Genomic DNA, 144,179 nt, shown 5'->3' on the forward strand with positions numbered 1-144,179 from the left:
AGCGTTCACCTTGATTCACCTGGCCACTCTGCCATGGAAAGAACAGGTGTTTCTAATGTTTTTTATACTCAAGAGTACATGAAAAGTTTGTTTAAAGTCTCAGTGCAGTGAAAAATCAAGTCAAATTGTGTTTGTGACATGCTCCAAATACAACAGGTGAAATGCTTTCTTACAAGCCCTTAACCAACAATACAGTTCAAGAAATAGAGTTATGAAAATATTTACTAAATAAACTAAAGTAAAAAATCTAATAAAAAGTAACACAATAAAGTAACAATAACGAGGCTATATACAGGTGGTACCAGTACAGAGTCAATATGCAGGAGTACAGGTTAGTCGAGGTAATTTGTACATGTAGGTAGGGGTAAAGTGACTATGCAATAGATAATAAACAGCGAGTAGCAGCGGTGTAAAACAGGGGGGGGTCGATGTAAATAGTCCGGGTGGCCATTTGATTAGTTGTTATGCCTTGGGGGTAGAAGCTGTTAAAACTTCTATAGCATACTGGTTATTGTTCGGAATTTTGGATGACTGACGTGCCCAAAGTTAACTGCCTGTTACCCAGGCCCAGAATCTATGATTTGCATATAATTGGTAGAATTGGATAGAAAACACTCATAACAGAACTGATATGGCGGGCGAAAACCCGAGGAAAATCCATCCTGAATTCTTTTTTTTAGGTCACAGGCCATTTCAATGCTAGCCTATGGGATATGCAAATAGATAGGACCCAGATTGCAGTTCCTATGGCTTCCACTAGATGTCAACCATCTTTAGAAAGGGTTTCAGGCTTGTTTTCTGAAAAATGAGCAAGTAGTAGTTTTTCCAAGGTGTCTCTCATTAGAAACATACTACTCTCCGTCTTAAATATGATAGTTTATTTAGATATTTGAGTACCTGAAGATTAATTAGAAACATTGTTTGACTTGTTTGGACTAACTTTACCTGTAACTGTTTGGATTAATTTGTATGCATGTTGAACGAGTAGATTACTGAGATAATTGGCACCAACTAAACAGACTTTAAAGTCCTTCCTTGGATATAAGGAAGGACTTTATCGAACAAAACAACCATTCATTGTGTAGCTGGGACCCTTGGGATTACAAACAGATGAAGATCTTCAAAGGTAAGGGATTTATTTAATCGCTATTTGTGATTTTGTGACGCCTGCGCTGGTTGAAAAAGTATTTTGATGTGGGGCGCTGTCCTCTGATAATCGCATGGTATGCTTTTGCCGTAAAGCCTTTTTGAAATCTGACACCGCGGTTGGATTAACAATAAAGGTAAGCTTTTAAATGATGTATGACACTTGTATTTTCATGAATGTTTAATATTATGATTTTTGTATTTTGAATTTCGCGCTCTGCAATTTCACAGGATGTTGTCGTAGGTGTCCCGCTAGCAGTTCATGCGCCCAAACCAGTTTAAGGGGCCTTTTGGACCTAGACTTGGCACTCCGGTACCGCTTGCCGTGTGGTAGCAGAGAGAACAGTCTATGACTTGGGTAACTGGTCTCTGACCATTTTTGGGGCCTTCATTTGACACTACCTAGTATGTAGGTCCTAGATGGCAGAAAACTTGTCCCCAGTGATGTACTGGGAAGTCCGCACTTCCCTCTGTAGCACCTTATCGTCAGATGCCGAACAGGTGCCATACCAGGAGTAATGCAACCGGTCAGGATGCTCTCGATGGAGTAGCTGTAAAACTTTGAGGATCTGGGGACCCATGCCAAATCTTTTCAGTCTCCTGAGGGGGAAAAATAATTGTTGTCCCCTCTTCACAACTGTCTTGGTGTGTTTGTACAATGATGGTGTGGACAGCAAGGAACTTGAAACTCTCAACCATCTACCCTACAGCTCCATCAATGTTAATGGGGGCCTGTTCAGGCCTCCTTTTCCTATAGACCACGATGAGCTCCTTTGTCTTGCTCACATTGAGGGAGAGGTTGTTGTCCTGGCATCACACTGCCAGGTCTCTGACCTCCTCCCTAAAGGCTGTCAGGCCTGCCACTGTTGTGTTGTCAGAAAACCTAATGATGGTGTTGGAGTCGTGCTTGGCCACTTAGTCGTGGGTGAACATGGAGTACAGGACGGGACTAAGCACGCAACCATGAGGGGCCCCAGTGTTGAGGATCAGATGTGTTGTTGCCTACCCTTACCACCTGGGGGCTGCCTGTCAGGAAGTCCAGGATCCAGTTGGAGAGGAAGGTGTTTAGTCCCAGGGTCCTTAGCTTAGTGATGAGCTTTGTGGGCACTATGGTGTTGAATGCTGAGCTGTACTCAATGAACATAATTCCCACATAGGTGTTCCTTTCATCCAGGTGGGAAAGGGCAGCGTGGAGTGCGATTGAGATTGCGTCATCAGTGGATCTGTTGGGGCGATATGCAAATTGGAGTGGGTCTAGTGATTCCGGGATGATGGTGTTGATGTGAGTCATGACCAACCTTTCAAAGCACTTAATGGCTAGCGACGTGAATGCTATGGCGCGGTGGGCATAGGGACTATGGGCATAGGGACTATGGTGGTCTGTTGGAAACATATACTGTAGGTATTACAGACTCAATCAGGGAGAGGTTGCTCAGAGCGCATGCTCTGTGTACATGTCCTGGTCATCCATCTGGCCCCACGGCCTTGTGAATGTTGACCTGTTTAAAGGTCTTGCTCACATTGACTACGGAGAGCGTGATAACACAGTCCTCCAGAACAGTTGGTGCTCTCATGCATGCTTCAGTGTTGCTTGCCTCGAGGCGAGCATAAAAGGCATTTAGCTCGTCTGTTAGGCTCGCATCACTGGGCACCTCGCAGTTGGGTTTCCCTTTGTAGTCCATAATAGTTTGCAATCCCTGCCACATCCGACGAGCATCAGAGCCGGTGTAGTAGGATTCAATCTTTGTCTTGTATTGATGCTTTGCCTGTTTGATGGTTCATCTGAGAGCATAGCAGGATTTCAAATAAACGTCCGGATTAGTGTCCTGGCCCTTGAAAGCAGCAGATCTAGCCTTTAGCTCAATGTGGATGTTGCCTGTAATCCATGGCTTCTGGTTGGGATATTTATGCACGGTCACTGTGGGGACGACGTCGTTGATGCACTTATTGATGAAGCCAGTGACTGAGGTGGTTTACTCCTCAATGCCCTTGGATGATTCCCGGAACATATTCCAGTCTGTGCATGCAAAACAGTCCTGTAACATAGCATCCGCATCATCTGACAACTTCCGTATTGAGCGAGTCACTGGTACTTCCTGCTTTATTTTTTCTTGTAAGAAGGAATCAGGAGGGTAGAATTATGGCCACATTTTCCAAATGGAGGGCAAGGGAGAGCTTTGTATGCATCTCTGTGTATGGAGTAAAGGTGGTCTAGAGTTTTTTTTCCTCTGTTCCTCTGGTTGCACATGTGACATGCTGGTAGAAATGAGGTAAAACTGATTTAAGTTTGCCTGCATTAAATTCCCCGGCCACTAAGAGCGCCGCTTCTGGATGAGCATTTTCTTGTTTGCTTATGGCCTTATACAGCTCATTGGGTGCGGTCTTAGTGCCAGCATCGGTTTGTAAATAGACAGCTATGAATAATATAGATGAAAACTCTTTTGGTAGATAGTGTGGTCTACAGCATATCATGAGGTACTCTACCTCAGGCGAGAAATACCTTGAGACTTTTTAATATTATAAATGGCGCACCAGCTTTTATTGACACGTAGACACACACCCGCACCCCCCATCTTACCAGACATAGTTGTCCTGTCCTGCTGATGCACAGAAAACCCAGCCAGCTCTATATTATCCGTGTCGTCGTTCAGCCACGGCTCGGTGAAACATAAGACATTACAGTTTTTGGTGGGATTGAGTTTTGGCCTGCCTGCTGACATCACCAGGCTGTAAATTAGTTGATTCACCAATAAGAAAGAGAATTCCAAACCTCGCTGCTAATAACAGCTAGTTTTCAGTTTTCCCCTCCCCACTCAGACCACTACCAGACAGTTCTAGCTAAATTCTTGCTTGAGAAATTGCTCTTTACTGAGATATTTTGGTTTATTTTTGACCAATTTAATTGAAAACAATCATAGTAAGGTACTTAATTGTTACCCAGAAATGATTTGATATTGAGGTAAAAATGGCTGCATTGGGCATTTAACCTGTATCATTTATTCTCTAGGGAGAATAATAACTTTTATGTTTGTTCAGATTTCTATTTTATCATTATTTAAGAATATCTTATCAAATATCGAAATTATGAACGCCACTGAAAAAATCTAAGGACAAGGTGTGTGTGACGTGTGTGTGACCTATATCACCTATAGGTGGCAGCCTTACCATAAAATAAGTAGAACAAAGGTCAAACTAGAGGTCATACATAAGTGGTCTTGCTGGTACTCTCATGTCTTGGTTTGAGTGAGAAATTGCCACATAATATAAAGACCCACAACCTTTTGGATGGCTTCCAACCGCCACTGGTCAACTTTTAAAACACATTTGAACTGACTCTCCATGTTGTCAGTGTGTAATTACAATGTAATAAATGAAAAAAATATGTATTTGTCATATACTTCGCAAACAACAGGTGTACACTAACTGTGAAATGCTTACATGAAGGTCCCTTCCCAACAATGCAGAGATAAAGAAAATAGAGAAATAATAGGAACATAAAACACGTAATAGATACATAATGAGTAACAATAACTTGGCTTTATACAAGGAGTTACAGTACTGAGTGGATGTACAGGGGTACGAGGTAATAACTTGGCTGTATACAAGGTGTTACAGTACTGAGTGGATGTACAGGGGTAAGAGGTAATAACTTGGCTGTATACAAGGTGTTACAGTACTGAGTCGATGTACAGGGGTACGAGGTAATAACTTGGCTGTATACAAGGTGTTACAGTACTGAGTCGATGTACAGGGGTACGAGGTAATAACTTGGCTGTATACAAGGTGTTACAGTACTGAGTCGATGTACAGGGGTACGAGGTAATAACTTGGCTGTATACAAGGTGTTACAGTACTGAGTCGATGTGCAGAGGTACGAGGTAATTGAGGTAGATGAGAATATACATATAACTAGGAATAGTGAACGGTAGCAGCAGTGTTGGTGATGAGTCAAAGTTAGTACAAAAAGGGTCAATGCATATAGTCCGGGTAGCTATTTGGTTAACTATTTAATGAACTATTTAGCAGTCTTATGGCTTGGGAGTAAAAACTGTTCCGGGTCCTATTGGTTCCAGACTTGGTGCACCAGTACCTCTTCCCGTGCAGTAGCACAGAGAACAGTCTATGACTTGGGAGTAAAAACTGTTCCGGGTCCTATTGGTTCCAGACTTGGTGCACCAGTACCTCTTCCCGTGCAGTAGCACAGAGAACAGTCTATGACTTGGGAGTAAAAACTGTTCCGGGTCCTATTGGTTCCAGACTTGGTGCACCAGTACCTCTTCCCGTGCAGTAGCACAGAGAACAGTCTATGGCTTGGTAGTAAAAACTGTTCCGGGTCCTATTGGTTCCAGACTTAGTGCACCAGTACCTCTTCCCGTGCAGTAGCACAGAGAACAGTCTATGACTTGGGAGTAAAAACTGTTCCGGGTCCTATTGGTTCCAGACTTGGTGCACCAGTACCTCTTCCCGTGCAGTAGCACAGAGAACAGTCTATGACTTGGGAGTAAAAACTGTTCCGGGTCCTATTGGTTCCAGACTTGGTGCACCAGTACCTCTTCCCGTGCAGTAGCACAGAGAACAGTCTATGACTTGGGAGTAAAAACTGTTCAGGGTCCTATTGGTTCCAGACTTGGTGCACCAGTACCTCTTCCCGTGCAGTAGCACAGAGAACAGTCTCTGACTTGGGTGGCTGGAGTCTTTAGACATTTTTAGGGTCTTCCTCTGACACAACCTAATAGGGCTACCATGTTGACCTGATACTATGGAAAATAATCATATTATCTCTGCTGGTAAACAACATATTAATAATAACATATTATGAATGATGCGCTTGAACCTTATCTGGCTCATTTGAGCTTCCTAATTAGTTAGGGAACCAATAGGATACATTGTCTGGTCTTTTGAGATTCATATAAACTGTCCAGTCTCTACTATGCACTGCCAAATACACTTGTGAGTCCTGTCCTTTTTAGAAGCAGAAGGTCTACAAGATATCATCTTTGGAAAATTGAATGTTGTTTATTCAATATTATGCTCAGCACACCATTTTAAACAAATGCACAGTGCTTTCTGGAGTACAATACAATTAAAATTAAACTGAATGGTATATTTTTTCATAGGCCCTTTTCATTGTATCCTAAATTTAAGTAATGCAGAAGATAAATTCTACATCGTTCTAATAGCATGCATGCTGTTTGACCTAACAAGTGTCAGATTCCGCTTGTCACCTCTAAAGCATTCCTAAAGACTTGTACAGCCTTTTGTGTGAGGCGCTGGAAGTTAACATAAGTACTACTTGAGAGGTCAGGCTGGGAAATGAGGTCCAGGCAGTACATCTTTTCTCAATGGAGGTGGTGGCTGGGATCATAGTCACATTGGTTGGTGTCTGCTGCTGAGATGTAGGTGAGGATCAGGAGGTGTTTGTTGCTATGGTTCACGAGCAGGGCCCCTCGACAGGCTCGTTTGATGTGGTCGGCCTCTGTTGGCGGCTGGCTCTTTGCGCTGGTGACAGTCATTGCTGGGTGAGTGACTGTCAATGCCTGAGCCAACAAAAGGGGAGAAGACAGCCATTCATGGCCCTGATAATAGCCAGGCCAGGACAAGGCTGCCATTCTCACACACTTTGATCATAAGGATTCTTTGCACACCTCTGTAGGGGCGCCCTTTTTGTTTTACAGATGGACGCTGTTTTGAAAGTTCACCTGGCCAAGAAAACTTGACGGAGGTGCTTTGTGAAAGACTTGTGTTGGTAAATGCTTTGAGCATATATGTGTGTGCCTCTCAGATGGAACATGTGACATTCCCCCTGTGGAAAGAAGCTAGTGTTTTTCGAGACAGCTGCATGCTTTCGGCTGTCCAACTGCATGACTTCCTAGAGGAGTCGTTCTTGGACATGTCAGATATTAGTAATCATGTTGAAATGGTCAAGAAAACATATTTAGGAAATTATTGTGTGTGTACTGGACAGTATATGTACAGTATATGCAAAGCCACATACAGTAGGAATTATGTTTTTGTCGGTCACATTACATCAGTATTTCTACCTAACCTCTGGTCCTGCATGATTATTTGCCAATACTGCCATAAATAATGTTTTAATGACAGAACTTTATTTAATTCGCTGTTTGCCACATAGATTGAGTGTCACGATCGTCGTTGGAATGAGGTGAGGACCAAAGCGCAGCGTGGTAAGTGTTCATCGTATATTTATTAAACCAAGAACACTAAACAAAATAACAAAGGAGAATGAAACTAAACAGTTCTGAAAGGTGACATACATATAACAGAAAATAATCACCCACACCACACAGGTGGGAAAAGGCTACCTAAGTATGATTCTCAATCAGAGACAACTAACGACACCTGCCTCTGATTGAGAACCATACCAGGCCAAACGCAAAACACAACATAGAAAAAGGAACATAGACAACCCACCCAACTCACGCCCTGACCATACTAAAACAAAGACATAACAAAAGAACTAAGGTCAGAACGTGACATTGAGCAAATACTTAAAGTATGAGTGTCAACAGGGAATTAATACAAACATATTGACCATTATGACTGACTCATACCACTCTCACAGGGTTTCTCACACAGAGAGGGAAGGTACATTAAGACGGCTTGAATGATGGAGTCATCTAAGAAAATATTGTAATGATTTTTCATGCTGGTATTTACAAGTGCTACTTAATGGAATAATGGCTCTGACTACAGAGCCACATGTACTGTGGAAGTTTTCCTTTGTGATGCTTAGTTATTTCCATCACTGTATTTAATGCTAGACTCAAAAATTCATTTTGGTTCTTGTCCAAACCCTCTGAGGGGTTGTAAAATGCTGAGCCAGCAGAGGTCTTTACAGTAACCACGTCTACATACTGCTATCTCTGTCTCTCACTTTATCAGTGCTCTGATTATCTGCTTTGGAATCACTGACGTGCAAAATCATGGCTACTTAACACCTGGCATGTCTCTTTTTATTCCTTAAAAAAGCCGCAGTTTGTGGTATTGCTCGGGATCTGCTCCCGCCATCTGGATCTCTCAGAACAGTAAAGTCCATCAGATAGGTGCCCCACTTATCACCAGGCCACCGACAATAGGCAATAGTCATGAAACAGGATATGCAAATGAACCGTGCTCTGACTAGGCCAGGGTACAGTGATGGTGGTGGTCTGGTCAGTTCCTGAATGAGTCCCGGATGTTTACACAGTCACCCACGGTGTGCAGCACAGAGATATCAAGAACACCTGCATTGGTCCAAACTGGCAGGAAGTCGACAAGTGACAACAGACTAATTGCATAAACATAGAAGTTGTAATAATGTATTGGCATGGCATTGTATTTTAACAGTATATCCCTGTTGTGAATTTCGTAAATTTCCCTAAATCTGGTAGGCCTACAAAAAGATGCTAACTAGAGCAATGTGAAGAGACTTATATACTACAAATATAAATCTGTCTTTTAATATTTGGATAAATAACAAAAGAGCAGAATGATCATATGCTTAAAAAGCAAGAGGTCAGGGGTGATCAACTGAAAGGAGATCAGAGAGAGAGTTAGAGAGAGAGGGAGAGAGAGAGAGAGGGGGAGAGAGAGAAAGAGTACAGAAACAGGGAGTGAGTCAGTGGAGTTAGCAAGAGAGAGAAAACAATTAATAATAGGATCTATTACTGAGGGATTGTCAGTGCTAAGAGGGAGGTCGAGTTTCAGGCCTTTTTGAAGACTTTGAGGGTACAAACAGGACTCATTACAGAGATATTATCTCCATTCATACACTTACAGAGCCGCTTGGATCCCTGCTGGGAAAGATTAGGTTCCTTTGCTTGTGAACATCCTCCTATGGTGCCCGGGCTGAAGAGCTTTCTCTGCTCAGGGCGCACCCTGGACAGGAGACGCAACGTTGGAGCTGACTGAAAGCCTTCTGCAGGGGAGAGGAGAGAGGGGAGGGATCAAACTACCAAAAAGCCAGCCCTTTCTCATTTGGAGAGAGAGCTGCGTCACACCAGAGGGCCCCCCACCTGTTACTGATCTCTGAGTTTAGCGTTTGCCTCGTATTTTAGGATAGGGAATTAATGTGCTTTGTTCTTAATGATCATCACATTGACTAAAGTCTTGAATGGACTTGGATTATGTCATGTAGGCATACTGTATTTAATGCTATACTGCATGTGTCATTCTAGTATGTCTTGCACTGGTAACTGAGAATAAAGCACAGTGATAAATAAACAGGGTTCTGGTTAAATATGATAAAATAATTGAACAATAAAACATTCTTTCAAGCACCATATCCTCCTGGAAATATCCAGACAGCTCAATTTAGGGTGATTCATATTCTACCTATTCAATAATGTATCCAACTTCAATAGCTAAGCTATAGCTATCAATAGCTAAGCTGTAGGTCTATAGTCAAGCCACAGACAGCAATACATGAGCGTGTGTCTCGCTTGGACCCAGGACACCACAAAGCAATCTACTGCCACATCTGACATTCAGATGTGGATATAAACTTTGTTCTTGATCTCCGGGGCAGACTAACTTTTAAGTAAGAAGTTATACAGTACATAGCATGATTGTATGATTTTAATTCTGGGTAATTTTCAGAGAGGAAGGGCAACTGGAGTTTCCTGGGGGTGCAGGCCGCATGAAAGAGTTCACTCTCCATGAAGGGAAAATAGGGATGACCAAGCAGCTGGCATACGAATGAAGTGGAAATAGAAGAGTTATCATATAAATTAGCATAAAGATGCATTAGAATCAAATAGAATCCAAAGAAAACCCCTTACCCCAGTTATTTTAGCATTTGTTTTATATAAAGGTATGTCGGCCTACACTCCCACAGCATGATGCAAAGTCTACCAGCCACACCTGAAGGTAGATGTATAAGCTTCAATGATTACAATTAGATTTGCATATCTGTATTTAGATACAAACATTTTTGTGCAGGCATAAGCAAAGCCAGCTGTGATAGAAGGTCTTCTAGCACTTCGGAGGACATTGAAGAATATTGTTTTCCATTACAGGGCTGATGGAGAAGGCTGGAGCACCCTATAACAATTACACAGGCAAGTCTACGAACACTCAGCTGTCCTGCTAACTGTTTACATGTTTTTGAAGATGGGTAAACAGTTTTATACAATGCTAACAAAAAACACATCCTCAATGTCTGCTGTGCTCTCCCAGCCCAGGCACCTCCAGCCTGGCAACAGCACAGGCAGGCAACAACAAACAGTCACTCCAATGAACTCCACAGGGCGGAAATAAGGAGAGTTTGAAGGAAAAAAGGAATAAACCTACTGGGAGTAAAGAGACACTGCAGAGTGGTTTCATTGGGGATGAAATGCCTCTTTTCCTGGGGCTCATGCAGATAAATAGAGAGAGAAGTTTTGAGGAGGAACTCCACAGTATCTAATGGCCAGAACAAGCAGGTAGACAGGAATGGCTGCCAGGGGTTAGGGGGGTTGGGAGCTGTGGGGGAGAGAGAGGGCAGCTGGCCTCTGTCTGACTGGTCTTTTATGATGGAAGAGGGGGATAGAGGGACAGACAAGCTTGTGGGAGCAGTTAACAAGCGAAAGAGTGTGAAGTCACTGTTGTCCTCTCTGTGCACGCACCCCTCAAACACACTTCCACCCCTGGACACCGTGCTCGCCCCAGGGCGGTACACATCATTGAAACCGGGACCCTTTTAAAAGGAAGTAAGTGCTGCACTGGACAGACTCACTTCAGAACATGTGCTGTGGAGTGCTGCGGCTGCTCTCACAGCGGATGCTCCTAGCACCCTCGGCTGGTAGAATCACATGATAGTGAGTATTTCATTTGGTTATACTTTTGTGTAAAAAAAAGGTCAACACATTACAGTTTTGTCCTCATTTCATTATTAATGATTAGTATGCAGTGAATTTGAGCCACCCTTCAAATACCATCAGGAATACACTGAAGGAGTGAGGACAGGACAGTATATGGACAGTTTTGACAAATATTGAATGGAATACATTAGGTATCAGCAGTGCCGGCCCCAGGTATAAGCAGTTGCTAAGGGCCCCCGACCCTGTCCTCTCCTTCAGCTACACAGATTGAAGTGGATTTAACAGGTGACATCAGTAAGGGATCATAGCTTTCACCTGGATTCACCTGGTCAGTCTGTCATGTAAAGCGTTCCTAATGTTGTGTACAGTCAGGGTACAGTCATTCTCAAAAGTTTTGAGAATGACACAAATATTAATTTTCACAAAGTTTGCTGCTTCAGTGTCTTTAGATATTTTAGTCAGATGTTACTATGGAATACTGAAGTATAATTACAAGCATTTCATAAGTTTCAAAGGCTTTTATTGACAATTACATGAAGTTGATGCAAAGAGTACATATTTGTAGTGTTGACCCTTCTTTTTCAAGACCTCTGCAATCCACCCTGGCATGCTGTCAATTAACTTCTGGGCCACATCCCAACTTATGGCAGCCCATTCTTGCATAATCAATGCTTGGAGTTTGTCAGAATTTGTGGGTTTTTGTTTGTCCCCCCACCTCTTGAGGGTTGACCACAAGTTCTCAATGGGATTAAGGTCTGGGGAGTTTCCTGGCCATGGACCCAAAATATTGATGTTGGGTTCCCTGAGCCACTTGGTTTTCACTTTTGCCTTATGGCAAGGTGCTCCATCATGCTGGAAAAGGCATTGTTCGTCCTGGATGGTTGGGAGAAGTTGCTCTCGGAAGAAGGGTTGGTACCATTCTTTATTCATGGCTGTGTTCTTAGGCAAAATTGTGAGTGAGCCCACTCCCTTGGCTGAGAAGCAACCCCACACATGAATGGTCTCAGGATGCTTTACTGTTGGCATGACACAGGACTGATGGTAGCGCTCACCTTGTCTTCTCCAGACAAGTGTTTTTCCGATGCTTCAAACAATCGGAAAGGGGATTCATCAGAGAAAATGACTTTACCCCAGTCCTCAGCAGTCCAATCCCTGTACCTTTTGCAGAATATAAGTCTGTCCCTGATGTTTTTCCTGGAGAGAAGTGGCTTCTTTGCTGCCCTTCTTGACATCAGACCATCCTCCAAAAGTATTTGCCTCACTGTATATGCAGATGCACTCACACCTGCCTGCTGACATTCCTGAGCAAGCTCTGTACTGGTGGTGCCCCGATCCCGCAGCTGAATCAACTTTAGGAGACGGTCCTGGAGCTTGCTGGACTTTCTTGGGCGCCCTGAAGCCTTCTTCACAACAATTGAACCACTCTCCTTGAAGGTCTTGATGATCCGATAAATGGTTGATTTAGGTGTAATCTTACTGGCAGCAATATCCTTGCCTGTGAAGCCCTTTTTGTGCAGAGCAATGATGACGGCACTTATTTCCTTGCAGGTATCCATGGATGACAGAGGAAGAACAATGATTCCAAGCACCACCCTCAGCTTTCAGTCTGTTATTCAAACTCAATCAGCATGACAGAGTGATCTCCAGCCCTGTCCTCATCAACACTCACACCTGTGTTAACGAGAGAATCACTGACATGATGTCAGCTGGTCCTTTTGTGACAGGGCTGAAATGCAGTGGAAATTATTTTTTGGGATTCAGTTCATTTGCATGGCAAAGAGGGACTTTGCAATTAATTGCAATTCATCTGATCACTCTTCATAACATTCTGGAGTGTATGCAAATTGCCATCATACAAACTGAGGCAGCAGACTTAGTGAACATTATTATTTGTGTCATTCTCAAAACTTTTGGCCACGACTGTATATACAGGTATATTTATATTTTTTAGGAAGTCAACTTACTGTTGACAGTTAGACTAGTAGAATACACAAGGTGCAAGTTCGAAATGTGGTTGTGCATCAGCAGTTTTTCTCTTGTTATGTCAGTCACTGACAGTCAGTCAATTATCCATGTCAGCTAACTATTTTTAGATTGGTAAGTTAGTCTAGCCAGCTATCTAAACTTGTTGTAATCATGGCCGTATACCAACATGCTCATAGGGCACGGGCCCAGGGACTCTGACCTCAAGAGGGCCCCCATTGATTTCGTTAGTCACTCCCACTCAGTTATCATTACCATGGCATAAGTCATGGCAAAATGTGTAGAATTGCAGGAAATAAGCTGTTAAACTGCAATTTGTATCTCTCTGTCCCATGGCAAAATAAGTAGAATTGCATGAAATGTGTTAAAAAATTGCAAGATAATATTTTCTCTACTTCCCATTGCAAAATGTGTAGAATTGCAGGAGATTAACTTTAAAACCAAAATTGTTTGCCTGCGAGGTGGGGGCTCCCCACAACCAAATCTTGCTTAGGGCCCCCAAAAGGCTAGTCACCCTAAGGTGACATATTCATTTCTTTGAACGCAAAGACTCAGTCCTGATTTACAGCCTAATTGTGACAACAGACAGACAGAGTGTGAAGTTGTTAAAATGGTGTTCACCATTACCACCCTGGTCTCACAAATCAGAGGTGAACATCAGAAACCACCTCAAGGAAATATTAACACAGGTGATCAGAAAGACTCCTCTGTCGTTGTTTCCGACAAACTAAAGCCCTCTTTAATCTGTCCCATGTGTCTACAAATAGTCCAGTCAAAGGTGTCACAAAAGAGCCCCTTCCATGTCAATTTACCTTCTCACTGCTGACCTAGGATAATTCCTCATCATCTTCAAGTGCCGGGACAACAAAGGAGTTTGACTTAACACTTTCCAGTTGACTCTTTCCATGGAGCAATAAAACCTACAGGTAGCTGGCTAATGGCTTTCTAGGAACCACTATTAGGAGACAAAGGCTACATTAAGAAATTATAAAAGAGAGATCTTGCAAAGCCTCTCTCGTTTATTTCAAATAGTTATCAATGATTGTGGCCCCACCCCTCTCCTTTCAACTCCCCAGATGCAAGCCCTGCCCAGGATAAAATGCAGGACAAGCCCAAGCCTCCCATTCCACACAGGAGAGAGTGGAGACATTCATTTACTGCTTCACTGCTTCATACAGGCAGACAGACCAGACACACTCTCACTCACTTACTCTCTCACTCACTGATTGCCTCTCTCACTGACTGCCTCTCTCACTCACTGACTGCCTCTCTCAGTCACCGACTGCCTCTCTCACTCACTGACTGCCTCTCTCACTCACCGACTGCCTCTCTCACTCACCGACTGCCTCTCTCACTCACTGACTGCCTCTCTCACTCACTGACTGCCTCTCTCACTCACTGACTGCGTATCTCACTGACTGCCTCTCTCACTCACTGACTGCCTCTCTCACTCACTGACTGCCTCTCTCACTCACTGACTGCCTCTCTCACTCACTGACTGCCTCTCTCACTGACTGCCTCTCTCACTCACTGACTGCCTCTCTCACTGACTGACTGCCTCTCTCACTGACTGCCTCTCTCACTCACTGACTGCCTCTCTCACTGACTGCCTCTCTCACTCACTGACTGCCTCTTTCACTGACTGCCTCTCTCACTCACTGACTGCCTCTCTCACTCACTGACTGCCTCTCACACTCAGTAGCTGTTGTCTCTTTCTCTCTTCCTCATACACACACTGTCCCTCTCACTCTCCCTTCCCCTCACTCACTCTCTCTCTCACTCTACCTTCCCCTTACTCTGCCTCTCTCACTCACATATACACAGACATACACACACTCTCTCCCTCTGTCTCCCTCTCTGTTTCTCTCTCTCTCTCCCCTCTCTCTCTACACACACACACACATTCTTTCTGTGACTCGCTCTCCCTATTGCACTTTTACACACACTCACACACAGTCACTCACTCGCCCTCACTCAAGTCATTCTCAGCCAGACAAGCACTGTATTCCAGTCCAGCTGGAGAGAGGAGCATCGCAAGGTGCACACATCGCAGGACAGGACACTGATTGACTCTGCAGCTGGAAAGAAGGACACAAGCCAAAAGGAACAGAACAAGGAAAACAACAGAAAATAACAGATTACTTTTGGCAATGGAATTACAAAATAAATAATTTTAAGGGACAGAGTGAGTAAATAGAGGCTGAGAGAGAAATAGGAGTTTATCATCAGACAGACAAGTAAAGAGACAAAGTTATCTGTGACAGAGGGCTGGTTAGAAGCCCAGGTTTCTCTTTGCTCTGCTGACTGGTCCTCAGTGACAGGGTCTGCTGCCTGCTTGATCACCACCCCTTTCCACCTTCAGAGAGAGAGAGAGACCACTCAACTGGACCACACAGCCTGGGTCTCCAGCCAGCCAGCATGCCTACTGCCTGTGCAAGGTGCACCTTGGGAGTCTGATCCACCATGTGCAGATGGATGCCACCCGTCGCCGGACTCGGTCCTGACCTCGCTGCCATTGGCACTGCCCACGCCGGGCTTCCGCCCCTGCCCAGCGCTGCCTCGCTCAGCCTGCTGTGCCTCACCCTGCTCCTGGTGGCTGGCACAGCTCTGGGGGGCTGCCCACCTGGGGTAGAGCATGAGCCCCTCCAAGTACTGGCGAGGGGCATTAACTGCTCATGGACACTGGAGCGGCACACACGCAGTTACAATCACCTAGAGGGCGATGTCCGACTACGGCGGCTCTACTCCGCCAACAAGTTATTTCTCTGTATCGACAAAACGGGCAAGGTGGACGGCACCAGACGGAAAAACTACGCTGAAAGTGAGTAAGCTGGCACTATCTCCCCTCTCTATCTCTGCTATGTGATGGAGGAGTGGCGGGATGCCTATGACACTATATTATATTTTATGGTGGTGTGAACTCTCTTATCTTGCTACTTTTATAGTGGTTCATAGGGGTTTCACTGGTTTGTATCAGCCTGTCACTCCTATTTATGTTGTGTTTGGAGCGGGAGGCGTTGCTAGGTAAACTGGGAATACCCAGTGTGGAGTAACACACCTCATGGGAACCCCGGCACTGTGTTTACAGCAAGGCAGACTTGAAGAAAGACATTATGCATCAGTTGGTCATGCAAACTGGGCTTGGGAAAAAAGCTTCAATATCACAGGGGATTAACTTGTCAAAACTGTGTTGAAAGTCCTCTGGTTCAAGGGGCAGCAATTTTCTATTTCTCACAGTTTTCTCACCGATTTTGTTGAGCGCTCGTTAGTGGAATTGTCAGGATCATTTGGAGCCTCTGTGATATAAACTGTTAAGTACAGACCCAGAAACAACCGCCAACAAAGATCACGTGTGTGTGAAAACTTCAGACTAGACCAGAGAGCTGGCTTAACTTCAACGTACAACAAGTGCATTGGGCTCACCAGCACTGTTTAATTTACTGTAGACACTCAGAGAATTTCTACATACCCATGCAAAGTGTAAAGTCTTCTTACACACACACACCTATCAATCAATGATCTTCCAAAAAATGCCTTGAACAGATCAGCTCTTTCAACAGCTGCTATTATCTCATCTCAGTATGTTAAGATCCCCCAGATTAGATTGCACTGTATCTGATGTTAGTAGTAAGGACACTTGAGAGGAGAGCAGTGCACTGGGCATAGGTGTCACTCACTCCACAATCTCCATCAATGGTGTCTTTCAGATGGTTGACCAGGACAGATGAGTTGTCTCTGGTCATGAACTGACCTCCCAGTGGCTACTGGACAGCCTTGAGAGGTTTATGCCTTTGACGGTTGTATTTATGTATTTAGTCGTTAATGCCTTTTTACACAAGTGGCTGAATCGGGGGCTTTCCATGCTACCGGGGTAACAGCAAGGACTGCCGAGTCAGTCTGCCACTGTGTACAGCTTTTTAACAGTCGGTGACATTTGTTAACCTGCCGGGGCTAGTAGACTTCTCGTCTGGCAGACAGTTTTATACCTCACACACACGACATCCATTCACATTGACTTGAATTATCACAATTCAAAATTGTGCTGGTGTTTGTTTTCCCTCAAATGGGGATTTTAATTTTCATGAAGGTGGTTTAGATGTCAGACATAATCAGAAAGCGTTACTCTCTCAGGTCGTGCTTATGTTTGACACTTTAAAATCAGATTGGAGCAGGAGCGGAAATCAGGAATTGGCATCACAATGCAAGTTCTTAAGATGACTGCAGCTACATGAAGCTTGTTCATGCTGGAAAACAGCAAAAGTGATGCATCTGGATTGGGAGATTTGTGTCTTTCCGTGGTCTTGTCAGAAGTGCTTAGTCAGTTGTAAAGACTGGTTCCCCATGAAAATGTGCAGCCCCCAAATGCAATGCTCTCATACTCTTTAACCACCATCCTCTCATTTCCTGCCCTGGAAAGAATGGTTCTCTATGAACACTACAGCACAGTGAGGGTGTGTACCTGCCTGCACCCCTAAAGCTGCACCCTGCCAAACCAGTGGTCATTCGGCCTTGAAATGAGTGAAATGGACCTTATGGTCGTGATGTGGTCATACCTCACAATGAGACGATATGGCCTGGTCTATTCTGAGGTCCAGTTTGGGTTCTGTGTTACCACAGGTCATTGCACCTAGAGAATTCCTTGATATTGATATGGTCACTATGCTTTAGATTAGAGAGGGCGCTCTGCATTTTTAATGAGCTTCCATTGACACAGACACAAGACTGCAGCCTCAGTACGACTGTCTCGGTGAAAAGAGGGCACATATCTTTAAGTGGCTTGGCTGGCACAGTAGATGTTTGTGTTGAGTTTGAAGTGGCTTGGCTGGCACAGTAGATGTTTGTGTTGAGTTTGAAGTGGCTTGGCTGGCACAGTAGATGTTTGTGTTGAGTTTGAAGTGGCTTGGCTGGCACAGTAGATGTTTGTGTTGAGTTTGAAGTGGCTTGGCTGGCACAGTAGATGTTTGTGTTGAGTTTTAAGTGGCTTGGCTGGCACAGTAGATGTTTGTGTTGAGTTTGAAGTGGCTTGGCTGGCACAGTAGATGTTTGTGTTGAGTTTGAAGTGGCTTGGCTGGCACAGTAGATGTTTGTGTTGAGTTTGAAGTGGCTTGGCTGGCACAGTAGATGTTTGTGTTGAGTTTGAAGTGGCTTGGCTGGCACAGTAGATGTTTGTGTTGAGTTTGAAGTGGCTTGGCTGGCACAGTAGATGTTTGTGTTGAGTTGACAAGAATGTGTCAAGTGTCTAATAAAACATAAAGAAACTGCAACTACTTTGTTATCCAAACATAGATGTAATGTAACCAAATTCTGTGAACACATCACATATGAGCACACGCACACACAAAAAAAACACACACACACACACACAAACACACACACACACACACACACACACACACACACACACACACACACACACACACACACACACACACACACATACACACACAGTCTTGTACAGCTAACCTTGTGGGGACACAATTCAGTCCCATTCAAAATAGTATTTTCCCTAACCCTAAACCGTACTCTTACCCTTACCCTAAACCTAGCTCCTAACCCTAACACTTAATGTAATTCTAACCCAAATACGAATTATAACCTTAACCCTAAACCCCCTAGAAATAGTATTTGACCTTGTGGGGACCAACAAAATCTCTCCAGTTGGTGAAATGTTTGTTTGTTTAGTGTTGTTGTGGGGCCTTCTGGTCCCCACAAGAATAGTTAAACATGTTCCCCCCCCCCCCCCCCACACACACACACACACACACACACACACACACACACACACACACACACACACACACACACACACACACACACACACACACACACACATTCACACCTCTCACCCGCTGCAGACCCCTTGCTCCTTCCCACATGTTTTAATGTTGCTGGTGTGAGTGGGGAAGCACAGCTCAGCAGAGCCCTGAATGCTGTCCAGTGCGAGGACCCTCCTTGTTCTCTGTGTTGCGGTCTGTCAACACGGCTACATTGCCCCGACTGCCCTGCTACACCCTTGCCTCACTCAGTTTTTCCAGCCCCTGCTCCCAACCTCTCAGGTGTAAAAACAGTTGGAATTAGTCAACGGGCCCTCTGCTAATTGAGGTTGGAAAATATTGTATCAATCCCAGTGGACCAGAGTATGGAACAGCTGAAGGAAGAGGCTGGGCCTGAGAGAGAGAGAGAGAGAGAGAGAGAGAGAGAGAGAGAGAGAGAGAGAGAGAGAGAGAGAGAGAGAGAGAGAGAGAGATAGAGTGTGTATTATCTGTATATTATCTACCGAAAATGCTTTGGCAATGTTAACACGTTTCCCATGCCAATAAAGCCCCTTGAATTGAATTGAGAGAGAGAGAGATCTCAATCTACTAAGGTAAAGTCTGGTTCTGATTAAGCATTAGTGGAAGGAAAGGCACATCTTTCTCTGTTTAGAAAGAGAGAGACAGAGAAAGTGGGGTTAAAGAGGTCAGGGAGCACAGTCTGAGAGAAAAGGGTGAGCAAGGGAGTGATAGTCCAAAATCTAAATGGTTGGGATATACAGTGCCTTGCGAAAGTATTCGGCCCCCTTGAACTTTGCGACCTTTTGCCACATTTCAGGCTTCAAACATAAAGATATAAAACTGTATTTTTTTGTGAAGAATCAACAACAAGTGTGACACAATCATGAAGTGGAACGACATTTATTGGATATTTCAAACTTTTTTAACAAATCAAAAACTGAAAAATTGGGCGTGCAAAATTATTCAGCCCCTTTACTTTCAGTGCAGCAAACTCTCTCCAGAAGTTCAGTGAGGATCTCTGAATGATCCAATGTTGACCTAAATGACTAATGATGATAAATACAATCCACCTGTGTGTAATCAAGTCTCCGTATAAATGCACCTGCACTGTGATAGTCTCAGAGGTCCGTTAAAAGCGCAGAGAGCATCATGAAGAACAAGGAACACAACAGGCAGGTCCGAGATACTGTTGTGAAGAAGTTTAAAGCCGGATTTGGATACAAAAAGATTTCCCAAACTTTAAACATTCCAAGGAGCACTGTGCATGCGATAATATTGAAATGGAAGGAGTATCAGACCACTGCAAATCTACCAAGACCTGGCTGTCCCTCTAAACTTTCAGCTCATACAAGGAGAAGACTGATCAGAGATGCAGCCAAGAGGCCCATGATCACTCTGGATGAACTGCAGAGATCTACAGCTGAGGTGGGAGACTCTGTCCATAAGACAACAATCAGTCGTATATTGCACAAATATGGCCTTTATGGAAGAGTGGCAAGAAGAAAGCCATTTCTTAAAGATATCCATAAAAAGTGTCGGTTAAAGTTTGCCACAAGCCACCTGGGAGACACACCAAACATGTGGAAGAAGGTGCTCTGGTCAGATGAAACCAAAATTGAACTTTTTGGCAACAATGCAAAACCTTATGTTTGGCGTAAAAGCAACACAGCTCATCACCCTGAACACACCATCCCCACTGTCAAACATGGTGGTGGCAACATCATGGTTTGGGCCTGCTTTTCTTCAGCAGGGACAGGGAAGATGGTTAAAATTGATGGGAAGATGGATGGAGCCAAATACAGGACCATTCTGGAAGAAAACCTGATGGAGTCTGCAAAAGACCTGAGACTGGGACAGAGATTTGTCTTCCAACAAGACAATGATCCAAAACATAAAGCAAAATCTACAATGGAATGGTTCAAAAATAAACATATCCAGGTCTTAGAATGGCCAAGTCAAAGTCCAGACCTGAATCCAATCGAGAATCTGTGGAAAGAACTGAAAACTGCTGTTCACAAATGCTCTCCATCCAACCTCACTGAGCTCGAGCTGTTTTGCAAGGAGGAATGGGAAAAAATGTCAGTCTCTCGATGTGCAAAACTGATAGAGACATACCCCAAGCGACTTACAGCTGTAATCGCAGCAAAAGGTGGCGCTACAAAGTATTAACTTAAGGGGGCTGAATAATTTTGCACGCCCAATTTTTCAGTTTTTGATTTGTTAAAAAAGTTTGAAATATCCAATAAATGTCGTTCCACTTCATGATTGTGTTACACTTGTTGTTTATTCTTCACAAAAAAATACAGTTTTATATCTTTATGTTTGAAGCCTGAAATGTGGCAAACGGTCGCAAAGTTCAAGGGGGCCGAATACTTTCGCAAGGCACTGTAATTTCCAATAATTCAACTGTGTATTATACCCGGATAGATGCTGTGATTTGTGTTCTCATATTTATGTTGAGATACAATATGATACTGCCCCTCTACAGTGAGGTTCTTGGGGTCCCGCAGTGGAATATTACGCTGAATGACTGAATGATCTGTGGTATATATTGAAATGTAACACTTGTGCTGGTCTGGACATTATTTGTGGTCCAGATATCAATTGCATATTTTTTTTTATCATTTCAAAGGTGCAGTTCTGTCTTATACAGTAGCATCCTGTTCTGTCCTGATGCTTTTGAGCACACAGGTCATGTATCAATTCCTGAAACCTGTTATTGTCGCAGCCAGACCTAATCCCCACAGGCCACAGCACAGTATTTATAAAACAAATGATCTAGATACCCATCAGCCATGATAAAGTGCCTGCCAAACCGAGCCAATGGTGGAAAGCTTGCAAAAACCACACTGGTAAAGTAGGCCTTCATATGATTACAAACTACCATGTCACCAAGGCACTAAAGTTGCGTGTTGAAATAATAATAAGAGGAGAGAGATTTATTTTTGACTGATTGGGGTTCAACATGTTTTTCTTTTTAGTAAATGGTGAAGGTAACAATGATAGAAGGGCCAAACAAATCAAAGTGTTTACAAAAGCTCTAAAAGTCATTACTCATCATATCCTGTCCCAGGTCATGGGTCAACTCTTACTAATTAAGAAGAGCACAACAGCTGTCGAGGCTGGACCATCTTCCACACGATAAACCACAGCAGCCAATCACTGAATAGGGAGAACGCTGTTAGGGACCAATAAAATCCCAACACAATGTTTGATGTCCCGCGGACAGCCTTAGTCCAGGTCAAAATACACACGGGATGATTATGCTTGGCCAACCTTGTTTTCTTACTTTTTCCTTTTTTCTCAGGTCAGTTCCCTATGAAATATAGTTGGCAAGTATGCCAATGTATGAGACATTTTCACATCTCACTTGAAAAGGACCCACTGTTGAATTGAAGGGTGTGGCTAAAGGCATCAAACCATTGAGCGACCTCCAGGCTATGACACCGCGTTCAACCTGAGGAAATAAGGCCCTGCGACAAGTATAATCAGAGAAGTCACTTACATTAAAAGATGCCTGCTTCGCTATTTGTCAATTTGCTGTTTTATCTTTCTTCATCTGTGCCATTTTCACTGGGAGGACGTGTGTCCTGTTTACCACATTTCCCTTGAGCTTAGCTTTGCAACATCTCACTGTTTGATGTAAGACTTTTCCTTTGCAATGAGTTCATGAGTATTTGACTTGGACTGGGCCCAAGGGAAGAAAATCTTCCACCCCTTCAGAATAGGATGTGGAAATGATTTAAACCCTTTTGAGAGAGGGGAAACTGTCACTCACCGACCAGAGAAGGACTGGGTTGAACAGGAATTGGGCACATTTGAATGGACAGGATAAATTATTGTGCAGGCATCTATATTGCTGCTTGTAAGACCTTAAAAATATTTTATGCTTAGTCTCTAAAATGCCAGTTTATTTCTGTTAATTGTAGTTATAAGATAGTGATCTCCTTTTTAGAAAGTGAGAGAGAGCAAGAGAGAAAGAGGGAGAGAGATGGAGAGATAAATAGAAAGAGAGAGAGAAAGAAATAGAAAGAGACAGAAATATATATTAAATATATATATATATGTACACAGTGCATTCAGAGAATGTTTTTCCACATTTTGTTATGTTGCAGCCTTATTCTAAAATGTATTAAATTTAAAAAACATGCTCATCAATCTACACACAATACCCCATAATGACAAAGCAAAAACAGGTTTTCAGAAATGTTAGCAAATGTATTAAACATAAAAAACAGATACCTTATTTACATAAGTATTCAGACACTTTGCTATGAGATTCGAAATTGAGCTCAGGTGCATCCTGTTTCCAATGATCATCCTTGAGATGTTTCTAGAACTTGATTGGAGTCCACCTGTGGTAAATTCAATTGATTGGACATGACTTGGAAAGGCACACAACTGTCTTTATAAGGTCCCACAGTTGACAATGACCAAGAACCCAATGGTCACAAGATTCTCAGGTCTGATGAAACCAAGATTGAACTCGTTGGCTTGAATGCCAAGTGTCAAGTCTGGAGGAAACCAGGCACCGCTCATCACCTGGCAAACCATCCCTACGGTGAAGCATGGTGGTAGCAGCATTGTGCTGTGGGGATGTTTTTCAGTGGCAGGGACTGGGAGACTAGTCAGGATTGAGGGAAAGATGAACGGAGCAAAGTACAGAGAGATCCTGATGAAAACCTGCTCCAGAGCACTCAGGACCTCAGACTGGGGTGAAGGTTCACCTTCCAACAGGACAATGACCCTAAGCACACAGCCAAGACAACATAGGAGGGGCTTCGGGACAAGTCTCTGCATGCCCTTGAGTGGCCCAGCCAGCCTGGACTTGAACCCGATTGAACATCTCTGGAGAGACCTGAAAATAGATGTGCAGCGACGCTCCTCATCTAATCTGACAGGGCTTGAGAGGATCTACAGAGAAGAATGGGAGAAACTCCCCAAATACAGATGAGCCAAGCTTGTAGCGTCATACCCAAGAAGACTCGAGACTGTTTTCGCTGCCAAAGGTGCTTCAACAAAGTACTGATTAAAGGTCCTGAACACTTACGTAGATGTGATATTTCATCGTTTTTTTTCTGTGCATTTGCAAAAAAAATCTAAAAACCTGTTTTTACTTTGTCATTATGGGGTATTGTGTGTAACTAGATTAGTTTAAAAATATATATTTTAGAATAAGGCTGTAACATAAGAAAATGTGGAACAGTCAAGGGGTCTTGAGAGAGAGAGGGCAGTAAAACTGACCTATCATTTGTATAAACATGAAGGTAGTGTGGACACCTGAGTTTTTAATTGTGATTATTTTTCCTTATTGACGATGTTCCTGATACTGAACCAAGGCAGGAATCCCAACCATTGACTGAATGACTTGTTTATTTCCCTATTTCCAAATGTATTGTATAACATGTTTGTATTTCCTTGCTTTGGCCATAAACATTCACTTGTTAGACATTACACTATGCTCTGGGTATTTAGTTAGCCCTTCTGAAGGCGTGAGAAAGTTATATTCTGTCTAACTCCTCCTCATGACTCACCATTAACGCTAAGAGAAGTCAGACGGACTTAGATGTGTGACTGGATCAAAATCATGGAGAAAAAGCTAAAGAGGGAAGCACCTGGCTAAAGTAAGGACAGGCTGTTTTGAATAGGGAGTTCACACATGTTAATGAGGGTGTGAGAGGGCCGGGGTGTGCTCTGCTTAGTATTGTGGTGGACATTTAAAAGGTAGGAGAGCTGGAGTCTTTCCCATTGCTCATTAGACGTTGTGCAAGGTTCCCTCCAAAGAGTCTAAGGGGCTTCGTAGAGAATCATGGTGCCAACAGGAGGGGAAAATCCCACGAATCCTGCCGCTTTAATCCTTCCGAATAAGGACAGCGGCCCTGGTCCGAGTGGGAAACTATAAAAATCGATCTCTTGCCAGCGGTTCCTGGTATTGGGAGGCAAAAAGCAACAACAAAAAAACTGTACACACACACACACACACACCCTGGGAATGTTGCGGGAAACGTGTGGCAGTGGCACTAATTAGTCTAACCTCACTACCTTCTAACACCGGAGTTTGATATCATGAATGGCCAGGCTTTTTGGGCAATTAGCAGCTAACAACCGCAGTCTGGCCTCAGCTCCTTTCTGTTACGTACTGAGTTCATCACTGGGTTTATTGAGTCTGACTTTGGCTCCAAGAGCAAACTCCTTTTTACATCCTACCTTTTGTACATCCTGTGGATTTGAAAGAGTACAAAAAGGAGACGATCTCATTGCCAATAAGGAACCCTCTTCAAAAGACTTGAGTAAATGATGTTAAGAGGGTTTCCATTTGAATGGCTGTTTTAATGACGAGGGGAATAAGAGCTTAACACATTATAGACCTTGGAGAGAATTCATTGCAGAGAACTGAAACAATTACATAGTTTGACAGCCTATAAATGAAAGATACAGCAAGACAAGTCATCAAGTGTTCTTGATTCCAGAAAAAACCTGTTCCCCTTGACGCTATTCAGCTCCCCCTGACCTCATTCAGCTCTGTCTGATGTTATTCAGCTCCCCCTGACCTTATTCAGCTCCCCCTGACCTTATTCAACTCTGTCTGATGTTATTCAGCTCCCCCTGACCTTATTCAGCTCCGTCTGACGTTATTCATCTCCGTCTGACGTTATTCAGCTCCGTCTGACGTTATTCATCTCCGTCTGACCTTATTCAGCTCAGTCTGATGTTACTCAGCTCCGTCTGACGTTATTCATCTCCGTCTGACCTTATTCATCTCCGTCTGACCTTATTCAGCTCAGTCTGATGTTATTCATCTCCGTCTGACCTTATTCAGCTCAGTCTGATGTTATTCATTTCCCCCTGACCTTATTCAGCTCAGTCTGATGTTATTCATTTCCCCCTGACCTTATTCAGCTCCGTCTGACCTTATTCAGCTCCGTCTGACGTTATTCAGCTCCGTCTGACGTTATTCATCTCCGTCTGACCTTATTCAGCTCAGTCTGACGTTATTCAGCTCAGTCTGATGTTATTCAGCTCCGTCTGACCTTATTCAGCTCCGTCTGACCTTATTAAGCTCCGTCTGACATTATTCAGCTCCGTCTGACCTTATTCAGCTCCGTCTGACCTTATTCAGCTCCGTCTGACCTTATTCAGCTCTGTCTGAGGTTATTCAGCTCTGTCTGACCTTATTCAGCTCCGTCTGATGTTATTCAGCTCTGTCTGACGTTATTCAGCTCCATCTGACCTTATTCAGCTCAGTCTGACCTTATTCAGCTCCGTCTGACCTTATTCAGCTCTGTCTGATGTTATTCAGCTCTGTCTGACCTTATTCAGCTCCGTCTGACCTTATTCAGCTCTGTCTGACGTTCTTCAGCTCCGTCTGACCTTATTCAGCTCCGTCTGACCTTATTCAGCTCTGTCTGATGTTATTCAGCTCCGTCTGACCTTATTCAGCTCTGTCTGATGTTATTCAGCTCTGTCTGACGTTATTCAGCTCCATCTGACCTTATTCAGCTCAGTCTGACCTTATTCAGCTCCATCTGACCTTATTCAGCTCAGTCTGACCTTATTCAGCTCCGTCTGACCTTATTCAGCTCTGTCTGACGTTATTCAGCTCCATCTGACCTTATTCAGCTCAGTCTGACGTTATTCAGCTCAGTCTGATGTTATTCAGCTCCCCCTGACGTTATTCAGCTCCGTCTGACCTTATTCAGCTCCGTCTGACATTATTCAGCTCCGTCTGACCTTATTCAGCTCCGTCTGACCTTATTCAGCTCCGTCTGACCTTATTCAGCTCTGTCTGATGTTATTCAGCTCTGTCTGACCTTATTCAGCTCCGTCTGACCTTATTCAGCTCTGTCTGATGTTATTCAGCTCTGTCTGACGTTATTCAGCTCCCCCTGACGTTATTCAGCTCCGTCTGACCTTATTCAGCTCCGTCTGACATTATTCAGCTCCGTCTGACCTTATTCAGCTCCGTCTGACCTTATTCAGCTCCGTCTGACCTTATTCAGCTCCGTCTGACCTTATTCAGCTCAGTCTGATGTTATTCATCTCCGTCTGACCTTATTCAGCTCAGTCTGATGTTATTCATTTCCCCCTGACCTTATTCAGCTCCGTCTGACCTTATTCAGCTCAGTCTGACCTTATTCAGCTCCGTCTGACCTTATTCAGCTCTGTCTGATGTTATTCAGCTCCGTCTGACCTTATTCAGCTCTGTCTGATGTTATTCAGCTCTGTCTGACCTTATTCAGCTCCGTCTGACCTTATTCAGCTCCGTCTGACCTTATTCAGCTCTGTCTGATGTTATTCAGCTCCGTCTGACCTTATTCAGCTCTGTCTGACGTTATTCAGCTCTGTCTGACCTTATTCAGCTCCGTCTGACATTATTCAGCTCTGTCTGACGTTATTCAGCTCCGTCTGACCTTATTCAGCTCTGTCTGATGTTATTCAGCTCCGTCTGACCTTATTCAGCTCTGTCTGATGTTATTCTGCTCTGTCTGACGTTATTCAGCTCCATCTGACGTTATTCAGCTCAGTCTGACATTATTCAGCTCCGTCTGACCTTATTCAGCTCTGTCTGATGTTATTCAGCTCCGTCTGACCTTATTCAGCTCTGTCTGATGTTATTCAGCTCTGTCTGACCTTATTCAGCTCCGTCTGACCTTATTCAGCTCCGTCTGACCTTATTCAGCTCAGTCTGACCTTATTCAGCTCCGTCTGACCTTATTCAGCTCTGTCTGATGTTATTCAGCTCTGTCTGACGTTATTCAGCTCCGTCTGACCTTATTCAGCTCAGTCTGACCTTATTCAGCTCCGTCTGACCTTATTCAGCTCTGTCTGATGTTATTCAGCTCCGTCTGACCTTATTCAGCTCTGTCTGACGTTATTCAGCTCCGTCTGACGTTATTCAGCTCCGTCTGACCTTATTCAGCTCCGTCTGACGTTATTCAGCTCTGTCTGACGTTATTCAGCTCCGTCTGACCTTATTCAGCTCCGTCTGACGTTATTCAGCTCCGTCTGACGTTATTAATATCGGTCTGATGTTTATTCAGCTCTTGTCTGATGTTATTCAGCTCTGTCTGCTGGCTACCTTGACTAATATACTCTAGCTAAAAGAGTCCAAACCATGCTCCCTAAATGATTTTCCCTGCGTATACATCATTTTAATGACCTACAATAGATTACAGTGGGCATTGCAGTGTTTTACACGGACTGTTACTTTTTAGAGGGGAGTAGAGCTCAGCGTTTTCCTCAATGAGAGGTCATTAGCACTGTTATTATTAGAGGGTTTTTGTGAAAGGCGTAAAGTAAGTATTCATTATATCAGCTGGGAACTGCCAGTCAGCCAGTCGTATTCAGGCAGCAGCACCATACGGTATGTTTTGAATCATCATCTGCCAAAGGAAATATTGTCACCAGCACTCAGTTCTCGGCTTAAATCAGTCCGCTCCATAACATGGAGAGGGAGACATGGACTCAACCCCGGCACTGCGAGGCACTGCGTGGCGCTGCGAGGCGCTGCGAGGCTCTGTGAGGCTCTGCGAGGTGGAAGACGAGGGCAGGCCCTCCCTCAGGCCAACTGTCAGAGTTTTAATGGTTTTCTTTTGACCTTTTCGAATAATGAGTCTCACATCATTGTCTTGGAAAGAGCTGTTGGCCCTGGAAGAGAAGAGGAGATAGCAACAAAATATCTTAAGCAAAAGATAGGCACAACTTGGCATCATTGAAATCAGGTAACGCCTGAGTGGAGAGTTTAAAGGTGTACAAATTTGACCTGCATTCACAGGGTCCTGGATGTGAGTAAGAAATGGTAAAAGGAAGAAAGCAATATCATTTAAGAATGCGTAGTCGGCACACCTGCAGATTGTTGGCTAGCTTGCCCACCCTTTAGACAGATATTCCTGGATTGCATCATTAAACTAAGCAACAAGCAACCATAAAATAGGGCAAGGTTTGGATGCCACGCGCCCCTACACTCACGTAAATCTGGTCCTTCGCCTCCCCACCCTTTCCTACTTACAGTCTGGTGCCCACCCACCTTGCCTCATCTGTCTGTGAAGGGAGGAGAGGCGTTGTGTGGAAAGCTCTCTGGACCCAAGTCCCTCACATCAACAACCTGCGTGCATGGCTGGGAGTAAATATTAACCTGCTGTCAGGCAACTGAAAGAGAGACTTCATTGACTGCTACTATGTGTGTAATAGAGTGTATATCTGGCTAATTACAACACCTCCACAAGGAAGTCACATTGTGTCATGGTGAAATATACTGGAAATGACAGATTTACATGGACATATTGGTCTATTTTTACTACTAGGCCTTATCTTTACACCATGTCGCTATGACTCATTATTATACAGTGGTGCTGGGGTTGTTGGTATGAATCAATGGTAATAATCCCAAACTCCTCCTGTGTGAGACATACTCTGGCACATTTCAAGCAGCGGATGTGATTTCACAGATCACAGGAGTGAACCCCGACCCCTCTGTAGTCCTAGGCCACACCCAGAATATTGATACAATATTCAAGATAGGAGGAATACCCCTGACATAGTTTCGTATGCCCACCCAAAGTCGAGCAGGTCTAAAGTCGCTGTCTGATGTACTGTAACCTTCCTAGCCATTTCTGGAAGTGGATAATGAATGCAAATGTAAAAGTGTAAAAACTGCAACTCCCCAGGTTTGGCATACCATCAGGTGTAGACATTGCACCTCACTTTCCTGTAGGAATGCATTACACACGCATCCCCTGTACCTGTTTTTTTATCTGAGGGAGCATTTAGCTAAGTGAACATGAGCAGGATGTGAGTAGCATGTAAAAGTTATTTGTGAACTTGCACGTGTGTGTTTTATAGAATGGATGTGCAGTGTTTGTTCTTGTGCCATTGTAGGAGCATGATGTGGACTCTAAACAGAGAAAGATGTGCCTTTCCTTCCACTAATGCCTAATCAGAACCAGACTTTACCTCAGTAGATTCAGACTCCCTCTCTCTCTCGCTCTCTCGCTCTCTCTGTGTATGTAGGAGCTCATGCTCTTCATTAAAGCACATCGGGTGGTAACAAAGCATTGGAGTGTCAGAGGGCTTTCTCCACAGACAGCTGCAGTAAGGAAGTACACTCAATCAGTAGGACTTCAATCAAAACAAGCCAGCACCTCATTGAGCAGTTACAGTAATGATTCCTGCCTAGAGCTTATTCTGACGGAATATTATGAATGAGACAGAGGGAAGTAACATTACTTTCATATGGGACGATGCATTCATTTATCAGATAACTAAGCATTTATTCAGAAATGACTATGACTCATGAAGACTTGGAGTCGGCTAACAACGTGGCACAGAGAACAGGTGATGAAACCCCCTGAAACCTGCATCCATCCGTAGCAAGGCATCCCCAGAGAGAATATTTAGATGTGTTTAAAATTGCAGGCTTTATTCACATCTTTGCCAGTGACAGTTGCAGCGGCTGCAACATGAGCTGGTTGAATGTGAATGTGTGTGTGTATGTGTGTATGTGTGTATGTGTGTTTGGTGACTGAGATGAGCCGACAGGGTCTAGATGCCAGCCCCATTCCCCCTCCTCTCTCTCTCCTCCCCTGCAGTGGATTGGATTGGGGTCAGGGCCCTTTGGCCAGTGGAGCTAGTGACAGTTCTGACAGGGCCCTGATTTCCCTCTTGTGCCACCTGTCACCTCCCTGTCTGCCCGTCTCATTTTAATAATGTAAATACGGGGCAAACTGAGGCCAGGGAGACAACTCTGTGTAATATTCATCCAGTGGAACTTTCTACTTCTCTGAACTTAACTTGATGAGCCACCCAACCTCATCCCCTGCCACTCAAAGAGACACACACCTTGTCTCATCCTGGTTGTCATGGCAACACAGTGCCTATTTTGTCCAGAGTCCTGGATAAGTTGGAAACAGGGAGGTTCAGAAGAAACCCAAATAAGCCAGAGGTCATCACTGGACCGGTTAGGGTTAATTAAGGCTAAAGGGAACTAAGTGGAGTTCAAATGAGTTAATGAAATAGCATGTATTCTGATAGCATGAGAATTGGGTTTGTAAACACGGGCGTCAAGTTCTCACTGTACCTAAGTTCTGAAACCCCACTGTTTAACCTGACATTATCTGTTTAAGTTTAGATGCGCCTGCTCCTGAATCAGTGTTGCACCGTTTTGCAGCCAAAGATGAAGGTAAGAAATGGTAAACAAGCCGTTGTTTTCCTCTGGTTCTGTTTCCAGTCAGAGGCCTGTGCCTGTGTCTGGACAGCAAACCATCTGCAGATGCAACTCCAACTGTAATTTAGTGGCCCCCTTTTGATAGCAAAGTGCAGGAAACTGCAGAAGCCGTGAGTCACAATGCGCGGGGCGAATCTGCTCGTAACTATCTGTGAAGCCTTTGACAGCCTCTCGCTCGTTACGGATGTGATGCATGATTTGGAGGCATTGCGCTCCTTCTCTCTCCCTGATTAAAGAAAACCCCCTCTGTACCACACAGGCGCAGACAGATGACCACACTGTGGCTCAGTTAACCTCTTTCACCCCTCCAATCCCTCAGTCGACCCGCACCGCTGCACCCCGGGGCTGCCCCCCATGCCTCTTGGTTTCATCAGTACAGGGGGATTGTTGTCTGATTGTTCATGCTGGAGGGAGTTAATGGGGTCCCAGCATAGTCTTAGCAAACCTGAGGAACTCACTGTTTATAATACCACTTGTTGCATGTTGGCATTCCAAGCATGAGCATGTCTTCCATATGGCTGTGTTTACAGATTCAATTATTAGCTATCTGTGTGGCAGGGCGGGAGGTCTCCCATACAAACCTCTTTTACGGCATACCTTATCTTGAATGACTCATGTTTGTAATAGTTTACAACAAGTTATTTGATGTTCAGTATCTGCATAGCTAGGCCCAGTACATCAGCGGCAACCCAACTTAGTGGTAATGTGCACTGTTAGTCTGTTTTCTTCAGTGTTGTTTTTGAGTTTTACTGTTGTAGAATTTTACTATGTGTCTTTGGGTTGGACCATTCTAGTTGTGGGTCAGGATTCTGAGGGATTTGCCCTGTCTTCATTTGGATGAATCAGACAGACTGAGGATCTCTGCTTGGAGGGGATGGGGTAATTGGTCACATTTGACCCTGGTCTACCAGACTGTGAGAACGTGTGCTTTATCTGCAAGAGGTAATTGGTTAATTCAACACTTCCGCAGCTCTGCTAGATAGTCGTTCACCGAGTGGGGCAGGGGTGGAGAGAGAGAGAGAGAGAGAGAGAGAGATGGCGGTGGACCAGGGACAAACTGCGTACGTGATGTCCAGGGACAAACTGCGTACGTGATGTCCAGGGACAAACTGCATATGTGATGTCCAGGGACAAACTGCGTACGTGATGTCCAGGGACAAACTGCGTACGTGATGTCCAGGGACAAACTGCGTACGTGATGTCCAGGGACAAACTGGGTACGTGATGTCCAGGGACAAACTGGGTACGTGATGTCCAGGGACAAACTGCGTACGTGATGTCCAGGGACAAACTGCGTACGTGATGTCCAGGGACAAACTGCGTACGTGATGTCCAGGGACAAACTGCGTACGTGATGTCCAGGGACAATGGCAGGCTATGGAACTCTCCATGGCCATCTATATATGGTTATCAGCTGTATCTGTCTCATGTCCAATAGATTGATGTAGAGTGATAAAACAATGGACTGATAAACTTCAATGGTGTGTGGCCGTCCCAAGTGTTCAAATGTAGGTCTTTGATGGAAATGCAAAATCGAAGTGCAATTTTAAGAAAATGTTTAGCCGAGGGGAAGGATTGTCTGGTAATGAATCTGTCCAAGTCCATATAGTACAGCACTAGCTGCCAGCGTACTGCAATTGTAAAACAACTTTTAGTTCTTGAAAAGTATTACATATGTCCCATGTATTATCATCATTATTATTATGTACCATATCATAACTTCTAACTAGTACGATAGAGTCTGAAATCCACACATAGAGGGAAACATTAGAATGACTTAACCTAAATCCATTTGTCACCAACAACATTTGTCCTCCAAAATCTTGTTTGAAAAAAACCTTTCATTTCATACTTAGTCTTTGATGTTCATTTGTGTTTCTTTACTTTAGAGAAGTGTTGCAATGCAAATTACAATGTGAATGAGCATCGTTGGTAAGTTAAAAACATTGAATTATTGACTAGTCTGATGAGATACGTTTTATTTTCATTCAAATCAATTCTCCATCGGGGAAGTCATGCCCATACGAAAAGAAAAACTCCCCAACCCGAAAACAAAACGCCGGACTGTAAAAAAGCTAAAGTTACCAGAGTGAGACAATGTCTCGGCAGTCCCATCAAGCAGACCATTCATAAACGCAGGGCTCCCAGTTTAGGAGAGCCAGGGAGTGAGCCAGATAAAGTGGGGCCCACGCTGGCCTTGTCTTTTTGTCCCCAGCTGACCCTTGCTCTCCTGCTTGGCCTCTGTGCTCCTCACCTGGCCTGTCCCAGCACCGCCGAAACAGGATACCTGTCATTTGCTTTAATGGCCTTTGAAGGACCTGGCTAATCCCCCGAGCACTTCTCCCAGCAGCAGCAGTATAAAGGGGAAACTGGGCCGAGTGCTGTGCTGGCCCTGAAACTGTACTAGAGAGGGATTGTGTGTGAGAGAATGTCACCCCTCACATCTGCGGCCGAGGGAGTGTGAGAGTCAGCTTTCACCTGAGCACTATCCCGTTCTCGCACGCACGCATGCACACGCGCGCACACACACACACACATACACACACGTTATGTTGTTCTATCCTCATTGGGACTTAAAATTAATTTCCATTCAAAATCCTATTTTCCCTAACCCCTAAACCTAAACATAACCCTAACCCTTACCCTTATGACAACCCTAACCTTAATCCTAACCTTAACCCGTAACTCTTAACCATAATTCTAATCCTAACTCCTAAACTTAAAATAGCCTTTGTCCTCAAGGGGATGTGGGAAATGTCCCCAAAAGGGAGAATTTTCCTTGTTTTACTATCCTTGTGGGGACTTTTGCGGATTTAGGTCCCCACAAGGATACAAGAACAAACCAACCCACACACACACACACAGCAGAAGCCCGTTCTGGTCTGCACTCAGAGGGTTAGAGTAAAATAGAGCCGGAATAGGGATCAATTCATGTTTCCGTACTAGTAGCATGTCATACAAGTAGTATTTAATTTGACATTGAATGCTCATTCGTCAACTGCTGGCATTATACTGCATGACTTGTGCCGTGGGCTTGTAAAACTATACTGGGTATGACATTGTCAAAGGGGTGTTTGTTTATAAGATAGAAGAGCTCAACCATACCGTAGAACTGTAAAGCACCCTGCAAAAAGAGTTGGGATCTTAGGTTAGATGCATTCAGATCAGAGAATCACAGTTGCACTTCATTATCATCTGGGGATTTTGTGTGAACTATTTTGAGTAAGCATTGCATTATTTGTTTATCTCGATACTGTCATGTGGACTGTTCTATGATTTGCACATGCCATTGAAATATGTAGTTTTGTCTGTGCAAAATCTTTTGAAAACAATTGATATCTGTAGGACCATAAATAGAGAAAAACGTTTCAACAATAAAATAACATAAGTCTACCCACATCCCCATATCACTGCACATTCCCATCACTTCCCCATACTACTGGTCTATGCAGAGCTGTCCAGTGTGTATGGGACGTGTCCGTGCGAGCCTATCCCAACACACACAGATAGCTCGGCAGTGAGTGAGTGTGGACTGATAGATTAAAAGACAGTAGGCAAATAATCTTATCAGGCCCATCGGCGCTCTCATCCCCCAAGAGGGATGTGGGAACAACAGTGGAGATCTGGGTAGGGAAGGAGCAAGCTCTGCCAGCTCTTTTCTTCTGGTTTTCCTGTTCTCCATTCTGTCAATTGTCCGTTGTTGTTCCGTGTTCTTGGCCATATACGAAGGGAACACACAGACACCGTCACACCCAGACAGGCCTTCCTCTCACTCTGTTTCAATTTCCTCCAGGTACCTCCTTAACTACACAACATATTGCACACATCATATAAATACAATGGCTATTTCTATACATGATCTAGTCACATTATTGATCACACATACATGTCATCAGCAGACAGGGTAGTGTCCACTGTACTGTACACATGAAGTCATCAGCTGGGAGGGTATTGTATAGAACATCACATTGTACAGAGACACCGTACAAGACACATGTAAGTCCTCAGACAGACACAGGGTTTTGGCATGTGTCTGTAGTAGTGGTGTGTGTGGTAGTGGTTTGTGTGGTAGTGGAGTGTGTGGTAGTGGTATGTGTAGTAGTGGTGTGTGTAGTAGTGGTGTGTGGTTGTGGTGTGTGTAGTAGTGGTGTGTGGTAGTAGTGGTGCGTGTAGTAGTGGTGTGTGGTAGTAGTGGTGTGTGTAGTAGTGGTGCGTGTAGTAGTGGTGTGTGGTAGTAGTGGTGTGTGGCAGTAGTGGTGTGTGGTAGTAGTGGTGCGTGTAGTAGTGGTGTGTGGTTGTAGTGGTGTGTGGTTGTAGTGGTGCGTGTAGTAGTGGTGTGTGGTTGTAGTGGTGTGTGTAGTAGTGGTGTGTGTAGTAGTGGTGTGTGGTTGTGGTGGTGCGTGTAGTAGTGGTGCGTGTAGTAGTGGTGTGTGTAGTAGTGGTGTGTGTAGTAGTGGTGTGTGTAGTAGTGGTGTGTGGTTGTGGTGTGTGGTTGTGGTGTGTGTAGTAGTGGTGTGTGGTAGTAGTGGTGCGTGTAGTAGTGGTGTGTGGTAGTAGTGGTGTGTGTAGTAGTGGTGCGTGTAGTAGTGGTGTGTGGTAGTAGTGGTGTGTGGTAGTAGTGGTGCGTGTAGTAGTGGTGTGTGGTTGTAGTGGTGTGTGGTTGTAGTGGTGCATGTAGTAGTGGTGTGTGGTTGTAGTGGTGTGTGTAGTAGTGGTGTGTGTAGTAGTGGTGTGTGGTTGTGGTGGTGCGTGTAGTAGTGGTGCGTGTAGTAGTGGTGTGTGTAGTAGTGGTGCGTGTAGTAGTGGTGTGTGTAGTAGTGGTGTGTGGTTGTGGTGTGTGTAGTAGTGGTGTGTGGTTGTAGTGGTGCGTGTAGTAGTGGTGCGTGTAGTAGTTGTGTGTGTAGTAGTGGTGCGTGTAGTAGTGGTGTGTGTAGTAGTGGTGTGTGGTTGTGGTGTGTGTAGTAGTGGTGTGTGGTTGTAGTGGTGCGTGTAGTAGTGGTGTGTGGTTGTAGTGGTGCGTGTAGTAGTGGTGTGTGGTAGTAGTGGTGTGTGGTAGTAGTGGTGCGTGTAGTAGTGGTGTGTGTAGTAGTGGTGTGTGGTTGTGGTGTGTGTTGTAGTGGTGTGTGGTTGTAGTGGTGCGTGTAGTAGTGGTGTGTGGTTGTAGTGGTGCATGTATTAGTGGTGTGTGGTAGTAGTGGTGTGTGGTAGTAGTGGTGCGTGTAGTAGTGGTGTGTGTAGTAGTGGTGCGTGTAGTAGTGGTGTGTGTAGTAGTGGTGTGTGGTTGTGGTGTGTGTAGTAGTGGTGTGTGGTTGTAGTGGTGCGTGTAGTAGTGATGTGTGGTTGTAGTGGTGCGTGTAGTAGTGGTGTGTGGTTGTAGTGGTGCGTGTAGTAGTGGTGTGTAGTTGTAGTGGTGCGTGTAGTAGTGGTGTGTGGTTGTGGTGGTGCGTGTAGTAGTGGTGCGTGTAGTAGTGGTGTGTGTAGTAGTGGTGCGTGTAGTAGTGGTGCGTGTAGTAGTGGTGTGTGGTTGTAGTGGTGTGTGGTTGTAGTGGTGCATGTAGTAGTGGTGTGTGGTTGTAGTGGTGTGTGTAGTAGTGGTGTGTGTAGTAGTGGTGTGTGGTTGTGGTGGTGCGTGTAGTAGTGGTGCGTGTAGTAGTGGTGTGTGTAGTAGTGGTGCGTGTAGTAGTGGTGTGTGTAGTAGTGGTGTGTGGTTGTGGTGTGTGTAGTAGTGGTGTGTGGTTGTAGTGGTGCGTGTAGTAGTGGTGTGTGGTTGTAGTGGTGCGTGTAGTAGTGGTGTGTGGTAGTAGTGGTGTGTGGTAGTAGTGGTGCGTGTAGTAGTGGTGTGTGTAGTAGTGGTGTGTGGTTGTGGTGTGTGTTGTAGTGGTGTGTGGTTGTAGTGGTGCGTGTAGTAGTGGTGTGTGGTTGTAGTGGTGCATGTATTAGTGGTGTGTGGTAGTAGTGGTGTGTGGTAGTAGTGGTGCGTGTAGTAGTGGTGTGTGTAGTAGTGGTGCGTGTAGTAGTGGTGTGTGTAGTAGTGGTGTGTGGTTGTGGTGTGTGTAGTAGTGGTGTGTGGTTGTAGTGGTGCGTGTAGTAGTGGTGTGTGGTTGTAGTGGTGCGTGTAGTAGTGGTGTGTGGTTGTAGTGGTGCGTGTAGTAGTGGTGTGTAGTTGTAGTGGTGCGTGTAGTAGTGGTGTGTGGTTGTGGTGGTGCGTGTAGTAGTGGTGCGTGTAGTAGTGGTGTGTGTAGTAGTGGTGCATGTAGTAGTGGTGTGTGTAGTAGTGGTGTGTGGTTGTAGTCGTGCGTGTAGTAGTGGTGTGTGGTTGTAGTGGTGCGTGTAGTAGTGGTGTGTGGTTGTAGTGGTGCGTGTAGTAGTGGTGTGTGGTTGTAGTGGTGCGTGTAGTAGTGGTTTGTGGTAGTAGTGGTGCGTGTAGTAGTGGTGCGTGTAGTAGTGGTGTGTGTAGTAGTGGTGTGTAGTAGTGGTGCGTGTAGTAGTGGTGTTTGTAGTAGTGGTGTGTGGTAGTAGTGGTGTGTGTAGTAGTGGTGCGTGTAGTAGTGGTGTGTGTAGTAGTGGTGTGTGGTTGTGGTGTGTGTAGTAGGACATGCACCAGACTGTACAAACTTCAAACTGTATTGTCTTATCCTCGCTTCATTAGCCGTGTCAGGGTGACTGGTTATTAAAAGTACATCTGTATAATAAAAACAACATCCATTACTATGAGCAATGATCACAACCGCCCAATAATGAGAGTAAAAATAGCCATGAGTATCTTTATTACTTGTTAGAACCTCTGGTAGCCAAGAGTCCAAGAAAGTCTAAATTTATTTCAAGAGAGAGGCTAAAAGGCTGGATACTTTTCACTTCGGCTACTTTGGATGCATTTTATGTCTCCAACATGCTGTAGACCTGAGAGAGGTGTTCAGGTAATGTTATTGCGGAGACTCAGATTTCATCAAGTTGGTGTGGGGTTTACATTTTTTTTCTGTTTCAGTAGCTTTCATCTCATCTAAGTCTGAGTCTCACGTATGTCTGGGTCTGGAAATGAATGATTTAAAATGACATTTGTTAAATCTATTTATTTAGACAAGCAGTCAGCGATTAGAGGCAACACATTATTGAACGTGTATACTGCATTACAGTATATGTACTATATCATAGTGTGTGTATTTGTGTGTATTGCACACTGGGCATTGTGTGTGTGTGTGTGTGTGTGTGTGTGTGTGTGTGTGTGTGTGTGTGTGTGTGTGTGTGTGTGTGTGTGTGTGTGTGTGTGTGTGTGTGTGTGTGTGTGTGTGTGTGTGTGTGTGTGTGTGTGTGTGTGTGAGGGAGCCACCGAGCTGCACTCTGCCCCGAGGAGACATGTCTCATAGCCATTTGGGTGGGATGAATAAATCATCTTTGCCTTGTGAGACTTAATTAGGCATGATGCATGTCCAGAGACACAGGCTGCTGCCCTGATGCTGAGCCTTGAGCTCCACAGCGGCAGCTCAACAGTTCTGGGGTGGCAGAGATTGAACATTTTATTCTGCTTTCCAACCCCAGTCAATCCTTTAAACTGGTGAGGGCATCACACCATCACACATGTTCAGTATATCAGCATAAACTGGCATAACCTTTTGACAGCCACATTAGTTATGAAGCGTGCTGTTCTAAAAAGAAAACATGTAAAAACCAAAGGTCACAAATCCCTCATCCAACCTGGCTCGCTTTCCATTTGACGCAAGTTTGACTGCAGTCTTTAAATGAAACTGTATTCTAGCATCCAAACCAACATCCCTGAAGATAAATTACATGAATAAACCATTCAATGAAAAGTCAATGTGATGTGAAGACAGTCAAAAACATGCATGTTTCATCTCTAAGGGTTAAACATGTTTTTTAGTTTCTCCTAGAATTGGATTTAGTTACGGTGCATTGATTTGCATGTACATCTACAGGGCTAGATATCCAATTCTCCCTTCTCTCTTCCTTCTGATGAACAAACCATTTGAGCCCTCCAGGATTAGAAATAGTGCTTAGGGAATTCTCCTCCAATTGGCTAATCAAGGCCTCTCTCTCATGTCTCTAAATGTGTTTCAATTCTCCTCCAATTGGCTAATCAAGGCCTCTCTCTCATGTCTCTAAATTTGTTTCAAAGGGTGCGATATTTCAGCAGGGGTAATCTCTTTTCCAGCTGTAATTCTTAATCACCCAACCAGCCGCTCGGTCAGTCATGATATGGGGCTTTATGGAGCTCTATGGGGCTCTCTCTGCCTTCCCTTCCCTGTACCTCTTCCCTGTCTGGGCTTTGTCATCTGGTTTCAGCAGGTAGATGCTGAGATTGAACCTGATCAATGTTGCTTCCTGTCTGTCACTGACCTCCTCCTCAGACACGGATTAATGGGAAGGACATGTGGCACAGGCACCATGCAGCACCATGACCCAAACAAGCCCTGCTGCCTGCTCCCTCCCTGCACTAACATAAACCTGCACATCTTTGCTTTCATGACATCATGTAACAGGGCCAATCACGCACACGGACCACATACAACCTACCTAAATCCACCCCTCTTTGTTTTTCCAGAGTTAAAAGCTGTTTGAAAGATGAAGTGGTTAATGGTTCAGTTTGGATGTCACAGTCAAAGTGCACCGTTATACTGTGGAAATGTATAATTGCGACAAGTGCAACTTGGCTTCACCAAATATACCAAGTGCTGTGTAGTAATATACAGACAGTGTAATATTGAAAGCTGATCGATAATATATTTCTGCTGTCTTTTTCCTTAGTGGATGTGAGTTCATGTAGCCTGACTGAATTACAAGCTCCTATGTAAAGGTTAGCAAGTCTCCCTCCTCGCCTCCCAGCAGACGTCTGTGTGTCCTGTAAGAGATCCTTTTCCGTCCCAACACTGTCAGACTCAAAGTTAATGGAAGATTTGGTTTCATACAGCCACTCATAAAAAAAAAAACAGCCATCAATGAGGCAGTATCACATGCCATGATAGAATTATCAGGCTTCCAGTAAATTCTGCTATTATAATCTAAATGTACTGGGTCCCTGACAAGAAATTCACCATCTATTATTCAGCTATCAGTAAAATGAATGGGCCGCCCAATGTAGTGGTTAAACTGTCAAGACTGTGGCCATCCAATATTCTCCATACTATACATGCCATTTCTAAAATGCCCGCTATATTAAGCACTTCTCTGTTTCCAATGCAATTCTATTATATAGGTAACGTATAGAAGTCATATTGCCAAATCCTAGCCAAGCTTCTCTTTCAGTCGGAATGGAATTAATGAAATTAAACACAATCCTTGACATTATGGGGGGGGGGGGGGTCTATTCAGTGGTATTTCAACCAGGCGATAAATTCTACAATGTATGATATAACACACATGTTTATGATCCACTCTTTTTCAAATATATTTTGCGGATCTTACATTACAGATCCCTGTCCACGGAGCTTGGAAGCCCACCGTTTGGCTAACCTCTGTTACCTCTGTTACCTCTATGCCCTCAGAGCTGTGTTGAGAGAGAGCGATGAACCTGCCAGTGACATGCGTCTGTCCTTGGACTTGATCTGTCACCACAACCTCAGGCTGCCCATAACCACATGGCTATGTGGTTCAGCATTATCATATCAGGTTGTCAGCTTGGACAGGGACTGAAACCAATTAGATGATGATGTTTGTATTTTTAATGGCCCACTAACTGATGGCCAGGTCAGCTGTTTTTGTCTTGGTTGTAGGAGGGGAGGGGGGGTATTTTCTTCGCTCATGAAACAAAAAGGTGATAAAAGCCTGTACATTTTGTTGAGAGACATCCTTATCAAGTGTTTGTCATGAAACTAATACTGCTCCTCTGATGCCCTACAGTATCTTATCTACAGGTCAAGGAGAAGGTTGTGTGTAAACTGTTCTAGATGAGACTATCCATTAAACATGCAGGTGAAAGTAGTCCTTTATGAGAGGCTGAGCAGGACAGACTGAGAAAAGTCTGTCCCCTCCCCAGCCTTTCAAACACAGACAAGTGACAAGGTAGAGCCAGTGGTGTGAAGTTAAGCTCCCCTTTCTCTTCCTCTGTTCACCCCATTGCCTTTCGAGCTCCACACAAAAGAAGGGGGTCTCAAGATGTCTAAAAAGCACTATATACTCATAAAAAGGGACGAAAAAAGGCCAAGAGGGGTCGATTGTCCTTTTCTCCTTTCTACCCGGCAGAGTTTGGCTGTATGATAAGACTGATATGGCTCACATAAGACTGATAAGACTGATATGGTTCACATAGCTTCAACAAGAACATGAACATGAACATGATTTTCCTTATCCTCCTTTTGATGTGATAATTGTTCATAATGTAAAAATAGTATATCTGTAGTATATATCTACAGATTCCCATATTCTGCGAATTCATTCAAAACCTGTGACCTACATTGAGATTAGAGTAAAAACGCTATGCTTAATAACAGAGTGATGCTACATAAAAAGTTAATTGCCAGGGTTAATTTGAAACGATTTTGATCCAATCACCTATCAAGTTCTTGTTCCCATGATACTTTTTCAAGGTGTTTAAAGTAGTATTGAGTGATGCTGGCTTTGTCCCCTCCTTCCTTAACCACACACACACACACACACACACACACACACACACACACACACACACACACACACACACACACACACACACACACACACACAGGCATTTGCTTGGACCCAGTCCTCAGCCCTCTGAGGAGGTCAGCTCAGATCAAAGGTGCTGGTCACAGCCATTAGGCCCAGCAGTGAAGACCCAGCATGAAAAGCTTGTGTTTTGAAAAGGAGGGCAGAGAAAAAAAACAACAGGGACCTCTCCATTTTAAAGGCAAACTGTGAAATAATTGAAAAGGTATGTCAATCAAGAGCAGGCGCCCAGCGGGAGCGCCCCGATTCCCAGGCTCTCTCCTGGTCGAGCACCGGGCCATGGAGGGCTGCTGAAGGGGGCAATCCAAGAAATCTTTCACTCGATTCTCCTCCTCCCTTATCCCCTGCTTTATAATTGTGTATTGGGACGGTCCCACCCCCGTCCCGTCCCCCCCAAGTCCAACAAAAAGCTCAGTCATTAATAAGATCTTGTCTTTTCTCCACCTCTCAGGTAAGTAACAAAGAGTTATTGGGGGACGGAGGGGCAAGTTGGAGTGCACATAGTTTTATGACCCCCCTCCCCCTATTTATTACCAGCCCCTACACCCAGTACCCACTCCCTCCTCCTCCCATAGCATGAGTCTGACAAAAGGAACCCCGTGAGAGTCTCTCGCTTTCCTTTCTGCGTTTTTATTTCAAGGTCAGAAAAGGCTGAATGATCTGACGAGGGGCTCACTTCCAAAAAAGGGGGAACGAAAGAAAAGAGAAAGAGTAAAAGACGACTGGGCTTTGAAAATCCCATAGAAGATAGAAAACGGTCAGTCCACACTTGACTAGTCCTGTATAGGGATTTGTTTGTAATAGCAGCTTCAAGCTTATTAACAGCTCTGGCCAAAACATGTCAACAGATCCTGCCAAGGGTAGGAAAGAAGCTAAAGCTACCTGTCTCGTCAACAGAGCAGATGAAACATGCACAGCAGAGAGTGGATTATAATAAACAGCATGATTACAAATAGCTACCCTTTCTTTCCTCATTAGTTCCTGTATTGCATGTGCACATGCAATAATTGGTTAACATGCAAAAATGGGTTAATACCGCATTGAAAAAGCAGAAACACTCTTTGCATAAATATGACACAACATGTTGTCAACATGGTACGTGGGTCTAATGAGGTGGTCATTAGCCTTAACATAAGGACTTATGAGGTCTATTTGAAGACTGATATCCAAAAGATCGTCCGTACAAAACTATTCTCACACGTAAGAGATCCACGTTCCTGCATTCGATACCTCAGGGAAGAAAAGTCATTGTAACCACACCATCCACTCCTTGCTTTTAGTACATAGTGCAATCTACGTATCAGAGTGAGGATCATGGCAGCACCTACCGTGCCTGGAGCTCAGAGCAGCAAATAATGGCAATTAGAGGCAGCAGCACTTTCAGGCACCAGCGGTTTTCATTGGACTAGACAAGTCCCCATAACCCCACAGTGAGCTCCAATCACCAGCCTGCCTGGGCCTAATTGCTTATGAGTCGCTTGCACGCTCCCTACCACCATAACGCCCAGTGTTTGTAAACACAGCTCAAAAGGGGACATTGCCATCAATGTGCTAACATGCCTTTGAAGGATCAGAGGGATGGGGGTGCAGCTGGATGGATTGGTACCTGCCTGGCCTGGCTGGCTGACTGGCCCTGGGCTGGTTGGCTGACTGGCCCTGGCCTGGCCTGGCTGGCTGACTGGCCCTGGGCTGGCTGGCTGACTGGCCCTGGGCTGACTGGCTGACTGGCCCTGGGCTGACTGTCCCACTGCAGCTGTGTGGAGAAAGGGGCTCCATGTACACACACATGTCAGAGAAGAAAGACACTCAACAGGTCCTCTATGTATTTACCCTCTCTGTCTCTCTGTCTCTCTGTGTGTCTGATATGGATGACCTCACCTGGTAAGCATTGATAGTGGTGGTAGCAGCTGTGAGTCTGTGTATCACTACATGGTTCAGGAAGGAAGGAAAGAGAAACGGACAATGTCTTTGGCTGTCTTATCTAGTAGTTGGTTTCACAATGTCAATTGTTGATAAGGATTTCACCTGTATAAAAACTTCCCTGATCTTAAGTGTCTCTAAGACCATTACCCTTCTCTGTTATTTAAGTGATAATGCCTGAGAGGCCGGTGTTTGGAGGATAAATTGACACGTGTGTTTCAAACCGTGCCAATATATCCCCCAAACACCTGCTTCTACGGCATTATCATTTTCAAACAATAGGTTACCAACATATTCAAATAATGATTGACATATAATTTAGCAATAAGGCCCGAGGGGGTGTGGTATATGGCTAATATACCATGGCTAAGGGCTGTTATTATGTGGAGTGCCTGGATACAGCCCTTCGCTGTGGTATATTGGCAATATACCACAAACACCCAAGGTGCGTTATAGTATTATAAACTGATTACCAATGTAATTAGAGCAATAAAAATACATTTTTGTCATAACCGTGGTAAACGGTCTGATATACCACAGCTTTTAGCCAATCAGCATTCAGGGCTCAAACCACCCAGTTTATAATACTATTTTTTTTAAATCCCCAAACATATTAAGCCAACCCTTGCTCCCAATTACAGCTTTTTCCTAATTTCTTTCCAAACAAAGTCTGGATTTACATAAATAAATAGGGGAAAGATGGCAGTGGCGGGAGAGTAACACCTGCTCGAACCCTGGTGAGCGCGTTTATTTTTCATCGCTGGATGGGTTTAACCAGTGTCCCTGCTCGGAAACCCACTAGCTGCCCCCTTCAGCACATGTGGTTCTGCATGAGCAGCGCTGCACCGCTGGTCTGGGCGCTTCGTGAGTTTACTGCTCCTACTTCATTTCCTACTGGTGTGAGGTCCACATCTCCTTCAGCACCTTGATGTTACTGTGTTTACAGGCCCTGTCCAAATGCAACAGCCTATTTGTTAGCCTCGTTTCCCGTTTCAGCAACATTCAGAGGTGCCCATTAGAGGAGAAAAACAGCATGTTTCTCAAGATGTTTTCTCCTCCAAAAACAGGTTTCCATGGCTTGCGATGTCTGTTGGGAGGGATGTGTGCTTAGATCTGATAGCAGGCCACATCAGGGTGCCTTTGAAGGTGAGACAGGAGGAGTTATCCAAGGGAGCAGCGTATCCAGCAATTAGGTCCTTTTCAGGCCCCCGTGGTAAGACCCACAGGTCATCTCCAAAACATTTCCGTCTATCGCCATGACAATGGCTAAGGGCTTTTTGTGTAGACTAAAACCAGATCATGACCAAGCCACATGGGATTTGTTTGCAATCAGTGCCCAGAAGAAACAATTAGCCTGCAGCACTGCCAGGTCTTTTATGGAGAAAGTGGGTAAGAGGTTGGTGTAAGTGGCCATCAGACGCTGCTTTGTGTCTCCCTGGTAAACTTCACCGGGCATCATCTGGATGGAGTGTCAGTGTCTGGGATGATGGCACTCCCTCCCTGTGCAGACAGGACCCAGCCCATAATGCTCTTTGTGCTGAATGCTACAGTCAGTCTACTGAGAGGGTGTAGATAGAGTGAGCTCTGGAAAATGTTGTCTGGCTCAGAATGGATTAAAAGACTGGGTGTTCTCATTTCATTGCATAAATCATATCGTACTTCCAGACACAGAATAATAAATTATTTATTTTTTTACTTGAAAACAGTGTTGTCTTACAAGTAAATCGATGTTTCCTCTTGAATATTGTTTATGATATGTTTTTGAAATGGCTGATTTGAATCATATTGTATTTCTGAAGGATGACACAGCCTATTTTCAAATGTATTTATGTCTCTGCAGTCAAGTAGTTCTCAGTGAGACGATTGTTGATAAGAAACTGAGTTGTAGATGTCTCTTCACAAAGGGAAACATTTAAATGGGCCATTATGCATATCCATTTTTTTTCTCTTTTGTCTTGGGAAAACCCTCTCCCCAGAGCATATGCCCGTCTGGTTTCCTAATCGATAACGATAGAGTAGCTTATGATGGAAAACTCCCCTGTTCTAACAGAGACTTCTGTTCCTTCTTTTTCAGGTCTAATGGAAATCCGATCTGTCAGTGTGGGAGTCGTCGCCATCAAATCGGTCAGCACCGGGCTGTACTTAGCAATGTCCAAAAAAGGCACACTGTTTGGATCGGTAGGTACACCTTGCAACATTGTTTCATGAGACACCATGGGCAGCCAGGTTCCAGCTAGGGGACATTGATGTTTCCTCCAAGCACAGGTCATTCCATTCAAATGAGTCTTTGAGGTCTACACTAGGAAAATCAACAGCAGGCCAAAGTTTCAAGTATGAAGTTCTAATAGTGGCAATATCAATCATGACTATATACCTGGGCCCAGCTTGATAATAGCTGCAGGTGATGCTCGTACGCGGGTCTTGAAGAGAGGCTTGTTCCACTGTTAAAATACTGCAGATAGCCAAGAAAAGTCAAACGCTGCAGATAGCCAAGAAAAGTCAAAATACTGCAGATAGCCAAGAAAAGTCAAAATACTGCAGATAGCCAAGAAAAGTCAAAATACTGCAGATAGCCAAGAAAAGTCAAAATACTGCAGATAGCCAAGAAAAGTAAAACACTGCAGATAGCCAAGAAAAGTCAAACACTGCAGATAGCCAAGAAAAGTCAAAATACTGCAGATAGCCAAGAAAAGTCAAAATACTGCAGATAGCCAAGAAAAGTAAAACACTGCAGATAGCCAAGAAAAGTCAAACACTGCAGATAGCCAAGAAAAGTCAAAATACTGCAGATAGCCAAGAAAAGTCAAACACTGCAGATAGCCAAGAAAAGTAAAAATACTGCAGATAGCCAAGAAAAGTCAAAATACTGCAGATAGCCAAGAAAAGTCAAACACTGCAGATAACCAAGAAAAGTAAAACACTGCAGATAGCCAAGAAAAGTAAAACACTGCAGATAGCCAAGAAAAGTCTAACACTGCAGATAGCCAAGAAAAGTCAAACACTGCAGATAGCCAAGAAAAGTCAAACACTGCAGATAGCCAAGAAAAGTCAAAATACTGCAGATAGCCAAGAAAAGTCAAACACTGCAGATAGCCAAGAAAAGTCAAACACTGCAGATAGCCAAGAAAAGTCAAAATACTGCAGATAGCCAAGAAAAGTCAGAATACTGCAGATAACCAAGAAAAGTCAAACACTGCAGATAGCCAAGAAAAGTCAGAATACTGCAGATAGCCAAGAAAAGTCAAACACTGCAGATAGCCAAGAAAAGTCAGAATACTGCAGATAACCAAGAAAAGTCAGAATACTGCAGATAACCAAGAAAAGTCAGAACACTGCAGATAACCAAGAAAAGTCAGAACACTGCAGATAGCCAAGAAAAGTCAGAATGCTGCAGATAACCAAGAAAAGTCAGAACACTGCAGATAGCCAAGAAAAGTCAGAATACTGCAGATAGCCAAGAAAAGTCAGAATACTGCAGATAGCCAAGAAAAGTCAGAATACTGCAGATAGCCAAGAAAAGTCAGAATACTGCAGATAGCCAAGAAAAGGAGGCTGAACTAATGTCAGAACAGGCAGATGTGAAGGTCTTGCGTGCCATCTGCCACTTGTTGTGCTCATACACAGCTCTCTCGTTCTTTCTCTCCCTCTTTTTCTCTCTCTCTTTCTCTCTCTATTTCTCTCTCTCTGTCATGTAATGAGGCTGCCTATGGCGTGGTATCTAAGTGTTTTACAGCTCAGAGAGAGAGAGAAAAATCTGGAGCTGGCAATCAGTCAGCAATGTGAAGCTGTGATGAGTTGCAGACCATTATTTCACCCTGCCACCAGCATAAACAGGACATAGATGAACTCACTCAGCTTCCTAGAACCTCCCACTGAAACCTCCCTTAATGACCATTAAGCAGGAGAATCAAGCTAGCCTGATGCTATCTCCATAAGGGCCCTGTGATCTCAGCCTGATAGTGGCATGTAGATGGGATTGCTCCAGAATCTGTTTTGATGGTCATATCTTTAGGTCATACCTACGTACAGATAAGAAGTTCCAACCACCCATGGCAATGAGGAGAGGGCTTTGTTGGCTGGCCTGTGCCTGTATATTGACACAAATCCCTGTTTCTGTTCATAGCCTCAGAAATGGATCAAGGACGTGATAACAATCTGATAGATGACTGTCAAAACATTTTACATTGCAGATGAACACTTCTTCATGTAGGTTAGTTACAGTATCAAAAAGACATGTTTTTATATTGTTATATCTTCTTGGCCGTGATCCGACCATAACGAACACCTAATTATAAAATGCTTTGCCATTCAATGTGGATGGTTATTGTTTTGTTATGGAACAACATAGAAACAACACACAACAAATAACTCCATAACAACACAGAAATAAATGGAAAACATGAATGCAATAACAGACATGGACCTTTGTCCCTATCTCAGAGGTGTGTCCATGCTACTGCTGTTAGTTACTACTGGTCATAATAAACACATGTTTTACTCTCCCTCACTCTCCCCCTCTCTCCCTCTCTCCCCCCCTCCTCCCTCTCTCCCTCTCTCTCCCTCTCTCCCTCTCCCCTCTCTCCCTCTCTCCCTCTCTCCCTCTCTCCCTCACTCTCCCTCTCTCCCTCACTCTCCCTCACTCTCCCCCTCTCTCCCTCGCTCCCTCTCTCCCTCTCTTTCCCTCGCTCCCTCTCTCCCTCGCTCCCTCCCTCTCCCTCTCTCTCCCTCGCTCCCTCCCACTCCCTCTCTCTCCCTCGCTCTCTCTCTCTCGCTCTTCCTCTCTCCCTCACTCTCCCTCACTCTCCCACTCTCTCCCTCGCTCCCTCTCTCCCTCTCGCTCCCTCTCTCCCTCTCTCTCCCTCTCTCCTTCACCCTCCCTCTCTCCCTCACTCTCCCTCACTTTCCCTCTCTCCCTCCCCTGCAGGTGAAGTACAACCCTAACTGTAAGTTCAAGGAGCGCATCGAGGAGAACGGCTACAACACGTATGCCTCCCTGCGCTGGAAACACGGCGGCAGGCAGATGTTCGTATCTCTGAACGGCAGGGGGAAGCCCCGGCGAGGTCACAAAGCCCGGAGGAGACACCCCTCCACCCACTTCCTCCCCATGCTGCCCTCATAGAGGAACAACTGGACTCATGCTCTGCTCTGCAGCCAGTCCCTCTTACTAGTGTTGTGGTTACCAAGATAATTAGGAATAATATGATTATTTGATTATCATTATTATATCCATCCCTTCTCCCATATATGTACATTTGTTGGGGTCTTATAAACTATTTTGTTTGTCGAGATCGAAGTGGGGGGCATAATACAGTAGGTTTAAGTTATTCATCACCCCCCACGAGCGTAAGGTTCAGAAGTAAAGCTGCTAATATTGTGTAAATACAGTATGTCTATTATTATTATGATTGATTATCAAGCCGTGAGGAAAATGTTGATGACACTCTTCTGTGTCAAGGAGTAATTTTGACACCACCGTCCGCTGAGAAAGTGTGTAATTGAAACATATCCTCCCTCTAAAGGGTACGAGTATTGTCGATATATTGCCCCCATCCCTTATTTTCTGCGACTCTACAGGAGACAATGCTTTCCCTTGAGTGACCTTACAATATGCTGTTAAACCAATGGACTGCCGATGTAAAAGAGCTGACAAACAGTAAACAGAACATTTATTTAGGTTGTCAAAAATATCCATCTGAGCAAGAGAGATGATTCTCTAAAGATACTGAAAGGCCTTTACAATCAACGCTGCAAGGACTCTGCATTTGAGTGGACTTCAGACAGAGGGGACAGAATTCCATGTTTACGGAAACGTTTGGATTGATGTACATTGATACCCATGGATATCTGCTGTAAGACATCGGGTAGTCGTATGTACGGGATACGCATGGTATACATCGTCCAATGGAATGCTTACTTGCAGGTTCCTTCTCGACAATGAATCAACAATAAGACATAGTAAAAAAATAAGAATAGGAACGTAAAGTAAATGGCTCAGTAGAATAGAATAAACATAGACTAGAAGGCTATCGGGTCTTCTGGGTTTCTGAAATGAACTTGTGAGCTCTGCAGAAGTGTGCTTTAGCCTCCTTCTTTCATCCTAGACCACTAGCTCAGGGGTCAATCTTTCAAAGTGGGAGTCACGACGTTGTCTCTGATATGTTAGTTCCAGAATTCAGTAGTTAAATGCATACGGTACTCCCTTTGAAACACGTAGTGCATTTGAGGTTGTATCACAGGAGGTTGGTGGCACCTTAATTGGGGAGGATGGGCACATGGTAATGACTGGAGTGGAATAGGTGGGTTCCATGTGTTTGATGCCATTCCATTTCTCCGCTCCAGACATTTTTCTGAGCCGTCCTCCCCTCAGCAACCTCCACTGGGTTGTATATACACTTTTTGACAGTGATAGGATTTAACCCATTAATGTTGTATGTATGATAGCTGGTTATTGCATTATCTTGTCATGTCTTGCTAACATTTTCAAAAACCTGTTGCAAATAGAACTTTTAATATATTTAAACCTTTTTGTACCGTATAACATTTGAAGTTGATGTTATTGTCTCCATTTTGTGTCTAGTCTGAAATCCTAATTGTATTGCAGTCCATATTCTAGTCTATACTGTATGTTACTGCAATATGGCACCTACTCCCAACATCTGAATGGTCAGCAATGAGGATCTACAAGAACACATGTTTCAACTATTAGTCAGTTATTAGGTAGTCTGTTAATTGAATACTGTCATCAAAACAACGTTAGTGAGTGTCTTGGTTCGTGTTCAGCTTGAACGTCAATAAAATACACATAAATTACCCAATGTTCAAGGAGTCACTTATGCTAACACGCACCACATCTCTTCAGTTAGCTCCATTCTAAAAGAGTGACCATTTTGCCTCTTATGTAATGTACTGTACTTGCCTTGACTGTTTTGGGTTGTCAACATCTCCATCAGCGTTACATAATCATCATCATCATCTCCACATGAACATTCACAGCAGGAGTGGATTTGATGTAGTGGACCTCCCCTGATGAGCTCTTCAATGGGCTATCACGGGTCTTCAATGGGCTATCAGGTCTCTTCAATGGGCTATCACGGGTCTTCAATGGGCTATCACAGGTCTTCAATGGGCTATCAGGGGTCTTCAATGGGCTATCATGGGTCTTCAATGGGCTATCACGGATCTTCAATGGGCTATCAGGTCTCTTCAATGGGCTATCACAGGTCTTCAATGGGCTATCAGGGGTCTTCAATGGGCTATCACGGGTCTTAAATGGGCCATCACGGGTCTTAAATGGGCCATCACAGGTCTTAAATGGGCAATCACGGGTCTTAAATGGGCCATCATTGGTCTTCAATGGGCTATCACTGGTCTTCAATGGGCCATCACTGGTCTTCAATGGGCCATCACTGGTCTTCAATGGGCCATCACGTGTCTTCAATCACATTGAAGGCCTGGTAGAATGGGAGGCTATAGAATATTTTTACCCTGCAGACTGCAAAGATGAAGATGAATGGCCTCTATTGGTGGGAGAAAGGCAAGCGTTTCAGCATGTCATAATGTGAAATTGTTTTGATGGGAAACATGTCTATTCAAAACAACTTTGTGTCACACTGCCGTTTGATCCAAAGGTCTGCCAAACAATTGGATGTGGGTGTGAGGGTCTAGGGAGACTGAGTGTGTTAGTTTTTAATTGTATTTTTTTTATATACACTTATAGTTTTATATCTTTAGAGCTGAAGACGTGGCCAAGGGTTACTTGTATCTTAGTGGGGGAAGTTTCAGCTGCGACACCATCTGAACCTTTAAAGTGCCACATGCCCAATCTATAGGGTCTCACAAGAAACAGCTGAAAGTAGTGAAACCTTCACTTAGTTCTGTATTTTACTGACAGTTAAGTGGGGAAATAAGGTTTAGTAGACAATAGACAGATGTTATATACTGTAATTGCAGAAATCTAGTTTTGCAGGTGTTTCTCGACCAATGCGTCCTTGTTAATCCTTTAGCAGGCACAGCATCTCTTTGAAACATGCAAGCCCACAAAGTAAAGTAATCCCATTTTATGCCTGTTCTGTTGAATGGCCCACCTCATCGTCAAAGTGTCTTCACCTCTCCACTCGTCTAACAGTACAAGAATGTATTTCTTGGCTTTAAGGTGAGGCTGCCTGTTTATGCCAGACCCAGCTCAGAGCACAGGGACACTAAATGGGAGTCTGTAATTATCATTGTTCCTCTGCTGTCCTGTCAGTGTGCTCGCCAGAAAAACAAGAGGGATCCCTAGGCAGCGGTCATCAAAGCAATCGACTTTGATCAAAAACGGCATGAAAAAAATCAAGGTGGAATGCTCCAAACATAATACAAGTGAATGGGAATGGATATCATCCAAAGGACATCACCCACTCCCACTCTACCATGGCCTGTTAATGCCCTATGCACAGGTGCTTGTTACTAAATATAGGGTTTCATCAGTTGCTATGTGTCACTACGCAATGTGTTGATGCACTCGTATAGATAGGGTGGTTCCAAGGTTTGGCAAAGGGCATAGAAAATATAAGCAATATCATTTAGTGGAGAAGAACTACATTTGAAATCGACCCCATAGCAATGCATAGCTGCTCAGTGTTCTAATTATTTGTCCTGATTCATTACAGCAGGGCTCTGTACTGACCTCACAATGTTAGGGCACTACTGTGGGAATTATTCTAACCTCAAATAGTGATTTTAGTACACATTTTTCTGCCTATTACCCTTTTTTACAGACACATACTGTATGTAGATTATTGAACTAAGCAGGGTTTTTTTGTATTTATACATGCCTTGTCATCTGTAAAAGAGTCATAAAAACGATTTCTTCCAGACAAAACAAGCAATAATATGATGGGGGCACAAGTCATGCTGCTTTACCTACTACGTCCTAAAGCTTCAGGGACATTTGAAACCCTGTGTGGTCAATTTCTCTCAGAGGAGTGAAAAGAACTGTGGTGGGTGGGAGAAGAAAAAAAACCTTGCCACTCACAATACCAATCTGATGTATGTAGACTAAAAAGGTGGGGGGAAGGGGCAGAATTTTAAAGCGCTTATTGAATTGCTATTACAGCTCCTGAGACTAATTGCGGCTGTTGTGTGTCTCTCAGTTGCCGAGGGGGCTCTGGAGTGGCCCTGCATGCTCTTACCCAGTGGGGTTTTTAAACAGAAAGGCCCAGAGAGAGCCCAGGACCACCGAAGATCAATAGCAAACCCTTCAGTCTTTCACAGGCCTACTCTAATCCTTCTCATTTTTCTGCCATTTTGTTCAGAGCCATTCACAACTCCCTGCATTTGGGATTAGGGTCATGTTTTGTTACAAAAACAGCCCAAGTTATTACGGTGAATAGACCGAGGGGCAGACGATGAGTGTGTGAGTGCACATGCGCATGTGTGTACCTGTGTGTGTGTGTGTGTGTGTGTGTGTGTGTGTGTGTGTGTGTGTGTGTGTGTGTGTGTGTGTGTGTGTGTGTGTGTGTGTGTGTGTGTGTGTGTGTGTGTGTGTGTGTGTGTGTGTGTGTGTACCTGTGTATGTTAGAAGAGTATTAGAATACTGTATGTCCAATGTCTCAGACAAAGCAGACTGTTTATTCTCTTCCTCATAGAACTCCGTTAGAATGAGTTACAATGTCAGTTAGAATGAGTTAAGTTTCATAACTTTCAGAAATTCCTTTACCTTTTTGTTCTTTCTGTGGCTGCCTGGCCAAACTGTCTGCTGGAGTCTTGGCATCAGGCATCAGGTCCATCAGAAAGGCCAGGCCGGGCCTTCTCATCACTGAGTGAGTGGATTAGTCTGTGCGCCTGCAGCCACATGAGATAGGGCCTCTTAGGGCCACATGCACCAGCCACATTACCCCCAAAGCCCTACCATGCCACTTCGCAGGTATGTGGTGCCACAGAGGCCTCCGTCTACACTCACCCCATATGGCATTCCCCAGATGCCTGCGGGCATGTCAGACACCACAGGATTGGAAGGGAAGGCTAGGAGGATGGGGAAAGGGTGGAGGGGCTGAGGCTCCGTCCAGATAGTTTGGCCAACTGAAGCAAGTCCCAGTCAACATCATAAGGTTGTCTTTGGCTTTTGGTGACTGGAAAAGGCCTAAGTCGGGACAGGTTCATGAGAAGTCTGAGGCGGGCCAAACATTATCCACCCTGCCCCTCGAGCTCCAGTGTGTGTTTGGAGTAATTCTCCAAGCGAGAGGGGCTAGACTGTCTCTGTCTTTTGTCACCATCTGTGCTGGGATATTTTCTCAGAGCTAACGTTACGGTAGCACACGCTGTCCTTTCATGTTCAAGGACTAGCAGGTGGACGTTCTTCCCTAAAGATTCATTTTTCCAAGTATAATGTTTGAAATTCATCATGGCTAATTTGTCCTTCTTAGGGGTTTTAAAATAAGTTGGTTTCGCTGTGGTGAAAAGGTTTTATTTTATTACCCTGGCAGGCTGTATCAGACACATAAAATATCCATTACCAGAAAGTGTCAGTTTCCTCTGTCAAGCCTTGTCATCATCTGCTTCTCAAGAACAGAACACAGATAACTTGACACTATTGGCAAGGGAGAGGAATACAACTGTCTGTTACAGATCAGTTTGAGGGGGCACATTTTTTTTATGAAACAGCCTGTGAAATTGTATCATTTTTTTCAGTACCCTGGATAAATATGGAGACAGACTTAATCAAAGAGGGACAACAACATGTAGCCTACACTAAGAGGGAGTAGCGTTTTGACCAGACTGCCTCGGGTCTAGACTAGCTATGAGCTTATAATATAGTTCCCTCTGGGACCCACTAATGTACCAATTTCCCCTTCAAGTCCCACCTCTGTGTGTGCAGTCCTCCTTCACTAGCTCTCCTTCTCAGTCCATCAGAACTGTGGCATTAGGTGGTCATTCTCTTCTAAAAGTCCTGTTTCAACTGTGGTCCACACATAGTTTTAATCATGTCTGGTTCTGTGTAACTTCTGTAGGTATGAAACCTCTTGGTACAATGTGCTGTAGCTATGACTGACAGGGTCTCATAAGAAGGGTAAAAAACATGAGAAGAAAATAATTTACAATTCAAGAGAAGTGTAACCTCCTATGCTGTACTGAGGATCCATTTTGTGGGGCTCGCCTGGGATCTGAACCCGGGAACTCTTGCAACATCACAGAAGGATAAGAAGTTAACATATTAAAGAAGACCTCCAGCGATTTATGAACTTTTACTGTTGAAAAGCGATATCCACAGTATAAATACAATAAAGTACACACACTAAAGGGTAAAAAAATATGTTTTGAGCAGAATAGTGTTTTTTAGACACAACTGCAAACTTAAAGGACTAGGGCATTCAATGAGTTGGTCTAATGGGAATCTGTGATGTCATCTGCCTCCTCCTTGCTTGAGGAACAATAGAGGAGCAATAGAGAACAAAAGAGGAAAGGCCCAACCCCCACTGCTATGTCATGACTTACCTGGACCACCTATTGAGATGTGCCTTTCAGATGTTAAATGAGGTGTTAAATTAGTTCTTAAATAAGATGAAAAGGAGACTGGAGTGCCATTTTAAGTTTTAATAAAGTTTTGTGTTTGTTGCTTTGTTGCTTTGTTTCTGTCAAGCCTGCTCCCATTCCCACTCTCTGGCGCTCGAGGACGCCAGGAGGCCCATCATTACACACACCTGTCACCATCATTACACGCATCAGTGCTTCATGGGACTCACCTGGACTATATTACCTTATTGATTGCCTCCCCTATATCTGTCACTTCCTCAGTTTCTTCCCAGTGTCTGCATTATTGTTGCTATGTTTCCCCTGTCCAGACGCTGTCCTTGTTTTGTTTCATGTCTGTTTATCCATTAAATCTTCACTCCCTGTACTTGCTTCTTGTCTCCCAGCATATGTCCTCACAGAATGCAGACACTAATATTGGAAGAATTGTTTTTTGTTATGGTTGGGGAAGTCGCGTCCGGGTGCCGCTGCTGAAGGAACCGGGGGTGGCTCAGCTGGCTCGTCGAGCTTCCATGCCGTAGCTGGCTCGAGAGGTTTTCTTGTCTCGGTTGGCTCAGCATCCCACGTCATGCCTCAGCCGGCTCGGAGGGCTCCTACGCCTCAGCCCGGCTCGTCCAGCTCCCGCGCCTCGGCCGGCCCGTCAGGCTCGCCCAGGGGGGACACCAGGTGGTGCCCCTAGAGAGGGGGGGGGGGGGGTACTGTCACGCCTGGTTCCGCTCCCCCTCTAAGGCGCTCAAGGGCACCAGGTGACCCATCATTACGCACACCTGTCACCATTGTTACGCGCATCAGCGCTTCATGGGACTCACCTGAACTCTTACCTTATTGATTGCCTCCCCAGGTAACTTAACTAAATGGCTATCGCCCCGTAGCATGCACTTGTGTCATCATGAAGTGCTTTGAAAGGCTAGTTAAGGAACATACAGTGGGGCAAAAAAGTATTTAGTCAGCCACCAATTGTGCAAGTTCTCCCACTTTAAAAGATTAGAGAGGCCTGTAATTTTCATCATAGGTACACTTCAACTATGACAGACAAAGGGAGAAAAAAAATCCAGAAAATCACATTGTAGGATTTTTAATGAATTTATTAGCAAATTATGGTGGAAAATAAGTATTTGGTCAATAACAAAAGTTTATCTCAATACTTTGTTATATACCCTTTGTTGGCAATGACAGAGGTCAAACGTTTTCTGTAAGTCTTCACAAGGTTTTCACACACTGTTGCTGGTATTTTGGCCCATTCCTCCATGCAGATCTCCTCTAGAGCAGTGATGTTTTGGGGCTGTTGCTGGGCAACACGGACTTTCAACTCCCTCCAAAGATTTTCTATGGGGTTGAGATCTGGAGACTGGCTAGGCCACTCCAGGACCTTGAAATGCTTCTTACGAAGCCACTCCTTCATTGCCCGGGCGGTTTGTTTGGGATCATTGTCATGCTGAAAGACCCAGCCACGTTTCATCTTCAATGCCCTTGCTGATGGAAGGAGGTTTTCACTCAAAATCTCACGATACATGGCCCCATTCATTCTTTCCTTTATACGGATCAGTCGTCCTGGTCCCTTTGAAGAAAAACAGCCCCAAAGCATGATGTTTCCACTCCCATACTTCACAGTAGGTATGGTGTTCTTTCGATGCAACTCAGCATTCTTTGTCCTCCAAACACGACGAGTTGAGTTTTTACCAAAAAGCTCTATTTTGGTTTCATCTGACCATATGACATTCTCCCAATCTTCTTGTGGATCATCCAAATGCTCTCTAGCAAACTTCAGACGGGCCTGGACATGTACTGGCTTAAGCAGGGGGACACGTCTGGCACTGCAGGATTTGAGTCCCTGGCGGCGTAGTGTGTTACTGATGGTAGGCTTTGTTACTGTGGTCACCGCTCTCTGCAGGTCATTCACTAGGTCCCCCCGTGTGGTTCTGGGATTTTTGCTCACCGTTCTTGTGATCATTTTGACCCCACGGGGTGAGATCTTGCGTGGAGCCCCAGATCGAGGGAGATTATCAGTGGTCTTGTATGTCTTCCATTTCCTAATAATTGCTCCCACAGTTGATTTCTTCAAACCAAGCTGCTTACCTATTGCAGATTCAGTCTTCCCAGCCTGGTGCAGGTCTACAATTTTGTTTCTGGTGTCCTTCGACAGCTCTTTGGTCTTGGCCATAGTGGAGTTTGGAGTGTGACTGTTTGAGGTTGTGGACAGGTGTCTTTTATACTGATAACAAGTTCAAACAGGTGCCATTAATACAGGTAACAAGTGGAGGACAGAGAAGCCTCTTAAAGAAGTTACAGGTCTGTGAGAGCCAGAAATATTGCTTGTTTGTCAGTGACCAAATACTTATTTTCCACCATAATTTGCAAATAAATTCATAAAAAATCCTACAATGTGATTTTCTGGATTTTTTTTCTCATTTTGCCTGTCATAGTGCACATATGATGAAAATTACAGGCCTCTCTCATCTTTTTAAGTGGGAGAACTTGCACAATTGGTGGCTGACTAAATACTTTTTTGCCCCACTGTATCGCCTCCACCTTACTCGACACCCTAGACCCACTACAATTTGATACTGCCCCAACAGATCCACGGACGACGCAATCGCCATTGCACTGCACACTGACTTATCCCACCAGGATAAGATAAATACCTACGTAAGAATGCTGTTCATTGACTACAGCTCAGCCTTCAAGTCCATAGTGCCCACCAAGCTCATCACTAAGTTCAGAGCCCTGGGACTGAACCCCTCCCTGTGCAACTGGGTCCTGGACTTCCTGACGGGCTGACCCCAAGTGGGGAATGTAGGCAGCAACACCTCCGCCACGCTGATCCTCAACAGGGGGGACCTACAGGGGTGCGTGCTCAGCCCCCTCCTGTACTCCCTGTTCACCCATGACTGCAAGGCCACGCACGTCTCCAACTCAATCATCAAGTTTGCTGATGACACAACAGTGGTAGGTCTGATTACCAACAATTATGAGACAGCCTACAGTGAGGAGGTGAGAGCCCTGGCGGAGTGGTGACAGTAAAACAACCTCTCCATCAACGTCAACAAAACAAAGGAGCTGATCGTGGACTAGAAGAGACAGCAGAGACAGCACGGCCCACCCACATTGACAGGGAGAGGGCTTGACCCCTAAGAACCTCACTAACTTCTACAGATGCACCATTGAGAGCATCCTGTCAGGCTGTATCACCACCTGGTATGGTCAATTGCACCCTCCGCAACCACGGGACTCTGCAGGAGCACACTGCTTTCCCTCCAGGACATCTACAGCACCCGGTGTCACAAGAAGACCAAGAAGATCATCAAGGACCTCAGCCACCCGAGCCATGGCCTGTTCACCCTGCTAACATCTCGAATAGGGGTGGGCAATTCCAGTCCTCGAGGGCCTGATTGGTGTCACAGTTTTGCCCCAGCCACATCTAACACACCTGACTCCAATAATCACATAATAATGATCTTCAGCTTAGAATGCAATTTCATTAATCAGCTGTGTTTTCTAGGGATGGAGAAAAAGTGTGACACCAATCATGCCCCGAGGACTGGAGTTGCCCACCCCTGATCTAGAAGGTGGAGACAGTACAGGTGCATCAAAGCTGGAACTGAGAGACTGATAAACAGCTTCTATCTCCAGGCCATCAGACTGTTAAACAGTCACCACTAGTGGCCTCCACCCAGTGCCCTGCCCTAAACCTTAGTCACTGTTATAGTCGGCTCCCACCCGGTACTTTACCCTGCACCTTAGAGACTGCTGCCCTATGTACATAGAGTCAGTGAACATTGGTCACTTTAATAATGTTTACGTTCTGTTTTACCCACTTTATACAGTACCAGTCAAAAGTTAGGACACACCTACTCATTCAAGGGTTTTTCTTTATTACTATTTTCTACATTGTAGAATAATAGTGAAGACATCACAACTATGAAATAACACATGGAATCATGTAGTAAGCAAAAAAGTGTTAAACAAATCAAAATATATTTTATGTTTGAGATTCTTCAAAGTAGCCAACTTGATGACAGCTTTGCACACTCTTGGCATTTTCTCTACCAGCTTCATGAGGTAGTCACCTGGAATGCATTTCAATTAACAGGTGTGCCTTTTTAAAAGTTAATTGTGGAATTTATTTTCTTCTTAATGTGTTTGAGCCAATCAGTTGTGTTGTGACAAGGTTGGGGTGGTACACAGAAGATAGTCCTATTTGGTAAAAGACCAAGTCCATATTATGACAAGAACAGCTCAAATAAGCAAAGAGAAACGACAGTCCATAATTTCTTTAAGACACGTAGGTCAGTCAATTAAAAAACTTCAAGAACTTTGAAAGGATGATCGGATGATTTCTGTGGCAGCTTGTATAGTTCTGACTCTCTTGCCCCCTCCACTGGATATACCGCAGTACTTGATTTACTCTTAAAGGTTTAAATCTATAAGAGCTGAATCCTAACTTGAGATCTGTGCATATCACTAGGATTGGAATGAAAGGAATAATATCTTAAAGCAGCAATCAGCAGTTGAAACACTGACAAAGAGCTTCCCCTGTTTTGGTAAAAAAGCTGAGGGATGGGGCCGGAGAAATGTAACCACTCAATGTATAGACAGAGTTATGGATTCAAGGACTGGGCATCCATGATATAAAAATTCTAGTTTTAACCAAGTTTTGAGGCTATACAGTGTTGGTTTGTTTAAAAACATTGTGGGGGAAACAATCTTATATTTTGGGTTCTGATGGGGTTTGACAGTTGACCTGAGCCCATGAGTCAATTACAGTATAAGCCATATTATTGAAGTATCAATTGGTGCATATCATACATTTATGAGTCCAACAATTGATGTAGCAACTGCAGATTGCCCCTTTAAGCCTATTTCTCACAGATTGGGAGAAACAGAGTGTGGATTTACCAGTGTAAGACCACCATGTCTGCTTGTCAGTGTCCTGCTATTCTAGTAAAATGTGAATAACCACAATGTGGTGACCTATATTAGGTGTGAATGTGGTGGGTGAATGAATGATATGCAAGGTTCACACATTCATAGCTCAAATCCTGTGTGGGTAGATGGGCTGGGAGGGGTTTATAAAGATGCTCAGGACTTTTGAGGACAGTCTGAGAAGAAGACAATATGGCTGCCACATCTGTCTTGCTCCTGCTGGGCTCACAGGTAAGACCAAACTTTACCTATCACTTCAACCTATCACATGTCCACTCACACTTCCACTCACTCTGGCGGTGAAAAGAGGATGACATTTGACCTTCTAACCATGGACAGCAGAAAACTGCAAAGTGACACTGATTTGGTTGAAAAGCAATAACAGAAATTCACATGATGATCACAAATTCTAGTCTTTGAATTTTAGTCATTTAAAACCCACTGTTGTTAATTTGGGTTTCATTGGGGATATCCCTATGTCTCTACCAGCCCACCAGGACTCTGGCATTGTGAATGGAGAAAAGACCAAAACCAACTCTAAACCCTACATGGTCTCTGTGCAGGAGAGGAACAAGGAAACGGAAAAGACGGAACATATGTGTGGGGGCTTTCTTGTGTCAGATAACTTTGTCATGACGGCCGCTCACTGCTACACAAGGTAATTGTGTTTTACTCTTATCCTATTGAACTATTTGAGGGAGAAAACCATTCACACCAAGAAGTCATAAGTGGTTCTGTGGTCTTTGTAAAAAATTGCAGATTTGCTTTATGCTGTAGAACAGGGTGTCAGACAAATTTTCCCCTGGGGGGCCACATTCGGTCTACAACTAGGTCTGGAGGAGGAGGGCCGCACTGAAAATGTGTTATATTTGCCTGCCGTCAAAATGTGCAAAAGATTGCAAAACATAGTTTCCGATGCTGCCTGACTGTCTAGCTTTAATTTAGATGATTATTAGCAACCTGGAAAGTGGATACCATCAAGAAACGGGTGTCATTTCTACAGTTTAAATTTGGTTTCAGTCATTTTAAAGTATAAATGAGTTCCCTCCCCCCTCCATTAAAAAAAAATATATGATTAATATTATTGTATTTTCTGTAAATATTTTTACTCAAACCACCCCATCAGCCAGATTGGACTCCCTCACTGTAGAATGTTCTGTGTGCTTAGAAGCTCAGTGAGCAGTATGTTGTTTCCTCTTCATTGGGGTGTGATAAGTAAGTCAAAGCTTATAGAGGAAAGGAAGTACAATAGCTACAGTGATATCCTCCAAGTTAGTGGAAAATCACAATCTATATTTTCCGTGAACTATTGCCATTCAGTAATTGTTTCTTTGTCCTTGTAGTGGTGTATAGCTGACGGTTGTGGTTGGTGTTCATAACATTAAAAGTGGGAACATTCGGCTCACAGGATTGGTGTGAAAAGTTATTACATCAATGATTACGATCCCGAAACACACAAGAATGACATCATGCTTTTGGAGGTAAATGAGAGGGAAGTAATAAAGTGTGTGTAAGGGGTAAATAGAAACATGTTATAAACACCTATTCAAACCAGGTGTGATGTATATGATTTTATACGATTATCTTCCCAGAAGGGAATTGTGTAGCATACAAATACTGAATAAACCATTTGCAGGGATATTCTACCCTGCCTGACACAACACATTGTAGACAGGGGTGTCTGACAGAGAACTTGGAGAAGAGCCATACCCACTTCTATGATATGTGCCGTTGTTACTGCTGATGATAACGGCTTTTGTCAGGTAAGGTTATAAAGCATAGATAATTCTGAAATTAATAATAATAATCATAATAATATACAGGTATATTATATAAATATTTACACTGAGTGGACAAAACATTAGGAACACTTTCTTCCCTCAGAACAGCTTCAATTCTTCAGGGCATGGACTCTACAAGGCATCGAAAGCATTTCACAGGGATGCTGGCCCATGTTGACTCCAATTGGCTGGATGTCCTTTGGGTAGTGGACCAATCTTGATACACACGGGAAACTGTTGAGTGTGAAAACCCCAGCAGTTTTGCAGTTCTTGACCCACTCAAATTGGTGCGCCTGACACCTACTACCATACCCCATTCAAAGGCACAAATATTTTGTCTTGCCCATTCACCCTCTGATCAAGGCATAAAAATCATTCTTTAACCTGTCTTCTCCCCTTCATCTACACTGATTGAAGTGGATTTAACAGGTGACATCAATAAGGGATCATAGCTTTCACCTGGATTCACCTGGTCAGTCTACATCATGGAAGTTGTCCCTGCTACACTCGCATTAACATCTGCTAACCATGTGTATGTGACAAATAAAATGTGATTTGATTTAATGTTTTGTACACTCAGTGTATGTGTATATACATTACATGACCAAAAGTATGTTGATACCGCTTCAAATTACTGGATTTGGCTATTTCAGCCACACTCGTTGCTGACAAGTGCATAAAATAGTGAGCCCTGACCTCATCCCCATCGAACACGTTTGGGATGAATTGGAACACCGACTGCGAGCTAGGCCTAATCACCAAACATCAGTCCCCGACCTCACTAATGGTCTTGTGGCTGAATGGAAGCAAGTCAGGGCAGCAATGATCCAATTTGGTTGAGGTCGAATAATTGTGGAGTCCAGGTCATCTGAGGCAGCACTCCATCACTCTCCTTGGTCAAATAGCCCTTACACAGCCTGGAGGTGTGTTTGTGTCATTGTCCTGTTGAACAACAAATGATGGTCCCACTAAGCCCAAATCTCAAATCTCAAAACCAGTCTAATGTCTATTGCTCGTGTTTCTTTGCCCAAGCAATCTCTTATTCTTATTGGTGTCCTTTAGTAGTGGTTTCTTTAACCATGAAGGCCTGATTCACGCAGTCTCCTCTGAACAGTTGATGTTGAGATGTGTCTGTTACTTGAACTATGTAAAGTATTTATTTGGGCTGCAATCTGAGATGCAGTTAAATCTAATGAACTTATCCTCTGCAGCAAAGGTAACTCTGGGTCTTCCTTTCCTTTGGCGGTCTTCATGAGAGCCAGTTTCATCATAGCACATGAAGTTTTTTTCCAACTGTCGTGTCTTTGTGAGATGCAGAGTAGGTGAACGGATGTTCTCCCCATGTGTGGTTCCCACCGTGAAGCATGGAAGAGGAGGTGTGATGGTGCTTTATGTGTAATTTCTTACATTGTTACCCCAGGTCATCTTAGGTTTTATTACATACAGTCGGGAGGAACTATTGGATATAAGAGCAACGTCAACTTACCAACATTACGACCAGGAATATGACTTTCCCGAAGCGGATCCTCTGTTTTGCCCACCAAAGGCAAGGTGACCGGAAACATGACCGAATACAATCAATGTAGCTACTGTATTCCCTCCGCAAGGCAATCAAACAAGCTAAGCATCAGTATAGCGACAAAGTAGAGTTGCAATTCAACGGCTCAGACACGAGAGGTATGTGGCGGGGTCTACAATCAATCACGGACTATAAAAGGAAAACCAGCCCCGTCGCAGACCAGGATGTCTTGCTCCCAGACAGACTAAAGAACTTCTTTACTCGCTTTGAGGACAATACAGTGCCAATGACACGGCCCACAACCAAAATTTGTGGGCTCTCCTTCACTGCAGCCGACGTGAGTAAAACATTTAAACGTGTCAACCCTCGCAAGGCTGCAGGCCCAGACGGCATCCCCAGCTGCGTCCTCAGAGCATGCGCAGACCAGCTGGCTGGTGTGTTTACGGACATATTCAATCAATCCTTATCCCAGTCTGCTGTTCCCACATGCTTCAGGAGGGCCACCATTGTTCCTGTTTCCAAGAAAGCTCAGGTAACTGAGCTAAATGACTACTGCCCCGTAGCACTCACTTCCGTCATCATCAAGTGCTTTGAGAGACTAGTCAAGGACCACATCACCTCCACCCTACCTGACTCCCTAGACCCACTCCAGTTTGCTTACCGACCCAATAGGTCCACAGACGACGCAATCCTAATCACACTGCACACGGCCCTAACCCATCTGGACAAGAGGAATACCTATGTGAGAAGGTTCATCGACTACAGCTCAGCATCATCAAGCTTGAGACCCTGGGTCTCGACCCCGCCCTGTGCAACTGGGTCCTGGACTTCCTGACGGGCCGCCCCCAGGTGGTGAGGGTAGGTAACAACATCTCCACCCCGCTGATCCTCAACACTGGGGCCCCACAAGGGTGCGTTCTCAGCCCTCTCCTGTACTCCCTGTTCACCCATGACTGCATGACCATGCATGCCTCCAACTCAATCATCAAGTTTGCAGACAACACTACAGTGGTAGGCTTGATTACCAACAATGACAAGACGGGCTACAGGGAGGAGGTGAGGGCCCTCAGAGTGTGGTGTCAGGAAAATAACCTCACACTCAATGTCAACAAAACAAAGGAGATCATCGTGGACTTCAGGAAACAGCAGAGGGAGCACCCCCCTATCCACATCGACGGGACAGTAGTGGACAGGCGTACACTTCACAGACAAACTGAAATGGTCCACCCACACAGACAGTGTGGTGAAGAAGGCGCAGCAGCGCCTCTTCAACCTCAGGAGGCTGAGGAAAGTCAGCTTGTCACCAAAAACACCCACAAACCTTTACAGATGTACAATCGAGAGCATCCTGTTGGGCTGTATCACCCCCTGGTAAGGCAACTGCTCCGCCCATAACAGTAAGGCTCTCCAGAGGGTAGTGGGGTCTGCACAACATATCACCGGGTGCAAACTACCTGCCCTCCAGGACACCTACACCACCCGATGTCACTGGAAGGCCAAAAAATCATCAAGGACAACAACCACCCGAGCCACTCCCTGTTCACCCCGCTGTCATCCAGAAGGCGAGGTCAGTACAGGTGCATCAAAGCAGGGACCGAGAGACTGAAAAACAGCTTCTCTCTCAAGGCCATCAGACTGTTAAACAGCCATCACTAACATTGAGTGGCTGCTGCCAACATACTGACTCAACTCCAGACACTTTAATAAGGGAAAATTGGTGTAATAAATGTATCACAAGCCACTTTAAACAATGCCACTTTTACATGTTTACATACCCTACATTACTCATCTCATATTTATATACTGTACTCTATACCATCTTAATGGATCTTTCCATGCCGTTCTATACCATCACTCATTCATATATGTATTTTTTAATGTACATATTCTTATTCATTCCTTTACACTTGTGTGTATAAGGTAGTTGTTGTGAATTTGTTAGGTTAGATTACTCGTTGGATATTACTGCATTGTCTGAACTAGAAGCACAAGCATTTCGCTACACTCCCATTAACATCTGCTAACCATGTGTATGTGACAAATAACATTTGATTTGATTGAGAATTCAAGGCACACTTAACCAGCATGGCTACCACAGCATTCTGCAGCGATACGCCATCCCGTCTGGTTTGCGCTTAGGGTTTTTCAACAGGACAATGACCCAAAACACACCTCCAGGCTGTGTAAGGTCTGTTTGACCAAGAAGGAGTGTGATGGAGTGCTGCATCAGATGACCTGGCCTCCACAATCACCCAACCTCAACCCAATTGAGATGCTTTTGGGATGAATTGGACGGCAGAATGAAGGAAAAGCAGCTAATAAGTTCTCAGAACATGTGGAAACTCCTTCAAAAGTATTCATCATGAAGCTGGATGAGAGAATGCCAAGAGTGTGCAAACCTGTCATCAAGGCAAAGAATGGCTACTTTGAAGAATCTCAAATATGTAATATTTTGATTTGTTAAACACTTTTTTAGGTTACTACATGATTCCATATGTGTTATTTAATAGTTTTGATGTCTTCACTGTTATTCTACAATGTAGAAAATAGTCAAAATAAAGAAAAACCCTTGAATGAGTAGGTGTGTCCAAACTTTTGGCTGGTACTGTACATATATAAAATACTTGTTTTTCAAATGTAGAGTAACTGTTTCTTCTCGTCTGTGTTTCAACCATTGATTTCAGGGAGATTCAGGAGGTCCTCTGGTGTGTGGAGGGATAGCAGTGGGAGTTGTGTCCTTCAATGATATAGACTATTGCAACCAGTCGAGAGCACCCAATGTCGACACCAACATATCAACCTATCTCCCCTGGACCAAGAAAGGAACTGGACTTAAATCAGTCAACTAAATGATTCATAAACACACACACTCTTTGTTACAGAAAATATTAACTGGGTGTATGTGCATGTGCGTGTTGATTTCCTGTAAAAGTCTCAAGTACTGACAGACAACATAGGGTTATTATTTTATATGCATTTTTAGACAGATAACCACATGTTTCCATGTAGCCTAAGACAACTAAGAATCTCTGGTTACATGAAAGCGACACAATTCTCTGAAAGCACACCACACTTATTTTCAGTGCCAGAAGCCTTGGTCACTGTGGTTCATCTATCTGGTACATAGTGCTGCTAAGCACGGCACTAACGCACTGCAAACTTAGCAGGTGCAAAAACTGCTGCACAAGTACTGGAAAAACAGACTGAGATGACAGTAGCAAGGTCTGTCAAAGTTAATGTATCTAGAGTGTGGTCAAACATTATAAACCTCTAGTTGGTCATGGTTGGCATGTAGAGGTTACATTGGCACAGAATTGGGTGAAACACAGGAACTAAGTGGTACATCCTGTAAAGGGTTTAGAGAGACACTCAGCACTTTGAAACCCAGCAGTCTGAGAAGACAAAGACCTCAACCCCATCAAACACCTTTGGGATGAATGTGAACGGCGACTGCGAGCCAGGCCTAACCGCCCAACATCAGTGCTCGACCTCACTAATGTTCTTGTGGCTGAATGGAAGCAAGTCCCCGCAGCAATGTTCCAACATCTAGTGGAAGGCCTTCCCAGAAGAGTGGAGGCTGTTATAGCAGCAAAGGTGGGATCAACTCTATATTAATGACCATTGGTCTATTTACCCCTCTTTATTTTGCCTACCGACTTGGAAAGAAATTTAAATATACATTCAGTTATTTGGCAAAATACAGACGTTGCCATTGTGTTGGGGAAATAGGGGTGTCTAAAAGCGCATTCTTATTTAACCAGCTTACTTAACCAGAATCCAAGATGGCGTAGCAGTTCAGACGTCTTTGTCTTTGTCTTGTCGTGTCCCGTATATCATTTTTTCTTTGTATATCTTTAGTATATATTTTTTATATTTTTAACCTCAATTTCAACATACTCTCCTGCAACCCACCTCACCCAATGTGAAATGGATCTGCTATTTTCTATACTTTAGATCCGGAATCCCCAACAGAAGATAGGCAGCTAACTAGCTACTAGCTAGTAGTCAGTTAGCCACTGCTAGCAGTCATCAGCTAACCTTAGCCCGGTCAACTCCTGCCAGTCTGCACAGTGCGATTAAACCCAGAGCATACCGGACTGCTTTTCAAATCTCCACAAGCTCTGAACCTTTTCACCTGGATCATTGCAGCTAGCTAGCTGCTATCCGAGTGGCTAATCTTGACTAACATCTCTGTCCTGAAGCAAGCACCAGTTAGCCTGGAACTAGCCTTGTGCTAGGCCCATCTCCCGGCTAGCTGAAGAGGTCCATCAGCTACTCCTTGGGCTACAATACCTATCTTGCCAATTGGCCTGGATCCCTTTTACTGCCGACACAGAGCCCCGCCGATCCATCACGACTGGTCTACCAGCGTAATCCGCCCGAGGGGGTTTCAACAGGCTCCTCCGTTGCGACGTCCCCTGAAGGCCCATCTGCTAGCCTGCTAGCCGCGGCCCGCTAGCTGTCTAGAGCATATCGGACTGTTAGCTGAAGAAGTCCATCAGCCAATTTATTGGGTTACAATACCTATTTTTCCAATTGGCCTGGACCCCTTTACTGCCTACATGGAGCCCTGCCGATCCATCACAACTAGTCTGCCGACGTAACCGTCCGAGGGGGCTACAACAAACTCTTTCATCGTGATGTCTCCCTAAGGCACCTTCTGCTAGCCTGCTAGACAAAACCTCTCTCATCATCACTCAATGCCTAGGTTTACCTCCACTGCATTCACATCCGACCATACTCTTGTCTGTACATTATGCCTTGAATCTATTCTTCCGCGCCCAGAAATCTGCTTCTTTACTCTCTGTTCCGAACGCACTAGACGACCAGTTCTTATAGCCTTTAGCCGTACCTTTATCCTACTCCTCCTCTGTTCCTCTGGTGTTGTAGAGTTAATCCAGGCCCTGCAGCGCCTAGCTTCACTCCCATTCCCCAGGCTCTCTCATTTGTGGACTTCTGTAACCATAAAAACCTTGGTTTCATGCATGTTAGCATTAGAAGCCTCCCCCTAAATTGGTTTTATTCACAGCGTTAGCACACTCTGCCAACCTGGATGTTCTTGCCGTGTCTGAATACTGGCTTGGGAAGGCCACCTAAAATCCTGAAATTTCCATCCCTATCTATAACATTTTCCGACAAGATAGAACTGCCAAAGGGGGCGGAGTTTCAATGTACTGCAGAGATAGCCTGCAGAGTTCTGTCATACTATCCAGGTCTGTGGCCAAACAATTCGAGCTTATACTTCTAAAAAGTCTCTCACCATTGCCGCTTGTTATAGACCACCTTCAGCCCACAGCTGTGCCCTGGACACTATATGTCTCAAGTAAAACTGTGAAGGACATCGGCGTTACTCTGGACCCTGATCTCTCTTTTGACAAACATATCAAGACTGTTTCAAGGACATATTTTTCCCATCTATGTAACATTGCAAAAATCAGAAACTTTTTGTCCAAAAATGATGCAGAAAATGTATCCATGCTTTTGTCACTTCTAGGTTAGACTACTGCAATGCTCTACTTTCCGGATAAAGCACTAAATAAACTTCAGTTAGTGCTAAACACGGCTGCTAGAATCTTGACTAGAACAAAACATTTGATCATATTACACCAGTGCGAGCCTCTCTACACTGGCTTCCTGTTAAGGCAAGGGTTGATTTCACGGTTTTACTGCTAACCTACAAAGCATTACATGGGCTTGCTCCTACTTATATTTCCGATTTGGTCCTGCCGTACATGCCTACACGTACGCTACGGTCACAAGACGCAGGCCTCCTTACTGTCCCTAGAATTTCAGAGCAAACAGCTGGAGGCAGGGTTTTCTCCTATAGAGCTCAATTTTTATGGAATTTTCTGCCTATCCATGTGAGAGACACAGACTCGGTCTCAACCTTTAAGTCTTTATTGAAGACTCATCTCTTCAGTGGGTCCTATGATTAAGTGTAGTCTGGCCCAGCCGTGTGAAGGTGAATGGAAAGGCACTGGAGCAACGAACCGCCCTTGCTAGCTCTGCCTGGCTGGTTCCCCTCTCTCCACTGGGATTCTCTGCCTATAACCTTATTACAGGGGCTGAGTCACTGGCTTACTGGTGCTCATCCATGCCATCCCTAGGACGGGTGCGTCACTTGAGTGGGTTGGGTCACTGACATGATCTTCCTGTCTGGGTTGGCGCCCCCCCTTGGCTTGTGCCGTGACGGACATCATTGTGGGCTATACTCCGCCTTGTCTCAGGATGGTATGTTGGTGGTTGAAGATATCCCTCTAGTGGTGTGGGGGCTATGTTTTGGCAAAGTGGGTGGGGTTATATCCTGCCTGTTTGGCCCTGTCTGGGGGTATCATCAGACGGGGCCACAGTGTCTCCCGACTCCTCCTGTCTCAGCCTCCAGTATTTATGCTGCAGTAGTTTATGTGTCAGTCTATTATAGGGTCAGTCTGTTATATCTGGAGTATTTCTCCTGTCTTATTCGGTGTCCTGTGTGAATTTAAGTATGCTCCCTCTAATTCTCTCTCTTTCTCTCTTGCTTTCTCTCTCTCTGAGGACCTGAGCCCTAGGACCAGGACTACCTGGACTGATGACTACTTGCTGTCCCCAGTCCACCTGGCCGTGCTGCTGCTCCAGATTCAACTATTCTGCTTGCGGCTATGGAACCCTGACCTGTTCACCAGCCGTGCTCCCTGTCCCAGACCTGCTGTTTTCAACTCTCTAGAGACAGTAGGAGCGGTAGAGATACTCTGAATGATCGGCTATGAAAAGCCAACTGACATTTACTCCTGAGGTGCTGACCTGTTGCACCCTCGACAACCACTGTGACATTATTATTTGACCCTGCTGGTCATCTATGAACATTTGAACATCTTGGCCATGTTCTGTTATAATCTCCACCCGGCACAGCCAGAAGAGGACTAGCCACTCCCCATAGCCTGGTTCCTCTCTAGGTTTCTTCCTAGGTTCTGGCCTTTCTAGGGAGTTTTTCCTAGCCACCGTGCTTCTACATCTGCATTGCTTGCTGTTTGGGGTTTTAGGCTGGGTTTCTGTACAGCACTTTGTGAAATCACATGATGTAAGAAAAGCTTTATAAATACATTTCATATGTGAATTGATTGCCCTCCATCTATCTTCAGAGTTTGTACTGTTAGGTGACCTAAACTGGGACATGCTTAACACTCCAGCCATCCCGCAATCTAAGCTAGATGCCCTCAATTTGACACAAATTATCAATTAACCTATCAGGTACAACCCCAAATCTGTAAACACGGGCACCCTCATAGATATCGTCCTGACCAACCTGCCCTCTAAATACACCTCTGCTGTCTTCAACCAGGATCTCAGTGATCGCTGCCTCATTGCCTGCGTCCGTAATGGGTCTGCGGTCAAACGACCACCTCGCATCACTGTCAAACGCTCCCTAAAACACTTCAGCGAGCAGGCCTTTCTAATCGTCCTGGCCCGGGTATCCTGGAAGTATATTGACCTCATTCCGTCAGTAGAGGATGCCTGGTTATTCTTTAAAAGTGCTTTCCTCACCATGTTAAATAAGCATGTCCCATTCAAAAAAAAATTGAACCAGGTACAGATATAGCCCTTGGTTCACTCCAGACCTGACTGCCCTTGACTAGCACAAAAACATCCTGTGGCGTACTGCATTAGCATCGAATAGCCCCCGAGATATGCATATTTTCAGGGACGTTAGGAACAAATATGCACAAGCAGGTAGGAAAGCAAAGGCTAGCTTTTTCAAACCGAAATTTGCATCCTGTAGCACAAGCTCCAAAAGGTTCTGGGACACTGTAAAATCCATGGAGAACAAGAACACCTCCTCCCAGCTGCCCACTGCACCGAGGCTAGGAAATACTGTCACCAGCAATAAATCCACGACAACTGAGAATTCCAATAAGAATTTCTCTACGACTAGCTATGCTTTCCACCTGGCTACGCCTACCCCGGTCAACAACCCTACACCCCCCACAGCAACTTGCCCAAGCCTCCCCATTTCTCCTTCACCCAAATCCAGATAGCTGATGTTCTGAAAGAGTGGCAAAATCTGGACCCCAAAAAATCAGCTGGGCTAGACAATCTAGACCCTCTCTTTCTAAAATGATCTGCCGTAATTGTTGCAACCCCTATTCCAGCCTGTTCAACCTCTCTTTTGTATCGTCTGAGATCCCCAAAGATTGGAAAGCTGCCGCGGTCATCCCCCTCTTCAAAGGGGGAGACACTCTAGACGCAAACTGTTACAGACCCATATGTATCCTACCCTGCCTTTCTAAGGTCCTCGATAGCCAAGTTAACAAACAGATCACAGATCATTTCGAATCCCACAGTACCTTCTCCGCTATAGAATCTGGTTTCCGAGCTGGTCATGGGTGCACCTCAGCCACGCTCAAGGTCACGCTCAAGGTATTCATCGACTTGGCCAAGGCATTCGACTCTGTCAATCACCACATTCTTATCGGCAGACTCAACAGCCTTGGTTTCTCAAATGACTGCCTCGCCTGGTTCACCAACTACTTCTCAGACAGAGTTCAGTGTGTCAAATTGGAGGGCTTGTTGTCCGGACCTCTGACAGTCTCAATGGGGGTGCCACAGGGTTCAATTCTCAGGCCGACTCTTTTCTCTGTATACATCAATGATGTTGCTCTTGCTGTTGGTGATTATCTGAACCCCCTCTACCCAGACGACACCATTCTGTAAACTTCTGGCCCTTTTTTGGACACTGTGTTAACTGACCTCCAGACGAGCTTCAATGACATACAACTCTCCTTCCGTGGCCTCCAACTGCTCTTAAATGCAAGTAAAACTAAATGCATGCTCTTCAACCGATCGCTGCCCGCAACTGCCCACCGGTCCAGCATCAATACTCTGGACGGTTCTGACTTAGAATATGTGGACAACTACAAATACCTAGGTGTCTCACTAGACTGTAAACTCTCCTTCCAGACTCACATTAAGCATCTCCAATCCAAAGTTAAATCTCGAATCGGCTTCCTATTTCGCAACATAGCCCCATTCACTCATGCTGCCAAACATACCCTCGTAAAACTGACTAGCCTACCGATCCTTGAATTCGGCGATGTAATTTACAAAATAACCTCCAACACTCTACTAAGCAAATTGGATGCAGACTATCACAGTGCTATCCATTTTGTCACCAAAGCCCCATATACTACCCACCACTGCGACCTGTATGCTCTCGTTGGCTGGTTCTCGCTTCATATTCGTCGCCAAACCCACTGGCTCCAGGTAATCTACAAGTCATTGCGAGGTAAAGCCCCGCCTTATTTCTGCTCACTGGTCACCATAGCAGCCACCCGTAGCATGCGCTCCAGCAGGTATATTTCACTGGTCACCCTCAAAGCCAATTACCCTTTGGCTGCCTTCCCTTCCAGTTCTCTGCTGCCAATGACTGGAACGAATTGCAAAAATCACTGAAGCTGAAGACTCATATCTCCCTCACTAACTTCAAGCACCAGCTGTCAGAACAACTCACAGATCATTGCACCTGTACACAGCCCATCTGTAAATAGCCCATCCAACCACCTCATCCCCATATTGTTATTTAGTTTTTTGCTCCTTTGCACCCCAGTATCTCTACTTGCACATTCATCTTCTGCACATCTATCACTCCAGTGTTTACTTGCTATATTGTAATTACTTCACTACTATGGCCTATTTTTTGCCTTTCTCCTTAATCTTTCCTCATTTGCACACACTGTATATAGACGTTTTCTATTGTGTTATTGACTGTACGTTTGTTTATTCCATGTGTAACTGTGTTGTTGTTTGTGTCGCACTGCTTTGCTTTATCTTGGCCAGGTCGTAGTTGTAAATGAGAACTTGTTCTACCTGGTTAAATAAAGCTAGCATTTGCCTTTGTGTTCTGCATTTTGTGGTTTGAACTAGAAAAAACGTTTCATTATTCACAGGTCTAATTCTCTGATAGCATGGAATGGCAGGCGGCACACTTCTGAGAACAAACTGCTCATTAAAGCAAAGGCTCTTAAGATCTACCATATTTAAATATATACATATAATCTCCAGCGTCTGTGTCTAGTGTCTCTGTTCATGTTAAAGGTGAATCAACAGTTGTTTATTCTTATGCTGTAAATGGCTATTTTATGGTTGTAACTGATAAAATATATATTTTATATTTTGCAATTCTGAGTAATTACTACTTCAGTAAGGAAATACACTCTATTCAGTGACCTTCGGAAATGGAAGCTGATTGTCAGATCAACACATTGCTTCGAAAAAAATTATTGCAATTGCTAAATAATTCCAATAGATGGCAGGATAAGACCACAAATTAAATTTCAGAGGCTCCGTTTTCCTCCTTCCCTTCGACCCTCACAGTAAAACTCCTTTGCGTGCTTCTTTCTGTCCCCTTCCACACTGTTAACACAAGAGAAAAGACTGAACATAATTTTTAACAGATTATTGTGAATTACTATAATGACGATTCATGTTATTATGACCTATTTTCATGCTTATGTTTTGAAATTATACTTGATTACTATTTCAATAACGATTATCAATAATCCTGAACATACATTTACATAAACGCCCATGACGGTATTTCATATCTGTAGAATTCATTTTCGTTGTCCCGTTCGAGTTCTTCCATTTGTCCATTACTTTGGTTTGTTCCTCTTTTCTTTGGCTTGGAGTTTTGCTGTGTTTAAACTTCAAGGGGCAAGTGGTCCTTTTCTTTTTTCCACATTAAATCAATTTGTCAAGTCTGAATAGGGCCCAGGGAGAATATTATTCTGTGGAAGTCTACCTTTATTTTTCAGTGCCTTGTTTAGACAGATTAGAAATAGCAGGAGACAGAGAAGGAGTGAAAGTGGGACAGGCAGAAGCAGGAACTGAACCCCTGACTTCTGGGGCAGTAAGATGGCAAATTTATTTGGAATTGTACCTACTCAATCACACAGACACGTATCGTGTGAGGAACTTGGGCCCCCATAGTGATTCAATCCATCAGAACCACCAAGAGCTTGCCGCCTGGTCAAACTGAGCAATCGGGGGAGAAGGGCCTTGGTCAGGGACGTGACCAAGAACCCGATGGTCACTCTGAAGAAGCTCCAGAGTTCCTCTGCAGAGACAATGCTCAGCAAGTAGACTGTTGTTTCCTCTTCACAGAGGTGTGAATCTGATGGTTGTGGTTGGTGCTCATGACATTTCAAGGCAGGAAAGCTCTGCTCGCAAGATTGATGTGAAATATTACCACATACATCCTGGTTACAACTCTAAGACATTTCAGAACGACATCATGCTGTTGCAGGTACATGACAGTGGAAGAATGCACACATGTCAGAATGTCTCTTAGCTTAGCACACCATTGCCCAGGTAATATATGCCAACATACCTTAGATTAAATAGAGAAAAAAATAAGCAAACATATTGAGTTTGTTCAAATCCAGTGCAGTAATCATATATGAAAACCTTTTGATGATGTGCATAATACTGCTTTGCATAATATCATATAGCTTACTTGAGAATTGACTGTATCTAACTACAGTCATATGCTCCAAATATAGCTTGTCAAAACTACGCCGAAAAGCAAAGCTGTGCAACAGATCCCTCTCCCTAAGAAGACAAGGACATCAAGGCCAAATCCTACTGTACTGTAGCTGGGTAGGGTGCCACTAAAACAGGCGGAACTGCAAACCCACATCTTCTGGAGGTGAATGTCACCATCGTAGACAGAGCCTCCTGCCAGAGATCATGGGGGAACACTGCCACCATAACCCTGTCTATGATATGTGCTGGTGATACTGCGGCTGGTTATAAAGGTGTTTGTCAGGTATGGTCATAGAATGTAGTTAAGGTATAGTCTGATAATGCATTCATTATAGAGAAATTACTTGATTTGCAGAGTAACTGTTTTTAACCAAGTATTACAGGGAGATTCAGACGGTCCTCTGGTGTGTAAGGGGACAGCAGTGAGAGTTGTGTCCTTCAATGAAAAAAGAAACTGTGACAATCCCAAGGAGCCCAACGTCTACACAAAAGTTGCCAAGTACCTCTCCTGGATCAAGTGTATCATAAAGTATTAAGGAACCAAATGGAGACATTTGTAATTAATCAAATGTAATTTATCAAACAGAAAAGACCATCAGTCCATAAATAAACTCAGTGCTGTGTGTTAGCGTGAGTGTGTGAGAAGAATATGAATGTGCTTGTAAGAGAGAGTGTTTATGCATGCACGTGAATGTGTCTTTTCCATCTTTCACTTAAGGGTATGTGCAATTAAAATGATGACTTAGCTCTTTAAGCCAACAAGGATACATCTTTAGAAAGATAGCTCCTCTTACATCTTCAGCTGTCTTCATCAAACTCCACCACACGTGGAAACTTGTGGTCAAGACAACAAAGTAACTCTGGTTTCATGAAGGCGACACAAGGCGTTGAAACCACACCACAGTTTCAGGTCTCAGACCAGAAGACATGATCTGTCTGTCTGTCTGTCTTCCAGTCTGCCTCCCCGCCTGCTTGCCTGTCTGTCACTCAGAGGGGATGCAGAACATTTCACAGAAGAATACCACCAAAGATCAAGATGAGTCAATAAGGTTGACAGCACAACTTCCTCTTAATCTTAAACTAGCAACACATTTAAATATGTGATTTACTGTTGTTTCTATAGTGACTAGAAAGTTATGCCCCTTTCATAGTTTTACATGTTGTTTTCATTGCGAAAAGAATGGTCCCTGTCTTTACCCTGGTGGGATTGGCAAGGTCCCAGCGTCTTTCAAGGCATCAAGAGTGTTGTCCTCCTTTGTAAACCACTGGTGGTTATTGGTTGGCATGCTAACACCGGAAAGCATTGAACCAGAGAAGACAAGGCTCTTGCATGAGAGAGGGGAGATGAGTTGGCCTATGTGGTATGCACTACTGCAGGCTATTATCTGTCTATGATAACTCACCACCTACATTAATGTGTAGAAGGGCTGCCAGAGTTCCAGTAAATGCAGAGACCACCTACCTTGACTTTACCGGAAGAAACCATACATGGATCGATAGAATTATCATAGATAGTCATCATAGAAGTGAAGCCACACAGTTGTCCTCAGAAAAAAACGCTGTCATGTGTATATAAAGGGGCCATATGAATCAGGTCATCCTGGATCGTTTGACAAGCCCTCCAAACATGCACACCATGAACAAACTTCTACTCACTGTTCTCCTCACCTATCTGGGACATTCGGGTAAGTCTCTCTGCTGAACTCAATGGACACGCATCAATGAGATTCTAACATTTGCCTATTACCTTACGGTTTAGTTAATTGTGGCTGTTTGTACTACTTTTACCCTCTCAGTTGCATTTGGGGGTCAAATCATCAATGGAAAAAAAGCCAAGAGGAATTCCCTGCAGTACATGGCCTCTGTGCAGAACGATGAGAAGCACATCTGTGGAGGATTCCTGATCACTCCAGAGTTTGTGCTAACAGCTGCACACTGCAACAAAAGGTACAGTAGTAGCCTAACTCAATTACAACTGTAAATTCCAAATAGTAGCATATCATTCATTACATGTAGCATATCAGTGTCCTTACTGCTCAGACTGATAAACACATTGTTCTGAGTCTTGTCTAGCAACTTGAGTGTTGTTCTTGGTACCCACAACATCAAGAAGGGCCTCGGGAAAGCTGTCAGATACAATGTGGAACGCAAATGCAAACCCAACTCATATAAAAATGTAAAGGATGGTAGTGACATCATGCTTCTAAAGGTAGGGCTTTAGTTAAATATATTATTCTTCATATGATATGACAGAGTATCCTAAAAGTGCTAGAAGGTCATATACTTTCATAACTGCTAAACAGATAATAAATGTTTGTTTCAAGCTGTCTAGGGAAGCTAAATTAAGCAAATCCGTGAACAAAGTGAGGCTTCCAACCAAGGATAAAGTCCTCAAACCCAAAACAAAGTGCCTTGCTGCCGGATGGGGCCTCACAAAAATAGGCGCAATCGTTGACGACCTTCAAGTGGTGGACGTGGAAGCCATTGATCTGAAGGTCTGCCAGAAGCAGTGGGATCACGTCAAAGTTAATCTTCCTCCCAATGTCACCTGTGCAGGTGGATACATGACCGACAAAGGCACATGTCAGGTTTGTCTAACTGAATTTACATTCAATACACACACATCGTACATGAAGATCCAAAGCAAGAACCAGTAAGCAATGTTTGGCATGTAAGGTGATTATTTTCTTTCCCACAGGGGGATTCTGGTGGTCCTTTGGTATGCAATGGAGAGGCAGTGGGAATCGTCTCCTTCAACATGAGGGGAAACTGTGCCTATCCCAACGTGCCCAATGTTTACACTCAGATTTCCAAGTACCTACCCTGGATAAAGAAGGTCATCAACAAGCAGTCGTGTTAGAATGGATACTTTGTTTGCTGCAAAATTATGCCTTTGGCTATTACTTATACCTGAGGATATTACTGATTCTTTAGCTTGCTGTTAATCTGTCTAATGCATTACCATGTACTGTAATGGAAATAAATGTGTTCTTAATCATTGTGAAATTGCTCTAGTGATATGATTTGCATACACATCAGAAGGCATGCACTGTATGTTATACCTAAACAATTTTGAAGTCCAAACCATTTTTTGTATTTATTTTTTAAACCAACAAACTGAGCCCATCATGGCAAACTGTAATGCACAGAACCACAAACACCACACATTTCTAACACGTTCAACAACGGTTAGTGGTAGCATCTCATTGCACAAGTGTTCTCTATGCAATCAGACCAACCAGCAGAGTCATCATTTCATAATATCACAATCCGCTTTCATCATAGACTTCACCAAGCAACATTTGAAACCATGAAGCCACAGCAACACATTGGCAAACACTGGGGGGGATGAACAAAGACCCAGTACTGTCTATAACCACATCTGGGAAAAGTTTCACCCTCCCGCCCACCCTACATATTTATACCCACGAGGTGTATCATGCTATTTGCCCATTTGCACTATGGCAATCTGCTCAGTGGTTCTTCACGTAGTTATTCTGCTCATCGCCTTGAATGGTAAGCTATGTTTCATTTCTATAACACACTAACTACCAATAGCACTAAACTGACTGCACCATGCAGACTAACATTAAAAAGTATAGCACTAGTTATGAAAAGTATATTTGACCAATTTCAGCGGTTTATATTCTATTTGGCAGTAATGAACAAACTGACATACAGTACCATCATTTGTTGCAAGCTATGCGGATATGGTAGCATTGCAGAGCTATAGACAAAAGCTATTGAAATAGTCTTCTCTACTTTCTGTTCAAAGGCACTGATGGGCGCAAGGTGCCGAAAGTGGGTATTGTTGGTGGCAGAGAGGCTGCTCGCAACTCTCGTCCCTACATGGCTTCCCTTCAGTCTCGTGGTCAACACATCTGTGGAGGAGTTCTGGTCAGAGAGGATTTTGTCCTCACCGCTGCACACTGTGACGGGTGAGAATCTCTATCAAACATTAACATCTCTCAGATTCTCTCAAACTAATTTCCCTTAAAGTTATTGCACTTTTCCTTCAAGGCAATTGCACAAATAAATATTGCCTCCTAAATTCTTTCATGTACTGATTTTCAGGCGATACAAGGTGGTTCTTGGGGCTCATGACTTGTCAGAGGATGAAAATTCACAACAAGTATTGGATGTGGTTCGATCCATTCCACATCCGAGGTATGGGGACAACCTGGAGAATGACATCATGCTTCTCAAGGTGAGTGACATCAAGGACATAGTCTCACCATGGAGATTATTGTATCCTAACTTCTCATTGTAGGTTTAATGTCCATGAAAATAATTCAAATAGATTATAGAATCATGCAAAACTGATAAGAGAAATGATTATATCCTAAATATATTTACATCACACATATATGAAGACATACAGATCATTTATCTAGTGTGTTATCTCTGTGATCATTCTTAGTTGAGAGGGAGGGCCACCCTCAACACAGCAGTACAGTTGATCCCTCTGATGAATGGCTCTATGGCTGAGGGAAGCATGTGCACCACGGCAGGCTGGGGGGATATAGGCGATAATGGCACCCTACCAGACAAGTTGCAGGAGGTCAACGCCACCATCGTCCCTCCCAGAGAATGTGCCCGCAGGTGGACAGCTGTCGAAATCTCCAGCCGCGTGGTGTGCGCAACAGGCCCCAGAGCTTTCCAAGGCTTCTGCTCGGTATGACTGCACTGTTTTAGGCTATAACTCTATTGCTATAACTGCAATTTGTTTTTCCTGGTTGAGACAGGCTGTTATTGGCTACAACTTGGCTATAACTCCCTAGAGACGATGTCCATGCCCCTGCAGAAATCAAATTAGCATAATACATAAATCCCCATCACAATTCATCAGTTTAAGCTAGAGATATCAGTTTTTTGCATGGGCTGCAATCCACCATGTCACAGGACTGGTCTAAATGTAGCCCGGTACCAGTTTTAAAAAAAATATGAACAAATATATGGAAGTAGTTTAGCGGCAATTGTTTTTATATTGGTAAAAAAAATACATAAAGTCTAATCCTTTGGCAATGTCCTTTGTTCCTGGACCATTTACCATGCAGCTCCAGGTGACAGAGAACACAAATGGTTGACTCCTTAATGGGGTTCTAAAATTCAACATTCAGTACCATATTATCCTTGGTATGACCATCTTAAAACCGCTTAGACTCTTAAGGTAACTAGAATAAAAGTTTATCCTAGTCAAGGCTGTAACTATGCTACTCCTCCTTTGTTCTTTGCAGGGTGATTCAGGAGGTCCATTGGTGTGTAACGGGATGTCAGCGGGCATTGTCTCTTTCTCAGGGCAGAGGTGTGCCAACCCCAGTACCCCTGATGTGTACACACGAGTGGCTTCCTACCGCCGATGGATTCAGACAGTGTTAGCTAGAAACCCTTAAAGGGAACATTGTTTTCATTAGTCCACTGTTGATACAGTCACAAAATGTTTTATCAAGCAATCAAGTTTTCAAGATATTGGACTCGCAAGAAGCAAAGTGTCACCAGCCCCAATATTTGGTGGATTTTGCCTTTAAGGTTTTGGGCATGTAAGCTGTCAGTGTGTGTTTACACAATCTCACAATATAACTGATCTCATTTAGACCAGGTTTGCACAAGGTGTTTAATGATCAATAGTTCCCTTGTTGCTGTTCTTATTAAAATTGGTTAACTCATTTTGGCTCCTGTGTCTCACTCTGGAGGACATGAGTTCCCTAAATTATTTAGCAAAAATACTCGCCATCATTTCTTGACTTGATGTTCAAAGACTAAAAGCAACTACTGATTTAAAGTAAAAACAAAACATTAACATTAGCATTAGCATATGCAGACTCTCTACATCATTTAGGGTCTTGGTCACTCACCTGGTATGGATGGTCAGGCAGTAGCCTCTATATATAAGCTGACCAATGTTACTGAAGGTTGGATGCATTGTTGGCTCCAGCAGGTTCCATCAAATTCCTACGATAGTGTACCTGAGGAGCAGTGGTTGGAAAAAGTACCCAATTGTACCCTAGAGTAAAGGTAAAGATACTATCAGGTATGAAGGTATGACCCAGACCACATCAAATTAACAATAGTTTAATGATTCAACAGGGGCAGGCAATAGACAGGTCAAGGCAGGCAGGGGTCAGAAACCAGAGGTGGGGCAACGGTACCGGACAGCAGGCAGACAAACAGACAGACAGAGAACACCGGTATAAATACACAGGGGATAATGGGGAAGATGGGCGAATCTTGGAATCTTGGTCAACCGGCCTTTCTTTGGAGGGCATATAAATGCCAGCCCTTATGCTCAGAGTACCATCTCTTCTGCCACTCATCTATCAAAATGTCTCTGATCTTACATTTGGCCTCACCTCTACCCAGTGGAACATTAATATGAATTATATCTTGTTTCAAAGCTCTAATACCTCCAATAGTAGGTCACTCCAATTAGATTTACCAGATGATAAACTATTCAATACAGATAGAGAATCTGAGCATACTATAATTATATAAAAAAATAAAAAATAAAACTCAACTCGTCGTGTTTGGAGGACAAAGAATGCTGAGTTGCATCCAAAGAACACCATACCTACTGTGAATAAATTCATTAAAAATCCTACAATGTGATTTTCTGGATTTTTTTTCTCATTTTTGTCTGTCATAGTTGAAGTGTACCTATGATGAAAATGACAGGCTTCTCTCATCTTTTTAAGTGGGAGAACTTGCACAATTGGTGGCTGACTAAATACTTTTTTGCCCCACTGTATATATATATATATATATATATATATATATATATATATATATATATATATATATATATATATATATATATATATATATATAAAACTCAACTCGTCGTGTTTGGAGGACAAAGGATGCTGAGTTGCATCCAAACAACACCATACCTACTGTGAAGCATGGGGGTGGAAACATCATGCTTTGGGGCTGTTTTTCTGCAAAGGGACCGTGTAAAGGAAAGAATGAATGGGTCCATGTATCGTGAGATTTTGAGTGAAAACCTCTTTCCATCAGCAAGGGCATTGAAGATGAAACATGGCTGGGTCTTTCAGCATGACAATGATCCCAAACACACTGCCCGGGCAACGAAGGAGTGGCTTCGTAAGAAGCATTTCCAGGTCCTGGAGTGGCCTAACCAGTCTCCAGATCTCAACCCCATAAAATATCTTGGGAGGGAGTTGAAAGTCCGCGTTGCCCAGCAACAGCCCCAAAACATCACTGCTCTAAAGGAGATCTGCATGGAGGAATGGGCCAAAATACCAGCCTTGTGAAGACTTACAGAAAACGTTTGACCTCTGTCATTGCCAACAAAGGGTATATAACAAAGTATTGAGATAAACTTTTGTTATTGACTAAATACTTATTTTCCACCATAATTGGCAAATAAATTCATTAAAAATCCTACAATGTGATTTTCTGGATTTTTTTTCTCATTTTGTCTGTCATAGTTGAAGTGTACCTATGAAGAAAATTACAGGCCTCTCTCATCTTTTTAAGTTGTGTAGAGGTGTCCCGTCACACTTGTGGGGGTCTTTCCAAAGATGGGTCATATTAGTGTGTAGCCAAACTGTTCGATGCTACAGATGTTTACGTGAGAAGACAGATTTTCAGGGTTGTCTTCTGTTCTGACATACACTGCTGTAGCTCTGCCACCATCCACCACAGATGCGGATGGCAGAAATCGATGGGCAGATGTGATAGATTGAGACGCAGCCCATGCAAAAAACATACCTCTAGCTTAAACAGACAGACTTTGATGGGTCTTTTTATTTTTTTATGCCTCGAGTGGAGCATTTCGGGGATAAATTATTTAAACATGATAAAAAAATTAACAATAATAATTTATTCCCAACTAGAGAGGCCCTTTGGTGATGTGAGGCCTGGAGCAATTGCCTCTTCTGTTTTATGCTTAATCCGCCAGTGGGTATGGGCTTTTACCAAGACATAACTCCAAAACGTTTATTTCTAAATGTTTCTGAGCTCACTCACACTCTTTGCTTGGTTTAACATTGAATTCACATTAGTTGACAACTCAACCAAATGAAAATCAAAATTAGAAGTAGAACTGATGTCTGTGCTCAGTGGAAAGTTGATCATGTATTATTCAGTGGATGCTACCACTCCTAAAACAACATCAGACCCCTACTTTGGCTAAAGTCTGGCATTAAGTTGTAATGGGACACTTCAGTAGATGCAGTGGGTCACTATATTCTCATATGGTGTACCACTTCACCTGGCACTTGTTTTGAAACCCTCAAAAAGACTGTAGAGGCATATAGATAACATTGTGTGTCATTATCCTTACACTAGACCCTCTCTATGCTATTGGGACATTGATTTGTGGACATTCCAAGCTCTTGGTGAAAGCTTACAATTTTTTATTTTATTTAACTAAAGGCCATCTGCACCGCATTTACTTGATAGTGAAACACCTCTATTATTCCCTAAATGCTGTCCCCGGTCATAAATTGAGCCTCTTCTATCCTACGTTTCTTACATGTCATTATGCTTCCTTTATTTCCTTACCTACACTTGTAATTTCCCTTTAATTCCTTCTGCTGCCACCCTATGCTGTTTATGTGCTATACAGCTAGGCTAGGTGTTGAGATGGGTAGAAATACTTGCGTTCAAAATAATAGGCATTTTGAGGGAGAAAAAAATTAAGTTTTACAGTATGTGAAATGTCTAAAATGTTGTTTGCTTTAAATGCCAGGATGTCATATGCTGCATTCACGTGCTAGCTGACAAGTATTTATCTCTGCTCATACTTGAGTAATAAAGGCCGATTGCACAATTTTTAAAACAAATATATATATATTTTTTTATTGTGATTTATCAGGGGGTGCTGCAGCACCTCAGCACCCCTACTTCCCTCAACCTAAACAACCTACATTTGTTGGGGCATAGACTACAAAGTGTCAAAAACGTTCCACAGGGATGCTGGCTCATGTTGACTACAATAATTTCCACCGTTGTGTCAAGTCCGCTGGATGTCCTTTGGGTGGTGGACCATTCTTAATACACATCAGAAACTGTTGAGCATGAAAAACCCAGCAGCGTTGCAGTTAATGACAGACTCAAACCTGTGTGCCTGGCATCTACAACAATACCCCGTTCAAAGGCACTTAAATGTTTTGTCTTGCCCGTTCACCATATGAATGGCACACATACACAATCCATCTTTGACCTGTCTGCTCCCCTTCATCTACATTGATTAAAGGGGATTTAACAGGGGATCATAGCTTTCCCCTGGATTCACCTGGTCACTCTATGTCATGGAAATAGCAGGTGTTCCTAATATTTTGTACACTCCGTGTATACAGTTGAAGTCGGAAGTTTACATACACTTAGGTTGGAGTCATTAAAACTAGTTTTTCAACCACTCCACAAATTTCTTGATAACAAACTATAATTTTTGGCATGTCGTTTAGGACATCTACTTTGTGCATGAAACAAGTCCATTTCCAACAATTGCTTACAGACAAATTATTTCACTTATAACTCACTGTTTCTCAATTCCAGTCGGTCAGAAGTTTGCATACACTAAGTTGACTGTGCCTTTAAACAGCTTGGAAAATTCCAGAAAATGTCTTTGCTTTAGAAGATTCTGATAGGCTAATTAACATAATTTGAGTCAATTGGAGGTGTACCTGTGGATGTATTTCAAGGCTTACCTTCAAACTCAGTGCCTCTTTGCTTGACATCAAGAGAAAATCAAAAGAAATCAGCCAAGACCTCAGAAAAAAAATTGCAGACCTCCACAAGTCTGGTTCATCCTTTGGAGCAATTTCCAAACGCCTGAAGGTACCACGTTCATCTGTACAAACAATAGTACGCAAGTATAAACACTATGGGACCACGCAGCCGTCATACCACTCAGGAAGGAGACACGTTCTGGAAGGAGACACGTTCTGAACGTACTTTGGTGCGAAAAGTGCAAATCAATCCCAGAACAACAGCAAAGGACCTTGTGAAGATACTGGAGGAAACAGGTACAAAAGTATCTACATCCACAGTAGAACGAGTCGTATATCGACATAACCTGAAAGGCTGTTCAGCAAGGAAGAAGCCACTGCTCCAAAACCGCCATAAAAAAGCCAGACTACGGTTTGCAACTGCACATGGGGACAAAGATCATACTTTTCGTACAAAATCGTACAAAAATAGAACTGTTTGGCCATAATGACGATCATTATGTTTGGAGGAAAAAGGGGGAGGCTTGCAAGCCGAAGAACACCATCCCAACTGTGAAGTGCGGGGTGGCAGCATCATGTTGTGGGGGTGCTTTGCTGCAGGAGGGACTGGTGCACTTCACAAAATAGATGGCATCATGAAAACTGACAAGTATGTGGATATATTGAAGCAACATCTCAAGACATCAGTCAGGAAGTTAAAGCTTGGTCGCAAATGGGTCTTCCAAATCGACAATGACCCCAAAGTTGTGGCAAAATGGCTTAAAGACAACAAACTCAAGGTATTGGAGTGACCATCACAAAGCCCAGACCTCAATCCTATAGAAAATTTGTGGGCAGAACTGAAAACATGTGTGCGAGCAAGGAGGCCTAGAAACCTGACTCAGTTATAACAGGTCTGTCAGGAGGAATGGGCCAACATTCACCCAACTTATTGTGGGAAGCTTGTGGAAGGCTACCCAAAACATTTGACCCAAGTTAAACAATTTAAAGGCAATGCTACCAAATACAAATTTGGTGTATGTACACTTCTGACCCGCTGGGAATGTGATGAAAGAAATCAAATCTGAAATAAATCATTCTCTCTACAATTATTCTGACATTTCACATTCTTAAAATAAAGTGTTGGTCCTACCTGAGCTAAGACAGGGATTTTTTACTTGGATTAAATGTCAGGAATAAACTGAGTTTAAATGCATTTGGTTTAGGTGTATGTAAACTTCCAACTTCAACTGTAGGTCAGGTTAAAGTGACTAAGCAACAGGCTAGAAAATAGACAGTAGCAGCAACGGGTAGCCATTTGATTAGCTAATTAGCAGCATTGTCTTAGCAATCTTATGGCTTTGGGTGTAGAAGCTGTTCATTTGATGATTTCCTGTGAGGCCTTAAGATGTGTAACTGTTGTTACTCAGCTTATAGTAAGGGGATAATAAATGTGTTTAAAATAATTGATCAAACCACATTTTAAGAAGTATGGTTTGAGCTACTTTGGCTGCCATATTGGCTATGTCATATTGTCTGCAGATTTGTCACTGGTGTTATCGTCACTGGTGTTACTGTTCCTGCAGGTGTTAATAGAATAGTCTTATTATTTATGCTGCTTTTTGACTTTAACACCAGTGTTACACAAGTGAATACACCCTGATGTTGTACTCGAGAAATTGTGTTTCCATAGCTAGGCCTGGCAGTGAGGAATTGTGAAGAGCAGAATCAACAACCTCTGCATAGGGTCAGGCCAGGGTGTGACATGGGTTATTTATGTGGTGTGTTTTTGTCTAGGGGTTTTTTGTAGGTTATGGGATTGTGGTTAGTGGGGTTGTCTAGAAAAGTCTATGGTTGCCTGGAGTGGTTCTCAATCAGAGACAGGTGTTTATCGTTGTCTCTGATTGGGAACCATATTTAGGCAGCCATATTCTTTGAGTGTTTCGTGGGTGATTGTTCCTGTCTTTGTGTTTGTTACACAAGATAGGGCTGTTTTTGGTTTTTCACGTTTTCTTGTATATTGTTCTATTTTCATCTTTATTAAAGATGTATCACAATAACCACGCTACGTTTCGGTCCGCCTCTCCTTCAACAGAAGAAACCCGTGACAGTGACCGTACGTACATACCCCAACCAGAAACCATGGATTACAGGCAGCATCCGCACTGAGCTAAAGGCTAGAGCTGCTGCTTTCAAGGAGCGGGACTCTAACCCGGAAGCATAAGAAATCCCGCTATGCCCCCCTATGAACCATCAAACAGGCAAAGTGTCAATAGAGGACTAAGATCGAATCGCACTACACCGTCTCTGACGCTCGTCGGATGTGGCATTGCCTGCAAACCATTACAGACTACAAAGGGAAGCATAGTCAAGAGCTGCTCAGTAACACAAGCCTACTGGACGAGCTAAACTACTTCTATACACGCTTCGAGGCAAATAACACTGAAATGTGCATGAGAGCACCAGCTGTACCAGCCAATATGAGTAAGACCTTTAGACAGGTCAACATTCACAAGGCCGCAGGGCCAGACGGATTACCAGGACGTGTACTGAGAGCATGTGCTGACCAACTAGCAAGGGTCTTCACTGACATTTTCAACCTCTCCCTGTCCGAGTCTGTAATACCAACATGTTTCAAGCAGACCACCATAGTGCCTGTGCCCAAGAACACTAAGGTAACCTGCCTAAATGACTACCCACCCGCAGCACTCACGTCTGTAGCCATGAAGTGCTTTGAAAGGCTGGTCATGGCTCACATCAACACCATCATCCCAGAGACCTTAGACTCACTCCAATTTGCATACCCCCCCTAAAGATCCACAGATGATGCAGTCTCTATTGCACTGCACACTGCCATTTCCCACCTGGACAAAAGGATCACCTATGTGAGAATGCTATTCATAGACTACAGCTCAGCGTTCAACACTATAGTGCCCTCAAAGCTCATCGCTAAGCTAAGGACCCTGGGACTAAACACCTCCCTCTGCAACTGGATCCTGGACTTCCTGATGGGCCGCCCCCAGGTGGTAAGGATAGCTAGCAACACATCTGCCACGCTGATCCTCAATACATAGGGCCCCTCGGGTGCCTGCTCAGCCCCCTCCTGTACTCCCTGTTCACTCATGACTGCACGGCCAGGCACCACTCCAACACCATCATTAGAATTGCAGATGACACAACAGACAACAACGAGCCAGCCTACAGGGAGGAGACCTGGCTGTGTGGTGCCAGGTCAACAACCTCTCCCTCAATGTGATCAAGACAAAAAAGATGATTGTGGACTACAGGAAAAAGAGGACCGAGCACGCCCCCATTGTCATCGACGGGGCTGCAGTGGAGCAGGTTGAGCTTCAAGTTCCTTGGCATCCACATCACCAACCAACTGACATGGTCCAAGCACACCATGACAGTCGTGAAGCGGGCACTGCTTGGCCTCCAACCGCAAGGCACAACAGAGGGTAGTGCGAACGGCCCAGTACATTACTGGGGCCAAGCTTCCTACCATCCAAGACCTCAAAGACTCCAGCCACCCTAGTCATGGACTGTTCTCTCTGCTACCACACGGCAAGCGGTACCGGAGCCAAGTCTAGATCCAAGAGGCTTCTAAGCTTCTACCCCCAAGCCATAAGACCCCTGAACATCTAGTCAAATGTCTATCCAGACTATTCGCATTGCCTGCCCTCCCCTCCCCTCCCCTCCCCTCCTCTCTGTTGTCATCTATACATAGTCACTTTAATTAATTAACTCTACCTACATGTACAGTACATACTCTCAACTAACCGGTGCCCCGCAAATAAGTATCTGTACCGGCATCCCCCTGTATATATTGTTATTTTTCTTTACTGCTCCTCTTTAATTACTTGTTACTTTTATCTCTTATTCTTATCCATATTTTTTAAACTGCTCTGTCGGTTAGGGGCTCGTAAGTAAGCATTTCACTGTAAGGTCTACACCTTTTGTATTCGGTGCATGTGACTAATTAAAAATATATATTTCACCTTTATTTGACCAGGTAGGCCAGTTGAAAACAAGTTCTCATTTACAACTGCAACCTGGTCAAGATAAAGCAAAACAGTGCGACAAAAACAACATCACAAAGTTACACATGGGATAAACAAACATACAGTCAATAACACAATAGAAAAATCTGTATACAGTGTGTGCAAATGAAGTAATGAGGTAAGGCAATAAATAGGCCAATAGTGGCGAAGAAATTACAACTTATCAGTTTACACTGGAGTTATATATGTGCAGATGAGGATGTGCAAGTTAAAATACTGGTGTGCAAAAGAGCAGAAAAACAAAAACACATATGGGTATGAGGTAGGTTGTTGGTTGGATGGGCTATTTACAGATGGGTGTACAGGTGTACAGCTCCAGCGATCGGTTAGCTGCTCTGACAGCTGACGCTTAAAGTTAGTGAGGAGATATGTCTCCAGTGATTTTTGCTGTTCGTTCCAGTCATTGGCAGCAGAGAACTGGAATTAAAGGCGGCCAAAGGGGAATTGGCTTTGTGGATGACCAGTGAAATATACTTGCTGGAGCGCGTGCTCTGGGTGGGTGTTGCTATGGTGACCAGTGAGCTGAGATAAGGCAGAGCTATACCTAGCAAAGACTTATAGATGACCTGGAGCCAGTGGGTTTGGTGACAAATATGTAGGGAGGACCAGCCAACGAAAGCATACAGGTCGAGTGGTGGGTAGTATATGGGGCTTTGGTGACAAAACGGATGGCACTGTGATAGACTGCATTCAATGTTCTGAGTAGAGTGTTGGAGGCTATTTTGTATATGACATCGCCGAAGTCAAGGATCGGTAGGATCGAAACTGAGGGTATGTTTGGCAGCATGAGTGAAATTGTTGTGAAATAGGAAGCCGAATCTAGATTTAACTTTGGATTGGAGATGCTTAATGTGAGTCTGGAAGGAGAGTTTACAGTCTAGCCAGGCACATAGCTATAATAACATTTGATTTGATGTTCACAGTTAGCCATCGTTATGTAAAATAATGTAAAATAATTGTAACACCAGTGACAAAAAGGCAGCATAAAATTTTTATTTGTATTTAATGTAGTAAAAATATAAAATACATTAAGATAATGTAAAGGGATTAACTATTACTTGGCTATAAGTTTTGGTAAAAAAAAATAAAAATATATATATATATATATATATATATAAATATTAAAGTTGTCTGGTCAAAAAGCCACCATTTTCGGAGAACGAGCCTGAACGAAACCTGCGTTCACCACCACAATGACAACAATTCCCATTGTTCATTGCGCTGACTTTCACCTACCTATCAACGGACATCGCACCTCGAGGTTCTATGGGGGCTGTAGTTATTGTTTTCCCACGGAAGTATCCTCCCATTTTCCATAGGTTTCGCAAGGTTTGCATTGACGGTAGTGTGCGTTTCTCTGTTGGAAGAATTTAGTCGTTTTGGCATGAAATTCGTGTACAGGTAATATGATATTTATGGGAGAGAATCCATCGTGTTATAGATTATTTATCGGGGACATTAACACAGATTTACATTTGCTTGTGCGCCGAACAACAGCATGTCGTGGAGTTGACATCAATACAATAATAATTGATAACCTATTACGATCAAACAGTGCTTGTGGCGCGCATTTTCCATGTCTCATCAGCAGTGGTGCGATAGGCTAGCACTGGGTCACATAGTAACATTGACGATGTTACATTTGTGATACAATCGTTGTGGCGAATTTAAATTGGCTACACTCCTCTCATTTATGCATGTGGGATACAGTGGTGTTGGCTGACGTATTTTTCTTGAAGTTGAATAGCACTTCTCTTGATCTCTCATAGCCAATTTGCAGTCTATGAGTTTGTGTTTCCTGATCCCGGCTGTGTATCTTCAAATAGTTAGTTACATGAATTATTATAGATGATGAAATGTGGGGTAAAGATGTATAACTGCTGCAGTTTTGTTCTGCATTGGTTGCAGTGACCTCCATGGATGCAATGCATACAAGGAAATAACCAGGAAGTTATTCAGACATGCTAAGCCATTGGCTGCTCTGGTTGTCTGTCTCAACCACTACTGTATACATAACAGCTCAGTCTCTTTTTTTCTGAAAATGGCTGTTTTTCTCCCAATCTCTGAAAATTTTTATCTGTATCTTCCCTCAGCAATATTTGAATTTTTGGAGGCATGTCCAAGAAAAGGGGCAGGTATGTGTAAACATGTTGTTTTCTGTAAATATGTTATCATGACATGCACACTTTGGAATGTTCCTCTTTCCAGACTGTCAGGGTAAGCTACACTAGGCTTCACTTATGAGCAAATATGAATTGTTTAACTCTCATAATAACATGTAAAATATGTCCCACTTCCTTGTGAAATTATCCTATGAGTTTGCATATCCAACTATCACATACATAAATTGTGTCCCCAGAAAGCGGAGTAGTGGGGAGCTGAGTGACACCACAGTGATGACCCCTGACCCCAACAGTCTCCTGGGAGTGAGAATACAACACAACTGGAGGGAGAAGGGCAACCAGAGCAAATGGAAAGGCACCGTCCTGGACCGTCTCAGTGTCAACCCCTCACTATTCATGGTCAAGTACGACGGGTTTGACTGTGTCTACGGCATCGAGCTATTCAAGGACGAAAGGGTGTCTAATCTACAGGTCCTCACAGATAAACTTGGTGAGTGTTTTGAATGTGATGGGTTTGGCTCCTTTTTTAGATCAGGCTTCATATCCTCTGCTCTGAGTAATGCAAAGACTTCATAATTTGGTTTGCACGGGTTATGATGTGTTCTTACTGTATATCTGCTACTGCATGATCACACAGCAGGGACACAGTGGTTATGTGATGTTGGTCTCTGTCTTGATGACACTTATCTGCTTCCTCAGTCAACAACAAGATCAAGGTTCCTCACGGGGCAGAGGATTTGGTAGGCAAAGCGGTGGAGCACCTTTTTGAGAAGGAGGATGGAGAGAAGAACGAGTGGCGAGGCATGGTCCTCTCCAGGGCTCCCATTATGACTAACTGGTATTACATCACCTATGAGAAGGACCCAGTGCTATACATGTACCAGCTGTGGGACGACTATGCCGAGGGAGATCTCAGGATCTTACCTGAAGCAGGTATTGACCATTTCTCAGCTTCAGTAGCATCTCCACCTGCAGCAGTGTTCAGATACTTCCCCCTACAGAGAACTGGAGAGAGGCTGATTACAGAGTAGAACTTGTTTATTCTTTACACACCAATTATAAGATAGTGGATTTAGGAGGGTTACGTTACAGTATTTGCTGTGTTTGTTCTTGTAGAAAGGACAAATATTTATCGATGAATACTTATAAGCATAACATATTTTGATAATTCCCCTAAGCAGATTTCAAGAACAGACCCCTAGCATTGACATTATTCATTGTTTTTCCCTCTAGAAAATAAGCACTTGCTTCCGGCCGACCGAAAGCCAGGCGAGGAGACTGAGAGTCTTGTGGGTAAGCAGGTGGAGTATGTTACTGACAAAGGTGTGAAGCGAACAGGCCTGGTGATCTACCAAGTCCCTGCCAAGCCCTCTGTATACTACATCAAATACGACGATGACTTTCACATCCATGTCTACGACCTGGTCAAGACCACATAGGACACTTGTTTACTCACTCCATCGCTTACTTTTCACTTATCCTCCACTCTCTATCTCTCGAACTACCTAAAGGCCCTGGAGGGTTTAACAGTTATGCTTTGTCATTCAGGAAGTGCAATCTATTAGTCCACATTGAATCTAGTTCTATGATATGCACAGCAGAACTGTAGCAATGATATTGTAGGCCACTAGGAGGAGGGTGGGAACGTGTACACTTGGAAGGACCTTTTTACCCTCCCCACTTCTTTGGTTACCCCATTTCCTGGTTGTGCTCCACCGTAGACTCACATCTTGGACAGTCCAGGAGTGCACCTTGCCCTATGACAGACTCACATCTTGGACAGTCCAGGAGTGCACCTTGCCCTATGACAGACTCACATCTTGGACAGTCCAGGAGTGCACCTTGCCCTATGACAGACTCACATCTTGGACAGTCCAGGAGTGCACCTTGCCCTATGACAGACTCACATCTTGGACAGTCCAGGAGTGCACCTTGCCCTATGACAGACTCACATCTTGGACAGTCCAGGAGTGCATCTTGCCCTATGACAGACTCACATCTTGGACAGTCCAGGAGTGCACCTTGCCCTATGACAGACTCACATCTTGGACAGTCCAGGAGTGCATCTTGCCCTTTGACAGACTCACATCTTGGACAGTCCAGGAGTGCATCTTGCCCTATGACAGACTTACAGTATAGTGCAAGAATGACCACATTTCAATTGTTTCCCACATCCTGATGCTTAATTCAAAGCAGAACTGAATTATATATTATAAAACTTAAAGCTGGCCCCAGTAGCCATTCATATTTGGTCCTTGAATGGCCAAACAGCGAGCATGATGTATAAGTGAATCTTTGTAGAGACTAGTTTGAGCTGTTTTGTTCAGTGAAGTGTTAGCTTTGAAAGTGAAATGCAGTAAGCTGTGATGCCCCTGAAAGCATCATTACATTTTTTTGTTGTCTTTATCAATAGGCAACTAACTTTGTTTGATTTGTCAGTCAGTTCATAGACAATCATTCCTTGATAAACCCACAGTGCTATCATTGGATTCATAGCACTGGGTTGCACTGGCCAAGGAGTAGTGTATAGCAGTGTCTCCCAACTCCAGTCCTCGAGTACCCCTAACAGCACACCATTTTGTTGTTGGCCTGAACAACCTCACCTGATTCAACTCATTGGGGGCTTGATGATTAGTTAACCATTGGAATCTGTGTGCTTATCCAGGGCTACAACAAAAATGTTTGCTGTTGGGGTTATTGGACAACTGGAGTTGAGAAGCACTGCTGTGTGGTGATGGTTCAAACACTATTTTGAACTGCCTAATATAACATTCATAATGCTAAATCAAGACTTTCCAGATCAGGAAAACTCCTGGCCCTAACAATACCTGACATGTTAAAAACATCATCAGACTGTATGATAAGCTTAAAGAGTAGAATAGAGGCAGGACTTTACACTACATTCTGATCTTCAATAGAAAACAAACAAGCATCATAAAGTGCCTTCAGGCTGATCATGTTGCCATACTCTATATATTTGCTAACCTCTCACAATTTTATTCTGTTTAATGTTAAAGCCACTATTTGGTCAGTATTAGTAAAAGTAAAAAATGCTCGAAAGAAACAAACGTGTCAAAGACTGAGTGAAGAGGTTGTTGCTATTGTCAGTTTGTATTAGAGAATATGTGCAATGTTGGTAATTACTGCAGTATACAATAATTTCCCCCAATATAACATCCATGACCAACAACAAGTGGTATATTGTAGCAATGGTAAACCATAATGGTAAAACGCATGGAGAAAATAAATCATTTATAACACGGCACACAGTATTTCATCTGTAACTTTAGATTGTGTTGTAAATGTATGCTGTTGTGATTACTTCCTTTATATTGTAAATATCCCATTGAAACACCAGCTTTAAAACCCATCTACAAATCTCACCTAGAGAAATGCAGCGAAGACAGCTTCCAAAAAAATCCTTAGGCCTGGTCTCTTGAGGAAAAATACAAGTTTTCACTTTTTAATCTTATTTTAAAGATTTGAGAGCTACACTCCATAATGTAATCCCAGGAAGTCCAAAACTCAAATGGACTGGCTAGGATAATTCAGATTTACAGTCTCCAGTCCTACTCACCACTCCAGGGTATCCAGTCTATCTTTTTACACAGTACATTGGTGCATAGGGGTCATTGTACTTAGGCTGTGTTTAGACAGGCAGCCCAATTCTGATCTTCTTTTTCACGAATTGGTCTTTTGACCAATCAGATTATCTCTGAAAAAGGTCTGAAAGGATCTGATGTGAAAAGTCCAATTAGCGGGGAAAAAATACTGAATTGGGCTGCCAGTATAAATGTAGCCTTTTATTGTCAGATTTGCATGCATAACTTGAATGCAACCAAGCATATTGGTTATGACAGTTGCAGAGGTATAATATGATATATCTGGAAGATAATTTTGTGGCAGTCTTTGCAGTCCAATTTTAGTAAAATGTTTAGCTAGAAAATGTGACTGTAAAAAAACTAAAATTGTCAGGGCTTATCTATAGACGGGTTAGCTGACGTCACGAAAACGATGTGCACGCTTCAATGGGGCAGAAGACAGTGTGTTGTGATTCTGGATGGTCAGATAGCTAGCAACAATGACAAGAACCTGCCACGTTTGGAATCCGTAGGTGGCTCGTTTTATCTATTTCTTGATACCATGTCTATGCTAATATTCTGTAACGTTATATTTGAGGGGCAAGTGTATGGGGTCAATTTCACGCCATATGTATTGAATTCAAAATATTTAAAAAAAACGTGAACATGAAAAGTAAAGTTGAGAATGTTAACATATTTTCGAGAACGTGTGAAATAATAGATGTTGATCAAAAACCAAACAATTGAAAGCAAAATGTATAGAGTTGTAAACAAAAATAATACATCAAAAACTTTTAAGCAAATCATTTTAAAACGAGAGCAAAAACTCTTAAGACAAATGATATATTTTTTTTATTTGAAAACTAATGCAAAAATAGTTTTCGGTTAAATGTTCAATCAATCCTGTTGAATACATTTTTCCTACATGTGCTACCTTTTTGTTGCACAACTCGTATCTTTTCTTTTGATGTCTGTTTCTTTGCTTTCACTACCAGTCTTTTCGATTGCGAGTTTTGGCATTATTTTTCCGTGAAGGGCGGGGTTTAGAGGGATGCGTAGACAATGAGTCTCCATTGGTTCACTAGTTTTGGAGTGGCGGTTCGTCTTAACCCAATCAATGAACATGATAGACAGGCTTTTTTTCTATTGCCTACTTAGGTAGACGGTCTGACGTCACCTGGTTTTAGGGTTTTAGTTAACGTACTTCAAAATTGTCAGTCACGGGTCAATAATGTACGGATATTAGAAGCATGTCGATCTAATACATTTAATGACAAACCATCTAACTACTTAGGTAAACATATGACTTACCTGTTGCACAACGTTTGGCGCAGGTGTATGGTGAACCAGTTACCAACACTTGCGCCGAATGTTGTGCAACAGGTAAGTCATATGTTTACCTAAGTAGTTAGATGGTTTGTCATTAAATGTATTAGATAGACATGCTTCTAATATTTTGCTATTTCACCCATCCTCAAAAACATGTTTACATTCTCAACTTTATTTTTCATGTTCACGATATTTGATTTTGAATTCAATACATATGGCGTGAAATTGACCCCATACAAGTGCTCATTGTTCACATTTGTTTTCAATAAACATTGGAGACAAAATATAGTTTGTCATAAATTTGAGCCAACCTTGTATGTTTTGCCCCATAGTTGCGTACGTGTCGGTTTTGTTGCAAAACAACCAACCTCTCAATGCTACTTGTATCACCACCATTTGTGTTGTGGTGTTTCTATGTACAGTAAAATGAAACTCCAAAAGATTGTGTGCACTCTTCTGTTATTGTGCATTTCTTTTTTTACTCCTCCCAGGTCTGGAGTTGTGTTGTTGATTGCTACATTTGTGTAATTGTTATGTTGTGAGTAATAACGTTTTTTTTGTGGTTTTTTTGCACATCCCTTTCCTCTGCCATTTCACCCATTGGATGTGATTTAGGTTCAGAATGATGTACAGTTGTGATTAAATTTGACACACTTTTAACCCCCCCACTCCCCCAAGTTATAGGACTTTGAGGCAGTATACATTGTAGAATGTAATTAATAATACTATTGACCCAACCTCATATTCAAGTACCTTAAATAAGTAGGCTAAGACATATCTTAAAGTGGTTTCCAACCAGGGGTACAAGGCCCCCTCGGGGTACTTTGCCTTTCCACAGGGAGTACATGAGAAGACACGAGACCATAGGCCAGGGTTCCCGACCTGGCGGCCCGCAGGGGGTTTTATTTGTCCCCACAAGTTGAGCCTCCTTTCCAAAAAAAATCATATATATATTTTGTATTTTAGACATAAGGCTGTAAAAATACCAGCAAATCAGCTACCAGTGATTTTAATTTTGGAAATCTGTTCCAAAGTATTCCCACACACAAGAGAGATATGTGATCATACTGTACAGAAGTATTCAGACCCCCTTTTCCACATTTTGTTACGTTACAGCCTTATTCTGAAATTAATTAAATAAAACAATTTCCTCACCATCTACACACAATACCCCATAATGACAACACGAAAACAGGTTTTTGGCAATGTTAACAAATTTCTGAAAAAACAAAAAAAACATCTTATTTACATATGTATTCAGACCCTTTGCTATAAGACTTGAAATTGAGCTCAGGTGCATCCTGATTCTATTGATCATCCATGATGTGATTGGAGTCTGCCTGTGGTAAATTCAATTGATTGGACTTGATTTGGAAAGGCCCACACCTGTCTATAAGTTGACAGTGCATGTCAGAGCAAGAACCAAGCAATGAGGTCGAAGGAATTGTCCATAGAGCGCCAAGACAGGATTGTGTCGAGGCACAGATCTGGGGAAAATATTTCCACAGCATTGAAGGTTCCTAAGAACACAGTGGCCTCCATCCTTAAATGGAAGAAGTTTGGAACCACCAAGAGCTGGCCACCTGGTCAAACAGAGCAATCGGGGGAGAAGGGCCTTGGTCAGGGAGGTGACCAAGAACCCGATGGTCACTGACAGAGCTCTAGAGTTCTTCTGTGGAGATGGGAGAACCTTCCAGTAGGACAACCATCTCTGCAGCACTCCACCAAGTAGGCCTTTGGTAGTGTGGCAAGACGGAAGCCACTCCTCAGTAAAAGGCACATGACAGCCCACTTGGAGTTGGCCAAAGACTTTGCCTAAAGAGTCTCAGACCATGAGAAATAAGATTCTCTGGTCTGAGGAAACCAAGTTTGAATTTTTTGGCGTGAATGCCAAGTGCCACGTCTGGAGGATACCTGGCAATATCACTACGGTGGAGCATGTTTTTCAGCTGCAGGGACTGGGAGACTAGTCAGGATTGAGGCAAAGATGAATGGAGCAAAGTACAGAGAGATCCTTAATGAAAACCTGCTCCAGAGCACTCAGGACCTCAAGCTTGGGCGAAGGTTCACCTTCCAACAAGACAACGACCCTAAGCACACAGCCAAGACAGGCAACATCCGCACTGAGCTAAAGGGTAGAGCTGACGCTTTCAAGGAGCGGGACTCTAACCCGGAAGCTTATAAGAAATCCTGCTATGCCCTCCGGTGAACCATCAAAGGCAAAGCATCAATACAGGACTAAGATTGAATCGTACTACACCGGCTCCGACGCTCGTTGGATGTGGCAGGGATTGCAAACTATTAGACTACAAAAGAAAGCACAGCCGAGAGCTGCCCAGTGACACAAGCCTACCAGACTAGCTAAATTACTTCTATGCTCGCTTCGAGGTAAGTAACACTCAAACATGCATGAGGGCATCAGCTGTTCCGCAGACTGTGTGATCATGCTCGCCGCAGCTGATGTAAGGCCTTTAAACAGGTCAACATTCACAAGGCCGCAGGGCCAGGCAGATTACCAGGACTTGTACTCTTGAGCATGTGCTGACCAACTGGCAAGTGTCTTCACTGACACTTTCAACCTCTCCCTGTCCGAGTCTGTAATACCAACATGTTTCAAGCAGACCACCATTGTCCCTGTGCCCAAGAACACTAACGTAACCTGCCTAAAGGACTACCGACCCGTAGCACTCATGTCTGTAGCCATGAAGTGCTTTGAAAGGCTGGTCATGGTTCACATCAACACCATTATCCCAGAAACCCTAGACCCACTCCAATTTGCATACCGCCTCAAAAGATCCACAGATGATGCAGTCTCTATTGCACTGCACACTGCCATTTCCCACCTGGACAAAAGGAACACCTATGTGAGAATGCTATTCATAGACTACAGCTCAGCGTTCAACATTATAGGGCCCTCAAAGCTCATCACTAAGCTGAGGACCCTGGGACTAAACACCTCCCTCTGCAACTGGATCCTGGACTTCCTGACGGGCCGCCCCCAGGTGGTAAGGGTAGGTATCAACACATCCGCCACGCTGATCCTCAACACGGGGGCCCCTCAGGTGTGCGTAATCAGTCCCCTCTTGTACTCCCTGTTCACTCAAGACAACACGGCCAGGCACGACTCCAACACCATCATTAAGTTTGCAGATGACACAACAGTGGTAGGCCTGATCACCGACAATGACAAGACGGCCTATAGGGAGGAGGTCCAAGATCTGACCATGTGGTGCAGGAACAACAACCTCTCCCTCAATGTGATCAAGACAGAGGAGGATTGTGGACTACAGGAAAAGGAGTACTGAGCACGCCCACATTCTCATTGACGGGGCTGTAGTGAAGCAGGTTGAGATCTTCAAGTACAGTGCCTTGCGAAAGTATTCGGCCCCCTTGAACTTTGCGACCTTTTGCCACATTTCAGGCTTCAAACATAAAGATATAAAACTGTATTTTTTTGTGAAGAATCAACAACAAGTGGGACACAATCATGAAGTGGAACGACATTTATTGGATATTTCAAACTTTTTTAACAAATCAAAAACTGAAAAATTGGGCATGCAAAATTATTCAGCCCCTTTACTTTCAGTGCAGCAAACTCTCTCCAGAAGTTCAGTGAGGATCTCTGAATGATCCAATGTTGACCTAAATGACTAATGATGATAAATACAATCCACCTGTGTGTAATCAAGTCTCCATATAAATGCACCTGCACTGTGATAGTCTCAGAGGTCCGTTAAAAGCGCAGAGAGCATCATGAAGAACAAGGAACACACCAGGCAGGTCCGAGATACTGTTGTGAAGAAGTTTAAAGCCGGATTTGGATACAAAAAGATTTCCCAAGCTTTAAACATCCCAAGGAGCACTGTGCAAGCGATAATATTGAAATGGAAGGAGTATCAGACCACTGCAAATCTACCAAGGCCTGGCCGTCCCTCTAAACTTTCAGCTCATACAAGGAGAAGACTGATCAGAGATGCAGCCAAGAGGCCCATGATCACTCTGGATGAATTGCAGAGATCTACAGCTGAGGTGGGAGACTCTGTCCATAGGACAACAATCAGTCGTATATTGCACAAATTTGGCCTTTATGGAAGAGTGGCAAGAAGAAAGCCATTTCTTAAAGATATCCATAAAAAATGTAGTTTAAAGTTTGCCACAAGCCACCTGGGAGACACACCAAACATGTGGAAGAAGGTGCTCTGGTCAGATGAAACCAAAATTGAACTTTTTGGCAACAATGCAAAACGTTATGTTTGGCGTAAAAGCAACACAGCTCATCACCCTGAACACACCATCCCCACTGTCAAACATGGTGGTGGCAGCATCATGGTTTGGGCCTGCTTTTCTTCAGCAGGGACAGGGAAGATGGTTAAAATTGATGGGAAGATGGATGGAGCCAAATACAGGACCATTCTGGAAGAAAACCTGATGGAGTCTGCAAAAGACCTGAGACTGGGACGGAGATTTGTCTTCCAACAAGACAATGATCCAAAACATAAAGCAAAATCTACAATGGAATGGTTCAAAAATAAACATATCCAGGTGTTAGAATGGCCAAGTCAAAGTCCAGACCTGAATCCAATCGAGAATCTGTGGAAAGAACTGAAAACTGCTGTTCACAAATGCTCTCCATCCAACCTCACTGAGCTCGAGCTGTTTTGCAAGGAGGAATGGGAAAAAATGTCAGTCTCTCGATGTGCAAAACTGATAGAGACATACCCCAAGCGACTTACAGCTGTAATCGCAGCAAAAGGTGGCGCTACAAAGTATTAACTTAAGGGGGCTGAATAATTTTGCACGCCCAATTTTTCAGTTGTTGATTTGTTAAAAAAGTTTGAAATATCCAATAAATGTCGTTCCACTTCATGATTGTGTCCCACTTGTTGTTGATTCTTCACAAAAAAATAAAGTTTTATATCTTTGTTTGAAGCCTGAAATGTGGCAAAAGGTCGCAAAGTTCAAGGGGGCCGAATACTTTCGCAAGGCACTGTATCTTGGCATCCACATCACCAACAAACTAACATGTTCCAAGTACACCAAGACTCCCGAGTGGCGCAGCAGTCTGGACTCCTGAATGGCGCAGCGTTCTAAGGTACTGCATCTCAGTGCAAGAAGCATCACTACTGTCCCTGATTCGAATCCAGGCTGTATCACATCCGGCCGTGATTGAGAGTCCCATAGGGTGGCGCACAATTGGCCCAGCATCGTCCAGGTTTGGCTGGGGTAGGCCGTCATTGTAAATAAGGATTTGTTCTTAACTGACTTACATTGTTTTAAATTTAAAACATTTTTTTTTTAAAGACAATCGTGAAGAGGGCACGACTAAACCTGTTCCCTCTCAGGAGACTGAAAAGATTTGGCATGGGTCCTCAAAAAGGTTCTCCAGCTGCACAATCGAGAGCATCCTGACGGGTTGCATCACTGCCTGGTATGGCAACTACTCGGCCTCCGACCACAATGCACTACAGAGGGTAGTGCGTACGGCCAAGTACATCACTGGTGGCCAAGCTTCCTGCCATCCAGGACCTCTATACAAGCCAGTGTCAGAGGAAGGCCCTAAAAATTGCCAAAGACTCCAGCCACCCTAGTCATAGACTGTTCTCTCTGCAACCGCAGGGCAAGTGGTACCAGAGTGCCAAATCCTGGTCCAAGAGGCTTCTAAACAGCTTCTACCCCAAAGCCATAAGACTCCTGAACATCTAATCAATTGGCTACCCAGACTATTTGCATTGCCCCCTTCCTCTTTTATCCTGCTGCGACTCTGTTATTATCTATGCATAGTCACTTTACCTACATGTACATATTACCTCAACTAACCGATGCCCCCGCACATTGCCTGTGTACCAGTACCCCCGTATATTGACTGTGTACCAGTACCCCTGTATATAGCCTCACTATTGTTATGTTACTGCTGCTCTAATTGTTTGTAACTATCTGCATTGTTGGTTAAGGGCTTGTAAGTAAGCATTTCACTGTAAGGTATTTGACGCATGTGACAAACCTGAAAGAGCTTGAGATGATCTGCAGAGTAGAATGAGAGAAACTCAGGTGTGCCAAGATTGTAGCGTCATACCCAAGAAGACTCGAGGCTGTAATCGCTGCCAAAGGTGCTTCAACAAAGTACTGAGTAAAGGGTCTGAATACTTATGTAAATGTGATATCAGTTTTGTATTTGTAATAAATTAGCAAAAATTTCACAACAGCATTTGCTTTGTCATTATGGGGTATTGTGTGCGGATTGATGAGGGGGAAAAAAACCATTTCAACAATTTTAGAATAAGGCTATAACCTAACAAAATTTTGAAAAAGTTACTACTTTCCGAAAGCACTGCTTCTACTTCTGTAGTGATTGCTGTTTGGGGTTTTAGGCTGGGGTTCTGTATAGCACTTTGTGACATCTGATGTAAAAAGGTCTTTAAAAATACATTTGATTGTATATACACACTACTGTTCAAAAAATTTGGGGTCACTTAGAAATGTCCTTGTTTTTGAAAGAAAAGCACATATTGTCCATTAAAATATCTTCAAATTGTTCAGAAATACAGTGTAGACATCTTTTATGTTGTAAATGACTATTGTAGCTGGAAACCGCAGATGTAATATCTACATAGACATACAGAGGCCCATTATCAGCAACCATCACTCCTGTGTTCCAATGGCACGTTGTGTTAGCTAATCCAAGTTTATTATTAAAGGCTAATTGATCATTAGAAAACGTTTTCTGATTAAAGAAGCAATGCAACTGGCCTTCTTTAGGCAAGTTGAGTATATGGAGCATCAGCATTTGTGGGCTTGATTACAAGTATAGTTGATGATTCCTGCCATAGGCTTACTGTTAAAATACACATGGCGGGGTATTCCGAGCAGAGAAAAATTCAGTTGGTGGGGCGAAAACAGTGGGGAAACACCGATTTAAAGTACCCAGCACATAATCAGTAAAAAAGACAGATCCCACCAAAGGTCTCATATCAGACATGTTTAGGTTTATTTCACACTCTTAAATATATACACAAAACAATACATTCTGTATAAAATGTATTGGATGGGATAGATATGGAATCAGGTCAAAGTCAGAACATGCCTAATATATCAGTCTTGAGATAAAAAATGTATTGTACAATTAACGTACACACAAGACATAACACTAAATGTCAATCAGTTAATGTAATTTATTTTGGGTGCAGGTCTTGCTGTGGTATCTAGATTCTGTTTGTTTTTTTTACTCAAAGTAGCATAAAGCAATGTATTCTGCTTGTGTTGACAAATTACTGTCATTCCAATAGAATGCAAATATTGAGTTCTGGCATTATCAGCAACTACACATTCCACAAATCAACACGGGCCTTGGCCTAATTCCACTGAATTTACTGTACCACTGCATTTTATAGTTGATGTGCTATGCATTCAAAGCAAGCAACTTATACAGGAGGGCTGTATGTATTTGCACCAGTTGTGTTACTCCTGAGGATTTGGTTGTGATTGCATAGGGACCAATCCAAAACAGAAATTAGGTTCTTAAAATGTCTGCTAGTTGCAGGATGTCACTTTTCATTTGGTGAGGTCTTTCAGGTACTGCAAGCCTTGGTTGGTGTAGCCACCTAATGCTGTAGGGCCCGATGAGAGAGCAGATATGGATGACTGCACCCCTGGAATGAAATAACAGAAACTCTTGAAATTGCTCAAATTTAGACTTGTAAGTCTGGAAAAGTCCTTTATGACTCAGCTGTCAACCATTTCTTACCCGAGTTCCACGCCTCGACAGGGGAGAATCCCATTTTTGGGAAGGCTGGAAGCTAGACGAAAACAATATACGTTTAATCCTCCCTCACCTCGTACTCCATAGTGCATTATTCTGGCTGTCAGTTTAATCACAGTACAATAAAGGCATATTTACCTCAAAGCCAAAATACTTCACCCACTCATCCACTGCAGGGGGAATGGCAGCTTTAGCTTTTCCAAGGACCTCTGAGCCCTGCGCACTTCCCCCTAATAGTCCAGAATCATAGGTAACATACAAAGCACCTCCTGCAATAGTCACCTTAGTGGCCAATCTGTGAGAGAAAAAGAATGACACTGAGATAAGACAACTAAGTGGATGGCGAAGTGCCACGTATTTGATGACAGAGAAACATGCCTTGTTAAACGTTACACCTGGCATGAAAGTGTAGAAACACATTCACTTGTTAAATGCACAAAAAGTACATTCATAACTTGAAAACCACCACACATATTGCATCAACGTTTGCTAGCTATCTAGCATATCTTTGCTAGTTAACGTTAACCAGTTATTGTTGTTAGCTACATGTTACTAGCTAGTTAACTGGCAGATCGTGTGCTGTTTAGCTAGCTGGCTGGATATTGAGTAATGGACATGAATTCAAAGCTAAATTAAAGCTAGCTACTACAGTTAGCTAACTAGCTAAATGTTAACCTGCTAACCAGCTTGCTAGCTAACGTTAGCTATACTTTCTCGAGAACTTACTTTAGAACAGGCAATAGCTTAGCAGCCATAGTGTCACAGGTAAATCTATAAATTTCTTGAATTAGCGTTGTGTATTTACTGGCTAGTCGCAACAGCACACATGAAATGAATGAACTCGACAACGAAGAGTAACCGGCTACGCTACCTCAATAACTACGTTGAAGGGCAACCCCGTGATACAGTTATTTTCTTTAACGATTTTTTAACGAGAGTAGCGGATTCGCAAAAATATAATACATACAAATAAATATATTCAGAGACGGTCATGTTTCAAATTATTTATATTATACTACAAATCATATTTTTTCTGGATTTCGTCTGGGTATAAAAACGAATAATGATAGAAAAAGTTCGTGATTATGCTGAAGCTGCTGTTGATGGAGGGGGATGCGGATTTTATTTATGTGTACATTTCAGAACACAAGAAAACATGTGCATAAATGTATTTACATTTTATTTAACTAGGCAAATCAGCAAAGAACCAATTCTTATTTACAATGACGGCCTACCAAAAGGCAAAAGACCTCCTGCAGGGGCTGGGATAAAAAAAAAGTAAGAGGAACTCTACTCTGGCCTTCTAGGCAGAGTTCCTCTGTCTAGTGCCTGTGTTCTTTTGCCCATCTTAATATTTTATTTTTATTGGCCAGTCTGAGATATGGCGTTTTCTTTGCAACTCTGCCTTGACTTTGAGACTGGTGTTTTGCGGGTACTATGTAATGAAGCTGCCAGTTGAGGACTTGTGAGGCGTCCGTTTCTGGTTGCTGATAATGGGCCTCTGTACGCTTATGTAGATATTCCAGCTACAATAGTAATTTACAACATTAGCAATGTCTACACTGTATTTCTGATCAAATTGATGTTATTTTAATGGACAAAAAAAACAAATAATTTAAAAAACAGGGAAATGTCTAAGTGAGCCCAAACTTTTGAACGGTAGTATATATATATATATATATATATATATATATATATGACAGAACACACATCACGACATCACGACCGTACGCTACGGTCACAAGACGCAGGCCTCCTAATTGTCCCTAGAATTTTTAAGCAAACAGCTGGAGGCAGGGCTTTCTCCTATAGAGCTCCATTTTTATGGAACGGTCTGCCTACCCATGTCAGAGACGCAAACTCGGTCTCAACCTTTAAATCTCTACTGAAGACTCATCTCTTCAGTGGGTCATATGATTGAGTGTAGTCTGGCCCAGGAGTGGGAGGGTGAACGGAAAGGCTCTGGAGCAACGAACCGCCCTTGCTGTCTTTAACTGGCCGGTTCCCCTCTTTCCACTGGGATTCTCTGCCTCTAACCCTATTACAGGGGCTGAGTCACTGGCTTTACTGGGGCTCTCTCATGCCGTCACTGGAGGGGGTGCGTCACCTGAGTGGGTTGAGTCACTGATGTGGTCATCCTGTCTGGGTTGGCGCCCCCCCCCCCCCCCCCCCCCTTGGGTTGTGCCGTGGCGGAGGTCTTTGTGGGCTATACTCAGCCTTGTCTCAGGATGGTAAGTTGGTGGTTGAAGATATCCCTCTAGTGGTGTGGGGGCTGTGCTTTGGCAAAGTGGGTGGGGTTATATCCTTCCTGTTTGGCCCTGTCCGGGGGTGTCCTCGGAGTGGGCCACAGTGTCTCCTGACTCCTCCTGTCTCAGACTCCAGTATTTATGCTGCAGTAGTTTATGAGTCGGGGGGCTAGGGTCAGTTTGTTATATCTGGAGTACTTCTCCTGTCCTATTTGGTGTCCTGTGTGAATCTAAGTGTGCGTTCTCTAATTCTCTCCTTCTCTCTTTCTCTCTCTCGGAGGACCTGAGCCCTAGGACCATGCCCCAGGACTACCTGACATGATGACTCCTTGCTGTCCCCAGTCCACCTGACTGTGCTGCTGCTCCAGTTTCAACTATTCTGCCTTATTATTATTATTCAACCATGTTGGTCATTTATGAACATTTGAACATCTTGACCATGTTTTGTTATAATCTCCACCCGGCACAGCCAGAAGAGGACTGGCCACCCCACATAGCCTGGTTCCTCTCTAGGTTTCTTCCTAGGTTTTGGCCTTTCTAGGGAGTTTTTCCTAGCCACCGTGCTTCTACACCTGCATTGCTTGCTGTTTGGGGTTTTAGGCTGGGTTTCTGTTCAGCACTTTGAGATATCAGCTGATGTACGAAGGGCTATATAAATAAATTTGATTTGATTTTGATTTGATTTGATGACAAGAGAGACAACACAGCACTAGATAAAGAGAGACCTAACACAACAACATAGCAAGGCAGCAACACATGACAACACAACATGGAAGCAGCACAAAACATGGTACAAACATTATTGGGCACAGACAACAGGGAAAGAAGGTAGAGACAACAATACATCACGCAAATCAGCCCCAACTGTCAGGAAGAGTGTCCATGATTGAGTCTTTGAATGAAGAGATTGAGATAAAACTGTCCAGTTTAACCTTTTGTTGCAGCTTGTTCGCTAGTTGCAGCAAACTGATAAAAGTAATCAAGGCACAATAAAGTCAGAGACATATTGATGACTGTAAAAATGAGGGGGATAATAATAGGCCTATCAATAATAATAATATCTGCTGTTATCATTTTATTGCTCTGGTTGGTGCACCCTAATTGATTTAGCCTATCATTTAGCTGGCTGCATCCCCTCCCTATAATAATGGGCGCATTCAAGTTGATCATTTTTGTTAAGTCGGTGACCATCGTTGGTCCAGCTGGCACGCCTTTCAAAGTGTGTTGCGTTACAGGGAGAAAAAAAAATGTCTGACTTGTGCCTACTTGTCGACTGCATGAACTTTACAACAACCATGTGATGAAGTTTAGACTGCAGTTGACTTCAATTTTCTGAAGTTGCTCCTCACTAGCTCAAACTTGCAGTCATCCCCTGCATTGTGGGAGGCACTATTCATCAACCAATCATTAGAGTGTTTTTGTTTGACCTACGTGAAGGAACCGCCTTCGCCATAGGAGGGACGTGCAGGGATCATGGCGGAAGTGAATGCCAAGTCTGAATCAGGAACAGTGTTGAGTAAAGTTGAAGATGATGAATGTAAAATCGCAGGGTCACATAATGGAGGAAAAAGGAAATTGTCAAAAATTGGAATGGATGATGAGTCAGATAAGTATCTGTTTCTTGTTGGGATGCGTTTTTTTTATTTTTATAAGGATGTGTATCTGAGAATCCTATCATAGCCAGGGTGTTGATGGAGGTAGATATGGGATACTTCAAGAGAACCCAAGATGTCCGTTCTATTGGCTAACATGCAATCATTGGAAAATAAAATTAGTGACCTACTGTAACGGGTGTCATCGTTGGATGAGGAGGAATCGGACCAAAGCGCAGCGTGGTAAGTGTTCATGACTTTTATTGAACTGAACACTGAAACAAAAATAACAAGGTGAATAAACGAAACCGAAACAGTCATGTCAGGTGAAGAACACTAAACAGAAAACAACTACCCCCAAAACATAGGTGGGAAAAAGCTACGAGCAAGATTAAACTACCAACAGGATATTAAAAATTGTAATATCTTCTGTTTCGCCAAGTCGTGGCTGAAAAACGACATGAAAAACATACAGCTGGCAGTTTTACACTGTATAAGCAGGATAGAACAGCAACCTCTGGTAAGATAAGGGGTGGTGGTCTATGTATATTTGTAAACAACAGCTTGTGGAAGATATCTAAGGAAGTCTCAAGGTTTTGCTCACCTGAGGTAGAGTATCTCATGATAAGCTGTAGACCACACTATCTATCAAGAGAGTTTTCATCTGTATTTTTCGTAGCTGTCTACATACCACCACAGGCCGATGCTAGCACTAAGACCTCACTCAATCAGCAGTATCCCGCCATCAGCAAACAGAAAAACGCTCATCCAGAGGTGGTGCTCCTAGTGGCCGGGCACTTTAATGCAGTGAAACTTAAATCCATTTTCTACCTGCATGTCAAATGTGCAATCAGAGGGAAAAAAAACTCTAGACCACCTTTACTCCACACAGATAAGCATACAAAGCTCTCCCTCGACCCTCCATTTGAAAAATCTGGCCATAATTCTATGCTCCTGATAGAAGACAATATTTAAGCAGGAAGAACCAGTGACTCGGTCAATAAAAAAATGGACAGATGAAAAAGATGCTAAGCTAAAGGACTGTTTTGCTAGCACAGACTGGAATATGTTCCGGGATTCTTCTGATGGTATTGAGGAGTACACCACGTCACATGCTGACCAGACCGGACACATCGTGTGCGCGAGCGTCGCAAAATGAATTTAGAAATCCATGTTATTCAATTATTGCACCCACACTGCTCGCTTGCGCCAACGAGCGTCTGCGATGCCAAGGGCTAAAATAGAAGTCATTCCTATTTCTGATGGAGATCGTGCTGAAAGTCCTGCCTCTCCCATCTCCTCATTGGTTTATAGAAGCAGGAACCCACGTGCCATCTCCTCATTGGTTATATCCACGTGGGTGATTGAAAGACGAACTTTGTTGCCGGTTGTCGTGGTAATACTATGAATGTTTAGATGAGATCACCATATAAGTTCAAAGATGAAAAGGCCTGGAAGGAGGAGAGATGATTAGAAATTATTCGGTTGGCCGTTTTATGTGTGGATTAATTGTCGGAGTAGAGGTCCTTGTGCATTTCAGATAAAATACCAACTCAATGTTTATATCCCAGGACAAATTAGCTAGCAACAGCAAGCTAGCTAAATAGGACAAATTAGCTAGCAACAGCAAGCTAGCTAAATAGGACAAATTAGCTAGCAAGTGCAAGCTAACTAGCTAAATTGCCATACATGTTTAATGCTTTTCAACCTGTCCCCAAATTAATGTCATCGGTTCAGAGTTTGGTTTGATATTTTAACGTGCACGTCGTGATCACGTTTGGTGTAGGGGGACAAAATAAATGTACGCACGATAGCGCACACGCGCAGCCGGTTTGGGTTCCGTGTTAGTCAGTGGCTTCATCAATAAGTGCATCGATGACGTCGTCCCCACAGTGACCATACGTACATTCCCCAAACAGAAGCCATGGATTACAGGCAACATCCGCACTAAGCTAAAGGGTAGAGCTGCTGCTTTCTAGGAGCGGGACTCTAACCCGGAAGTTTATAAGAAATCACACTATGCCCTCCGACGAACCATCAAACAGGCAAAGTGTCAATACAGGACTAAGATCGAATCGTACTACACCGACTCCGACTCTCGTTGGATGTGGCAGGGCTTGCAAACTATTACAGACTACAAAGGGAAGCACAGCCAAGAGCTGTCCAGTGACACGAGCATACCAGACGGATTATCAGGATGTGTACTCCAAGCATGCGCTGACCAACTGGCAAGTGTCTTCACTAACATTTTCAACCTCTCCCTGTCTGAGTCTGTAATACCAACATGTTTCAAGCAGACCACCATTGTCCCTGTGCCCAAGAACACTAAGGTAACCTGCCTAAATGACTACCGACCGTAGCACTCATGTCTGTAGCCATGAAATGCTTTGAAAGGCTGGTCATGGCTCACTTCAACACCATTATCGCAGAAACCCTAGACCCACTCCAATTTGCATACCACCCCAACAGATCCACAGATGATGCAATCTCTATTGCACTCCACACTACCCTTTCACACCTGGACAAAAGGAACACCTATGTGAGAATGCCATTCATTGTTCAAAACGATAGTGCCCTCAAAGCTCATCACTAAGCTAAGGACTGCAGGATTTGAGTCCCTGGCAGCTTAGTGTGTTACTGATGGTAGGCTTTGTTACTTTGGTCCCAGCTCTCTGCAGGTCATTCACTAGGTCCCCCCGTGTGGTTCCGGGATTTTTGCTTACCGTTCTTGTGATCATTTTGACCCCACGGGGTGAGATCTTGCGTGAAGCCCCAGATCGAGGGAGATTATCAGTGGTCTTGTATGTCTTCCATTTCCTAATAATTGCTCCCACAGTTGATTTCTTCAAACTAAGCTGCTTACCTATTGCAGATTCAGTCTTCCCAGCCTGGTGCAGGTCTACAATTTTGTTTCTGGTGTCCTTTGACAGCTCTTTGGTCTTGGCCATAGTGGAGTTTGGAGTGTGACTGTTTGAGGTTGTGGACAGGTGTCTTTTATACTGATAACAAGTTCAAACAGGTGCCATTAATACAGGTAACGAGTGGAGGACAGAGGAGCCTCTTAAAGAAGAAGTTACAGGTCTGTGAGAGCCAGAAATCTTGCTTGTTTGTAGGTGACCAAATACTTATTTTCCACCATAATTTGCAAATAAATTCATAAAAAATCCTACAATGTGATTTTCTGGATTTTTTTTCTCATTTTGTCTGTCATAGTTGGAGTGTACCTTTGTACCTACAGGCCTCTCTCGTCTTTTTAAGTGGGAGAACTTGCACAATTGGTGGCTGACTAAATACTTTTTTGCCCCACTGTATATATATATATATATATATATATTTTTTTTTGTGTGGGGGGGGGGGGGGGGGGGGGTGTTAGAATAGCATTTATGCATTTTGTATATAGTTCTTTCCTTCAAAATGTATCACTGTACCAATTTGGCCACTTGGGTACATTTGGGTACATTTGTGTGGGACACCTGGGTGACTTCATGCTCAATGTCATGTAGCTCGCTCATTTTTGAAGTTATCTGTCCAAAACTTTGCTCAGCTATTGTTGCCATCTTATGTTCATCATTCAAATCATCCACAGCATCCTATCTGTATGTTTGGCTGTTCTTGGTCATTTGAAAGATGATGCAGCAACAATAGAAAAACAGAAAACGTATGTTTATTTCCTTGTATTTTCTTCTACCAGATCTATTGTGTTATATTCTCCTACATTCAATTCACATTTCCACAAAATTCAGTGTGTTTCCTTTCAAATGATATCAAGAATATGCATATTCTTGCCTCTGGGCCTGAGCTACAGGCAGTTAGATTAGGGTATGTCTTTAGGCGGAAATTGAGAAGAAGGGGGGATACCCCAAAGATGTTAAGCTTACTTCCCCTGCTTTTGGTAATGTTCAAATTTTGCGATGATCGGTCTTGGACCCTTGGTCTTGTTGCTCCGAGCTCCAAGTCTGTGTACTCGGTGGAAAGCCACCTTGTTTACAGTCTCTATAGGAAGTTTCAAGGCGGATTGCATGAATTCTCTGATCGCGCCCTCTGGATTATTGGATGCGTCCTCAGGAATCCCAGAAAAAAACACATTTTCACACATGCTTCGACTTTGTATGTCTAGTAGCGACTCCTTCATCACCCTGTTTTCCCTAAGTAGACAATCCATGTCAGAATCGTGGATTTCTACCTTGGCTGTGAGTGAATTTCACTCTGGCTGAACTCCAAACTTCCCCTCAGCCCTGCTACCTCCTCACACAACTTTTCCAGTGTTGCATGGATTCCAGCCAGAGCACTAACCTCTACCTCAATGGTAAATAAATAGTCTGTGTCTGTAGATGAATCTGTTTTTATTTTTTTTGTCAGGTTAAAGGTATTTTCTGAGGTGGTCCGATCTTTCCATGATGGAGTATGTTGTTCCTCCATAGCGGAAAGCTGTTGGTACTCGTCGATTTCCCTCAGGATCTCCTTAGTATCCAGGTTGGCTCTTACTGCAACCAGTTGTTTTACGAAAAGATAACAATGAGCCTTTCCACGACGAGGACAGGTGTCTGTAGTACAGCCAGCTAGCACTCGTGGAATTCATGCAAAAAAGGAAGACAAACTTGCAGTCCCAGCCGTAAAGGCTAACCGCATCATGGAATCCTTAGCAACAAAACTTTAGTTCGGATTAAAAACGATGTAATGAAAATGTTTTAATATAAACAACAAACCGAGTGTGGACAGTACAATGTTCTGTTGCCTGAGGCCAAGCTTCCTGCCATCCAGGAACTCTATACCAGGTGGTGTCAGAGGAAGGCCCTAAAAATTGTGAAAGACTCCAGCCACCATAGACTGTTCTCTCTGCTACCGCATGGCAAGTGGGACCAGAGCGCCAAGTTTAGGTCCAAGAGGCTTCTAAACAGCTTCTACCCCCAAGCCATAAGACTCCTGAACATATAATCAAATGGCTACCCAGACCTAGAGAAACCTCTCTAGGTTTCTTCCTAGGTTCTGGTCTTTCTAGGGAGTTTTTCCTAGCCACCGTGCTACTACACCTGCATTGCTTGCTGTTTGGGGTTTTAGGCTGGGTTTCTGTACAGCACTTTGTGACATCAGCTGATATAAGAAGGACTTTATAAATACATTTGATTGATTCATTGAATTGAGAAAGCAAGCAACTCTAGTGTTGATGATATAGTAGTAGATACACCCCAGCCATTAGTGAATGTTTGTCAATCAAGAGAACCGGACATGCTTTGTGTGAAAAAGGTGGATTTTGTGCCGTTTATTGCAACGATTATTCTTGTACTGCTCAAGTGTCGAAGAAATCCTCAAAATTGGACATCAGAGCCTCCCGGGTGACGCAGTGGTTAAGGGCGCTGTACTGCAGCGCCAGCTGTGCCATTAGAGACTCTGGGTTCGCGCCCAGGCTCTGTCGTAACCGGCCGCGACCAGGAGGTCCGTGGGGCGATGCACAATTGGCCTAGCGTCGTCCGGGTTAGGGAGGGGTTGGCCGGTAGGGATATCCTTATCTCATCACGCACCAGCGACTCCTGTGGCGGGCCGGGCGCAGTGCGAGCTAACCAAGGTTGCCAGGTGCACGGTGTCTCCTCCGACACATTGGTGCGGCTGGCTTCCGGGTTGGATGCGCGCTGTGTTAAGAAGCAGTGCGGCTTGGTTGGGTTGTGTATCGGAGGACACATGACTTTCAACCTTCGTCTCTCCCGAGCCCGTACGGGAGTTGTAGCGATGAGACAAGATAGTAGCTACTAAAAACAATTGGATACCACGAAATTGGGGAGAAAAAGGGGTAAAATGTAAAAAATGTATATACAGTATATATATAAAAAAAAGAATTGGACATCATTGTGGCTGCGGCAAGAAACGTTTCCGGGCTTGAAAGAATTCACAGCAGAAGACCTGCAAGGGGTACTGGCAACGGAAGAAGTACCGCCCTCCTAGGTTCCTGAGCCTGTGTAGGGATCAGATTGCACAGGATTTTATTAACAGAAGGATTTTGGTTAATGTTTTTTGTTTTTGGTAGTTCGTATGAATTTGTTCATCCAAAACACATTTTTTGGGGGGGGATATTTCACAACCCCAATATTTTACTGCCGCGATTCATATGTATACAGTGGATATGTACAGATAAATGTGATGTTTGAAGCTTTCTCAACCCCAATTGATTTCCCAATTGAACCCCAAACAGGAAGGATATAACCTCACCCACTTTGCCAAAGCACAGCCCCCACACCACTAGAGGGATATCTTCAACCACCAACTTACCATCCTCAGACAAGGCAGAGTATAGCCCACAAAGATCTCCGCCACGTCACAACCCGAGGGGGGGCGCCAACCCAGACAGGAAGATCCCATCAGTGACCCACTCAAGTGACGCACCCCTCCTAGGGACGGCATGAAAGAGCACCAGTAAGCCAGTGACTCAGCCCCTGTAATAGGGTTAGAGGCAGAGAATCCCAGTGGAAAGAGGGGAACTGGCCAGGCAGAGACAGCAAGGGCGGTTCGTTGCTCCAGTGCCTTTCCGTTCACCTTCACACTCCTGGGCCAGACTTCACTCAATCATATGACCCACTGAAGAGATTTCCCCTAAAAACCGGAATATCCGGTTGTTGGGGACTCGGCAGAGGCTAGTTGCTTCCGCCTTACCACTCAAACAAGCTCATTGAGTACGGTATTGCAGTCACAAGATGAAGGCTTTTACTAAACTCTTAGTAGTTGGTGCTATAGGAGTAGCTTTTGTTGCTTTCCAATGGAGTGGACCCACCTTGGACTCAGGTAAGATATTGATTTAGCTTCTTCCAACCCTGGTCTATCAAGTAAAACTGTTTCAAAGTACACGTTTCTTACACGTTTAAATCCAAATCAACACTGTTGGAATGTGTTTCCGTTTTGTTTTGGTAGGCTAAGTGATGAGTAATGTTTGGTGCACTCCTTGGTGCACTACTTGGTGCACTCGTTGCACTCCGTAATAACCAATCTGATATGAATGAATTCACAAACACTTATTCAATGCAACTTTCAGGTTTACTGAGCTAAGCTTTCGGCCAGATTACCTTTGTGAGTGCAATACAGTACAATACACATACGGTAATACAATATAGTCATCCTAGGCCTGAAATGAGTCAGAGGCAACCATGTGGAATTGGAACCATACAGAACTACAGCCTACTACTTAATATGCATTCCACTCATAACTGGTTTAGGGTGGAACACGTAGTAGTTGATAATCTGGCTAGAGTAGTTTCCATGTACAGTAAAAAGCAGTGGAAATTGCAATCACAGCATTATACTTCTAATAATCTATCACATTTAAACTTAGGTTATCGTTATTTCTATAAGTGTGGACATTTGTTTCCCCCGCAATTTCTCACCATAAATTAGCCTTGTTTTTTTCAGAACCAAAAGCCGCAAACTCAGGCACTATCTAACAATTAACTTTGTTCATAACCCACTGGGCACAGACATCAATTCAACGTCTATTCAACATAATTTCATTGAAATTACATGTAAACAACGTTGATTCAAACAGTGTGTGCCTAGTGGGAAGTGTTTAAAGCAGTAATTCTCTATGGCCTATAATTAACATTCCCCTTGTTTCTACTCATGTAGATTACACATTGTACTATACACTGAGTCCTAGACAGACATAAAGATCCATATCATCATGCTAGTTGGATGCCAGGAAAGTGTCCATTAGGTCTAGGATGCAGCACGTACTTTAGTGCACATCAAATGCACATTTTCTTGATAGGCCTCACGTCGACAATAAACATCTCCATTCTCTTCCCTTGTCTTAGTTTTTTCCCTTTTGAATTTTGTTTAGACAAACTATACTGTAAGATGTAATGAGTACTGCCAGAAGAAGACTGGCCACCCCTCATAGCCTGGTTCCTCTCTAGGTTTCGTCCTAGGTTTTGGTCTTTCTAGGGAGTTTTTCCTAGCCACCGTGCTTCTACACCTGCATTGCTTGCTGTTTGGGGTTTTAGGCTGGGTTTCTGTACAGCACTTTGAGATATCAGCTGATGTACGAAGGGCTATATAAATACATTTGATTTGATTTGATACTGTAATGACTTTCAATGTGGCTGGTTTTCAGAGTCTTTAAAGGGTGCACGGGTCCTGGTGACTGGTGCCAGTACGGGTATAGGTGAACAAATGGCATATCACCTTGCCGGCTTTGGTGCCCAGGTGGTTATTACAGCCAGGAGGGAGAAGGTTCTACAGCAGGTCAGTGACACTTCAATCAGGTGTTTTCATCAATGTCGCTAGGCAATAGTTGTCTATGACAATACGTTAATGTTTTTCATAATTATGTTACTCTTATGCAAACATCACTCTCTTGTACTGCAGGTAGTAGAGAAGTGCCAGCGTTTGGGGGCCCAGAAAGCTCTGTACGTAGCAGCAGACATGGCCAATCCTTCTGACCCAGAGAGAGTGGTGCAGTTTGCTGTGGACAAGCTGGGAGGACTGGACTACCTGGTGCTGAACCACATAGGTTCCAGCCCATTCGCCATGTGGGACGGAGATGTGGAGCACACTAGATGGTTAATGCAGGTGGGGTATCTATCTCGACTACTGTGTTTCATGTGACCCAGTAGGATGACATGTAGATGTAGCTACCGTTATATGTACAGTACCACTATTACTATAGTGTTATTTTATCTCCTCTTTTACTTGCTCTTTGTCAGGTAAATTTCCTCAGCTATCTGCAGATGGCGAAGACTGCTCTGCCCACCCTTGAGCAGAGTAGCGGTTCCATTGTGGTCGTCTCCTCCTTATTAGGTGAGTCAGAGCTCTTCTCTAAACTAAGCTTTCCAAGTGACCCTGGAACTATGATTGGCTAATGTTTTGGTCCCACAGGAAAAATGTGCAGCCCGTTTATGGCCCCCTACACATCCACAAAGTTTGCCCTGAACGGTTTCTTTGGGACGCTGCAGCATGAGCTGGCCATGCAGAAGAGCAACGTGTCCATTACTATCACCGTCCTGGCCCTGATCGATACGGACTCGGCTATGGAGAAAGTCAAGTACGATATTGTTGATATCAACTTCAGTCAAGTTGTAACCGCACAAAGTGTTTTATGGTTGTCTTGCTAGTTGTTAGAGCACCTATATCCAAGTATCCTTGGATACATTTAAAAAGTATTGAAAGGATGCAGAGTCCTCACTGTTTGTATTACAGGGGGTTCACCAACATCCCAGCCTGGCCGGCCAGTGAGGCAGCGCTTCACATCATCACTTCTGGAGCCACTCGTCAGACAGAGTCTTACTACCCCTGGTTCTGGTATTATGGCTCTCTCATCAGAGACTGGTTCCCCTACCTAAGGGATATATCTATACGTAACTTTTATAAATATTAAACATATGCTTGAAATATACGTTATGATGAGAGAAAAAAATCAAGAAAGCATACAGTATTATTATTTTTTATTTATTTCACCTTTATTTAACCAGGTAGGCCAGTTGAGAACAAGTTCTCATTTACAACAGTGACCTGGCCAAGATAAAGCAAAGCAGTGCGACACAAATAACACAGAGTTACACATGGAATAAACAAACATACAGTCAATAACACAATAGAAAAAAAAAGATATCAATCATATAGAGCCCTTATTGCATGGAACTTCCTTCCATCTCATATTGCTCAAATAAACAGCAAACCTGGTTTCAAAAAACAGACAAAGCAACACCTCACAGCACAATGACTCTCCCCTATTTGATCTAGATAGTTTGTGTGTATGCATTGATATGTAGGCTGTGTGCCTTTTTTTAAATGTATGTCCTGCTGTTCTTGTTTATTGATGTTCTGTATTACAGTGGCTTGTGAAAGTATTCACCCCCTTGGCATTTTTCCTATTTTGTTGCCTTACAACCTGGAATAAAAATAGATTTTTGGGGGGTTTGTATCATTTGATTTACACAAGATGCCAACCACTTTGAAGATGCAAAATATTTTTTATTGTGACACAAACAAGAAATAAGACAAAAAAACTGAAAACTTGCAGTTGAGAGTGCATACAGTTGAAGTAGGAAGTTTACATACACTTAGGTTGGAGTCATTAAAACTAATTTTCAACCACTCCACAAATGTCTTGATAACAAACTATGGTTTTGGCAAGTCGGTTAGGACATCTACTTTGTGCATGACACAAGTAATTTTTCCAACAATTGTTTATAGACAGATTATTTCACTTATAATTCACTGTATCACAATTCCAGTAGGTCAGAAGTTTACATACACTAAGTTGACTGTGCCTTTAAACAGATTGGAAAATTATCTAAAGTATCTATATCCACAGTAAAATGAGTCTTACACCGACATAATCTGAAAGGCCGTTCAGAAAGGAAGAAGCCACTGCTCCAAAACTGCCATAAAAAATCCAGACTAGGGTTTGCAACTGCACATGGGGAAAAATATTGAACTTTTTGGAGAAATGTCCTTTGGTCTGATGAAACAAAAATAGAACTGTTTGGCCATAATGACCATCGTTATGTTTGGACGAAAAAGGGGGAGGCTTGCAAGCCAAAGAACAACATCCCAACCGTGAAGCACGGAGGTGGCAGCATCATGTTATGGGGGTGCTTTGCTGCAGGAGGGTCTGGTGCACTTCACAAAATAGATGGCATCATGAGGGGGGGAAATTACGTGGATATATTGAAGCAACATCTCAAAACATCAGTCAGGATGCTACACAGCTCACAAATGGGTCTTCCAAATGAACAATGACCCCAAGCATACTTCCAAAGTTGTGGCAAAATGGCTTAAGGACAACGCAGTCAAGGTATTAGGTGGTCATCATAAAGCCCTGACCTTAATCCTATATAAAATTTGTGGGCAGAACTGAAAACGCGTGTGCGAGCAAGGAGGCCTACAAACCTGACTCAGTTACACCAGCTCTGTCAGGAGGAATTGGCCAACATTCACCCAACTTATTGTGGGAAGCTTGTGGAAGGCTACCCAAAACATTTGACCCAAGTTAAACAATTTAAAGGCAATTCTACCAAATACTAATTGAGAGTATGTAAACTTCTGATCCACTGGGAATTTTTTTATTTATTTTATTTTTTTTTATTTTTTATTTTCAGTTAAGAACAAATTCTTATTTTCAATGTCGGCCTAGGAACAGTGGGTTAACTGCCTGGTCAGGGGCAGATCAACAGATTTGTACCTTGTCAGTTCGGGGATTTGAACTTGCAACCTTTCAGTTATCAGTCCAACGCTCTAACCACTAGGCTATAAAATCAATAAAAGCTGAAATAAATCATTCTTGCTACTATTATTCTGACATTTCACATTCTCATAATAACGTGGTGATCCTAACTGACCTAAGACAGGGACTTTTTACTAGGATTAAATGTTAGGAATTGTGAACAACTGAGTTTAAATGTATTTGGCTGAGGTGTATGTTAACTTCCGACTTCAACTTTATGTGACTGAGTGAGTGAGTTGAGTAAAAAAATAAAAAATCTAGATTGCAGCAGGAAGCAACAAGAAGAAGCGCTGTGATGTGTGTGGTCCCAAGATGTACAGGAAGACACCGTACACATGCATCAAGTGCAAGAAATACATTTGCAACACACACAGTAAAACTCTGTCCCTCATGTGGTGTGTAGACCAGCCTTAATTTGTGTTCAATGGGGCTTATTTATAATTTCCATAAAATACTGTATGTAAAATTTGTCCTTCTAATTTGTTCAGTGTAATAAACATAAATAAACATAAATAGTGATGATTGTTTCATTTATATTTGTTCAAGATTAACATGATTTATTCCACCCATGTCTTGATTATAATAGATTTTTGTTTACAAAAATCACATTTGATCAAATAAAAAGAATAGCGCTTTTATTGATAAATGTGATCTAGAGGAGGTAAATGATTATAACCATGTATGCAGTCTATATTGCTTGTAAATTATATAAGTTAACATCTAAGTATTAGGTATTTGTACGTAAATTGTTATGGCTGTATTGTTTTAAAAACACAATAATGTTGTGGGTCCATCAGACCCGTGAACATTGGGTGAACAACAAAAACATGAACACCACACAAGAGTTAAATGCAGAATACACGTTTTAGTAGTGTGTATTGTTATCTGTTTAACTTTATAAACATTTTATAGCCTAGACAAGCAGACTGACTGCCGCGCTCACATTTATTTTCTGTGAGCTATTGCTCGATCAGGCTTATTCCACCAGACTACCTTCTTCATTGCCTCAATGAACAATCCCCATGATGCCCACTCGAGGGCAGTAGTTCCCAATAAAGGAGGCATAACCTAGACATGAGAGGCATTTTAGATTCCAGCAGGCTCCTACTTAGTCTGGCATGATATACCTTCCCAAAACTCCCTGACCTTGATATACCCACAATGGAATGAAACTGCTGTAGTATACTGTAAAGTTCATAAATCTATATTACAGTATTGTTTCATCCTTATTTTAATGCTCACTTTCCCAGAAATGTATGGGTAGGCTGTACTCTAGTGTACTCTAGGAGTTTCACTTACTTTTTTCTTCTTTAGTATATTTTAATTGTAAATCATAGCGAACACCCCCCAGCACTCAGTGTCGTAACTTGTCACAGTAGGCTGTGTGGCATCCTGCCAGAATGGGGAGGTCCCTGTTTTGTCCTGATACCATTATTCATCATCCAAGCGGCCCTGCAGGCCTCCTACCAACTCAGGGTAATCCATCTAGGTGGTCCACTGTATTTAAATACAGTACCTCAGGCAGTATCTTGAGTTACAAGTTACAAGGGAGCTCCATGTAACCTTCAGGTTTTGAAGTGAAGGTTAAGACATGGTGGGGTTGGTAGATTACATGATCATGATGTACTATTTCCCTGTGTCATGGAGCCGGTTCAGTGAACCTTGCATGAGACCTGTAGTCTTGCGTTAGCTCCTCAGCCTGATGCTTAGGCTTTAGCTCAGCTGGCTAACACTGTATTGTGGCATGCAGCAACCATAGGGTTTGAAACCCAGTCCATCCAACCTGTCTATGATATTCATTTGATTTGGCTGACTGATTGGAAGGGATCACGTCTGCCCTAACATTTTTGACCACATCTTAAATCCGTATTGTATTGAAACACATTTGTCCACTTAGAAATCATATCATTCTCTGAGGATCCATTTGATATTGTGAGAAGATGGCATGGTCCTTCTAAGGAATGTTAAACTAAACAGAATCACACACACACACGTACGCTGGGGCCTCCTGGGGAAGGGAGAAGGCACAGCCTGGGATAGCAGCCAGTAACACCTGAAACAGATTAGTGCTCCTAATGCTTCGTAATAAATCCCCTCACTCTCCTCTAGTATCTCCACCGAGCATGGAGCCCAAAGCACAAGGAGACACACACACATACACACACACTTTTACTAAAGACACACCCTGTCAAGCCCAGTTCTCACATGTGATCCTACCATGATGTGTTGTTAGAGACTACAGTAGTGCGAGCAATGTTATTGATTGTGCACCTTGGATACCTCGATATATAATGTCCCTTTAATCTATCTATTATTCACCTAATATGTTTCTCAAGGAAAGGGCTGCATAACACATTCTAATTTGATGCATGCATTACTATCAATAACATGTAGGTGCTCTGGGCTGCCTCTTGATTTCTATTCTGCTGTGATGGAAATTCCATATTTGTGTAAAGAACTCACAACCTCTTAATTCATGGCATTCCCATCTTCCTGCTATTCCACCATGTCTGTGTCAATGACTGATTTCAACTGATTTGCTACACTTTGAACTTCAAGGTAAATCTCAGCTCTGATAAAAGTACACTCAAGAAAAACTAGCCTATTTTATTTATCATAGTGATTAAGGAGTAACATTAAAGCAGAAAACTCCAAGATAAGCAAACAAGTAAATCAAATCAATGATCAGAGAATGTCAGATTAACTGACAATTGACACAGACATGGTGTAGTAGCAGTACGATTGGAATGCCGTGAACCAAGAGGTTGGGAGTTCAAGTCCCAGGTGAGGACACGTTTAATAATAACCACTGTGTAAATGCACAATGTCAATGTGTGTCAAATATGTCAATTGAAAACATTGTATGTTAAACCACTGTATTTCAAGCCATGGAATATGAGGGTGCAGTGAGATACCGATGGGTTGGATGATACTTTTCTCTTCAATCAGCTTGAGAAAACGTATACTTAAAAACTGGAAATCAACCAATCCTCCCCCGTTAACACAATGGAAAGGTCCAATGCTTTATTATCTAAATGTTGAAAGTGCATGGTCGATGGAGAGAAACAAAATGGTGCATGGCGGAGAGTGATGCGGGCGCTGGAGATGGGGGTGTGAGCAGGTGGGTCTGGGCAGGGGTGATGTTGTGGATGTTTGTATGCGTCTCTATGTTGTCATTTGTATGTGGATGTTTTGTGTTGTATTATTTTTTTAAATACATTTTTGGTAAGATCATTTATTTATTTAGGTTTTCTTAAATTGGAGCTAAGTTTGGGCCAACTAAACATTTTAAGTTCAGGTAACACTTTGATTGAAAAGTTGAGTAAACAAATAAAAAGGCTGTGGCACCAGTTACTAAATAATAATTAGCTAGCTAGTTTTCTTTTACAGTCATCATTGAGGAAATGTTTCTAATCTATCAATGTTTATATTTGTGCCGCCACGCTGCTGAGATGGCAGAACATATATAATCATCCATCTAATAAAAAAGTGTGGCGCACCACAGTCATCATGCGCTCATCTCAATTTAAGTTATTGCCTCACCCTGGGTGTTTTAGCACAAAGGACGCCCGTTCACAAATCTTCATCCAGTCACCATCACCAGCTCCTGTGACAAACATGGGAAGAATGGCCTTGGATGGTTAGCCCATGTTCTGAGATGCGTGTGACTGGGCAGGTGTGTGTGTGCGGAAGTGTGTGACTTTTACTTGTGTTTGTGTATGTGCACGCAAGTGTGTGTGTGTAACATTTATAATCCATAGCCTGGAGAATGGGTGAGCCACTGGTGGAAATAGGACTCATGAATCTCCTCTCTTCCTGGTGGAGAGGAACTGTTGGGGAAGGAAGGGAGGATGACGAAGAGTAAATCACAAACAAATACTGATGTATAGCAAAGCATCTCCAATATCTCTGGTGGAGATCCCTTGTTCTCCCACATAGCCACATACAGTATTTAACCCCTGCACACAGCTCCGACATGCTTATGGTGGGGTAGCTGCATGTATGTTGGGGTTGGTCTCTGCTTACAGCACATTTTATCGGTTTTATATGTTGCCTTCAGTGTTGATTAATTTGGTTAATACTGTGAGAATGTACACTACTGTTCAAAGGTTTGGGGTCACTTAGAAATGTCCTTGTTTTTGAAAGACAATAACATTTTTTTGTACAACATCAAATTGATCAGAAATACAGTGTAGACATTGTTCATGTGTTAAATTACTACTCTAGCTGGAAATGGCAGATTTTTTAAATGGAATATCTACATAGATGTACAGAGGCCCATTATCAGCAACCATCACTGTTAGCTAATCCAAGTTTATAATTTTAAAAGGCCAATTGATCATTAATAAACCCTTCTGCAATTATGTTAGCACAGCTGAAAACTGTTGTTCTGATTAAAGAAGCAATAAAACTGGGCTTCTTTAGACTAGTTGAGTATATGGAGAATCAGCATTTGTGGGTTCAATTACAAGCTCAAAATGTCTGGAAACAAAGACCTTTCTTCTGAAACCCGTCAGTCTATTCTTGATCTGAGAAATGAAGGCTATTCCATCCGAGAAATTGCCAAGAAACTGAAGGTCTCGTACAACGCTGTGTACTACTCCTTCACACTTTTGAATGGTAGTTCGGTAATAATACAGTCTAGGTAAAGTGTTAGTTGATGTTGTATTAGTTAGTATACTAGTTAGTTAGTATATCTCATACTGTATCTCGAGATGTAATCAAAGAATAAACCTTGTATTAAAATATCAAAGCATGTTAAAGACCACACCAAACCAGGCCTTTGTGTTGTGGTGAACCAGTCATGTTTGAGTTTCAATCAGTTTCAAGTTTTATTAGTCGTATGTATTCGAAATGCTTACCTGCAGGTTCCTTCACAACAATAAGAAATAAGAAAAGATGAGAATATGAACATAAAGTAAATGGCTCAGTAGAATAGACTAGACATTTTAGAATAAGTATAATACAGGAAGGCACAAATTATAGTGCAAAATGTACATGTGTATTGGAGAAGGGGGATGTATAATGTATAAATTCAACAGTATTATAAGAGTCTGATAGCAGCAGTTGTGATGTTTGTGCAGTATGAATGTATGTGTGTGTGTGTGTGTGTGTGTGTGTGTGTGTGTGTGTGTGTGTGTGTGTGTGTGTGTGTGTGTGTGTGTGTATGTGTGTGTGTGTGTGTCTGTGGGGGTGTGTGCTTCTGTGCTAAGGTGTGGAGAATCAGATCAGGTGGTCAGTCCAGTTCAAGTGTTCAGCAGTCTGATGGCTTGTAAATAGAAACTGTCTCTGAGCCTGTTGGTATCAGACCTCATGCTCCGATACCGTCTGCCCGGCAGTAAGGGAGAGAACAGCTCGTGGCTGGGGTGTGTGGGGTCCTTAAAGATGCTGCATGCCTTCCTCAGGCACCGTTTCAAGTAAATGTCTTGGATTGGTGGGAGCACGGTCCCAGTGATGTACTGGGCTGTCCTCACCACCCGCTGGAAAGGCTTGGGGTCATGAACGGAACAAACTTAAAACTTGTGACTCTCTTTATTGCAGTCCCGTTGATGTGGATCAGGGCATGTTTCCTCCTCTGCTTCCTGAAGTCAACAATCAACTCCTTTGTTTTACTGACATGGAGGGTGAGGTTGTTGTCAGGGCACCACAATGCCTGTTCACTTACCTCCTCCCTATAAAATGAATCATTGTTGTTGGTTGTCAGGTCTACAACCGTGGTATCGACAGCAAACTTGATGATGGAGTTGGTGTCGTGCAAAGCCATGTAGTCGTGGGTGAACAGGGAGCACAGCAGAGGTCTGAGGACACCCCTGGGGGGGCCCTGTGTTAAGAGTCCGTGTGGAGGAGCTGTTGCCAATCCTCACTGCCCCATGGTCTGCCCTTCGGGAAGTCCAGGATCCAGTTGCAGAGAGGGTGGTGTCCAGACCTAGTGCTCTGAGCTTGGTGTCGAGCTTGGAGGGAACAATAGTGTTGAATGCTGAACTGTAGACAATGAACAGCATTCCTCTGGTCCAGATGTGTTAGGGCTGTGTGAATAGTTATGGAAATGTGTCTTCCCGTGGATCTGTTGGAGAGGTAGGCAAATTGGAGTGGCTCCAGTGTGCCTGGCATGCTGGCCTTGATGTGGGCCATGACCAGCCTCTCAAAGCACTTCATGATGTTAAGTAATGTTAAGCCTTTCCAACATAAAGTGTTGCAGTTAGCCTTGATAATAACAAAGGGAGGATGACAGAAAGGAGACAATATGAAGTCCATGAAAGAGGGAGGTGGTGGTGAATAAAAACCGTGTGGGTGTGAGAGGTGGCTGAGCCGGCGATGTGCCCCCCCCTCCCGACATTCCTCCCCAGCTCCATTCAGAGCAGCACAATGGTTGACACCTGTGTCCTTTCAGTCCTGACACTATTGTTGTTTACATCACTCACTGGGAGAAAGAAGGGCCAGAGGTGCTGTGGAGCAGGCCAACCCTTGTCCCCTTGTCTCTCACCCAAAAACAGGACCCTTCCTTTCTCTCCAGCTCTCCCTCTAATTATGGTGAGCTTGCCCCAAACACATGAGTGGATGCAGTGAGAAAGGAGAGAGGAGAGAGAGAGTTGTTTTGGCCCGGTTAATTCTGTCTTTCCCATTTTAATTATTCTCTATCAGCTCCATTAAGAGTGAGTGTTTAAGGTGAGGTCAAATAAACTTCTGATTGGTGTTGGTTGTTTAAAACATGCCTGGGGGGGGACTGAAATGACAGACAAGGAAAGGTGGCAGAAGTAAATTTTGTATATATCATTTTTTTCCCTCATTCTCTTCTTAATTCCCATCCTGCACTTGTTCATTTTTTACACTTCACTTTGTGTGAAAAATAGATTGAAAGATTTTTTTAGGACTGTCCTACCAATTAAAATGGTGTGGTTGGATGTCATATGCTCCAGTTTCATCGACTTCGGAATGTTTTCAGGCAGCCTAACAAAGGAATAGTTTCAAATGACGTGTTATGATAGAACAAGCATTCCAGATGTTTTGGTCCTATATTGGAGCTTCTGTGAACAATCATGTTGGTGTACTCTCGACTCACGTTGGTTGTTTCTCCCTCTCTAACTGATCTGGCTATTGTTGGGGGGGGGGGGTCAGTTGAATTCTTATTTGGATTTCATAAGAGGAGAGAAAGACCAATTAACAAAGGATAAGAAGTGAACCGTAAACACCCTCTACAAGACCCAACAAACTTACAAGAACAAAAGCTGTCTTTCTCTCTCTCTCTCACTCTCTCTCTCTTTCTGTCAATCTCTCTCTCCATTCCTCTCTCTCGTTCACTCTCTCTCCCTCGCTCTCTCTGTCCCACTCTCTCTCGCTCATCCACTTTCCCTACAAAAGGAAGGCTCAGAGCTTACAAAGTGCCAATTAACACTGAATGTTTGCCCCTCGCACCTCCCTCTCTGAGCCGCTGACAGCTATGGTGTTTGGGTTAATACCAAAGGTCTGCAAAAAAAATATTATTCTCCTCCTTGCCCCATACCCCCTCTCCCTCCCTCTCCTATCCCTTTATTTTGTTTCCAAAGGGGTTCTTTTACAGTTCAATGCACGTTCAAAGGGTGATATAAAATGACTTTCCAAAGAATTTAATTTGGGGAGAGAAAAGGGGCTGCTTTGCGCTGGGGCAGGGATAGGATGGGGTGAGAGGAGAGAAACAACCAGGAGAAGGGAAAAACGTTTACAGAAAAGGGACTCTTCCTCTGGCTGCCGTCTGCCTGTGTTGCTGCATGAATTATTATTAATGTACCATTTTAGAAGCACAGACAGTCTGCTTTCTCAACCTGCTGTAAACACACAAACAGGTATTAATTAATAATGGAGTCTTGAATTTAGACTCTGCTTCCGAGTTTACAAACATCATACATTTTTGTTCAAGCATGTTTATAGGCCTATTGGTCCAAGAAATACAGATCTCTCTTTCTCTCTCACTGTCAAACACATTGCATGCAAAACAACACAAACAAGAGGCCAATTTACACACAGTGGTCAACACAAAGACTACAGTAAACCCATTAACACAGTCCCAATCCCACAATCACCACCACACACCTTCTTCCCTGGTGGAACCTGGGGTCTTTTCTGAGATGAAGATGGAGGTTTGGGATGGCCGTAGCGCCATTGTATTTCTCCCCTCCACACAGCCATAAATCAGCCACTTGAATAAAAGTGGCGAATGAGGAGGGGTGAGAGGGGTTAAACCCTGGGAGAAATGGACACTCCCAGACTAAGAAGAGAGAGGCACTTCCTGATCTCTCCACTTGCTCCATCCCCCAGCTCTGCACTGGCCTGCTTGTCTCAACACAATTTATAGCTGCTGGGGACATACTAATATTTCCCCCTCAGAAAAGACACCTCCTGTCTTTAACATACTTAGTTAAGGAATATGGATGCATGACATGGATGGTCATGGATGTTACAGTATCTTTACCCTGGAAAGTAAAATAGTATATCCTTAGCATACAGTACAAAAAAAATGTATGTTTATTTTAAGATGAAGGAGGAATTCCTACCATACTGACATGGTGTCCATTCTGTGGAAAAATGATGAGATTGTAAATCAAATCAAATCAAATTGTATTTGTCACATGCTTTGTAAAAAACAGGTTAAGACTAACAGTGAAATGCGTACCTAAGGGTCCTTCCAAACAATGCAAAGAGAAATATAAATCATAGACAAATAATAACACAAGGAATAAATACACAATTAGTAATGATAACTTGGCTAAATACATGGGGTACCAGTACACAGTCTATGTGCACGGGTATGAGGTAATTGAGGTAGATACAGTTGAAATCGGAAGTTTACATACACCTTAGCCAAATACATTTAAACTCAGTTTTTCAAAACTCCTGACATTTAATCCTAGTAAAAATTCTGTTTTAGGTAAATTAGGATCACCATTTTATTTTAAGAATGTGAAATGTCTATATAATAGTTGAGAGAATGATTTATTACAGCTTTTATTTCTTTCATCACATTCACAGTGGGTCAGTAGTTTACAGTGCCTTGCGAAAGTATTTGGATATTATTGGATATTTCAAACGTTTTTTAACAAATCAAAAACTGAAAAATTGGGCGTGCAAAATTATTCAGCCCCTTTACTTTCAGTGCAGCAAACTCTCTCCAGAAGTTCAGTGAGGATCTCTGAATGATCCAATGTTGACCTAAATGACTAATGATGATAAATACAATCCACCTGTGTGCAATCAAGTCTCCGTATAAATGCACCTGCACTGTGATAGTCTCAGAGGTCCGTTAAAAGCGCAGAGAGCATCATGAAGAACAAGGAACACACCAGGCAGGTCCGAGATACTGTTGTGAAGAAGTTTATAGCCGGATATGGATACAAAAAGATTTCCCAAGCTTTAAACATCCCAAGGAGCACTGTGCAAGCGATAATATTGAAATGGAAGGAGTATCAGACCACTGCAAATCTACCAAGACCTGGCCGTCCCTCTAAACTTTCAGCTCATACAAGGAGAAGACTGATCAGAGATGCAGCCAAGAGGCCCATGATCACTCTGGATGAACTGCAGAGATCTACAGCTGAGGTGGGAGACTCTGTCCATAGGACAACAATCAGTCGTATATTGCACAAATCTGGCCTTTATGGAAGAGTGGCAAGAAGAAAGCCATTTCTTAAAGATATCCATAAAAACTGTTGTTTAAAGTTTGCCACAAGCCACCTGGGAGACACACCAAACATGTGGAAGAACTTGCTCTGGTCAGATGAAACCAAAATTGAACTTTCTGGCAACAATGCAAAACGTTATGTTTGGCGTAAAAGCAACACAGCTCATCACCCTGAACACACCATCCCCCCTGTCAAACATGGTGTTGGCAGCATCATGGTTTGGGCCTGCTTTTCTTCAGCAGGGACAGGGAAGATGGTTAAAATTGATGGGAAGATGGATGGAGCCAAATACAGGACCATTCTGGAAGAAAACCTGATGGAGTCTGCAAAAGACCTGAGACTGGGACAGAGATTTGTCTTCCAACAAGACAATGATCCAAAACATAAAGCAAAATCTACAATGGAATGGTTCAAAAATAAACATATCCAGGTGTTAGAATGGCCAAGTCAAAGTCCAAACCTGAATCCAATCGAGAATCTGTGGAAAGAACTGAAAACTGCTGTTCACTGCTCTCCATCCAACCTCACTGAGCTCGAGCTGTTTTGCAAGGAGGAATGGGAAAAACTTCAGTCTCTCGATGTGCAAAACTGATAGAGACATACCCCAAGCGACTTACAGCTGTAATCGCAGCAAAAGGTGGCGCTACAAAGTATTAACTTAAGGGGGCTGAATAATTTTGCACGCCCAATTTTTCAGTTTTTGATTTGTTAAAAAAGTTTGAAATATCCAATAAATGTCGTTCCACTTCATGATTGTGTCCCACTTGTTGTTGATTCTTCACAAAAAAATACAGTTTTATATCTTTATGTTTGAAGCCTGAAATGTCGCAAAGTTCAAGGGGGCCGAATACTTTTGCAAGGCACTGTACATACTCTCAATTAGTGTTAGGTAGCATTGCCTTTAAATTGTTTAACTTGGGTCAAACGTTTCGGGTAGCCTTCATCAAGCTTCCCACAATAAATCCTGACAGAGCTGGTGTAACTGAGTCAGGTTTGTAGGCCCCTTGCTCGCACACGCTTTTTCAGTTCTGCCCACAAATTGTCTATGGGATTGAGGTCAGGGCTTTGTGATGGCCACTCCAATACCTTGACTTTGTTGTCCTTAAGCCATTTTGCCACAACTTTGGAAGTATACTTGGGGTCTGTAACGAGTCCTGTGTGTTGCTAGTGAGAGAGTCAGGCACAGGACAGCAGATATGAGTAAAAAAATGTGCTTTACTCAAAAAAGACAAATATCCAAAGTAACATCTATAGCACACACAGACGGACCGAAATTACAATAAACAATCAGTGAGAGCACGGCTCCTATCCCAGCCTCGGACGCGTCCACCTCTACTATGAATGCCAAAGAGGGATCTGGATGAGCCAGCACGGGTGCCGAGGTGACAGGGGATACACGTGACTCCTGGGAAGTGCTTCGTCTACCAGGAGGTTTATCGCACAATCCCCCCCGTCGATGAGGTGGTAATTTAGTCGCCCTCTTTTTACAGAAGGCGAGAGCCAAATCGGCATGTTCTGAGGGGATGTGCACTCCCTGAGCACTCTCGTGACCACTCCTTGAGAGCCCTCTGTTGCCACGAAATAGTGGGGTCATGACAAGCCAACCAGGGTAAGCCCAGCACCACGGGAAACGCAGGAGAATCAATAAGGAAGAGACTGATTCTCTCCTCATGACCCTCTTGCGTAACCATGTCAAGTGGAGCGGTGGCCTCCCTAATCAGCCCTGACCCTAATGGTCGACTATCTAGGGCGTGCACAGGGAAAGGCATATCCACAGGAACAAGGGGAATCCCTAAACTATTAGCAAATGAACAATCAATAAAATTCCCACCTGCGCCTGAAAACTCAGGAACTGAAACAAACACATACATGTGAGTAACAGGGGGCTATGGGTGAGTCTGGTGCCGACTCACCTGGGGTGACACAATGCGGGGCAAACTCAGGAACTGAAACAAACACATACATGTGAGCAACAGGGGGCTCTGGGTGAGCCTGCTGCCTCGACTCCCTGAGGGACCCCTCCTGCACTGACCAGCAGTGTGCTCTCTGTGGCCACAGATGGTGCAGGGAATGGCCCCTCCTCTGGTCGCCCTATGTGCAGCACCCCCCAGTTCCATGGGCATTGGAGCGGAGGTGCTGGGGAATGGTTATCTGCGGGCAGGTCCACCAGCTGGTCCAATGTGAGAGTGGTGTCTCTGCAGGCCAACTCCCGACGGATGTCCTCGCGCAGACTGCACCTGTAGTGATCGATCAGGGCCCTTTCGTTCCATTCCCGGCGGCCAGGGTCCGGAAGTCCAAGGCGAAATCCTGCGCACTCCTCGTCCCCTGCCTCAGTTGGAACAGATGTTCACCCGCCGCTCGACCCTCAGGTGGGTGGTTGAACACTGCCCGAAAACGGCGGGTGAACTCTGCGTAATGATCCAACGGCGCATCTCCCTCACACCATACGCAGGAGACGAGGGAGGACACACTCTCACGCCCCGAAGGAGCCGGATGGACGGTTGCCAGGTAGAGCTCAAGCTGTAGAAGAAAATCCTGGCATCCGGCAGCCGTCCCATCATACTCCCTCGGGAGTGCGAGTCGAATCCCGCTGGGATCAGGGGAAAGAGGGGTGGTCAGTGGGACCTGTTGTAGTGGAGCTGGTGGAGGTGCTGAAAAAACTCCTTTCTCAAAATGATCCATAGTCTGCAGCACGCGGCAGTGGTAGTGCCAAGATGTTGCAACATGGTCGTGTGCTGCTGAATGCGCTCCTCCACTGGAACAGGGAGGGCGTCTGCTCCTGCTGACTTTATTCTTCGGGTGAGTGATTCTGTAACAAGTCCTGTGTGTTGCTGGTGAGAGAGTCAGGTGCAGGACAGCAGATATGAAAAAAAGACAAATGTACAAAGTAACATCTATAGCACACACAGATGGACTGAAATTACAATAAACAATCACTCACAAAAACCATGTGGGGAACAGAGGGTTAAATAATGAACAAGTGATTGTGGGATTGACAAGAGGTGTGTGAAACAAAGACAAAACAAATGGAAAATGAAAAGTGGATCGGCAGTAGCTAGAAAGCCGGTGACGTCGACCGCCGAACGTCGCCAGAACAAGGAGAGGGACCGACTTCAGCGGATGTCATGACAGGGTAATTGTCCATTTGAAAGACGCATTTGCGACCAAGCTTTAACTTCCGGACTGATGTCTTGAGATGTTGCTTCAATATATCCACATCATTTTCCCTCCTCATGATGCCATCTATTTTGTGAAGTGCACCAGTCCCTCCTGCAGCAAAGCACCCCCACAACATGATGCTGCCACCCCCGTGCTTCACGGTTGCGATGGTGTTCTTCGGCTTGCAAGCCTCCCCCTTTTCCTCCAAACAAAATGATGGTCATTATGGCCAAACAGTTCTATTTTTGTTTCATCAGACCAGAGGACATTTCTCCATGTGCAGTTGCAAACCGGAGTCTGGCATTTTTATAATGATGTCAATTAGCCTATCAGAAGCTTCTAAAGCCATGACATAATTTTCTGGAATTTTCCAAGTTGTTTATAGGCAAAGTCAACTTAGTGTATGTAAATTTCTGACCCACTGGAAATGTGATACAGTGAATTATAAGTGAAATAATATGTCTGCAAACAATTGTTGGAAAAATGACTTGTGTCATGCACAAAGTAGATGTCCTAACTGACTTGCCAAAACTACTGTTTGTTAACAAGACATTTGTGGAGTGGTTGAAAATGAGTTTTAATGACTTCAATCTATGTGTATGTAATCTTCCGAATTCAACTGTATGTACATATAGGTAGGGATATAGTGACTCGGCAAACGGAAACATTATAAATAGTAGCAGCAGCATATGTGATAAGTAAAAAAAGGTCAATGCAGATAGCACGGGTAGCTATTTAGCAGTCTTCTGGCTTGAGGATATAAGTTGTTCAGGGTTCGGTTGATTCCAGACTCAGTGTGTTGTTTCCACTTGCCTTGCGGTAGCAGAGAGAACAGTCTATGACTTGGTTGACTGAAGTCTTTGACAATTTTAGGGCCTTCCTATGAAACACCTGGTATAGAGGTCCTGGATGGCAGGGAGCTCGGCCCTAGTGATGTACCGGGCCGTACACATTACGCTTGGTAGCGCCTTGAGGTTGGAAGCCAAGCAGTTACCAGCCAGTCAAGATGTTTTCAATGTTGCAGATGTACAACCTTTTGAGGAACTTAGGGCCCATTCCCAAATCTTTTCAGCATCTTGGGGGGGGGAGAGGTATTGTCGTGCCCTCTTCACGACTGTGTTGATGTGTGTGGACTATGATAATTTCTTAGTGACGTCGACACCGAGGAACTTGAAGCTCTCAACCCGCTCCACTACAGCCCTGTCGTTGTGGATGGATAGAGAACCAGTCTGTGTTCCCTTTATTTACCTTTAAATAAGAGGTGGAGGGGAGACGTGACATGATGCTGCTGGTTCCATCACATAAGCCTGGGCTCAGGCTACATCCTGTCCCAATGGTCTCAATGCTCTACACACTCACTGGAATGAGGGATCAAGCATGGAGGGAGGTGTGACTCTGTCCAAACTCCATTTTTGGCCATGAACTGCAAAACATATTTAAGGAGCCAATTGGTGCCAGAGGCAGTATACCGTATAGGCCTATACCAGAATGTAAAACAAAACACAATATCTGATTTCAAGGTATAGCCAAGCATTCCACATCTAAAGATTTATTTGGAAACAGGTGCGTCTCTTCCCATTGTGTTGCTATGCACTCAAGGAGCCCTCAGTCTCATTGCTGTAACATCTGAATCACATAAACTATCATTTGTGCTCGGGCCAAGTAAAAAGTGCACCACAAGGTCAGTGATATGGCTCCGTCAACTGGGGGTCGTGAGAAAGCAAGGAGGTGCACGTGCCTGGAATAAGATGAATTACTCTCTCTCTCTCTCTCTCTCTCTCTCTCTCTCTCTCTCTGTGTACGAGTAGGGTAGGGTGATGTGATGTGGTCAGTGCGTGTATGGCATCAGAGCAACCCAGATCTAGCCCTTTTTAAAGGGATACTTAGTAGCAACAGGATCCCTGAACTGTAACCCACCAGTGGTGTGGAGGTAGGGGTGAAACGGAGGTCAGCCAGAGAAGGCTTGCCCTGTCTCTGTCCAGGAGGGCAGGGGATCCAGGGAGGGTATGTCAGAATACCTGATTGCTTCGAATAACCTCCTCTCTTTCTCTACTTCTCCTCCCTCTTTCCCTCATCCCTCCTCCTCTCTCCATTCCAGGGTTCTCTTAAAAAATCCTCCCATGAGAGAAAGGTTCAACCGTAGCCCTACATATAGCTAGAGGTTGTAGGCAGCTACTGGAAAATTGCATTAGACAATCAGAACCAGTCATATTGAATCAAGCTGGAAGACAAAGGGATATTTTAAAGCCTGTCAGTTTGGTTGAGTTTGGATGTACTGTACCGCTGGTAATATCAAAGGCGAGAAAATTCTCAAATCAATGTGATGTGATATTCAACCTGTAGATTCTGGATTTTGACTGCCTTTTCCTCACTGCAAGGGCTATGGAAAATCGTCATGAAGTGTGTCGTGTCTTTGGCTATGCCGGATTAAGTGATATGACATGCTATTCTATAAAATAATTTATCTGTAATTAATATTACCTGCTTAAGCTAATCAGGTAAATAATTAACTAGAATGTCAGGGCACCACAAAATAATGTTTATAGAGCTGTTATCTTCCGAATAAACTCTTAAAGACCTGGTAAACGTTTACATCAATAGCAGTCCATATTTAATCGTCATCTTGTTTAGTCTCATCTGAAAGTGGTAAATTCTTGGTTATCTTCACGAACCCTGGCTAACAAGTTGAATCAGCAATACAACATTTGGTTTAATTATTTATTTACTAAATACCAAGCTAATTACACAGAATTACATATACACAGAAGGAATCATACATTGATGGACCTGGTGAACGGAGCCGATATAGTGGCTGACTACACAAAGAAAAGGGGGGGTTTGAGTGAAAGAGCAGGAAGACTGAGTAACAAAGGGAGAAGCTATGCTATCGTAACTACAGTATTTTATGCATTCTAAATTGCCGCCCATTTGAAAAAGGAGAATGCAATAAATATTTACTCTGAGCTGCGCTTCGGTAGATTGGTCGTCGATGGAAGGCCGGTTTGTCCAGCATGGATCTCTGGTGGTAGAATAATTCCATGTGAATCTGATTTTCCAAGATACAGTTTATGTCGTCCTATCATCAGTAATAATGTCTCAGACGCCAACTGATCTGGCATCATATTCATTAAGTACCAACGCATATTTTCAACTGGTTGGATTACCGAAATATGGTTCCTTTCCCCCCACCTTTTGATGTTCCCAGACTCTCTATGTTTAACAAAGGCTTTTCAAGAGTCCTTCTGTAGAGTCAAGAGAGAGGAAAGGGAGAAAAGTATTTATGGGGTGGGGTCATAAACCTCACCCACAGGCCAACGTCATGACAAGTGCAAATGACTAGAAAAGGCAAAATATTGTAACCCGATTTGTCCGGCCTTCGAGTTTGTAAAATGTGATGATTTCTCACAAGTTCTCCAGTAAGAGTGGAGAAGTGGAGCGTTGTGTGATTGCGGAGTCTGGGATAATTGGCTATTGTGAAGAGCTGTCTGAGGAAGATGCCTTGTCACCTCACAGCCCGGACTAGAGAGCAGGAAAATTTACGTGATTACATCTGATATTGAATATCTGCGAGTGATTGCCTCAGAAGACAAGTTTCAAAAAGTAGGAACAACAGGATTTACGAATCCCTGAATCGAATTTTGGGAATCTCTTTCACATCTTGTTCTATTCCCTCAAGAGCGTTGCTCATAACATGCACTCACACAGAAATAAACAAGCAGGCTGTCACGACTCCCACCGAAGGTGGCTCCCCTGCCTGTTCGGGCGGTGTGTGGCGGTCGTCGTCGTCGGTCTACTAGCCGCCACCGATCCCCTTTTCCTTATGTCTTGTGTCTTTTGTCTTATTAGTTGCACCTGTTCCTTTTTGTGTTTCTTGATTTTTGTCTACTTCAACCTGTTAGGCCTGCTTAGGTTTGTGCGGGATAATTTTGTTACTCTGTTGGTTGTGGATGTGGTTTCGTTTTGTTTTCTCTGGACTGTTTGTCCTGTGTTTGGGCTGGTCAGTGTTATGCGCCCTGTAATTTGGCGTGACCGTTTTGTTCCAGAGAATAAATAATTACATTTCACCGAACCCTCTGCTCTCTGCGCCTGACTCCTACCCACCACTCCTAGTAAACCATGACACAGGCACACAGTTACACACGCATACATATACACACACAAACACTATCAACTCTGTTAAGTAGAGAAGAAAAAAGTACATGCAAACCATATATTTAAGTTACAGTTCATTTAAAATCAAGTCTCAATTCCATGGCTGTACAACTCCTTGTTTCCTTGCCTTCTATGTGCATTCACAAGCTACCCAAGAAAGGATTCACTGTCAATCTTGAGCCTGCACAGACAGATCTGCATGAGGAGAACATGAGCCCAGACGAGCAGTGGTGGTCCATGGGATTTTACAGACTTCAGACGAGAGAGGGAGAACAAGGCACTAAATTGTCATCCCCTTCTTTTCATTTAGTGTTTTTGTATCTGTCTGCGGTGTAATGGTTCACAATATCCTTATTTTTTTGAACCTTTGATAATTGTCGACACATACTGACAGCAAAAATAAAATAAAAAAGTATATTACAATGTAACAACCCCCATAACAATCCCCCTCTCCCTCTGCCTGCCTCACTCATCCCCCTTCCCCGTCTCTCCCTCCTGCAACCAATCTTGCACCTCCCCGAGCACACAACAGACGCTTCGTGTGTGAAGAAGGTCAAGAGTTCAGGGCCGGTTCCATCCCTCCCTCCCTCCCTCTACTGTGAAGAGGCCTACGGGTTTATAATTATCTGGCCGTTGGCATTCAGTGCAGGTTCAAGTGCAGTGCAAGCGCTGGCACTGGCGAGGGGGGGATGCGCTTGGCTAAACCCTTAGTGATTAGTTGTCCCTAATTGTCAGCCCGTTTTTTCCTTTTTAACAATCCTCTCCCCCAGTTTGAAGATTCACACAAACCCAGGAACCGAGGTGTGTGGTTTCATTATGTTAGTTAACTGTTAACTGTTGCCACATGACCGTCCTCCAGTCCTCTCCTAGTACCCCCTTAGTAACAAAGAGAAAGACCTCCATCATCTGGACTGTACACAGCCGACTCAACCGTCAACTCGATCACACATCCTGTACTGTACAAACGTCCTGTACTGTAGGCATCATCTCACTGTTAGGTAACCAAGGCATGTCAAGACATCCTTTGCTCAATGTGGGCAATGCTATATCCAATATGCCACAGTCATTAATAATTTTCTTTGTGGTCAAATGCAAGTATGCAGACATTCCTCGTTTCTGTATCATGGGAAAAGAGTGGAATTGTTTTTACAAGAATGTATTGAGTGTTTCAGCTTCAATGCACACAGACAGCTTTGAGTTTAGGAGTAATCATAATAAGGTGTGATAACTTTACAATGTCTTTGTACCCCAAACATACCAGTGTCTGTGTGGGTGAAGTTTTGATTGAGATTCTCTGTCGAGATGCATCAGGGGTCATTCCCCAATGGAAGTCATTATATCAAAAGACCAAAGGGACAACGGTAGGACCACAAGGCCCAAAAGGTTTATGGCCCTCAACACACAAAAACAATCCAAAGGGTAGAAGTCACTGACATTTGGAGAGCATGTGGCCATTGCAATGTTGCATGTGTTTATAACTCATTGACTAATCATTCTATGGATTATTATAAAATAGGGGAAACTGTCAGAAATGTAAATGACTATAAAGAAGATACTATTTCGAAGACCAATCACTGAAATGTTAAGAACTATTACAGGACTGATGATCTACAGCAGTGGTTCCCAGACTTTTTATAGTCCCGTACCCCTTCAAACATTCAACCTCCAGCTGCGTACCCCCTCTAGCACCAGGGTCAGCGCACTCTCCAATGTTGTTTTTTGTCATCATTGTAAGCCTGCCCCACACACATTATACGATACATTTACTAAACTTAAGAATGAGTGTGAGTTTTTGTCACAACCCGGCCCGTGGGAAGTGACAAAGAGCTCTTGTTGGACCAGGGCACAAATAATAATATAATAATAATCAATAATTTTGCTCTTTATTTAACCATCTTGCATATACAACCTTATATGTTCATCGAAAATTGTAAAGATTTTCTATGGGGTTGAGATCTGGAGACTGGCTAGGCCACTCCAGGACCTTGAAATGCTTCTTACGAAGCTACTCATTCGTTGCCCGGGCGGTGTGTTTGGGATCATTGTCATGCTGAAAGACCCAGCCATGTTTCATCTTCAATGCCCTTGCTGATGGAAGGAGGTTTTCACTCAAAATCTCACGATACATGGCCCCATTCATTCTTTCCTTTGCACGGATCTGTCGTCCTGGTCCCTTTGCAGAAAAACAGCCCCAAAGCATGATGTTTCCACCCCCATGCTTCACAGTAGGTATGGTGTTCTTTGGATGCAACTCAGCATTCTTTGTCCTCCAACCACGACGAGTTGAGTTTTTACCAAAAAGCTCTATTTTGGTTTAATCTGACCATATGACATTCTCCCAATCTTCTTGTGGATCATCCAAATGCTCTCTAGCAAACTTCAGACGTGCCTGGACATGTACTGGCTTAAGCAGGGGGACACGTCTGGCACTGCAGGATTTGAGTCCCTGGCGGCGTAGTGTGTTACTGATGGTAGGCTTTGTAACTTTGGTCCCAGCTCTCTGCAGGTCATTCACTAGGTCCCCCCGTGTGGTTCTGGGATTTTTGCTCACGGTTCTTGTGATCATTTTGACCCCATGGGGTGAGATCTTGCGTGGAGCCTATTGCAGATTCAGTCTTCCCAGCCTGGTGCATGTCTACAATTTTGTTTCTGGTGTCCTTTGACAGCTCTTTGGTCTTGGCCATAGTGGAGTTTGGAGTGTGACTGTTTGAGGTTGTGGACAGGTGTCTTTTATGCTGATAACAAGTTCAAACAGGTGCCATTAATACAGGTAACGAGTGGAGGACAGAGGAGCCTCTTAACCTCTAGCGTCGAGCAATCCCATATCCGGAAGCGTAATCATAGCCTCAAGCTCATTACCATAACGCAACGTTTCCTATTCATGAAAATCGCAAATGAAATTAAATAAATATATTGAAACACAAGCTTAGCCTTTTGTTAACAACACTGTCATCTCAGATTTTCAAAATATGCGTTACAGCCAACGCTAGACAAGCATTTGTGTAAGTTTAGCATGGCATAATGCTATGCTAGGCTGTGCTGGCAGCAGGCAACATTTTCACAAAAATAAGAAAAGCAACCAAATTAAATAATTTACCTTTGAAGAACTTCAGATGCTTTCACTCAGGAGACGCCCAGTTAGATAGCAAATGTTCCTTTTTTCCAAAAATAATATTTTTGGAGGCGAAAAACGTCACGTTTGTTCATCCTGCTTGGCTGAGAAATCGACCGAAAATACTTCAACTATAAAGCCAAACTTTTTTCAAAATTTGCTCCATAATATCGACAGAAACACGGCAAACGTTGTTTAGGATCCATCCTCAAAGTGTTTTTAACATATGTATTCAATAATATATCCGTGGAGGCAGTTGGTTTCTCATAAGAAACTATTGGAAAAATGGCTACCTCAATATTTTACGCAACGTTTTCTCCGGGAGACACCATGCATCCACTCGCCCTATATGGTCTCTAACAGCCATTCTCCAATGGAAATGCCTAAAAAGACGTCACAATGCTGCAGACGCCTTGGGGAAAACGTGGAAAACGTAAGCTGACTCCTAGCTGCTTCACAGCCATATAAGGAGTCATTGGCATGAGGCTGTTTAAAAAAATGCGGCACTTCCTGATTGGATCTTTATCTGGGTTTCGCCTGTAACATCAGTTCTGTGGCACTCACAGACAATATCTTTGCAGTTTTGGAAACGTCAGAGTGTTTTCTTTCCAAAGCTGTCAATTATATGCATAGTCGAGCATCTTTTCGTGACAAAATATCTTGTTTAAAACGGGAACGTTTTTCATCCAAAAATTAAAATAGCGCCCCCTATATCCAAGAAGTTAAAGAAGAAGTTACAGCTCTGTGAGAGCCAGAAATCTTGCTTGTTTGTCGGTGACCAAATACTTATTTTCCACCATAATTTGCAAATAAATTCATTAAAAATCCTACAACGTGATTTTCTGGATTTTATTTCCCTCATTTTGTCTGTCATAGTTGGAGTGTACCTATGATGAAAATTACAGGCCTCTCTCATCTTTCTAAGTGGGAGAACTTGCACAATTGGTGGCTGACTAAATACTTTTTTGCCCCACTGTATGATCCTTGATCTTGTACAGCAACTGATTTCGATCAATCCGTTCAAAGGTGGATGGCTACACCTTCCATTTACATTAGCCCTGAAAGACCTTTGATGAATGACGCTTGATTAATCTATCGCTTCATGCCCTCTGACATGTTTTCATATTCATGCCATTACTCATCCACACACCAGATCTCTGCAAGAGTCCATCACCATCACTGCTCTGAGAAATAGATCTGCAGACCTCAGAGTCAGAAAAGGACCAACAACTGAACAAATACTGTAGGGGGGATAGCGAGAGCATCAGAACAAAATCAGTGGGGCAGACAACCCCACTAAACTGTCCTATAGGTCTCTTCACCCCTTCAGGGAAAGAGGGAGAGAGCTGGGGAGAGACAAGAGTGGAGGGAGAGAGGGATCAGAGACAGCAAGAGAAAGACGGGATGTATAGAGAGTGGGGGAGAGATAGAGGGAGAGAGAAAGAGAGAGAGGGAGAGTGAGGGAGAGTGAGCGAGAGAGAAGAGGAGGGATAGAGAGAGAGAGAGGGGGAGAGAAAGAGAGCTAGAGAGAGAGAAAGGGAGAGAGAGAGAGAGAGAAAGCGAGAGAGAGAGTGAGAGAGAAAGAGAGAGAGCTAGAGAGAGAAGTTACTAAAGATTTTCTTAATCCCAGAATGAAATGTGAAATCATGTAAAAATGTGTTTTTGGAGCACTTCACGTGATCACGTTTTCACATGTGTAGTTCAATATCATGTGTTGTTTTACATGTTGTCACATGTTATCACATTTTCTTCACATAACATCACGTGATCACATGATTTTATAAGAAATGAATGTGGTTTTTCCATAAGGGCTACCACCTTGAATAGCCTATTATATTTTAACATTTTAACATTTTAACATAGTGGAAACAAGAACTTGCTCTTCAAACCTTCCATAACAACCTATATTTAACACAGATGGTTGGAATATAATCCAGTTTGAGGATTCTTTTTTTCTGTGTGTGAGAAAGAAATCAATATGTGCCCATTTCCAAGAGTTCCATCTGAGATGAGACATTGACTTTTGACAGGTGTTTGTTTGAATATCAAACAGAGCAATGGGGTGCTGCAGATGGCCAACAGATTGCATTCCAGACATGGCCTTCAGTCTAGGGCTGACCACTGGGGGAGCGGAGGGAGCGGTTTCACCTCAATGGCTCACTGGGGTTCTGCATGCAAAAAACTCTCATCATCATAATCACCATAATCCTCAGACAGAGGCTGCCTGAGGCACCAGAGACCTTGTTTTTCTATCAGCACTGAGCAGCGATCAGGTCAGTGTCCATCATACGATACATACTGTACCTTCTCTTCCTTCAGCCCTGCTCTGCTGGACGTCCTGCAGCACAGGGTTGCCTGGAAACCTGGAAACTATTGATGTCCGCTAATTGTTTTCATGTGGGAAAAGGGTATTGCGAAAATATGGAGTTTATTTTCCTTAGGAAAGACATGGTTCCTGTCATAAAGATGGAATATTACTTTAAATCCAGAAGGCCTATTTGTGAGGATGGAGTATAAATGACTACCATCCTGACAGCAGACAAGACACACTAAACCAAACAGACTTCAGAAACAATTACAATTACTTTTCCTATAATCCCACATAACAGAACAAAGATAAGAGGTATTCAGTACTGTTGCTCTTTCTTTAACGAGTGACTCTCAGAGAGAGTATAGCTTTCCTTTGAACGATGCTAACCTGACTCCGGCCCAGCTTGACCTCTGACCTGTTGCTTTGAGCTTTATCTGACCACATTTTCTGACCAGTTTGCCCTCAGCTCCAGAGACGTATTTGTTTTATCTCTGTTATTGTGTGGTATTATTTAACCAAACACTAAATCACCAGATTGTTAGAATTTAATATCAACAAAGCTTAAGGGTTTTTGTTTCAGCGGTTTGGTATTGCAGAGTATTCTAAGTGGGACTGTTATGGTTCAACTTTAAATACTTACAGTCAAGTAAATGCATATATGCATTCTTCAAATAAAGAAACAAACATTTTAAGGGACCATAATCTACAGTAAGTATCATTAGTGAGGAAAGTGTTATGGGAGTAGTTCACTATGTTACAACTTGATGTTAGATGGTTCCTCACCCTGAAAGTAGTCTAAGGGCCAGAAAAAAAACTGTAATCCATGATTTAGTTCTATAAACAGCCTTTACAAACTTCAACTAACTTTGTGGAAAAATCTATGGAAGTGATGTGGGTATGTGAGCATGTTTTTTTGAAGGTCAAATCACATTTAAGTAACATTAAACCAAATATCTAGTTGATTTCAGGTGATTTGGACATATATTTTTACCATTGATTTATAGCTAGCAGTGGCTAAAGTTAGCTGTTCAAAGAAAACTGAAACAAGGATTACAGTTTTGCCTGGCCTAAAGACTACTTTAAAGGTGAGGAAGCATCTAACATTGAGTTGTAAAATAGTGAACTACCCCTTTAACACCTAGGCAGAGGAGAGGAAAAATGCATCATGTATGTGTCTGAATGTTCCAGAGCCCAGTCTCTGTAGGGCTGGCTGGCGAGGTGCAGCCCAATCTGCTTGAGGGGGGCTCTCACGTGTGTTTGTGAGGCAGAGGTCCCGAGTTCGCAACAGATATGGGCCGAATCGGGAGGAAGTAGTACTCGCTATGCAAGCTGAACTGATGTCCTTTATAGTGGTGCCGTGACCCGGATCTACAGTTGCGCTCAGTTCAACACTGGGGGGCGGTCCTGAGTAAGTTTGTGAATGTAACACATGTGTTACTCCTCAGCCTGAAGTGCCTCGCTTGCGTCACCTCATTAGCTAACTTTTGAGGTGGCGCGATCGGCTAAGACACTTGAGGGAGGACAGTCACCTGTCTTTGTGAGGCAGAGGTCCCGAGTTCTCGGCAGGTATGGGATGAATCTGGAGGAAGTGATACTCGCTAAGCAAGCAGTGTGACGTCCTTTATACCAGCACAGCAGACGGCCCATGAGAGATCACAGCCAACGCTACCCTCACCTCAGCCTGAGACAGGTACAGCCAACAAGGGGAGGGAGCTCTGCACAGTGGGGTCTGTATGGAGGAAACAGCAGAGACAAGGTGCATGCTGCTTATGTGGGAAGGCAGAGAAAACACTGGGCAGAACACTAACTCTCATGTGTCTCTGGATAAGAGTAGTCTTGAAATCCAGAATCTACATTTGCAGGAATAGCTAAAGCAAAGCATAGTACATGCCCTCTGTGTCTGAAACTCATTGAGCAACTGAACAAGCAGAATAATCACGAGAAAGAAAAATAAATTCCCCCTCGGTTCCATTTTTCATAAGATGGAGAGCATCTCTTAACTCTGTACTCTTAAAAGTCGACACAACGTACACCAGATGTGTGTTTGGTTCCAGGGCCAAGTCTTCACCGGTGTGGCAACATGCATAATGGTAGAACTGTTTCATGCAACAGGTAGCCCCATAGCAGTTTCCCATCGCTCCACTGGGAGGGCCATAGGGAATTAGGAGGTAGGTGGTAAGAGGTAGGAGGTAAGAGGTAGAAGCAAGGAGGTAGGAGTTAGAATGTAGGAGGTAGTCAGTCTCCGGGAATACTCTCACTGTGAAGAATAAACCCAGAGAGAAAGAGAGGAGAAAGAGAGGAGCTTTTAACCCTGAGCTCCATTGTGACTATGCCCCTCATGCTGTCTTACAGTAACAATGCCTGCAGATTAAACTATGGATTCCCCCTCACCTCCCCCGCCCTATGCTTGACCCTAACTCTAGCTGAGGTAGGACAGAAGGTTATTTTCTTGACCCCATTACAACACAAATAGAACTCCCAGGGAAAGGTTACGGGCCAAATGTATTTTAATTCTTAAAAGATTGCTATAGGGGAAAGCTGGGCTAGGAATGCTTGACTCCCATCCCCTCAACAAAGACCAAGGGGTGTCTTGAGGTAGTCAAGCAGAACTGTAAGGATTACTATTTTTTACAAGGAGGCTTCTAATTTTATTCAAGAGGTTTCCAGACTGTTTTCCCAGTTTTTTTTACCAGCCATGGATTGTTTTGATCTCTCACTTTATTATCTTCCAACATCGTGAAATTGAAGAAATTGTTTAAATGCAACATGGAGGGAAACCCATGTAGTTCCCTTGGTGCTTCAAGTAAGGGTCATGTCAGACATTGTCAAAAGTACTATCAAAATAATTGTTAACAAATAGGCCTACATGGGGAAGCAAAGTCAATGACCACATTGGACTCACACACACTGACGCAAGCATTACATTAGTTTCTTTTCACCCCAAATAGTTTGCTGGCTCAATTCCAGCCAATACTCTGTAAACTCCTGCAAACACGGCAAACTCCTTTCTTTTGTCATCCATTCCAATTCTTACTATGTTCTTGGACATAGAAAGGTATCAGTAACGGGTAAAGGGGTTGACAGTTTTAAGTCCCAGCTTTGTAGGTGTATTCATTTTGTCGGCTTTTAACAAGAATCCAAGGTGAGGTAAAGCCCTCAAACAAACATAAACATGGAACAAAGAAGGGATGGGAAAACTGTGCTGAAAGAATGTGGCTCTTCTTTCAACTGCTAGCGTGCTCAAGGCGACACCTGTCAGGGAAGAAAAATCCCTTTAAAAACAAACTGGAGAAATGCAAAACAATGCCATCCTCCCTCCCCTGGTCTGGCGATTGATTGATTAGGACCTGTCTGCATCTCTGTTCTCTACTATTTACTAACTGAGAATACAACAGCATCTGTTTAAAATCAGTGGATATAGCCAACTAAGATTTACTTTATACCTTCTATTGGATCTGAAGGATAGGAGTTTTGCAG

At 43.4% G+C, this 144,179-nt stretch overlaps 7 protein-coding genes across 8 annotated transcripts; 6 read left to right on the forward strand and 1 right to left on the reverse strand.

Annotated features, from left to right (window-relative positions):
• The first annotated feature begins 2,477 nt into the window (after window positions 1-2,477).
• On the forward strand, window positions 2,478-50,309 carry LOC110521418 (fibroblast growth factor 22-like). Its single transcript, XM_090231295.1, has 4 exons — window positions 2,478-7,331; window positions 10,164-15,750; window positions 45,574-45,677; window positions 48,424-50,309. The coding sequence occupies exons 2-4, from the start codon at window positions 15,393-15,395 to the stop codon at window positions 48,616-48,618; spliced, it is 657 nt and encodes a 218-aa protein (XP_090087421.1). The 5' UTR covers window positions 2,478-7,331; window positions 10,164-15,392; the 3' UTR covers window positions 48,619-50,309.
• A 9,707-nt stretch (window positions 50,310-60,016) lies between these two features.
• On the forward strand, window positions 60,017-73,374 carry LOC110522749 (complement factor D-like). Of its 2 annotated transcripts, none has more exons than XM_090231311.1 (5): window positions 60,017-60,161; window positions 60,420-60,588; window positions 61,274-61,411; window positions 61,567-61,693; window positions 65,915-73,374. In XM_090231311.1, exons 1-3 carry the CDS (start codon window positions 60,059-60,061, stop codon window positions 61,281-61,283), a joined length of 282 nt encoding a protein of 93 aa, XP_090087437.1. In that variant the 5' UTR covers window positions 60,017-60,058; the 3' UTR covers window positions 61,284-61,411; window positions 61,567-61,693; window positions 65,915-73,374. The 2 variants fall into 2 exon arrangements, with proteins under 2 accessions (XP_090087437.1, XP_090087436.1); XM_090231310.1 differs by lacking the exon at window positions 65,915-73,374 and adding an exon at window positions 61,815-65,804.
• Window positions 73,375-75,644: 2,270 nt separating this feature from the next.
• LOC110521419 (mast cell protease 2) lies at window positions 75,645-77,753 on the forward strand. Its single transcript, XM_021598951.3, has 5 exons — window positions 75,645-76,432; window positions 76,544-76,694; window positions 76,821-76,956; window positions 77,072-77,335; window positions 77,446-77,753. The coding sequence occupies exons 1-5, from the start codon at window positions 76,333-76,335 to the stop codon at window positions 77,605-77,607; spliced, it is 813 nt and encodes a 270-aa protein (XP_021454626.1). The 5' UTR covers window positions 75,645-76,332; the 3' UTR covers window positions 77,608-77,753.
• Window positions 77,754-78,192: 439 nt separating this feature from the next.
• LOC100653474 (complement factor D (adipsin)) lies at window positions 78,193-80,413 on the forward strand. Its single transcript, NM_001246346.2, is given in 5 exon segments — window positions 78,193-78,263; window positions 78,523-78,685; window positions 78,822-78,954; window positions 79,168-79,422; window positions 79,985-80,413. Coding segments are annotated over 5 exon segments (762 nt in total). The 5' UTR covers window positions 78,193-78,208; the 3' UTR covers window positions 80,141-80,413.
• A 9,391-nt stretch (window positions 80,414-89,804) lies between these two features.
• Window positions 89,805-95,955, forward strand: LOC110521420 (spindlin-Z). Its single transcript, XM_021598952.3, has 5 exons — window positions 89,805-89,883; window positions 90,576-90,617; window positions 90,842-91,095; window positions 91,305-91,538; window positions 91,839-95,955. The coding sequence occupies exons 2-5, from the start codon at window positions 90,598-90,600 to the stop codon at window positions 92,042-92,044; spliced, it is 714 nt and encodes a 237-aa protein (XP_021454627.1). The 5' UTR covers window positions 89,805-89,883; window positions 90,576-90,597; the 3' UTR covers window positions 92,045-95,955.
• Window positions 95,956-102,478: 6,523 nt separating this feature from the next.
• On the reverse strand, window positions 102,479-104,254 carry LOC110521421 (MICOS complex subunit MIC13). The gene is made up of 4 exons (XM_021598953.3): window positions 103,998-104,254; window positions 103,410-103,566; window positions 103,257-103,308; window positions 102,479-103,161 (listed from the first exon to the last, which is right to left on the reverse strand). Exons 1-4 carry the CDS (start codon window positions 104,024-104,026, stop codon window positions 103,064-103,066), a joined length of 336 nt encoding a protein of 111 aa, XP_021454628.1. The 5' UTR covers window positions 104,027-104,254; the 3' UTR covers window positions 102,479-103,063.
• Window positions 104,255-113,697: 9,443 nt separating this feature from the next.
• On the forward strand, window positions 113,698-117,003 carry LOC110521423 (hydroxysteroid 11-beta-dehydrogenase 1-like protein). The gene is made up of 6 exons (XM_021598954.3): window positions 113,698-113,880; window positions 115,202-115,332; window positions 115,456-115,659; window positions 115,794-115,887; window positions 115,966-116,131; window positions 116,287-117,003. Exons 1-6 carry the CDS (start codon window positions 113,793-113,795, stop codon window positions 116,462-116,464), a joined length of 861 nt encoding a protein of 286 aa, XP_021454629.2. The 5' UTR covers window positions 113,698-113,792; the 3' UTR covers window positions 116,465-117,003.
• The last annotated feature ends 27,176 nt before the right edge of the window (window positions 117,004-144,179 follow it).

Source organism: Oncorhynchus mykiss, chromosome 4 (assembly GCF_057628025.1).
Source record: "Oncorhynchus mykiss isolate SJ-2025 chromosome 4, ASM5762802v1, whole genome shotgun sequence".
Lineage (NCBI taxonomy): Eukaryota > Metazoa > Chordata > Actinopteri > Salmoniformes > Salmonidae > Oncorhynchus > Oncorhynchus mykiss.

Excerpts from the sequence above, each read along its gene's own strand:
- LOC110521421 (XM_021598953.3), bottom strand. The coding sequence starts at position 104,026 with ATGGCTGCTAAGCTATTGCCTGTTCTAAA. Across the intron at positions 103,567-103,997 it reads AAGCTATTGCCTGTTCTAAA|ATTGGCCACTAAGGTGACTA; the intron begins GTAAGTTCTCGA and ends TTTCTCTCACAG. Across the intron at positions 103,162-103,256 it reads TGTCGAGGCGTGGAACTCGG|GGGTGCAGTCATCCATATCT; the intron begins GTAAGAAATGGT and ends ATTTCATTCCAG.
- LOC110521418 (XM_090231295.1), top strand. The coding sequence starts at position 15,393 with ATGTGCAGATGGATGCCACCCGTCGCCGGACTCGGTCCTGACCTCGCT. Across the intron at positions 15,751-45,573 it reads ACGGAAAAACTACGCTGAAA|GTCTAATGGAAATCCGATCT; the intron begins GTGAGTAAGCTG and ends CTTCTTTTTCAG. Across the intron at positions 45,678-48,423 it reads AAGGCACACTGTTTGGATCG|GTGAAGTACAACCCTAACTG; the intron begins GTAGGTACACCT and ends CCTCCCCTGCAG.
- LOC110521420 (XM_021598952.3), top strand. The coding sequence starts at position 90,598 with ATGTCCAAGAAAAGGGGCAG. Across the intron at positions 91,096-91,304 it reads GGTCCTCACAGATAAACTTG|TCAACAACAAGATCAAGGTT; the intron begins GTGAGTGTTTTG and ends CTGCTTCCTCAG. Across the intron at positions 91,539-91,838 it reads CAGGATCTTACCTGAAGCAG|AAAATAAGCACTTGCTTCCG; the intron begins GTATTGACCATT and ends TTTTCCCTCTAG.
- LOC110522749 (XM_090231311.1), top strand. The coding sequence starts at position 60,059 with ATGGGCTGGGAGGGGTTTATAAAGATGCTCAGGACTTTTGAGGACAGT. Across the intron at positions 60,162-60,419 it reads TGCTCCTGCTGGGCTCACAG|CCCACCAGGACTCTGGCATT; the intron begins GTAAGACCAAAC and ends TGTCTCTACCAG.
- LOC110521423 (XM_021598954.3), top strand. The coding sequence starts at position 113,793 with ATGAAGGCTTTTACTAAACTCTTAGTAGTTGGTGCTATAGGAGTAGCT. Across the intron at positions 113,881-115,201 it reads TGGACCCACCTTGGACTCAG|AGTCTTTAAAGGGTGCACGG; the intron begins GTAAGATATTGA and ends GCTGGTTTTCAG. Across the intron at positions 116,132-116,286 it reads TCGGCTATGGAGAAAGTCAA|GGGGTTCACCAACATCCCAG; the intron begins GTACGATATTGT and ends TTTGTATTACAG.
- LOC110521419 (XM_021598951.3), top strand. The coding sequence starts at position 76,333 with ATGAATCAGGTCATCCTGGATCGTTTGACAAGCCCTCCAAACATGCAC. Across the intron at positions 76,957-77,071 it reads GTGACATCATGCTTCTAAAG|CTGTCTAGGGAAGCTAAATT; the intron begins GTAGGGCTTTAG and ends GTTTGTTTCAAG. Across the intron at positions 77,336-77,445 it reads CCGACAAAGGCACATGTCAG|GGGGATTCTGGTGGTCCTTT; the intron begins GTTTGTCTAACT and ends TCTTTCCCACAG.